Here is a 144,179-nt window from a genome sequence, read left to right as displayed (position 1 = left end):
GATAAAGCAACTGTGTTTTGTTTCTTGGTACTCCAAGAAACTAAACTATGACCAAGGAATTGTGCCATACCTGAGGTGCTTTTCCTATTTACAAGATCTCCAGCATAATCTGCATCTGCATATCCTTTTAGTTCGAATGTATCACTTCTTGGATAGTAGAGTCCAAGATCATCTGTTCCTTTAAGATATCTAAGAATTCTCTTCACAGCAGTGAGGTGAGACTCCTTTGGATTTGCTTGAAATCTAGCACACAAACCAACACTGAAAGCTATGTCTGGACGACTAGCAGTTAGATAAAAAGTGAACCAATCATTCCTCTATATTTTGTTTGATCAACACTTGTTCCTATGGAGTCTTCATCTAATCTAGTTGAAGTTCCCATAGGAGTGTGATTTATCTTTGAATTTTCGAGGCCATATTTCTTTAATAGTTCCTTTATGTATTTTTGTTGGTGAACAATTATACCTTTTTCAGTTTGTTTGATTTGTAGTCCAAGAAAGAAATTTAACTCACCCATCATACTCATTTCAAATTCATTGCTCATGAGACTTGAGAATTCTTTGCACAATGTTTCATTAGTAGCTCCGAATATGATGTCATCAACATATATTTGAACAAGCAAAATATCAGTTCCTTTAGATTTTAGGAACAAGGTTTTATCAACCTTTCCTCTTTTAAATTGTTTTCTAAAAGGAACTTGATAATCTCTCATACCATGATCTAGGTGCTTGTTTTAACCCATAAAGAGCTTTATCAAGCTTGTAGACATGATTTGGGAGATTATTATTTCAAACCAGGGGGTTGTTCAACATATACATCTTCGTTTAGATAGCCATTTAAAAATGCACACTTAACATCCATTTGATATAATTTAAATCCCATGTAAGCAGCAAATGCAATTAAATTCTAATGGCTTCTAATCTAGCTACAGGAGCAAAGGTTTCTTCATAATCAATTCCTTCTTGTTGTTATAACCTTTTACTACAAGTCTAGCTTTGTTTCTTACAATGGTTCCATATTCATCTAGTTTGTTTCTAAACACCCATTTTAAGCCAATTACTTTTGTTGTTTAGATGAAGGAACTAGATGCCATACCTTGTTTCTTTCAAACTCATTTAATTCAGCTTGCATTGCAGTAATCCAATCAGAGTCAGTTAAGGCTTCTTCATGATTTCTTGGTTCCATCATTGATAGGAACGCATGAAATGCACAAAAGTTCCTTAACTGAGATCTAGTTTGCGTACCTTTGGATATGTCGCTGATTATGAGTTCCACGGATGTGATTTTGTAATCTCCAAGGTTTTGGTTGAAACTCTCTTATAGGAACATGTTGTTCCTCATGAGTTCCTTGAGTGATGAGGAACTCTGCTCAGTTGTTCCTCTGTTAGCCTCGGTGGACTCAGTTCCTTCATTTGAGGAACAGGAGCATCTTCTCCTCCTTGAGGAACAGGAATCATTGATTCATTATTTTCAATTCCTCGTTCCTTTCCTCTTTCACTTCTTCTTCTTCTTGTGAATCTGGTTCCTTTACTGGTTGTGCTAACCCTATCTCATAGTCATCAACCTGTATGCTTGGATTATTTTGTCAGATTCATCAAAGATTACATGAATGCTTTCTTCAACACACATAGTTCTTTGTTATATACTCTATAAGCTTTACTATGTGAGGAGTATCCTAAAAATGTTGCTTCATCACTCCTTGCATCAAATTTTCCAAGATTATCTTTTCCATTATTATGCACATAACATTTGCACCAAATGTTCTAAATAGGTATATTTTGGTTTCTTTCCAAAGTAAAGTTCATAAGGAGTTTTATTAATGATAGGTCTCATCATGGCACGATTAATTATGTGACAAGCAGTATTAACAGCTTCAGCCCAAAAGTTCCTTGGAAGTTCACTAGCAATTAACATGGTTCTAGACATTTCCTCCAAAGTTCTATTTTTCCTTTCTACAACACCATTTTGTTGTGGTGTTCTAGGGGCAGAAAAATTATGATCTAGGCCATTATCTCTGCTTAGGTCATCAAATTTATAATTTTCGAATTCCTTGCCATGATCTGATCTAATGTGCATTATTTTATGTCCACTTAGGTTTTGAACTCTTTTAGCAAAGACAAGGAACTCATCATAAGTTTCATCTTTACTAGAGAAAAAAATAACCCAAGTGTACCTAGAATAGTCATCTACAATAACAAGTACATACCTCTTTCCACTTCTGCTTTGAATTCTCATGGTCCACATAAGTCCATATGAATTAACTCTAATGGTTTAGTGGTACTTACAATCGTTTTAGATTTGAAAGAGGATCTTACTTGTTTACCTCGTGCACATGCATCACAAACTTGATCAATATGAAATTTTATGGATGGTAATCCTAAAACAAGTCTTTTGATCTAAGTTTCTCAAGTAATGAAAAGCTAGCATGTCCTAGACGCTTGTGCCATAGAAGTGAATCATCTTCAATAACACTAAGACAAGTTAAATTGATTTGAGGAACAAGGTCTAGATCCACAATGTATGTGTTCCCTTTCCTTGTTCCTTCCAAATAACCTTCTTAGTTTTAATGTTGATGATTAAGCATTTTTCTTTATCAAATTTTACAGTATTTCCTTTGTCACAGAATTGAGAAATGCTTAATAGATTATGTTTTAGACCTTCAACTAAAAATACATTTTCAATGGAGTGTAATGGTGACTTACCGACCTTACCCATAGCAACAATGTTACCTTTCTTATTATCACCAAATGTTACACTCCACCTTCATAGGTTGTGAGTGAGAGAAACTTCGTTTTGTCTCCTGTCATGTGCTTGGAACAACCACTATCGAGATACCAAGTGTTGTTCCCCCTCACTCCAACCTGCAAAAATCAACTAGTTGTTAGTTGAAGGAACCCCATCTTTCGTGGGTTCCTGTTCTTGACTAGGATTTGTTTTGACAACCCATTTTTTCTTACTTATTGTCACTTTTTCCCAATCATCTCAGATTTTATTGACATTGATTTATGTAATGACCTACCTTGCCACAATACATACAAACTTATCACTAGGTAGATCAACATATTTCTTTGTCTTGTTCCTTTTCTTGTAGTTTTCAAAACCAAGACCTTCCTTCCTTTTGGTCTGTGGTTTCTCAATCCACTTAGGAACTTTCATGATTTTGCCTCTGTTCCTTGCGACAACCAGTTCCTTTTTAAGATTACAGATCTGTTCCTTTAAAATATTTTCTCTTTATTATTTTTTCAATCTCAGATCTGTATCCTTTCAAAGGGGTTGATCTTATATCAAAGGAACTCAGAACAGGGACAAATTCCTTCAAGTGTGAAATCTCTAAATTAATTAGATAATTTTCATTTTTCAAACTTCATAACATTCTTTGATTTTTAAGTTTTTATCAAAAAATCAAAAATCTAGTTTCACATCAGTTCTCATTTTCTTAAGCCATTCTATGTGTTCCTTGCAAACCTTTAAGGCTTGTTCCGTTTGTTCACGTTTTTCACGTTCATCTCTACATTCAAGAATTGCATCATAAAGAAGATCATATATTTCAGTCCTAGTTTTACCATCTAGTTCTGACTCAAGTCCATGTTGACTTACCTCAATTTTTCTTCATCTTCTTTTTCGTCAGTGTTTGCCATGAGGCAAAGGTTTGCTGTTTCTTCAGTTGGTTGTTCCTCTTCTTCTTCCGTCTCTGAATCTCCCCAAGCAGCTATCATAGCTTTGCGCACATTTGCCTTAGAGAAAGGTGCTTTTGATTCTTTGTTCCTTTCAGCAAAGCGTTCCTTGTTCCTTTCTTTGGTTTTGTCATTTTCCCAAAGAGGACATTCCTTGATGAAGTGATCTGTACTTCCACATTTATGACAAGCAGCTTTGTTAGAAAATTTCTTAGTTTTACCTTTGAAGTTTCCATTCTTCATGTTCCTGTACATCTTTCGAAATTTTCGAACCATGAGGGCTGCTTCTTCTTCTTCAGAGTCCGAATCATCTTCATCATCTGCTTTGAGAGCAATTGATTTTGATTTGGAGCTTTCACCATATTCAGTATCAAGGTGAAGCTCATGAGTCATAAGTGACCCTGCCAGCTGTTCTAAGTTGAACTTAGTGAAGTCTTTTGTTTCTTGAAGAGCAGTGACTTTAGCCATCCATCTGTCCTTAGGAAGACTCCTAAGAACCTTTCGAACCTGTTCCTCAGATGAAATAAACTTTCCAAGAGAAGCCAACTCATTATAATGTTAGTAAAACGAGTAAACATGTCTCGGATGCTTTCTTTGGATTTCATGCAGAACAGTTCATATTGATTCATAAGTAAATCAATTTTCGATCTTTTAACTTCATTAGTTCCTTCGTGGGTTACTTCTAGTAAATCCCATATTTGCTTTGCGGATTTGCATCCCATGATCCTATTATGTTCATGGGGTCCAAGTCCACAATGCAATAGTTTAATAGCCATGGCATTTACTTCCATTTTTTCAAAATCAGATTTGTCATAATCAGAGAGGGGTTTAAGAGTTACCTCATTTTTGTCATTTGTAGTTGTGACTTCGAAATCACCAACTTCAATGACTCTCCATACCTGATAGTTTTCAGCCTTGATGAATATCTCCATGCGGTTCTTCCAATAGTTGTAGTACTTCCCATTGAACATAGGAGGCCTTTGAGTGGAATAACCTTCTTCAAGTTTCTCGGTGGTATTCATTGTTCCTTGGATCTTTTCTCAATAGGGTTTCCTATCTTACGTGAGTTCTAGCTCTGATACCAATTGTTATTTCCCTAGGAACACTACAAGAGGGGGGGTGAATTGTAGGTGTAGAAATAAACGTAACTTTTTGCGGAAATTAAAACTTAAACGAATAAACAAGCTAAAGGAACACAAGGGATTTTTACGAGGAAAAACTTCTTGGGCCCAACAAGAAGAAACAACCTCGACCACTAGGGATTTTAAACTCAACACTTTCACTAATTAGGCCAAACAACTTGTTACAACCTAATTCTAACTCGAGCCACACCTTGAGTTCCTAAACTCAAGTTCCTGAACCACTGTTCCCTTAACAGCAGTTCCTCTCAACTTCACTCGAAGTTTTCTCACACATACAAGCTTCACTCAAAGCCTTTCTCTTACAGAACTTCACTCAAAGTTCCCTTACCCCAAAAACCAAAATACAATTGATCGAAATAAGCTTAGTGGAATTAGAGTAAGAAGGCAAAGAACAAATGGCTATTATGAGAGAATGAAGGCACTGACACTTAATAAGTTAAACTCACTTAATTACTTAGTCAGACACATTTGGAACTTATCTAGACTTCTATATTTATAGTGTTAATCATGAAGAACGTGGGATTAATTAGAGTACAGTTTGTCCATTAACCCATGATGTTCCTTCCCCTAAGGAACACGTTTACATATGTCCCATGATCCCATGAACTATAATGAACGTGGATATATAGCCATTACTCCTAAATAATAGGAGTTCCTTGAGCTTATCCGAAAATCAGTTTTTAAAATACTTTTTATCTTTAAACTGAATTTTAATCTTTAAGAAAATAATATCTTTAAAAAATCTTTCTAAAACCGGATATTTATTTTCTTATTTTCCGAAAAATAAAATCTTTTCTAAAACAGATTTTCTTTTTAAAACTGATTTTATCATTTGAAATTAGATATAACTAATTTCCTATAATTAGGCATGACTTACATATATATTTTAACCGTTATATTTCACGCCTAAGTCTAGTTCCTTTATTAACTAGTTCCTTTAACATATTCGTTAAGTGCCACTTAGTTTGTTCCTTACAAAGGAACAAACTCTCATTCTCAAATAACTGCCACGTTCCTTACCATTCTTTCTTTGTTCCTTTACATTGGAACTAGAAAATAAAACGCCTAGCTTCTATTTTCTTGATCCAATGCTTGCTCCAGTATCAAATAGAAACTTCTTTACTTAGCCTTTGAAATCCTCTCTTGACTTCTTCTTGACTTGTATTCTCCCAGTTCCTTTCATTGATACCTTAAACACCATACACTTAAATAACTCATTAGTTCACGACTTAGTTTGCATCTTTGTTTCTTTGTCATCATCAAAACTAGGGTTCAACAAAATGGATTGGTTATTTAAAGGAGATTGGCCATAGCAAGTAATCCATCTTTTCATTGTCATTCCATAAAGTCAGAAATGAATAACGAGGCTTATGCAAACTTAACAGTCGAGTTTGATGATGATTGCTTCAATCAACGTTTTGCTTTCAACAACATAAATGAAGACAAAGAAGCCTTCATAATAGCTGAAAAAGTAAATGGGAAGAAAAATTGATAAGGGTGTTTGGCGCTGAACCTACAATGGAGCCAGAAGACTTAGCGCTGGCAGAGTCAAGCACCACCAAAGTTGGTGCCACCGTTGATCTTCTGTCCACCCGTATATGACCTAGGCTAGCAGAAAGATCACAAGATTAACTGCTGACAGTCTGTAAAAGATGGGGAAAAGAGGTTATCACTAGCATTAATTTCCCTAGGCCTCAAACTATGATTTGGGCATATGCAAAATGACTAGTTCTCTCCTGCACCCAGTCCTCCCTCAAAGTGGTGAGGATGGAAGAAGGCCAAGATGAAGCTAAGTCGAGGACAGTGCACTTCAAGTGCTTATGTTCACTCTGGGAATTATGGATCCAAGAGAACTTCTTCTTATGGATGTGTCCAGCCTTGATTGACAGGTTGTATGCTTGGGATAACAACTACTATAGGATTATGTTCAAAGTCAGATTCAACAACTCCCCTGAAGATGGCTACTACCTTAAAGTCACCATAAGTGTTGTAGGGCAAGACTTAGAAGCTGAAGAGTATCATGCCATGGTAGAAATTGTATGTATGTAACATTTTCAAATGTCATCTCTAGATGCATTTAATTAATTAAGATGTAATTAATAATTTATCTACAAATAGATAAATCATAATATGAATATTTATGAAATTGCTTCAATTAATAATTTTTTAAAATGCATGTCTAATTATTTGATTGTTTAAAACAATTAATTTTTATTTCATCAAAATGAAGTGAAAACAACACATGTCTATTTACGCTTGCATTTCTCAAAAAACTGTCCACATGAATTGGGCAGCTAGGAAAATTAAAGTTAGTGGACGGGTAAAGCATTGTAGTCCATATATATATACAATCTCTAAAACATTTGGGACTCAAAATGGATTATACTCGCCTATCCAAGTTCCATCAATCTGCCCCAGAATATATACCATATCCATTAAAATGCCCAAATCATCACAAGGCATTGAATGTCATATCTGGAGATAAGGATGAATCTATGAAGAAAGAATCCACTAAATGGATTTCTTCTATTGAAGAATGTTTTGGAAATAATCCTATCATACAACAGTACCTAAAACATACAGGGAGATCTAACGCTTTTCAAATAGGGTCCAATTTAAATCTTATGCAAGAGTGGATATTTGCCAAACTTGAAAAAGGTGACTAGGTCCTCTCTTTTGGTGTGCATATCATGGTGTATAACCATGACAAAAGAAATTTGGCAACTTAATATACCTTGGAGATATCTAACAAAGCTTTTTGTTAAAGGAAGCACAAAAAGCGCAAAGCTTTATAGAATGGTGGATGGGTCATCTTCAAGAGACTTAGTACAATACAAATGTGTGTGCCAAATATGGCATGATCTCATGATCCATGATGTGGATCCTTATTGGTTATTACAAAATTATCTTGTAGGATCATTTCCTAAACAAAATTTCTTGATGGATTTCATAATGGCTAGAAAGAAGGATGAGGAAATACATGAAAGATTGTTCTTCTCAACCTAGTTCAGCCATCCTAGAGAAATATATGTCGACCACCTTAGAACCATGGAAGAAGTCACATTCAGAATATTGTTGGATGATATTGGCTATAACCATTGAAGGTCCATCTTTGCTAATAAATGTGGGTTCTGAGCACATCACTCCACAAATTGGGGGGGGGGGGATTTGTTACTACCATTTTTAGATGCTTAACAAACATTTATTATGGTACATTGTATTAGGCCTCAAAAGATTTAATATTTATATTAATATATAAAGGTCCAATCATATTGTAAAGCCCATGAAAGAAAGTTAATGGAAGTCAAGGATTAATCATGGTTTTCAGGAGATGAAAGTCAAGCAAAGACAAGGGCATAAGCAGTTAACAAGATTATCATGGGACAAGCTACGTAAGCAAGTACGTGTGCATTTCAGCGCCAAAAAGCAGTTATGATTTGAATCAAAGATGATTCAAATCATTTCCCTCCAAAGATGCATAAAAGTTACGTAGTATATTGGTGTATAAATACATGGAAGATCATCAAGCCAAAGACAATAAACACAACACACAAGAACTTGCAAGTTACTTTCCTATCATAGCGTAGCCTTAGCCTAGCCAACCCCCTTCATGGGTTATAGTTTAGTTCTTAGACTTAGAGCATGTACTAGTGACGAGTTTTTCCATTCGCCAGTTGAAGCAAGAACTCATGGAGGTAATGATCTTCGTGTTTTCCCTTTAATTATTGTCCAGCCTGGATTATCCTCATATGTGTTATAAAACTTATTCTAGAAGTTTGTGATATGATGGGAATATCTAGCTCTAATTAATAGATTAATTATTGCGTCTTGTTTATTTATTGCTTTTCGCCTGAATTTTTTAGGTATTGTAGTTTAACCAATTAGATTATAACAAAGTGCGTTAGCAAGGTTTTATCAAATTGAAACCGATAACCCCCATGGACTAAGACTCCTGTGGCATTCAATATCAAACTATTGGGTGTGCATTGACTTGTGTGCAAAGTCAACCAACTGATTTTGCACCTACAAATAATAAGCTAATCTGCCTCGGTGTAAGGAGAGACATATTATTTCCTTGTATAGAAAACCTTGTATACATAGAACTCTAAACAAGGAAAAAATCCTCTAACATAGTATTTCCTAACATATATACATTCCTCCATTAATTTTCCTTCTCTAGAAAATTCTCCTCCTCCTCCTCCTCCTCCTCCTCCTCCTCTCACCTGTTCTATAATACCTTCTTCATATGCTCCTGTTAGAAAATCTGACTAGCTAGTTAGACAATTACCATCGAAGTTTTTTCTTTTATAAGTATATCATATAGTGGAAAAAAACGGAAGGGCTACAGTTAAAACAACCCTAAGAGCTGTGTTTTTGGCCAGCAGCCCTTTTCGCAACAGCCCTTCACTAAAACTGAAGGGCTGCGTTTTTAAACCGCAGCCTTTCACAACAAAGGGCTGCAGTTGAGGCCCAAAAATACAGCCCTTCCGATATGGAAGGGCTGCGGTTTTGGGCCTCAAATGCAGCCCTTCTTTGTACAAAAGGCTATGGTTTTTACCATAACCGCAACCCTTTTGACTCAAAAAAAAAATTTTTTTTTTGCATTTTTTTGCTAAACAACATGATTAACTTTAGTTTCAAGCACTAAAGAGAGGGATGAAATTACAATAGCTAATACTGACCTATGCTTGCTTAACGCAATTGCAAGTCCAGTAAAATAAACTTAAACATCTTTGGATACTATATACTTCACTCAAGTAAAAAAGAGGAAGTTATAACATCAGGAAAACCAATATATATTTATTTCCATCATAATACAATAGTACAGAACAAGTGAAAAGGAAGAATACTACGGTTCCTCATTACAAGATGACAAAATTACAGTAATTCAATTAATTGAAGATGCTCACTCTGCCATGTTGTTTCTTTTTTGCTCCTTTTGGACTTCGTGTAACAGAAGCAGGAACATCATGGGGAGTCCAACATGAACTTCATCTTCTTCGTCTACTCTTCTGGTATAAAGTCTCTGAAGGGTACAATACAAGAATTATTTCCATCTTTCCATTTCTTACATATATCAATCCTTGGATTCTACATAAATAAGGAACGAAAAAAAAAAAAGCAAACGGAAATGAAACAAAAAGGGAACGAAAATGAAAAAAAAAATGAACGAAAATGAACAAATATGAAAAAAAATGAACAAAAATGAAAAAAAATGAACGAAAATGAACAAAAATGAAAAAAAATGAACAAAAATGAAAAAAAATGAACGAAAATGAACAAAAATGAAAAAAAAACGAACGAAAATACAAAAGAGAAAAATTATAGATCTGAAATTACATGAACATTCATCAAAACAAAGATCAAGAAATTATAGATCTGAAAAACGAAAAATCTGTCACTTGTTGCTGTCGTTGCTGGAGTTCGACGACGAAAAAAATGGCTGGAGTTCGACCCGGAGAAGGACGAACGATGAACGGAGAAGGCCCCGGAGAAGGTCGTCGCGAGTGCTAGTGGTGTTGTCACAATTTCCATGTAATTGTTTCCGTGAAGACGTAGGTAGAGCAGAGGCCCATGGTTTAAAGTGGTTGTTATGATGCTTGTATACATAGAACTCTAAACAAGGAAAAAACCCTTCTCTTGTAATGATGCTCGGTTTCATTAGTGATGGACGTGAGAGAGAAGAGGGAGGGTGAGAGAGAAGGGAGGAGGGTGAGAGAGAAGCGGGAGAACGAAGGAGGCGTGAGAGAGAAGAGGGAGTTCAAATTGTGAGAAACCCTTAGCCTAGCAATTCTTTTTAAATTAAAGTTATTAAAAAAAAATCCCATAAAGGGCTGCGGTTTTCGGCTAACCACATCCTTTCACTAAAAGGGCTGCAGTTTTTGCATTGACCGCAATCCTTTATTACTTATAGTGCTGCGGTTTTCGGCTAACCGTTGCCCTTCACTATTAAGGTCTGCGTTTTTAGAAAAACGCAGCCCTTGCACCCCAGTCCTTCTGTTTTTTTCCCCTAGTATCATCAACCAAAGGAAAGAGAGGAGCGAGTGGAACTTGATTTTTTTTTTTCCTTTTTACCTTTTTGAGTGGAAGACTAAACCTTTTTGTAGACATTTCATCACAATACCACTTTGAAGGTCTTATACCTTGGAATCCAAGGGTCCTATCAAACACACATCATCCCCATATAGCTAGCCAACAACACATCTAGAATCTTGTTGTGTACCATAAGATTACGATTTGCATGCTACACTCGGGTGTAAATTTGCACATTCTCAAATTATCCATCATCATACTCAAGCTCAGAGCAATTGATACATTATAACGTAAAAAGGATACAACATACTTTAGATACATCCAAATGTATATATATGTAAATAAATTCACATAAAACTAGAGAAGATTTAGTTGTTCACTCTTTTTTAAGACATGGTTTGATGGTGTTGAAATATGCCTTAAATTATCTGACGCTAGGATAATTAAAATATTGCTAGTGAACCATGTTAAATGCTTGTACCGAGTATTCTTTAATACTTTATTGCTTTATTGCGTTCGTTATAACAGATGGACTCTAGAATTGCCATCTAGCAGCTTTGAATTGGGCAACCCCTTACTTCACCCCCCGCGTCCTGAAGCGCCCCAAAAGAACAATTGGGCATATAGGCAAGAAGATAGCGTATACACCACCTGCCACCTAATTTAAAAGTACCCCATATTAACGTAGTCTAACACGGTTCTTGAACTTCCGTCAACGTTATTTTTTTTTGGTTTTTTTGGCTTATTCTCTAATGTCGATGTCTTCTTACTAATAGTCTTACACAAGAAGGATTTATAACATATACATCATCGAAGAAATGATACCGAAAATCCTTGATGTAGTTAGTTAGTCACATCACATTTAAATAAGCTAAGTCAAGGCCGAAAATATGTAACTAGTTACCTATATAAATATATATAACGAATTAACGACATTTATGATTTGTCAATTGGTATAATCCCAAATGGAAGATATGCCCTCTTTCCATTGGGTAAATGATGTTAATCCAATTTCAGTTACCCCTGATTACATACTTCCACAAGAAAAAAGGCCAAATCTTACAAACCTATCTCACTTAATTTCGCTTCCAGTTATTGACATGAATAAGGAAAATGAGATTTTAGTTCATGAGATAGCAAAAGCATGTGAAGAATTTGGATTTTTTATGCTTATTAATCATGGTATTTCCCAAGAATTGTGCTACAATGTACTGAATGTCATTACAAATTTTTTCTATCTACCTCAGCAAGAAAAGGCTAAGTTCTTCTCAACTTGTCATATGGAGGATGGGAAGATTTCAAGGTACTACCTATGTGATGATTATCAAGCAACTAAGAAAAAGACTGACTTATGGTGTGAGGCCTTTTACCATACTTGGGATCCTTTTGATCTTACTTTCATCCAGAACTTGCCCCAGAGTCCTCCTAACTACCGGTACGCCTCTAGTTTTTTTTCTTCTACTCCAAAAACTTCGATGTCAATTTTAGAGGGTGTTTGGAATTAGAGTAATTTGATGTAGGAAACGGATTTAAATAAGCGTTTCCATTTCTAATTGTTTGATATGAGTGTTAATTAACAAATACCGTTTCTGGAGGGAAACACAATCCCCCCATTTGTTATCCTCTAGTGGAAACAAATCACGTTTCCTTCCTCAATCATAAACCTCTCAATTGTTTCCATTTCACTAGGATACCAAACAAGTATTAAAGGTAACAATTATTATTTCCGTTTTCCCTCCTTATCCAAACCCTTTCTATTCCGTTTCCATTAATCTTACCAAACACCCCTTAATGTTTAGTTCATTTCTATGAGGTGTATAATGTGTGTGAATTTTTTTCTAGCACTATGTGTCCTGTTTACAAGGTGTTAGTGTCAGTAGTGAAAGAAGATAATCTCTTATGCTATCTTTTTTATGTTTCCATATATAATACCGTCATGCATGCATGCAAAATACTAATTAATTGAGATGATGTGTAATCTTTATTACAGGGAAACTATTGTGTCATATGCGAAGGAGATCGGGCCTCTAATGCTACGATTATTATGCTTAATTTCTCAAGGACTTGGGCTGAGCAAACATTATCTACAAAGAAGGTTAGAAAAAAGTCATATATATACAGCGCAAGCCAATTATTATCCACCGTGTCCAAGACCTGAGTTGACCTTAGGGTTGGAACCTCATACTGATTTGAAATTACTTAGTATAATATTACAAGAGCAAGGGGTTACAGGCCTGCATGTCCTCAAAGATCAACAATGGGTTGCTGTTCATCCTATTCCTGCTTCCCTTGTTGTTAATGTGGCTGATCAATTGCAGGTTCGTGTTATATTTCAGCAGCTATTGCCATTTTTTAAGTTTTGTTGATAATTGGAGGTTAGCTATTAGCTATTAGAATTGGTTGCCTCATCTGGTTTGACAAGTTATATTTATGTGTATGTAAAAGTATTTGGTAATTAACAGTTTTCTGGTGGTTGATACTTAATTAGGTAAAATGACCACTAATGCTATATAAATAGTTTATTGGTGGGAGATTTTTTTTAAAAAATAAGGCTTAGTAATGGGTGGTAAATAATTTGGCTAACTTTAAAATAGAATAGTAATTACTAGTTGCATATGCACGCGATGCGTGTGTCGACAATCTTATGTAGTTCGTTATATACAAATGGACATTTTTTTTTATCTAAAATTATTTTGATAGTGATGTAAATTATTGAGGTTCTTTTGTAGATGTTATTATCTTTTTAAATTAAAGGTGAATGATTTTTAACTGTTCATCAATACTGTCACTGCAAAATTTGGTCGATGATTTAATAATTTTCTTTTCAGCGACTTTAGTATAGTTTTTTAACAATTATAGATCTTAATAAACCCTATTGTTTGAACTTGTAAATATGAAATATTATGTTATCACGATATGTTGCTAACTATTTTTGGTTGAAGATTCTATTGATTTCGTGAATTGATTGTGTCAATCTAGTTTGTTAAGTTATTAATGGTATTGCATATTCCATTCATATGGCAAGTTTTATTGATTCTCATTTTTCAATTTTTTATATAAAAAAAATATTATTTTAAATTATTAAAGGGTATTTTAGTCACTTCAAAAAAGGACACCACACCTCTTCCCTTACCTTATATAATAGAGATTTTCGCATTAAATTCATAAACTTCTATTTTAAAACCTCCAACAGGCTATAAGTAGCTTGTGAAAATTAATTTGTTTGAGCTCAAACCTTTTTATTAATGCTCTCTCAACCAAAAGACTATAAATGTTTGGATTAGATAGACCTCTCTTTTTGCCTCAAACCTCGCTCAAAGAACTTGGTAGTATTTTTTTATTACATGTAATTGAAGGAGTTCTACACAAATAAGCAGCTTAGCTATGATTTTTAGGTGTATGTGTGGCTTTTGGTGGGAACAAGTGAAATTTTCATATATAATCAGGGGAGATTCAATTATCAAGGAAACCCTATGCAACATAAATAAAAGTAGGTCCTTTATTTTTAGATTAAAAGTAAAAATATAGTTCCCCTAAAAAAATAAGTATATAAAAAATATAATTTAATATTAAAATTGAAAAAAATAATCTAATCAACATCATAATTTTACAACAAAAAAATTCAAATATAACAAAGGAATACAACACCAACAAAGAAAAATGTGTAGCACAAACTCTAAAACAACTAATATAAAAGTAGTATTTAGGGCTCTAAATTTTCGGGGACTCTCTGGAATCGCTTATGTCGCACATGTTCATTGTTTAATGTCGAAACTACATATATTAATGTTCCATGGGTATATAGTAATACACACCTAGTGATTTACAATTGAGTCCTTATTTGTAATCCAACCATTAGCTATTTGGTGAATGATAACTTCTATGATACTTGTTTTAGCAACGCGTGTCGTCAAAGGACATGCATCATCCTCTTTTTTCTTGGCAACTAATTACCGGCCAACAAATAGCGTTAGTAAGTTTCTAAAAGTTAGCAAGAGTGTAGAGAAAGCTCGAAAAGAAGAGTGAGTGAGGAGCCATAAGCAAAATTATCCAAATTAGAGTGACACTTGAAAATTTCAGGATAAAGTAAAATTCAACTAGCTCTAGTGAGAATAAGAAAACCTAGTGAGAGAGTGAACCACCATGAATGGACTCCAGTAACCAGAAAAAAACCCTTCTCCCACCGTCATCACCATCACCCTCGGCCCCTAGCCTCTCAAACAACATACGTTAAAATCCTCCCACCTTCCTTTAATGTCGAAGATGTCTCAAAAATATTCATAAAATATGGTCCTATCATAAACATCACCCTCCTCGAACCTTCAAACAAAAACCTTCACTTCCAATATGCCTTTGTTAAATTCATGGCAAGACATTCCCTACACCAAGCTATTATTAAAGAAGACACCAAAAATATGGAGGGTAAACGACTGCAAGTTGAAATTGCAAAATTTGACACGGTCACACCAGCCATCCCAGCCTCCAAAACTCCATCAAAAACCCCCCATGGCCACCCTTCATTCAAAACTCCAATCCCAAAATCTCTCTGAGACCACCAGACCTACAAAGAAGCTTCATTGAACCAGAAACAAAGCTCCAAAAAGATACCTTTCCCAAGCAACCATGAAGCCCAAGCAATCCACCAAAAAGAACCACCCTCCCCCAACCAAAGCCACATTAACTCACCATCACATGTCTATTTCTCTCTCCAACAATTTGAACCCCAACTAGACTTTTTCAATAAAGAAATCTACTGTGCCAGAATTATGTGCTCAAGGGTCTTGGGCAAAGATGTAGAAAAGGCCAAGATCGACTTGGAAACTGGTGATGTGGATGAAGAAACCATCGGCCTCATAAAAATCAAGAAATGTTCTTATAATGATGAACTTTAGACCGTATTGTCATTGGAATAACTTTCAACCCATTATCTTCAAACTCAATTATAAACCAGATCCTTTCAAATTGAGTCAAGTCACTGACTATTAAATCATTAGGGGGGCCCTCCACCTGATTTTCTTCAAATCAAAAGAAGATAAGAAGGCTATGATCGAAAGTAAGTAGTTGCAACGGTGGTACATGGGGATTAAAGATGTAAATTCAAAAAGTACAACTATATAGGGAGAAAATGTGGATCATAATATATGAGATCCCTTTGAAAGCTTGAACCTATGAAAATTTCTACCAGACAGGGTGCATCTTTCGGAGAGTTCTGTCCGTCAACTACAAAAGTTTAGATATTACAAAGATTTTAATCGGAACAGATTGTCTGTTCAAAATTAATTGTAAAATGGCTTTTGATGTTGAGGTTGATAGCTCAAACTTTTTGACATGGGAAGCTCCCCAAGATTTTCTCCTGTCTGGCGCAGTTTCTAGAAGTCATGTTGTAAGAGGGAACGGAAAAAAATCGCAGGTCTCTGACTTTAACAACGAGGAACCTCCGGTGATCAATGATGAATTGGCACAATTTCAAATGGTCCCCAGTTAAAGATGGTAACGTTTTATCTGCCTTTCAAAACCACTCTCCGACAAATATGAAACCTTTTGACAATTCCCAAGCAGCCTCAAAACCTCCCGCTTCCCCAAAAAACTTCAATGATCAACCGTCTTTCCAACCTACCATTTTGAAAATGACCTTTCTAGTGGAATGATGACAACTCCTCAGATTCTCCTTCTGATTTTTGATGGGAAATCAAATCAATCATCACATGTACAGATCAAAACCTCTATGACCCACAACCTTCAATAAAGTCGGCCCATTAGTAACTCCCAAAATAAAGCTCAATCATATCAAAATCATAACCCAAAAAATTCAAACCCAAGTGTTGGTCAGAAAACAACCACTCTCTCAGGGACAATTAGCATTGGGCCCCTTTTCCCTCCTGGGTTCGAAGATACAATCCCAAACCCTTTGAAGAGAGCCCATGTCAAAATAAGAGAGAAGAACCTTTAGAAAAAAAGAGAAAATAAATCTTAACCTTTCCCCCCTCTATAAACATGAACTCGCAAAACAAAACTCCTCCTAGGATTCAAACAAACTCCTTCATCATTAACGCTGATAGCGTGATTATAGTGGGCCAGAAATTACGAGTAAACTTCAATGGGCCAAGAGCAGACCTAAGTAAAAGAATTGAAGAGCTCCTTAATGCTCATCAAGAGAACTGGAGTTCAATCCCCAGATAAGCTCTCACCCTTTCTCACTTCTCAGTACAGTTATTTTAATTATTATATTATCATGGAATAGAAGAGGCTTTGGTGCAAAAGTAAAGAGAAGTGCACTCTGAAAACTAATCTTTAGTCGTAATACTACTTTTGTTTCGATTCTAGAAACAAAATTAGAGGTGATACCCTCAAACATCATCAGAACGATTTAGAAGGAATCTGATATTAAGTAGGCTCATAGCCCGACTTACAGAACTCTAGTGGAATTATTTCCCTTTGGTCAAAAAATTTCTTCAAAGCAAAATCTTCTCTCATCTGCAAAGCACTGATTGGCTCTAAGGGGCCTCGTCTTGTCATGTAACTTGGATTGTATTGTCATCAGTGTATACAATCCTTGCTCTTCTGAAGCACGTGCAAAAGTTTGGGAGGAGATTTATTCAGTCTAGAAAGAAAATAATGTTCCTTGCTTGCTCATGGGGGAGTTTAATGAAGTATTATCTCCTCTTGATCGAGGCATCATGGCATTATCTCAATCAGGTATGAAGGATTAAAATTGTTTTATCAATCAACTCCAACTTACTGAAATTACTTCCAATGCCCGTTACACTTGGTTCCGTGGTAATTCAAGAAGCACATTGGATAGAATTTTCGTGAATTCGGAATGGCTCTCATTATTCACACACCTGAAACTGTGTCTCTTGAAGAGAGGACTCTCGGACCATTGTCTATTATTTCTAAGTTCTCATCACCGAAATTGGGGTCCCAAACCCTTTAAATTCCAAAATGTGTGGTTGATTGATCCTAAATGCTTGAAACTGATAAAAGAAGCAGTATGGACTCATGATAACTCATTGACTGTGGATAAGAAGCTTAAAGCAACAAAAAAATCTCTCAATCAGTGGAACTCTCACGCTTCAACAATATTGAATCCAAATTAAGTACCATGAAGAAGAAGTGCAAAGGTATAATGAGATATCCAATCTGAGGGATCTTAATGAATCAGAACTTGACAAAAAAAAAAAAAAAACAGGCGCAATCTTATTTGTGGAGGTGGGAGAAAAGAAAGGATGTTTATTGGGCACAAAACTCACGTATACAATGGTTGGGGATGGAAATCCCAAGTTCTTCCAAGCTCTGACATCCATTAGGAAAAGGAAGAATTGTATCTCATCAATCATGGTTAATGGCAAACTTGTGGAAGACCTTGTTCAAAAAAAAAAAAAAAAAAAGAAGCTTCATCTTTCTTTAGAAACATTTTCAAAGAAGAATTCCACAATAGACCCATATTGGAAGGCTTGGATTTCAAGCGACTTAATGGTTGGGGATGGAAATCCCAAGTTCTTTCTCCTTGACTGAGCCTTTCTCACCTGATGAAATTGTTGAGGTTGTGCATCATGTAGCCCCGATAAAGCGTCCAGACCAGACGACTTCAATTTTAAATTCATTAAAAGCGTCTGGAATGTGATAAAGCAGGATATTTATGATGTCATTAAGAAATTATGGTCCACATGTCATCTCCCTCATGGATGCAATACCGCTTTCATCACCCTAATACCGATAATAGATCATCCTTCATCCTTTAAAGAATTTCGCCCAATAAGCATGGTTGGATGTCTTTATAAAATTGTGGCAAAGTTGTTGACCAATAGACTAAAGCAGGTAATTAACTCCCTTGTGGGCCCTCTCCAATCTTCATTCATAAAGGATCGTCCGATAATGGATGGCGCGTTAATTACAGGTGAAATAATTGATTCTTACAAACGAAAAAAGAAGTCATCTTCTTTGCTCAAAATATTGACTTCCATAAGGCATTTGATAGCGTGTCTTGGAATTTTCTTGAGTGGACACTAGAGCAAATGAACTTCCCCTCTAGATGGAGAATGTGGATTCGTTCATATGTAATGACGGCAACCTCATCAATCCTTATCAATGGCTGTCCTTTCCCTCCTTTTAAGCTCCAAAGGGGTCTTAGGCAAGAAGACCCGTTCACCCTTCCTATTTGTGCTCGTGGTTGAAATACTCAATTTGCTAATTCAAAAAGCAATCTCATCGGGGTTTTGGGATGGAGTTAAATCTTCGTCCGACGATTTGAAAGTTTGACATCTTCAATATGCGGATGAAACACTTATATTTTGCCCGCCAAAGATTTTCCTCCAATACATTAAAAAGGTACCAAGTCCTTTCCAGCTTGCATCGGAGTTGCAAGTGAACTTCCATGAAATTTCACTAATCAGGATCAATGCATCAGATTCTTGGGTGAAACTTGCCACCGAATCTCTTGTTTATCTTGGCAGCTCCCTCCCGTTTTCTTATCTTGGATTCCCCATTGGGAGTGATGTGGGCCGAATCAAATCATAGGACCCTCTCATTGATCGAATTGTAAAGAAACTTGAATCATGGAAGGAAAGATTTTTATCTATTGGGGGTCGTGTCACTCTTATCAAATCATCGATTTATAGCCTCCCTATCTACTTATGTCACTTTTCCCTCTCTTTAAAGGTGTGATTGAAAAAATAAACAAGATCCAAAGAAAATTCCTTTGGAGTGGATCCATGGATAAAAAAATCATTATCTCTCTTGGCTTGGAATATAGTGGAGTTGCCTAAATCCGTAGGGGGATTAAGCATTGGCAACTTGCTTCATAGAAACTTGTCTCTTCTTTTCAAGTGGTTATGGAAATATTTTAAAGACAATTCCCCTCTTTGGAGAGAGCTCATACAAGAGAAATATAAATATTCCCCTCCTCTCACAATCACTGATCTTGCGCCACCCTCCCATGGTGGTCCTTGGAAGGGGATATGCTCTTCAATTCTCAAAAACCTGACTGCAAAGGAAGTGGTGATTAAAGGGCCTCGAAAAAATGTAGGGGATGGGAGTTCAACCTTCTTCTAGCATGATTTGTGGATTGACCCTTCCCTTCTCAAGGCCCAATTCACACGCCTCTTTCTCTTGGTAATGAACAAATGGGCCTTACTGACAAGCCATGGTTACTGGGACGGCCTTGCTTGGTCGTTGAACTTTTCTTGTGCCCGCCCCTTCGCCCTCGTGATCTAGAGGAAAATAATGGCCTCCACTTTCTTTTGGGCCAAACCCACCTTAACCCAGTGCAAAAGATTCTTTGATATGGTTATATCACAAATCTGGATCTTATTCTCAACAAAATCTCTCACCCTTCAATTGATAAAAGTCACTCTCTCCTACTCGCCCGACGAAAATGGCATTTTGTTTTGACCAAAATTTTGTTTTCTTCTTATCATTCAGGAAAGACAAGAAAATTTTTGGGTTACAAACATTATTCAAAATTTTTCCTAGATTCCAACCTAGAGCCGATGATAGAACTAAAATAGTTATTTTCTGTTTCCTACTCACCCGAGCCCATATCCTTGCTTTTCTATCAATCTCGAGTTCTGATCTTCCTCCCCATAATATGATATTATGGTGTCAGTGTAAATCGAAATTCCATTATGGTCCAATTCGAATTGGTAATAAATACCCGGGCTTTGCAATATTGATTGATCACAATTATGTATATTCCATTTACTATAAAAGTTCCCGGGAAATTCATTAAAGGAATATGTCCAATAAAAATTGTTTGTTCTTGCATCTTCCTACTCATTTTCCAAATTAATCCCGCGTACACATATAATTCAGAAGAATATGTAAGTGATTCGTATACAACATCCTTTTATTTTATCAAGGGTTCAGTCAATTGATATGTTTCCACAAATAATTGAAATTCAATTTCTTGGTCTTTATCTTCAATATTTGGAAACTTATAGGGTTCTTCCGTTAAGCCCTAATCAGTGAACATCCAAAATCCTTCATATTTTATCTGATCAAACCCATGGATTGTAGATATTCCTTCATTTCCATCTCGTAGAATTTGCACTCAATTCCTCATTTATTGAAAAATCCCATTTTTGGTTCATTCTTCACTGAATCATATAGATCGATCTATTTATATTCTGTTTACTAAATCACATAAAATTTGACACAAAAACTCCATATATTCATATATGAGCTATATGGAATGAATGAAATACGTATGAAGAGGGGAAGAAAAGTTTCTACTCAAATTTTAAAATGCAACAGATAATAAAGGAAATAAATTGATAAAACATTCATATAAAAAGAATTCTAATACTTAATTAGATATCCGATTTAATAGAATATCCGTTCAATTTCGACCATTATTATGATATTACATATTCTAATCCGATTGGATATCAAAAACAAAATAGATACAGGATTTGATCTCTTCACTGAGACAAAGATAAAATGATCAGAAACAATAAAGAATTTAACCAATCTTTTTTGACCTTTCTATTATATTTAATGGGCCTGTAGAGAGGCCTTGTGCCTCATAAGGTGGAGATTTTTGTGTGGACTTCTCTACTGGGCCGGATTAATACCCGTGAAAGTCTGGCCTCAATTGGCGTCATTCCTCATGATGAAAACCAATGCGTCCTTTGCCAATCACATCCAGAAACTCATGATCATCTCCTTCTTCAATGTAAGTTTTCCCTCTATCTTTGGTCATGGTGGCTCAATTTGTGGAATGTTAAATGGATCCACCAGAAAAAATAAGAGATGTATTTGATCAATGGGTCTCCCCAATCAAAAACCCGTTCTTTAAAAAAGTTTTGATAGCAATGTTTTTTATTATTATATGGTCAATATGAAAGGGGTGAAACTCTTGCATCTTTGAAAAAGTTGCTTCTTCGTCCTCCCAAATTAATGATCTTATGCTCCTTCGCCTTGGCTGGTGGATTACGGGATGGAATGAGTAGGTCTTCCCTTATACACCATCAAACATCCAACGCAATGCGAGCTGCCTTCTTTGGCGGCAATAGTCCCTCTCTTGCCCCTAGTTCCCCCAAACCCAATTCTATGTGGCTCGTTCCTTCAATGGGTTGCTTGAAATGGAATGTTCATGCTTCATTCAACCGACATCTTTCACGCTCCGCAGTTGGTGGAGTTCTTAGAAACCACCAGGGTCACTTTATGTGTTTATTCTCGAATCCAATACCTCTCATGGAAATAAACTCAGCAGAAGTATCGGGAATCCACAGAACAATATCAATCAGTTGGGTTGACGAATCATTAAGGGGCGCATCAATTACTCTTGAATCGGATTCGGCCAATGCAGTTTCATGGTGTAATAGCCCAGATATGGTGGTCCTTGGAATTTAAATTTCCATCTCAATTTCATAAGATCCATCTGCAAGTAAGGGATTGATTTCAAAATTTAAATAAACTCAGGATAATGCATTACTCCCTCCGTCCCAAATTATTTGCTACATTTGCTTTATCACAAAGACCAAGGAGGGAGTGGGGACCATTGCCATAATAAGAATTAACAAAAAAGCAAATAGGTAAATTGTGGGACCTATGCACTATATATGGAAATATTTACAAAAACCAAGGAGGGAGTGATGGCAAATTTGTAAATAAAGTGTGGGACCTATGTACTATATATGAAAATAGTTGTAAATGTCGCAAATAAATTGGGACACACCTAAATGGCAAAATGTAGCAAATAAATTGGGACGGAGGGAGTATTTTTTAACACCACCTTGATTTTTCTGCTTTATTTTTTACAGGTTCTTAGCAACGACAAGTACACAAGTGTACTTCACAGGGCGGTAACTAATGGCAAAGGAAGGGTGTCATTTGCAACTTTTTGTGGCCTAAACAAAGATGCCGTAATTGGCCCTATTAAAGAGTTGATTGATCAACATCATCCACCGATGCATCCCAATTATGATTCTGCTGAGTTTCATATATATCGTTTGCAAAAAAGAAAGAAAGTGGCGGCTAAGCATCGTATAAGTACTCGAACTACGACTTCCTCGATCTCACTAAAAAACATCACTCGACCTACAACTTTTGACCCCGTTAAATTGAACATAAACTTTTTAGATAAGAAATCCAAATTATTAATACCTTATAACTATGTACCTATGTCAACATTACAATTTAAACGTTTTCTACCATAAATCATATAATGTAAATGCATTCAATGAAGTCTCGAAAAACATTAGCTTGCACCAGAAAGAAAATAAATTAATAAAAAAGATAGACAAGTTGGATATAATAAATGAAATGAGAAAGTCAACTACTGTACTTTCTGAATTTTCAAGGTTTCAAGTAGATATGTGTAATTTAGATATACTTTTGATACCAAAAACAAGAAATAATCTAGTACAATAATGTTGTATTTTGATGGAAAGTAATGTAGATTCTTTGTCAAGGATACAAACTTTATTAATGTACATTGTCTTTATAATAAATATTTGGTGACAAGGTTATGTACATAGTAGTTTTAGAGTGTTAAATTTAGAAACAATACAAAACGAGCCTAGGTCACCCGAACAAGGAGCAGGAGAGAGATTTGGTCCACTTTATTCGCCCAAAGGAGGTTCCATACTAAAACCAATTGGTGATAGTAGGAGTAACCCCTCTACCTTATTAAGTGTAACAATCTCTCCTCTTTCTCCAATGTGGGACAGTCACAAGTGGGTTTTCAATGGGTTTCAACACACCCCCCTCATTTGTGAGTGTCCTTAGAAATTCAGAGCTAACTGGAAAAGGTCAGAGCAATAATCCTCTTAGGGGCTGGATATCCTATCAAGGTAAATCTTTATCCAATAGCGATCAAATACCCAGTTTTAGACGAGACCCCCTACCCGGGCTCTAATACCATGTTAAATTTAGAAACAATACGAAACAGGCCATGGTGACCCGAACAAGGAGGAGGAAAGAGATTTGGTCCACTTTATAAGCCCAAAGGAGGTTCCATACTAAAACCAATTGGTGATAGTAAGAGTAAACCCCTCTACCTTATAAAGTGTAACAATCTCTACTTTTCTCCAATGTGGGACACTCACAAGTGGGTTTTCAATGAGTTTCAACATAGAGGAATAAGTTTGATCGTTTCTTTAGTGAATTTGCTTTATTTAATGAAATGGATAGCGAGCAAGAAAGTATAGAAGCTCATTCACCTTTTCATACAAATTAAAATATCATATAAATATACTTATGGTAAGACGAGGGTAAATGAATAACCTTTTATCCATTTTAGAGTAGAAGTGAGCATTTTAAAGTAAGAGATGGTCTCTTATTTAAAATTTACCCCTTTAAATCATAAAGTGATTTTAAATTCAACAGTGACCCTTTTATATCAAAAATTAAGATAAAATCATAGTATTTTGTATTGTAAAATGATCTTACTATCAAGTTTGGTATTACATATCACGATCTACAAGTGTTTTATTTAATAATTTCAACGGGACTAAGACTAGGTTAAACTTAGTGATTTTTTTATTGTCTTGCTATTTCTTAAGTAATGTAGTACGTCATATACTTACTTTTTAATCATGAGTACTTGGCCTGACCCCTATGTGTCAATGTGTGCATGAATTTATCGCTTACTTGAATTTCAGTGTCACATGTGTATAAAAAAGGTTTAGCGTACCACACAGGTCGCCTTTGCTATTCAAAATTATATTAAATTATTTTTAAATTTGTCTAGAGTATAACAGGTTACTCAATAACTTATTATGTAATATAGGTAATGACATAAATTTCAACAAGATTGACACATACAAATAATTTCTTATTAAGATGTGAGCATATAAAAAGACTCTAGGATTCTCTCGTAATGGCACGGAAGCAATAGCCATGGAAAAGGGAAAGAAAAAGTTTATGGACCTTCCTCTGATTCCCAAGCACTGAGAGCGAGGTCAACGGATGAAATGATGAGGATTGAGTCATTAGATCACTTTGGACTAGGTATTTGCGAAATTGTGACACCAAAATCATCAATTCACCAATTGCAACAACAATCAACGATTAGACGTACATTCAATGAATGGCTAATCTATATCCATGATAGTGCCGGAAAATTTGCTCAAACCAAACGAAACTCAGAACCTCAATCAGGTAATGTGCCAATTTTTTAGCAATTTATTGCTGCTAATGATGTTGAAATGGATGATTTGAATGATATGATTGATGTAATTGAGCCTAGAATTGTGGATGGAACTGAAGTTGAACCTATAATTGTGGATGGAATTGGAATTGAACCTAGTATTAAGGATGAACTGGATTTGAAACTCGACATAATGTTGTTCATATTGAGATGGGGGATATTGTGGATGAGATTACATATTAGATTTCAGTTGTAATCTGCTATGGTGTAGGGACTAACCCACCCATACAAGTCATGGAAGGTTACTTGCGTAGGGTGTGGAAACAATATGGAACTGATAAGGTTGATTGATTAAGAAGGGAATGTACTTGGTGAGACTTAGAGTTATAGATTCTAGGGATAAAATCCTAGAAGGACATTTCTTCTTTGATAACAAGCCTGTAATTGTGAATCTATGGACAATAGATATGGACATTGAGAAGGAGGACTTTAAGACATTGCCGATATGGGTACAATTGAAATTGCACCTCAAATATTGGGGTGAAAAATCATTACATAAGATAGTTTCTCGGCTTGGGGATCCAATCAAGAGGGATGATGAAGCAACTGAGAATAAAGATAAGATTTAGTATGCTAGAATCCTAGTTGAAGTGAAACTTGGCCAACAATTCCCAGATTTAATTCACTTTTGGAACGAACATTGTGAATTTACAGAGGTCAATTGAATGGAAGCTAGTGCAATTTCAATAATGTAAAGGTATGGGACATATTGCTCAGCAACGCAGAAAGAAGTGAACAGGTCTGAGTACCTAAGCATATTGCACCTGCGGTGAAGAGTAGAGAAGCACATTAGGAAGCTCATGTAGAGAAAAGTAAAGAAGTTCAGCAGAAGAAGTCAGTAGCAGTTGAAATGCAGCAAGTAACAAAATCCAAAACAATTGAAGTTGACCAGGAGGGCTTTCAGAAGGCTTTAAGGCCTATCAATGCCAGGGTGTCACAAGTTACAGAAACTAACACTAAGAATCTTTTTCAAGTGTTACATGAAGAAGCCTCATATGTGAATGGAGTGACAGAAGGAGGAGATAATTTGGCTGAAGTTAATGAAGGGAGGGGGGGAGTTCCTCCTATTCCACATGAATAATTGCTTTGTTGGAATGTAAGGGGCATAAATACTATCAAGAAACAGAAAGATGTATATAATTAAATACAAAAACATTATGTAGGTATTGTATATATGCCTCTTAGAGACAAAGGTAAAGCCTCATAATCTTGGGGGGTTTATCAAAGAATTTTTAATGGTTGGTGATTCACCACCAACTCTAGTTTTCACCTAGGAGGAAGGATACTAATGACATGGAAATATAGGGGTTTTCAGGTCAATGTGATGCTAGGAACGAGTCAATTGTTACACTGCTTCATTAAACTACTGTTAGTGGAAGTCTTGGATTCCACTGCAGTTTCATATATGGTTTTAATGAAAGGGATAAGAGAGAAGTGTTATAGAAATATCTACAGAAGATTGTTGTTACTACACCATGGATGATATGTGGAGACTTCAACTTTGTCATGATCACAGATGATAGAATAGGATCATAAGCAAGAGAAGGTGAAATGAGAGACATGATATAATGTATGTTACATTGTGGGCTACAAGATTTTAAGAGCCCGGGTAACTTCTACACATGGAATAACAAGCAACAGAAAAGTGATAGGGTCTTCTCTAAACTGGATAGAATGATGGCAACTAAGGGATGACAAGAGGCATTTTTATCTACTGAAGCTACTTTTCACATTAAAGGTGAATTTGATCATTCATCAGCTATATTGATAGTATATACTGACACAATAGATGGAAATAGACCATGTAAGTACTTCATAATATGAAAACTCTCTCCATAATTTGAAGCATGGAGTATAGAAGTACAGAGCACTAAGATGTTAAAGTTTTGAACAAATTTAAAGCAGTTAAAAAACATTGAAAGAACTAAATAGAGGAGGCTTTCATGATATTCAAGTTGTTGAATTGAAAGCTCATCAAGATATGGTGGCTGCATAAAAATTCATGCATGACAATCCTGGAACAATCCAGATTGCAAACGCTAAACTTCTTGCTATGAGAGAATATTAATTCAAGCATCAAGCCTACACTCAATTTTTATCTCAGAAGGCAAAGAATGCATGGATAAAAGAAGGTGATGAGAATACATCATTTTTCATCAGAGTACTACAGAAATAAGGCTAAGGAATCAGGTATATAGTATATTTGATGATGCAGGAGAGTGGCACGAAACACCTGATGAGGGGGTCACTAAGGCTTTCCTATCCTACTATGAAAAACTTCTAAGCAAGGATCATAATAATAGAAGCTTGTCAACATACAACTTGTACAAGAGGGAACCATGGTTATAGATGAACATATGGAAATTCTAGCTGCACCTTACATAGTAGAAGAAGTCAAGAAAGCACTATTTTGGCTATTCCAAGATGCAAGGCACCAAGAGTAGATGGCTTTGGAGCCCACTTCTATAAAGATGTCTGGCCAATTGTGGGGGAGGAAGTGATAACTGATGTACTAGATACTCTACAAGGAGGCAGGATACTAAAGGAGCTTAACCATACCATTCTCACTTTAGTTCCTTAATCCAAATGCCCTCATAATGTTACAAAATTCAAGCATATAACTTGTTTAATACACTTTGAAAGTGTATTACAGAAGTTATATGTGGGAGGTTAAGATAGGTACTTCCTAAATTGATCATAGAGAATAAGAGTGGCTTTGTTTATGGGAGACACATAGTTCTATGGTGTTTTCTAAAGCTACTAAGGATAGTTATTATACTATTAAAAATATTTTAGATAAGTATCGTTCTATATCTAGTCAACTTGTTAACTTTCACAAGTCTGCATTCCAATGTACACAAAATGTTTCAGAGTTGGTTTATGCTAACTTTGCTAATATTCTACAAATGGAAGAATCTTTCTCTTTAGGTAAATATGTTGATTGTCCAATAATCGATACCAAAGTAATGAATGTTTACATTGGTTGATATTCAAGAAAAAGTGTCTTTTTAGTTGACTAAATGGAAAGGTAATTCTTTATCTCTGTCAGGTAAGACCATTCTTATTCAATCTAGCTAATTTAGCCACAAAAGAGAATTATCAAATGCAAAGTTTTTCTTTGCCCCCTACAATTCTTTTTTCCCTTAACGTACAAATGTTATAAGAATTTCTTTTGGAATAAAGCCTCAGATGCTAAGTCTCCAAACTTGATTGGATGGGATAAGATTTGTTGACCAAAAAATTTTTGGAGGATTGAGACTTAGAAAAGCTAAAACTACTAACATTGCCCTTCAGTTCAAGCTTCTTTGGAAGATTTTATATTCTCTCCTGAAAATTTATGGGTTAATTTAGTTTAAAAAAAGTATCGAAAGGATGAGATTTGTTTTCTTATAAAGTCAAAGCTAATATTTCCTGGCAATGGAGAAAACTTATGGGGTTAAGAAGCTCTTATAAGAAGGGGCTAAGATGGAGTATGGGGAATGGTGAGAATATTACCTTCTGGTATGATAATTGGGTTTTTAGTTATCCCATTACGGGTATCTGCCTGGTTGTTAGTGGGTTTGAAAGTATTAAAGTTACTCACTTCATTAACCAGGATCGCCACTGGGATAAATCTTTGCTCACGCAGTTTATCCCTCTAGATATCGCTAACGTAGTGACTAATTTATTTATTCCTAGTAATCAAATCACTGAAAAAATGTTTTGGGACCTCTTCCTCTATGAAGATTATTAAGTTAAGTCGGGTATTGAGCTTCTTAGCTTCAAGGTATAAACTCGAAGTCGCCTGAGCCTACAGTTTTTCATTGGATTTGAAAACTGAAAGTTCCCCCAAAAATTAAATTTTTTATCGAAAATTTGTCAAAATGGTCTTCCTATGAAGAAAAGGTTGTAATTAAGTCATATTTTCCTCCTTGTGGAGTGTATCTTTTATAAATATCACTTCGAGGATTCTTCACATCTTTTTTCTAGTTGTCCTTTTGTTATAAATGTGTTTGAGGATCTCAACAGCCATACGAGTTGGAATATCCCTCCTATTATTGTAAATGACTTGTCCTTTGTTGATATTTTGTTAAATCTGAAATCTTGTTTCTCGACATCCCAAAATGAGATTTTTGTTATTACTTGGTGGTTCATTTGGTATAATCGTAATGGTGTGATTTTTAGTCAAGAAAATTATTGTCTAGCTAAAGTGAGTGTTATATATGATTAGAGCTTATGTGCATAAGATCAGGGGTCATGGAACCACAATTGATGATACTATATTGATGTTCATCTCTCTTTGGTGTATATTCAAAAGGGTGGTGTGTCTTGTGGTAAGTCCTGCTCCTACCAATTATTATAAAGTCAACTTGGATGGCTCAAAACTTCCAAATGATCAAGCCTTCTATGGGTTTGTTATTCGTGACTCAGAAGGAAAAGTTTTGTTATGTGGTGCCGGTGCTCTAGATTCTTCGGCTTCTATTCTTGTTATTGAAGCTAGGGGCTTAAGAGAAGGGATTAGAGGGGTTATTTCTTTGGGCATCAGAAATATTATTATTGAGGGTGATCGATAATTTGGCGGTAATCCAGTCTATTAAAAATATTTGGAAGATTCCTTGGGATATTAACGCTCTTATTTTAGATGTAGGTAAAGATTTGAAGCACTTTGAGGATGTCCAAATTCGTCATGCTTTTCGAGAGGCTAATGCTGTTGCAGATTGGATGGCTCATAGCGGTCATACGACGTCTAATATTACTTAATGGTTTGATGTTCTTGATTTTCCTTTCACTGTAATCATCCCAAGGATGCTTTGGGGTGGCGCATTTCTTAAGATCTACCCTAATTATTTTTCTTTCGAAAAAAAAGGAAAAGAAAACACATCAATCAATCAACATCTTGCTAGTTGTTGTTGGGATTTAGAAACAAGTGTTAACTAGTTTGTGCAACAATCAACAATAACCAAGAAGAAACAAGAAATTGAAACACCAACCAAGTAATGCAAAGAGGAAAGAAAATAAGAAAGAACACACCAAAATTAACGTGGGGAAACTCGAGCTTCGGGAGAAAACCCCACAAACTTGCACTATGTAATCAATGGAGAATTAATGGTGAACATACAATTTCTCACAAACTCACTCTCTCTCCTAAAACCCTAGAAAAGATGAGGCTCCAAGTTTGAACTTTGAAATATATGTGTTACACTCTCTAAAACCAGAGAAATGGGTATTTATACTCCTAGCACTAAAAGCAATCCAAGGACCAAGATTAAGACTTAATCGCAAAAAAAAAAAAAAAAACGTGCAGACAAGGTTGCCCGAGCGGGCCCGAAGAATCGCCCGTCCGGTGCAAGGTATCAGAACCCATTATGCCTTTGAGGCATAACCTTCCACCTAGCAACAACCCGCCTGGGCTCTAGCCTGCCCGCTCGGGCTCCCTGGCCCGCCTGGGCTGCTGGTGGGTTGGGCTTCCTTCCTCGCTTGTTACTTGACCATCTCCATCAAATCCAACAGTTGCTACGTCGTGCCAAAACATGTAACATGCATCCTCAAATTTGGAATCCGTAAATTATATCTAGGAAGGCATTGAACTGTTCCTCAAATCGTGAAAAATATTGTAAAACACAACATGAAACTTGTATACTCTTCACTATCATGAATTGATGCTCCAATTTGTACTATAGATAATCCAAGTGTACCATACATTTAAAGCTATTTTCTTATTTGATGTTGATTTTTAGATCTCCAAATGAGAAAAAAAATTACATATATCAAAGACTAGTTAATTACTAATTGATCATTGTAGAACTCAAAATGAGTATAAAATTATCAATGAGCAAAAATATAGCTCTGAGTCCACGGTATAGATGTTGCTGTCACGCCATCAGCTTCTCGGTTTAGCAATGCCAGTTCTACCAAAAAAACTCTTCATCATGTACAACATGGTTTTAATTTATTTTTTAAAGCCTAGTTGCTGCAGCTAAATTCAACGCCATTTTTGTTAAATTTCTGTGAAAAGTAGATATATTACTGCTTTTATTGGTGGTCCCCAATTACACCATAAACTTCTGCGCTTGAATTTATCATGTTATTTGCTTCTCGGTATATCATGTCAACCAGGGGCGGATCCAGGATTCCTGGTGAGGGGTAGCGTAATTTTACGATACCATCGAGTGCAAAGAAATTCACAACTACTAAATTCAAAATGTTACAAAATCCTAATACAACCTAAAAATGTTTTAGTAAAAGAACTACAATTGTTCACAACAAGTTCTCAAATTCTAGAACAATTTAGCAATTGCATCAACTTTATATCCAAAAACAAATCCTTCTTCAAGATAAATAACTAAACTATGTTTCAAAAATTCATCTCGCTCGCTATTTTGTAATTTGCTTTTGATTTGAGTCATTCTAGAGAATCCATTCACTAACAATTTATTTACTAATCAATATATACACATGACACAATAATTTACTAATCACTTTTAACAAATCGATTCAGTACTAACCATTCACTAACAATCTATTCACCAAGTAACAATTCATTCACTGACAATACGAATCCATTCACTAACCAGTTAGTGAAAATTCATTAACGATCCAGAAACCTACAAGTAAAAATTTACTAACAAATTCCTTCCCAAAAATACAATAAACTAACAATAATTTACTAATAATTCTTTGACAAACAATTAAAATTCACTGGGAATCAAAGTTTATACATAACCATCAAGATATCAAAGAAAAGGAAGAAAAAAAAGTACCTGGATCCCTAAAACAAGAACAACAATAATGCTTCCAAGGAATTTACCAAAAGAAGATGTTTTATTCGGTAAACAAGATCTTAACTGCACAACTACAATTTGCAATGAAGAGGACAACCATGATCGAGGTCGGAGGTCGGAACAACGGCACAACCGCGAAGAAGTTAATGGAGGTTGGAGGCTAACGAAGAGGTGAACGAATCCCAAGGCAAGATTCAAAATTCTGAAGAGATGGGAGGAGAGAGAACGCGGAGTCGAGGAGAGAGAAGAGGAAAGGACAGTCACGCAGCGGAAAGTAGGGTTTATTTGTTTTTCATTTTTCAGCGCTTCTTTTTCTTTTAAAAAAAATCAATTTTTTTTATAAAAATCAGGGGTAGCACGTGCTACCCCTTGTTACCACGTGGCTCCGCCACTGATGTCAACTCTACTTAAAAATACATAAACATAAACATCAAGCACGACATGGATTATATTTATGTTTAATAAATGTTTAAACGCGGCAACTAATACAATGTTAACGCTAATTTCTTCTTTATATTCCTAAATCCTAACACGTAATGGCTCTTATACATACGTTGCGCCTTCACGCAAGAACCTTCACTTATATCAGGTGGCCTGTATTCTGTTCAAACTTCAAAACCCTGAAAAATAATAAAAGTTTGTACCAAATGACTTCTTTCCAGTGGGCAGATGACAATGTGAGTTCATCTTCATCTATAACCCCGAAATTCGTTCTTCCTGAAACCCATAGGCCAAATCTTGAAGATATTTCTCGTGAGACGATTCCGGTCATTGACATGAATGAGGATCATGATATCCTCGTTCAAAAGATAGCAGAAGCTTGTGAAAATTTTGGGTTTTTTCAGATCACAAATCATGGGGTTAAAGAAGAGTTGTGTGCCAAAGTACTAGATGTCATCACAACATTTTTTGAGTTAAGCCATGAAAAAAAGTCTCATCTCGTCTCATCTGATCACATGGAAGACGGGAAAATTTTCAAGTACTATGTCAAAACCGAAGAAGACAAGATTATCCCTATGTGGAGTGAGGCACTTTTCCACACTTGGGATCCTGTTGATCATAGTTATACCTCCAACTTGCCTCAAGATCCAACTTGCTACAGGTATATATGTACCTCCGTTGCTTTATTAATTTATATATCAGTATACTTAGTAGGAACCAACTAATTTTTGGTTTAGTGGTAAGGAGAGCACCCCACTAGCTAGAGGCAATTTGTGGGTAGGGATTCTCCTTATCCTTCCTCCTTACTCTCAAGTAGACGTGGTTATTGGACAGGGTAGCCCAATGGTTAAAGGGTTAGAGTCAATTTCACACAACTTTTATTGGATAGGATTTTATTGGACAAAGTCATTATTGGATAGGGCCATTATAGGGTCAACAAAGAAACCCAATAATTTTAAAAAATAAAATAAGTTTTGTAAAAACAATTACATATTCGGATTCGCATTCATTTATACTTACTTTTGGCTCTTTTTGTTCCTTGTTTTTCTTGCTCGTTTACCGACCCGCCCATTATCGACCCGCTATAAGCCCTCTACCCATTTGGCCCGGCCCACTACCGACTCTTTACGAGGCGACCCTTTTATGACCCAACCCGCTCCCGACTCGCACTGACCCTGACCCGACCCGTGCGGGGTCCGGGTCACTTCTTACAAAAAAAATCCAAACCTTTTAGTTTTCTTTTGATTAGGTAATTAAGTCAGCCCAAGGGCTAACCCCTACAAGACTACTAACCTATAGGAAACACCAATTGGCTGGTAAGGCATGCATAGCATGCTAAGAAAATACCCCCAATGATGGGGGTAAGGATCGAACCCCTGACCTCAGGGGCCAAGGGGGAGTGCTCTACCCACTTGAGTTAACTCCTATCCACCTTTTAGTAATTCATATTGGATTTGGATTGAGTATTTTTTTTAAAATCGGTTCATCTTAATTGAATTGGATTGAGGGTAGGTGATTATATCCAAAATAACTATATAGTAAATAGGCTTTATATGGTTTATTTATGATAAAACTTATGACTGATTTTTTCTTAAAAAATAAATAGTGCGGCAGCTCTTCCCTTATCGTAAAAGTTAAAAATCTAACTTGTTGCTATAAAGTTGAACCTGTTGTATAGTTGAACATGATGTTATGATATTGTTGAACCATCTGTTGTAATGAATTATGAGTTTGTAATGACTTATTAGTTGTTATTAGTTTATTAACGAACTTTGATGAGATCGTGTGAATTACTTATATTATCGAACATTTTATATTGATGCTTGCACCAAAATTATTTCATCGAGAAAACAAAGTTTGAAATAATTGGATAATTTAGTACGGATCCAATCTAGTGTCTGAAAAATTGGATTTGATTGGTTTGGACCCAGACTCTAATTGGTTTGAATTTGGATTGAAAAATTAAAATCCAAATTTTGTTTGGATTAGATTAGGTTAGTTCTAAATCCAAACTGTACACCGAACTTTAACCTCTAGATACTAGTTTTTAGAACCTGTGACATGCACGGATAATTTTTTATGTAATAAAACTATATGCATTTGTTAGATGTGATAATAAATAAGATAAAACAAATATTTACTCCATTTTTTATTATTTTGTTACATATATCTATTTGGGATGTTTTCTAATATAAAGAAATACTGATTTACATTAAAAATTATTTTATTATAGTTTGGATTATCTAATTCTTAGGTAATTCAGTGAATCCAAACTCTATTACGAATCAATTATATATTATTTGTGTTTTTTGTTTTAATTCAAAATATATTTGAAGATAAAACATGCAGCTCCACACTCTTTAAAATTTCCTCTTACATATAAATTGTTAAATTATAGTCCTATTGTTGCTATAATATTTTGTCATTATTGCCTCTAATGGTATAATGGAAATAATATATACTCTTAGTCGTATTATGATTCATATTTCTTATAGTCCTACTTTGTTATAATTCATATGTTTTTTATAGGTTGTATAAATTAATCATACAACAAAATTTCTTTAATGAATTATGTAGTAATATTAATTTGTTTTGGCCCAGTTGAGTAACACTAAGATTTTGAAATACTAATTTATGTAGCAAAAGTTATATTCAATTAATAACAAAGTATAAAATGTAGGTTATTCATTCAAAATTGAACTCTGATTTTTCCTTATATATAGGGTTGAGATTCAATGAGAATGTCTCCTTATGTGAGAACATATATCATATGTGAGAATAGATGTAGGTCAAAATATGATGTACATTATTTTAGAATATGATGTACATCATTTCAGAACATGTTGCTCATTATTTTAGAACATGATACACATTAATTTAGAACATGATATACGTTTTGCATATATTGATCATGTATGGTGATAATGTGACTATAATAGAAACGATAATAATGTAGAATATCAATACCACAACAATTCCATACCAAAGGATAATCAATTCTAATATATTTCAATCAATACCAAAATCGAAAAGCTTTGAAGAAAACTACATTAAAATCAAACAACAAAATCAAACTAAAATTTTGAAGAAAACTCCATTCAAATCAAACAACAAAAATGAACTAAAATCTGTAAGAAAATCGAACTAAAATTTGCAAGAAAAGTTCGAATAATACTTGTTGAATTTTAGAAAGAATAATGTGGAATCCGCAAAAAATCGAATTAAAATTTTGGAAAAATCTTCATGAACGACATACTACAGGGGAAAGACAAAGAGAAGTTGTCTAAAATTTTAGAGAGAGAAAAGAAGTGGCGTGAAAGTAGCGTGGAAGAAGGGGATAAGTGTTAAAGTAAATTATGAAATTGACATTACTCATAAGTGTGTTTCAAACGGTTAGATCAGATTAGCTCCAAAAGTCCAGATTTGTTCTCGCACAAAAAAGTCTTCTCACATAGATGAGGTGTTCTCATAAGAGCTCTCCTATTCTCATAGCTACTTTTACATGTATCAAATAACTACATGTAATGCTTGAATGCTATAATCATATATAGTAGCTATTCTCATAGCTACTTTTACATGTATTTAAAATAAAGTAAAGAATATGTTATTAATCGTCTAAATAAATATATTTTCATAAGTTGTAAAACTATATTGTAAATGAATCTTATTTTAAAATATACTTCGAGCACTCTTCAATTGTATGGAAATTGTAATATTATGATTACTCAAAAGTTATATTTTTTTCCTAGTAAGTATATTGAATCTGTCAAAAGTTATATTCAAATTTACATGGTATAATAACTTAAGTTGTTCATTCAAAAGAAAAAACTAATTTTCCCTTGCCCAAAACTTATATGTATTTATGTATATTTACAGCTCTCTTTAAAAAAAAAATGAAATGTCAGGCTTAGGTAGCATTCTCTATGCTCTCGAAATTTTGAGAAGTTATATGCTCTCAAAATCTTGAGTAGCTCTCTATATGCTCTCGAAAAATTTCTCCTTTATTTATAGGAAAATTTGCACAAACCACCTTAAGTTTTCACTTAATTAGAAACTCCCACCTTTATGTCTTTTTTTTCCTAAATTTCCACCTAAACTTTACAAAACCTTTATAAACTCCCACCACTTAACGGGTTTTGCCAAACTCCATTAGTAGTGGGACCCACATCGGTTATTTCTTTTGTTTTTCCCTCCAAACAACTCACTTCCCTCATTCATCTCTCCAAAAATGATGTCGTCTTCCTCTTCCCACCATTAAGTTCTCCCTCTTTTTCCATTCTCTCTCTCTTCATTCATCTCTCTTGAAATCTGGGTAAATTTCTGGGTTCCAGACAACATTTTTGTAGAGATGAATGAGGGAAGTGAGTTGTTTGGAGGGAAAAATAAAGAAATAACTGATGTGGGTCCCACCACTAACGGAGTTTGGCAAAATTCGTTAAGTGTTGGGAGTTTATAAAGGTTTTGTAAAGTTTAGGTGGAAATTTAGGGAAAAAAACGTAAAGGTGGGTGTTTCTAAATAAGTGAAAACTTAAGGTGATTTTGTGCAAGTTTTCCTTATTTATATATAGATTTTCAACAACTCTTCTCTAGGGTTGGGCCAAAATTAAAATCTATATATTGTGGCCACATTTGTGAAAGACAAACTAACTATAGATATTAGTAAACCTTCAATTAATTTCTCCTTCAAAAAAAAATAGCCCTTCAATTTATATAAGTAATTCCAAAAAATTGAAATAACCCCTTGTATATGAATAAATAACCAACTCCAAAAAATTATAATTGTAATGCCGACCCTAAGACAAGTGACCTCATAATATATATATATATATATATATATATATATATATATATATATATATATATATATATATATATATATATATATAAGAAAAATAAGAAAAGTGTTAAGTTTGTGGGAGGGAGACAAATATACAATAATATGAGGTTGTATTGCATTATTGTGTGTTCAATAATGAACCATGCATGAGTACAATAAAGACACACACGCGCACACATACACGTTCCAATGAGAACCAAGTCTTTAATGAAAAAGAAATCATAGTAAATCATATTGATTGAAAAGTAAATAATCGTAGAATATCATCATTACTAACTAAAATTTAATATAATTTTTGAATGTTTAGATTTGGAAAAGTTTAAGTTAATTTAATGTAATAAGTAAATGAAAACTAGTAAAAGTAAATAAAATTGGTCCAAAAGTAGATGAGACTTCTGTAAAAGTAAAGAAATTGGAACCAATTTGAAAAGTTGTATGATTATGAAAATGTCATTAATCACACAAAAATGACGTAGTCCATCCGATTTTGATGATTTAAGGGTCTATATTGGTTCTTAGTCCTTATTTTAGAGTATGATTCTTACCGCATCTTGATTATATATATAGCATTACAATGTCACTCTTATTAGGAAACTATCCCTGTAATATAATTTTCAAATATTACCAAACACATAATGAAAAGAAATTATAAGATAATATATCTTAAAGATATTTGTCATGTATTTATTATATAATGCAGTATTCCTAATCAAAAGTTAAGAAGTTAAGAAAGATTAAGAAAGTTAAAAAAAAGTTCACAAAAGTTAATGAAAAGTTCAGAGAAGAACGGTTGAGAAAATTTATACAAATTCAGAAAATTGAGTTGAATAGTAACTCTAATTATTCAATCTTGTATTTATTTGACGATTGAAGTCTTTACCGGTGGACTAAGGTTGGTTTTGTTCAAATAGATATAAAGAAGTGTAATAGAAGATTAATTGCCCACATAAAAAAAGGAAAATAGAAGATCAATACATTGTACAAATCAACCCCACAGGCCACACATCTTTCCCTCCTATTTTTGTTTCACTTACATTGACCAATTAATGCTACACATAGCCATAAAATTTTGTATGCAATCGTTGAATATCCTACTAGTCGCAACTAAATACTAATTAATCAATTAAATAATGTTAGTTTTGGTTGTTGCAACATGGTAGTACTAATTCACGTAAATTGGCTTTTCATTCCATTTACTTTTATGTATCACGCCATTTAAGTGATTTAATGTTCTATTGTTTTTGGTTGTATAGGGAGACTATAGCCGAATATGGAATGGAAATTGGACCTCTAATGAATCGACTATTGAGCTTAATGTCGCAAGGACTGGGGTTAGATAAAAATCGTCTACAAAGCATAATAGGAGAAAATGCCGCGTATTCAGCGCAAGCACATTATTATCCGGCTTGTTCAAACCCAGAGCTCACTCTAGGACTCCGGCCGCATTTTGATCTCAAGGTACTCAATCTATAGTTTTTTTCCTTTTTTTTTTTTTTTTTTTAAGGAAACCTCAAAAGAGGAACTATGTTAATAAATCAAAAGCAGCAACATGAGAAACAATGTCCGGGAAAGAATCAACCCACCGCCTACAGCCAAACTCCATAGGTTGGAGATGAGCAAGAACATGAGCTAGCCTATTACCAAAACGCTTAATAAAAGACCACACTACAACATCAAAATAATTAACATACTCCAAAATATCCTCAATGAGCAAATAAAAGTCACTAGCTCCCGAGGACTTTAGCTAGAGAGCCTGAATCACTTGTAAACAATCGCTCTCGATCACTTGAGAAAGCCCAAGAGCTTGGCAAGGTGCACACCTTCCAACACTGCACGAGCTTCGGCCACACGAGTCTCCCAACTCACTCTTTGCTGTGCCACCACACACGCAAGCACCTCACCTTCAGCGTCCCTACACACGGCCCCCACACCAACGCCCATCGCCCCAACAACACCAACGTCTACATTACATTTCACCCAACCCGACGATGGTTTGCTCCACTTCGTCGCATAAGGGATCTCCATCTTCGGACTAGCACGAGTCGTGCATGATTGGGCCTCCTTCACTTCCCTCCAGATTCGCATAGCATAAGTGCAGTGCCACATACTCCTCCTCCATCGTGGCCTTACACCGCGCACTCCAGATGGCACAACAAACAACAAGAAACTTCTCCACTTCCTCGTTACTCTTATCTTTGAACAGATAACTCTACCAATCTGCAATAGAAGAACATCCCCTAGGAACCACTATCTCACCCCATACTCCGCCCAAATACTCTGCGCTAACCTACACAAGAAAAGAGGGCGTGCATTCCCAACTCAGCCGCCGCCCCACAAATACCACACTCCGACAATAAGTGTTGCATTCTACGACTCAAACCAAGCCGGGTTGGAAGAGCTTCCAAACAAGCCCGCCATGCAAAGATCTTGAATCTAGGAAAAACATCCGCACTCCAAATCATATTCCCCAGTTGATTCACCGAAGAAGTCGACTCCTCTCTCATCGACCACGCATCATTAGCAATAGCATGAAAAGCCCACTTAACCAAATATATTCCAGCCTTCTCTAGATCCCAACATAACATATCTTCCGGGAGCTTGTGGCTCAAAGGAATACTCAAAATTCTATCTTCATAAGGGAGAAAGAGTTGAGAGAGAAGGACCTCATTCCATGATCTTGTGATCAGATCAATCAACGCACCTACTTCTAAGTCAAGGTAACCCCCGTCTGGCACAGAGAGAGCACTTTCCGGCGACTGAGAGCCCGGAATCCAAGCATCCTTCAACACCTTAATTTTTTCCCCATCACCCACCCTCCATCTCATCCCTCTTTTTAGCACCCATCGAGCCTCCCAAATACCCCTCCATGTATATCTTGGACAAGTGCCCAACTTGGCTTCCATAAAAGATGAATTTTGGGTAGTAGTGCGCCTTCAAAACTTGTTCAACCAAATTGCCTTGATGCATAGTGAGACGCCACCCTTGCTTCCCCAATAAACCCAGTTAAACATTTTCATATCCCTAAACCCTAGGCCTCCTTCAACCTTTGGCCTACATAGTTTCTTCGAAGCCACCCATATATTGAATCTTGCGCTCCCCACTCTTTTGACCCACCAGAACTGAGAAATAAAGGCTCTAATCTCATCACAAAATGAGAATGGAAACTTGAATACACTCATCGCGTAGGTAGGAAGACATTGGCCCACAGTCTTTATCATGACCTCCCTACCTGCTTTAGACAACACCATCCCTTTCCACCGTACCCTTGAAGCTTCTTCCACAGTTTCTCCTTAACCCCTCTAGTAATCACCTTCTTTGATCTCCCCACCACCGTAGGAAGCCCCAAATATCTATCATGAATGTCCACCTCCTGAACTCCAATAAGATGAGAGATGTCACCTCTCCTATCAACAGGCACCCCTTAACTAAAAGAAATTTTCGTCTTATTAAGATTTACCTTCTGCCCCGAAGCCTTTTCATAGAGCTTAAGAGCATGTTGAATAGCCGCCGCATCCTGCAAAGAAGCTCTAGAAAAGATAATGCAATCATTAGCAAACAACAGGTGACTAACAGCTGGGACCGTAGGAGCACCTCTAATCACCCTCAACGAAAGTCATTCCTCCCGCTCCTGATCAGATGACAGAAAACCTTTGCACATAAAATAAATAGATACGGAGACATGGGGTCTCCCTGTCTAATACCCCTGTGAGGGCGAAAATCAACAAATGGCTTTCCATTAATCAGAACCGAACACTAGTAGAATAAATGCTATTTGCTGCAGTAAAAAAGTGGCCTATTGCTGCGGTTTTGGGCGCGCAGCAATTAAGGGGGCAGCAATAGGTAATAATTATATTGTTGCGGTTTTAAATCGCAGCAATATTGGTTAATATTGCTGCGATTTTTAGGTCAAACCGCAGCAATATTGGTTAATATTGCTGCGGTTTTTAGGCCCAAAACCGCAGCAATGGGTCCTTGTACAAGTCAATTTTTTTTGTGCGTTTCGCAATTAAATTTGAAACATTAAAAGTATTCACTAACACATTCACCAAATTCGCACACAAACTGAAAAGTGAAATGACATATAAAAATAAAAAACAATGTGAGTTGGTAGGCGTGTCGCGCACCTATCAAAAGTAATTACCTAACTAACTTCCTAACTATGTAGCAGAGCAAGTCAGGGTCGAATCCACAGGGACAAACAGTATCAAGCACTAGATATCTTGACTCAATTTAACTAAACGAGTGACAAACAATGATGAAAAGGTGTTGACTAAGACTAACACTAAACTACGATAATTACAAGAACACACAAGATATAATCAATTAATTAAAACATCTAGAATTAAGCATCACCACTAGCATGACCAATACATGAACAATTTCCATCCCAAATGATATAATCAAGAATTCAAGAGGAGTAATGCACCCTATAATTACCAAAGATCTCTCCCGAGTACCAATGGCTACTCTAAACAAGCAATCAAACCTATTCCCATAGAATCATGCAAGAAAGAGGCATTAAGCATAGCATCACAATTAAATTCCTAGCAATCCCATCTAACTATTCCCATAGAAGATATTCATACCATTGATTGGATCAACAAAACCATCTAGATTCAATTCCCATTGAAAATAAGATATACGGAGTCAATCAAAATCACCTATCCCTAGTATGATAATGAGCATAAGAACAATCCAATCAAACAAGAACAATTGATCATATAAACTTGGGATTAATGGAGGAATTCACATATTAAATCATTGCTAGGGTTTTACTTAACCCTAGATTAATGGACTACTCACCATAATTGAAATACAAACAAATAATGAACAAATTAAAGAGACATAATATAATGAAAGGAAAGAAGAGATTAAGAAAACTTAGTCTTTACTTGAAGGAATCAAAGCGTAGTAATCAATGTTCAACAAGGATAAACTCAAAAGCTCTCTAAAAAGTTATAAAATGTATTCTCTAGTAAAAAGGCGTATTTCTAATTCTAAGAAAATAGTATTTATATGTCTCATAAATCTGGCGCAACACGCGCTTAAAACGCTCAAAGATCGTCTTGCCCGACCGGTCGGGCGATTTCGCCCGGTCGGGCGGCGTCAGGTATTTAATCCTTCGTCGCGCCTGACCGGGCGCCTTTAGCAGGTCTTCGTTCGCCTCGCCCGACCGCCCGGGCGGATTTCGCCCGGTCGGGCCCGCAATGAAATCTCCTTGGCTCTTTAATCTCTGAAATTGCTAAGTAGAACTCGCCCGACCGCCCGGGCGGATTTCGCCCGCGGGCGGTCGTCAGACTGCACAAAATCTCAATCTTTAAAACGCCATAACTTCTTCGTTATTCGTCGGAATTAGGCAAATGACCACTCGTTGGAAAGCTCTTGAAATGTAGAATCTAACACAATTGAAATCACTCTATTTGGATTTGTATAACTTGAGATATAATCAAAAGAGTGGACTGGAGTCATTTTTCTACTTCTTTATTATTCGCTTTGCTTCAAAATCTTCCAACTCAATGCTCGTGCTCTCGAAAGTACATCATCTCTTGTAGTGATATAAATGAGTAGGAAATGCACTAAAATGGCAAATTCCTACAATGATCAATCTGAAAATACAAACACACTACAAGGAGCACATTAGTATAAAAATGGCTCCGAAGAGCGCATTAAACCAATAATGAATGAGGACGGAGGTAAAATCTCTTATAAAATAGACATATCAAACTCCCCCAAGCTAAACTAATGCTTGTCCACAAGCATTCCAACATGAAACATAGGGTTAAAAAAAAAAAACTCTTCAAGCACACACACAACACGGTTTTCAAATCAATCTTCAATGTGAAAATAAGACCATGAAGGGAATAACCCAAAAATATTCAATCTAAATCCTAGGTCTCATAGTTGTGACTTGACAACCAATACTACCACTTTGCTCCCCCAAGCTTGCCTTGACCATACATAAAACCCTCACTCTAGTCGTGCACACAACACTCATGTGTATAAAAGGTCAAATAGTCACTCAAAGCTCCATTCCATTGACTATATCCTACCATAAGCTTGCACATCTTCTCACTCTCCACCGCTTCGGGACTATGTTATATGCAAAGAATCATGAGGACTTTATATGAGTTGTAATGTAGGCTTAAGGTATGGGTGTGGAAAGTTCTAGGAAAGTGGTGCTCAAAGGGGAAAGTGAAGCTCCTTTTTTTTTTCTTCAAACATCCTTGACAACAATTATCAATCCTCACACACACATTTTAATTTCACTTCATTTTCTCTTTCTCATTAGCTACTTCATAACTCCTCAATTACAAACTCCTGTTTCCTTCTATTACGCATTAAAGACATAAATCACAATCTTTTGTTTTTTTTTTTTTCTTGTTTTTTCTTTCTTTTTTTTTTCATAAGGATTTAACAAATTTCTACAGAGGAAATCGATAGGAGTTTTAAAAGAAAGAACTATGAGGAGTGAACTCAATAATCAAATCACAACACCACAAATATCTAATGTACACTATAACTCATCAACATAGCTTCACAATTCCCTAGGTAGGACAAGGTAAAGGGCTAAAGATGTAGTTAATCAAGAAAACAGGCTAGGCTCAGAGGGGTGACAAAAGGAAAGTAATCAATGTGGTGGCATTTGGTTATGTAGCTCAGAAATAGCAGATGCCTCAATCATATTCAATGCAAAACAAGTCAATGCGGTCTCAAGGAGTATCAATGCAAGTTCTAGAGATAATACAAGGAAGAGCATCACACATGAAAAGAAAGACTAAAAAGATTTAGTCATTAGGCTCAAATACCTCACTAGGTATATTTTTGGCTAACAAATAGTCAAGTCTCCCTTGGGAGGATCAAACCGTCTTACCACAAACCATTCAAATCACAACGAGCAAGGAGAGATCAAAAATAGTTCAGAGTTATTCAAATCATGCTTAGATTCACATAGAAGAGCATAAACCAAGCTTAGTGTGTACTATCAGCAGATGATCGATCCTAATGCAACCTAAATGCAACTAAATGAATGAAACTATATGCAAAAGAAAAATAAAAAAAAAATCCTAAATGATGATATGTACAGATGATTGGAAATCCCTCCCCCAAGCTAGCATGTCACAATGTCCGCATGTGACAAAGGTAAAGAGTAGACACAAAGAAAGGGGTAGGGTACTCACAAATCCTCACTAAGGAGGGGAGCGAAGGGATCAGAAACCCTGGTGACTGCATCCAAGTATTGAGGTTTTCCAACATTGTGAATATGGATGACAAGTTCTTCTGAATAATGCACTGCTCTGCCTTAATCTCAGCAACTGAATGTTGGATTTTTGCAAGTGATCTCTCAATCGACATAGAAGAAGGAGTGCTAGATTTAACCGGGGTATCCTCATTGAGAACATCCACTATATCAACAATTTCTCCCATAGATGGAGAAGCCTTGGAGTTTGTGAGTGTGTACTCCATCTTCTCATCACCTATTTCAAAGGTGATTTTTCCCTTTTTCATATCAATTATGGCTTCAGCAGTGGCCAAAAAGGGTCTCCCAAGAATAATGGGAACGTTTGCATCTTCTTCCATTTCCATAACAACAAAATCACATGGAATTAAAAATTTTCCGACTCTAAGAGGAACATCTTCAAGGATGCCAAGGGGGAACTTGACTGTTCTATCTGCTAGTTGTAAGGAGATGCGTGTGGGTTTCAGTTCACCCATATTGAGCTTCTTGCAGATTGACAAGGGCATGAGACTGACACTTGCCCCAAGATCACATAAGGCATTCTTGATCTCAATATCACCAAGCTTAACAGGAATAGAATAACTGCCTGGATCTCCTAGCTTCTTTGGAAGCTTGTTCTGCAAAATGGCACTACACTCAGCTGTTAGTGAAACAGTGACATTCTCTTCAATTTTTCTTTTGTTGGAAAGCATGTCTTTAAAAACTTAGCATAAGAAGGCATCTCTGAGATAGCATCCAAGAAAGGGATGTTAATGTGCAACTTCTTCAAAATATCAAGGAACTTCCCATACTTCTTCTCTAGCTTTGCTTGTGCCAATCTTTGAGGGAATGGAACAGGTGGCTTGTATGGTGCAATAGGTGTGACAATAGGTTCCTTTTTCTCAGTCTCCTTAGCTTCCTCTTCCAAACCCGTCTTCCCTTGAACTTCCTCACTCAACTCTATAACCTCTTTTGCAGTGTTCTTTTGCTCAGTTACCCTCCTTGTAGGCTCTGGCAGTTCTTTACCGCTCCTCAATGAAATGGCATTGATATGCCCCTTAGGATTTGGTTCAGTTTGCCCAGGAAGTTGGCCTGAAGGTTTAGAGAGGTGGCTTATTTGTTGGGCTAGTTGTGTCATCTGATTTTCATCATTTTATTATGAGCATGAATTTGTTGAAGGGAGTTTTGAAGAAGTCATTCTGCTTCGCTTGATATTCAATTTGCTTTGCTTGAGAAGAAGCTAAATTCTCTATGATGGTTTCAAGATTGGATGTTGAAGATGAGGAGGAGCTGAATGGGGCCTTTGTTGGAAACCGGGTGGGGAGTAGTTTGTGGGTGGAGGTTGAGGTTGGTTATTTTTGTAAGAGAAATTTGGATGATTCTTCCAACCTGGGTTATATGTGTTTGAGTATGGGTTGTTTTGTGGTCTTGTGTTTGTGTTTAGGAGGGCATTAGCTTGCTCAGTTACCGCTCCCATGGTATTGTATTGACACTCATTAAATGAGTGACCTTGCACTTCACAAATCTCACAAACAGGTGCTATTGATCTGCTACTCAATTGGTCAACCTTAGCTGCCAAAACCTGCACAGTGTTAGATAAAGTAGCAATAGCATCAACCTCATACTTACCTCCCTTTTTAGGGGCTCCACGAGATATACTCCAGTCATTCAAGTAATTGTTGGCAGCCATATCATCCAACAATGTCTTCGCGCTTCTGGAGTTTTGCCATGAAAGTACCGCCAGATGCGGCATCAATAGAACTCGAACTTCATGCTTCAGACCATTGTAGAATGTCTGAATAGCAGCCACTCAGGAATGCCTGGTGTGGACACTGCCTTTGCAAAGCCTTGTATCTCTGCCATGCTTCATAGAAGACTCCAATTCATGTTGTTGAAAGCCAGATATCTCGTTTCTGAACTTGGAAGTTCTCATAGGAGGGAAGAACTTGTAAAGAAAGCCTTCTTCAGTTCTGGCCATGTGGCAATCTTCCTCACTTCTTCCCTTAAACCATTCCTTTGCTTCGTCCCGAGAAAAAGGAAAAGCACAATACCGAATTAAATCGTCAGAAACATTAGTTAATTTCAAAGTATTGCATTTTTCTAAAAAATTAGCCAAATGATCAGTAGGGCTCTCTTTGGGTGTTCCCGCATAGGAATCCTGTGAGATAAACTGGATAATTGTGGCTTGAGCTCAAAATGATTGGCAGCGGTTGTGGTCTGTTATGGTGGTGGTGGTCTCATCGGGCATAGCATATTCCCGTAGAGACTTTGGTGGTGCTTCGTCTCCCATTGTTGGTTCTTGTTGTTGTTGTCTTCTTCGACCTCCTAATCTCCTTGCTGTAGCTTCGATCTCGCGATCAAGAGTAATCAGATCTTGTGGACCCTTGCTACGAGTACGCATGCAACAAAAAGACTGAAAGAAAAGAGATCAAACAGCAAATAGAGTGACAATGATCGAACAAAGACAGTTTAGCCAAATAAATCAAAGATAAACTAATCTAATACCGTTAGTCCCGGCAACGGCGCCAAAATTTGGTAGGCGTGTCGCGCACCTATCAAAAGTAATTACCTAACTAACTTCCTAACTATGTAGCAGAGCAAGTCAGGGTCGAATCCACAGGGACAAACGTATCAAACACTAGATATCTTGACTCAATTTAACTAAACGAGTGACAAACAATGATGAAAAGGTGTTGACTAAGACTAACACTAAACTACGATAATTACTAAGAACACACAAGATATAATCAATTAACTAAAACATCTAGAATTAAGCATCACCACTAGCATGACCAATACATGAAAATTTCCATCCCAAATATATAATCAAGAATTCAAGAGGAGTAATGCACCCTATAATTACCAAAGATCTCTCCCGAGTACCAATGGCTACTCTAAACAAGCAATCAAACCTATTCCCATAGAATCATGCAAGAAAGAGGCATTAAGCATAGCATCACAATTAAATTCCTAGCAATCCCATCTAACTATTCCCATAGAAGATATTCATACCATTGATTGGATCAACAAAACCATCTAGATTCAATTCCCATTGAAAATAAGATATACGGAGTCAAATCAAAATCACCTATCCCTAGTATGATAATGAGCATAAGAACAATCCAATCAAACAAGAACAATTGATCATATAAACTTGGGATTAATGGAAGAATTCACATATTAAATCATTGCTAGGGTTTTACTTAACCCTAGATTAATGGACTACTCACCATAATTGAAATAGCAAAACAAATAATGAACAAATTAAAGAGACATAATAATGAAAGGAAAGAAGAGATTAAGAAAACTTAGTCTTTACTTGAAGGAATCAAAGCGTAGTAATCAATGTTCAACAAAGGAATAAACTCAAAAGCTCTCTAAAAAGTTATAAAATGTATTCTCTAGTAAAAAGGCGTAATTTCTAATTCTAAGAAAATAGTATTTATATGTCTCATAAATCTGGCGCAACACGCGCTTAAAACGCTCAAAGATCGTCTTGCCCGACCGGTCGGGCGATTTCGCCCGGTCGGGCGGTCACGTCAGTATTATAATCCTTCGTCGCGCCTGACCGGGCGCCTTTAGCAGGTCTTCGTTCGCCTCGCCCGACCGCCGGGCGGATTTCGCCCGGTCGGGCCCGCATGAAATCTCCTTGGCTCTTTCAATCGTCTGAAATTACTAAGTAAACTCGCCCGACCGCCCGGGCGGATTTCGCCCGGCCGGGCGGTCGTCAGACTGCACAAAATCTCAATCTTTAAAACGCCATAACTTCTTCGTTATTCGTCGGAATTAGGCAAATGACCACTCGTTGGAAAGCTCTTGAAATGTAGAATCTAACACAATTGAAATCACTCTATTTGGATTTGTATAACTTGAGATATAATCAAAAGAGTGGACTGGAGTCATTTTTCTACTTCTTTTATTATTCGCTTTGCTTCAAAAGTCTTCCAACTCAATGCTCGTGCTCTCGAAAGTACATCATCTCTTGTAGTGATATAAATGAGTAGGAAATGCACTAAAATATGCAAATTCCTACAATGATCAATCTGAAAATACAAACACACTACAAGGAGCACATTAGTACTAAAAATGGCTCCGAAGAGCGCATTTAAAACCAATAATGAGTGAGGGACGGAGGTAAAATCTCTGTATAAAATAGACATATCATGAGTGAATAAAAAAAGTCCTCTAAAATGAATCACAAATGAAAAACAAATAATACTATAAATCATACTCAACCCCAAATGAAAAACAAAAATAAAAAACAATAGTTATAACTAAATGATTAATTACAAAAAAGATATAATAAAAATACACCATATTAAAAAATTAAGTAACTGAAAAAAAAATCCTAAAATAAAAAATTTACAGATCTAAAAACAGAAAAAAAATAACCGAAAAAAAGAAAATAAAAACAGATCGGGCCGCGGTTTCATTTTCGCGTCAAGGTGGAGAAGCACCGGTGATTTTAGCTGCAACTGGCGTGATGACAGAGATTGTTGTCGCCTCGCTCTCGGCGGTTTCGCAATTTCGTGGGTCACCGGTTTCGCGATTTCGTGAGTCACGAACGACGAACTGGGAAGACGAACTTGAACCGACGAATGACGAAGGATTGTACAGCATATTAGCCGCACGAACGACGAAGGACTGGACCGCCGACGAACGACGAACGACGAACGACGAACAGGAACGACGAAGACTGGGACGACGAACGAATGTGGTTTCGCCGGAACGGAACGACGATGACTCTACGAGAGGCGTGAAACTTTGGGTGGTTAAAGCTAAGAGGAGAAAGAGAAATGCGTGAGAGGAGAGGAGAGAGATGCGTGAGAGGAAAGAGAGATGCGTGAGATTGAGGAGATAGGGAGGCGTGATAGGAGTAAGAGAGGTGAGGGAGGCGCCAGTTTTTTAGGGTTTAATTAGAGAGATGCAATCTTAAATACTATTAAATAATATTGATTTTTATATTGCTACGATTTTTTATAGAAACCACAGCAATATATTAAAATATTAATATTTTAATGTATTGCTGCGGTTTCTTTTCAAAACCGCAACAATATAGCTTGTCAAAGTAGTCAATTAAATTTGAAAAATTGTCCCGTTAACATCTATTGTTGCGGTGTTGGTTGGGAACCGCAGCAATATTGTCATTTTCAATATATTTTTTTTTTTTTGCGTATTATATTGCTGCGTATAGGTAAAACCGCAGCAATATCAGCGCAGCAAATATCATTTATTCTACTAGTGGAAAACGAAACCGATCGAACACACTCCATCACCCTATTAATCCAACCAGTGTCAAAACCAAATCTCAGCATCGCAGCATCCAAGAAATCTCACTCTACTCTATCATAAGCTTTAGACATATCAAGCTTCATCGCCATACAACCTTCCACGCTCTTTAGTTGCTTCATATGATGAAACAACTCAAAAGCCACCAAAATATTGTCTGTTATCAAACGCCCGGGAGTGAATGCACTTTGATTAACAAAAATAATACGGGATAGAAAAGACTTCAAGCGATTAGCTAGAACTTCATATTCAAGCTTTTAGATCACATTACACAAGGATATCGGGCGAAAGTCAGACATATGCACCGCATTATTCTTCTTAGGGATAAGAGCAATGAAAGTGCGATTGAGATACCCAGGAATGGGGTCGCTCCTCAGAATACCTAACACCATCTAAGTCATAGAAAATCCCACAATATGCCAATAAGTATGGAAATTGGACACCGCCACATGACCCACCTCCTCATCTCGAACATGCTCCCTACCCTCATCATCATACAACAATCGAATAATATTCTTCCTTTTCCTTCCCGAAGCTCGCTGATGAAAGAATTTAGAATTACGATCACCCTCAGTGAGCCAAAGCACTCTCGACCTCTGCTTCCAATAGACCTCCTCAATAGACATAAGATCTGACATTTCCCATAATAACCTCCTCCTACGCTCCAGTTGCGCCCCCGTAAGGCCCCCCTGATTAAGCTTTTTAAGAGCTTTCCTTTTCTTCTTCAAATCAGCAAAGACTTTCCCGAACTTCCCTTGACTCCACGTTTTCATCTTAGAGGCACATGAATCAAGTTTACCTCTCGGCCCAACGAATCACCTCCCACCCAAGCATTAGCTATTACCTCCTCACACTCCCCCTCCGAAACCCACAACTGTTCAAATCGAAACGTTTCAACCCTAACTGAATGTTGTCAACTCGCTTCCACAAGATGAGCTTAATCGGAGCGTGATCAGACCACTCACGATCTAAATACCACAAGTGACAATGAGGAAAAGCCAACAACCAATAGAAGCCAAGGCCCTGTCAAGTCTGCATTGAATATTAGCATCCAATTCTCACCCATTATCATATGTGAACTCATACCCCGAAAAAGCAATATCATGAAAGCCACACACATCCACTGCATGTCTGAAACTATTCATCTGCCACTCATCCCTGTTATTACCCCCTTGCTTCTCGGACATCAACAAAATCCCATTCAAGTCACCAATACAGAGCCAAGGCAGCTACGACTGAGTCAACAAAGTGGTCATCAATGTCCAAGAAAGATGTCTATTCTGAATTTCAGGCCATCCATAAAACCTCGTGCATCGCCAAGCATCATCCCCCAAACCCTCCTGAACCACAACATCAATATGATGCACTAACATCGATAAAAGATCAATCACAACATCCTTGCTCCAAAGCAAAGCCAAGCCCCCCGCTCTGCCAACTGAATCAACAACAACACTATGAAAATCACCCAACCGATCCCTGATTCTCTCAAATTCCATACTACTCAACTTCGTCTCCATAAGAAAGACGATAGAAGGGGCTCCCCTCCGAATTAAATCTCGGAGGCTATTAACTGCAGAAGGGTTTCCCAACCCTCTGTAGTTAAAACTGAGTGCACTCATTGGGATCGGCGGGTCTGATCCAAGTTAGACCTCGCTTCACGCCATCCTGCAATTTCAGAACTCGGACTTTCTCCCTTTGCCATATTAACAGCATTCACATCCTCCCTACCCCATCTCTTTCCGTCTTATTCCCACACACCTGACCATCAAGATTGTAACCCTTCTTCATATAAACCTCCCCTTGCTCCCTTGCAATTTTCTTCCACTTTTTCCTTCCTGCACTCTTACTTTGCATCTCCCTTTTATCAACACTCCCCAACACCACCTCCACAACCCGAATCTCCTCGTGGAGCCTCGCCACATTACCTCCCTCCCCCAATACACCCATCTTCCCCCTCTCCTCATGGCTAGCCCCATCTCTACCCCATCCATCTCCTCCGTCAATGGTAGCTTTCTTACTCCCCTCATCTCCACTCATATATGTCCATGTCTCCCATTATTTACCTTTTAATAACTCCACCATAGTCATACCCCTTGCCAAACCTACATTACCATCACCCAAACCTCCATGAACTTCCACACTCTTCACATGCACAATAGATGAATTATGATGCCCTCCAACTTTATTAGCAGCAGTAGGTTTTAGGAGCTTCGATTTTTTTGGTTTATAAGTCAAAGTACGATCACCATCATGACCCGAGGACAAATTAAATAAGGGCTCAGAACTTACATGACAATTAGCTGCATCGCCGAGGCACGCCGGAGAAGGCACTACCACCTTCCTCGAACTAGGTGCAGCAGCGAGGTCCGTGGGTCCACTCAAAGCTCCCTCGACAGAAATGTGGGCACCCGAGCTTATTTCTTGCCCAACGACCTTCTCGACATCCCTGCATGGCCTCACAAAATTTAATGCAACGAGCACGACCCAAGAAAACCTTCGTTTCCTCCTCTATCTTTTTTCGATCGCGTCGCGAGGAGGCTCTTAGCCACGCTCCCCCACTGTTTCTCCTCCCTTCTACCATCATCATCACCTAAAGAGCAGTCACGTTCAATGTGGCCAATGATTCCACATACATATCAATAGGTTGGCAGCCGCTCGTACTTTATCTCGACCAAGGCAGTACCTTTCTTTGTGAAGAAAGATTGCACCCTTTGTAACCGCTTCGACACATCCACCATCACTCGAGCCCTAGCCGATGTGTCCCATAATACCCCATCCTTCTCAACTTCAACCACTTGTCCCACACTCCCTGCCACCAGTTCAACATGCTTTGCCGATTGACATTTCATGCGTAATTTATACAAGCGTAACCAAAATGGACATACGTCATCGAGATATCCGACGGTTGTTGGCTACCATCGAGCTCATTCAGCATCACTAGACTTTGGTCGAACATCCAAGGCCTACCCGACAACACCTGAGCCTTATCCCTCTCACATGCGAACTGCACAACGAACAAACCGTTCTCAATTGCGCGAAAAAGCGCCCCTTTCGAAAGGAACCAAATCTGATTTAATGTCGTTTTAAGGGCATCAAAATTATATGATCTAACAGTCAAAACCTTCCTAGTAGGGAAAGATTTATTTTGTCATGAATCTCGTCATTCTTAACTGCATCTGGGGCAACTGTCGAACCTTCTTCGACCATGATCTTTAGATTCGAAATTCAAGAAGCAATATCATCTGCCATGACAGTTGAGTAACAATCCCAATGGGGATCATAAATCTCGAAAAATCAAGTGGAAACAGTGGATTACCAAGACACACCTCAAACCCTAGCAAGAGACTCGAACAGAGAGACTTTTTTATTATTTACTCCTAGAGATAAATCGCTCTAACATAGGACCAACCTAACACATCCTCACGGATAATGGAAAGGAACACATGTCATCCAACTCGAACCAGTGATGTAGAGTCTGGCACGAATGACCCATATGCGCCAAAAAGTCCATTGTTTGATTAGCCTCCCTAAAGCAGTGGTTGAAAGAAACGTCACGAAAGGAAGAGATATCCATACGTGCGTCACAAACAAAGTATTCATTTTCAAACACTTTCTAAGGGAATTAATCACAATCAAATTATCTCCCTCAATATAGATATTATTCACTCTTAGAGATAAAGCCACTCTAACACCTTCCCGCACCCCCAAGCTTCTGCAACCAGAATCAAGTTATTAGGCGCTAAGGACTTTGCACCCATCAAAAGAACCTTCCCCCGTGATCACGAATCACAAAACCAAAAGAATCTTCTCCAGAATTCAACTTAGAATCATAAAAATTCAATTTGAGATAGTCAATCGGGGGAGGAGACCACCAAACTTTCTTAGAGGGTCTATTAGAAAGCCCCCACCAAACAAATTCGAATTAGAAGAAACACCATAAAGGGAGTCCAAATCACATTTAGCATGCTTCCAGTTCTTAAAAAAATCATTAATAAGGGTAACAGTCCTAAATGAAGAAATCGCTTCTTGATGAAAACAAATTCTATTACGAGAAAACCAAATGTACCACCAGGTAAAAGCCAGCTTACAAATATGGTCCTGCCGATATATATATATATATATATATATATATATATATATATATATATATAGAGAGAGAGAGAGAGAGAACACAGAGAAGAAATAATGGAAACAACAAACTAATTTCTAAAAATGCTAGAAAGATCAGGCCAATCGAGATTTTGGCCCATAGCACAAAAAACATCCTTAGAAAATTGGCAATGAAAAAGAAGATGGGAGGCATCTTCTGAATGGAAGTTATAGAAGACGCATTGCTGAGGGAAATTTTTTTGGCTCCTTTCTAACCTAGCCTTTGTGGGCAGCCCGTCTAAATAGATTTTCAAAAGAAAAAATTTAATCTTAGGAGGAATGTCAAGATCTCAAATCCAAAGAAAGCTTACCTTTTCAGCTGGCTTAATACTATACCCTTGAATGAGCTTAGCGCCTGATTTAACCAAATAAATACCATTAGGATTAAGCCCCCAAATTAATTTATCAGAAATAGCATAAATTAGGATGAACATAATGGAAACATCCATAGCTATGTTATTAGGAACTATATTAAGCACACTCCTCGAATTCCAACTCCTATCAGGCAGTAAAATCTCACTAACTTTAAGATTCTCATACCTTCCTACAATAGGGTAAACCTCACAAATAGAAAATGGATAAACCGAATTATCATTTCAAAATGAAAGCTGGGTATCATCACCTATTTGCCATCTTAACCTTTTTATAAAAGTTTTACTTAAACTAAGTAATTTATTCCATTGCCAAGACGAATTCAAAGGCGGAGAATAGTCCCAAAGAGAAACCTCCTTCAAGTACTTAGCCTTAATCATCTTTACCCAGAAATTATCAGGATCATAAAGAATTCTTCAAAGAAGCTTCATTTGGAGAGCCATATTATAAACATGCTTTTCTAATACCTAAACCCCCAAAACACTTAGGTTTACAAATTTTATACCACCCAATAAGATTTGCACTCTCCGAATTCGGGTTTTTATTCCAAAAGAAGATCGTATTCACTTTATAAATATCATCCAATATCGCCACTGGAAGAGAAAAACTTTGCATCTGAAAGCTAGCCCTAGCTGAAAGATTTGAATTAATCAACACCGTTCTACTAGCTTGGGATAAAGAATTTGCTTTCCATTTAGCTAATTGTTTTTGCGATTTATCCACTACATCACCAAAAGTAGCTTTCGTGACTTTTTCATCTATAATGGGACACCTTAAGTACTTTCCTAAAGAGAAAGCATTCTCCATTTGAAGAATTTGACTAAATCTAGCACACAAACTAGGGTAAACATTTTTCGTGCATTCAAAAGCAGATTTATGGAAATTAACCAGTTGTCTGAAATCTCATAGTACTTACTTAGAACATGTTTAATAGTAAAGCAGCTTTCCTCATTAGCTTTCGCAAAAATCATCGTATCATCAACAAAGGTTAGAAACGGGATCTTAATGCCAGACCTCCCCACTTTAAACCCTAAATTCTTATCCTCCGAGAAGCTATGTTGATGAAGTTGTTTAGCAAGAGGTTCACCACATAGAATAAACAGGTACAGTGATAAAGGGTCCCCTTGACGGATTCCTCTAGAGGGAGAAAATTTGTTCCCAGGAACTTCATTAACTAAAACTGTGAAAGAAACTGAAGAAATACAAATTTTAATCCAACTAACCCATTTAGGGTGGAAACCAAGTTTGTCTAAAGTGACAAAAATGTAATTTCGCTCTAATCTGTCATACGCTTTCTCCATATCTAGTTTTATAGCTATCCATCCTCCTTCTTTCCCACATTTATTCTTAAAAGATTGAAAAACTTCATTAGCTAAAATAATATTATCTTGAATAATTCTATCAGGAATGAAAGCACCCTGAAGGGGATGAATGATCTTACCCAAAGACTATTTAAACGATTTGTAAGAATTTAAGAAATGACTTTATAAATAGTGCAACATAGACTTATCAGCCTAAAATGGTTACCACAATCCGGATTATCAATTTTTGGAATTAGCGTAATGAAATCATGATTAATCTCAGATAAAATATTTCCCGGAAATGCAAAAAGCTTTAACAGCTTCGATAACAGAAATACCAACTAATGTCCAATATTTTTGGAAAAAGAAACGAGGAAAGCCATCATGACTCGGAGACTTGACTAGTGCAGATCAAAGACCGCGGATTTAATCTCTTCAGTAGAAAATCCCTAATTAGGATATCACTGTCCTCTTGGGAAATAATCGGGTGAATGAGATCAAAATCAACCTTAGAGTCAAAGCCACAACTACTACCTGAAATAAAACGAGAATTAAAGTCCTTTGTGATTTCTACAGCAATTTGGTCTGAGTTGGAGATAATAATCCCTTCCACAGTGCGAATTTTTTTAATACTATTACGACTTCTTTTAATAGACGCACATACATGAAAATAAGAGGTATTATTAGGATCCCCTTTAAGCCAAAAATTATATTTAGCATTTTGTTTCCAATATTCCGATTGAAAACTAAACAATTTCCTTCTTTTATCTAGCAACCTATCTTGTTTTTTTTATGTAAACGTTCATTGTTAGGTTCTACTATCAATTTATCTTGAATGTCATCTAACATTAAATTAACCTCATGAACTTGTTGAAAAATATTACCAAATTTTTTCTTATTCCATTCTTTAGCATGAGCTTTAAGAAGTTTACATTTTTGAGAAAGTCAAAACATATAAGAGCCAAAAAATTTAGTACATCACATTTTTATAACTAGAATATCAAAATCATTATGTAAACACCATATTTTCTCAAATTTGAAAGGAGGGGCTTTGCGGGGATGTACATCACTACAATGAAAGAGACTTGACAATGATTTGAAGATGTAAAAATATGATTATTAATCTTAGCACTAGAAAATAACGAAATCCAATAAACTGATGCAATAGTTTTATCAACTGTTTTGAACACATTGTTCTTGCCAATTCGTTTTTTCCTCCAGGAAAAATTATGCCCCATGAAAGGAATTAATTTAACAGCATTCAACTCGGATAAGATAGAGGATATCCTTCGAACCCTTGAAACATGAAAAAAAGCTCCCCCAATTTTATCTTAGGGAGAACTCAATTCATTGAAATCGCCTAAAATAACAAAGGGAATAGAGATAGAAGCGACAAAACAAGATAATTCACGCCAAATTTCATCTTTCTCTTTCTCCTTAGGAGGGGCATATAAAAAATTAAAATAGCCATAAATTTCACATCTAAAGAGAAGATTTCAGTTTGACAAGCAATAAACCGAGAAGCAGTTAACATTGAAAGCTTAAAAGGGTTCATCATATTATCTTTCCACAAAACCCTAATACTATCCGCTAAACCCATAGAGGGAGAAGCTTCACAAAAATAAATCCCCGTTTTTGCAATGCAAACATGGGGGGACTTTGTTTCACATGACATCATACCACCAATACTATTTAATCCCTCCGTTTCTTTTTAATCTATACACTTTCCTTTTTAGTCCGTTTCTTTTTAAACTACACACTGTTGCTTTTTCTATATTTGATAACATATCACATCTATTTTCTCCTCTTTTTCCATACATGTCATTCACTTTTTAATATTTTAACCCACTCTTTTGTTTCTCTATCTCACTTTTCAGTTTCTCTCTCCACCTTTTCAGTTTCTCACTCATACTTTTGTTCTTCCTCCTTGGTTCTCCTCCAAAATGAAGTGAGCAAATTAATATGAAACGAAGGGAGTACAATACAAAAAGACTTAACCTCTTGTAAGACATTTTTCCTTTTAGAGCCCCTAATATTCCAAAAATCCACATTCATAAATCAACCCAAAAAATTACCCGAACAAGAGACTTACTCATGGCCTAGATTTCTTCATAGCTGAAGAGACGCTATCATCATCACCATTGCTTTTCTTCCTCTTGGAAGAGCTAGAGAGGGAACTATAGGTTCCATTATTTTCAAAAGAGCTTTACCTTTGCCTTTCTCACCAACAACAGGATAAGACTTACCAAAAATGGCAACAACAGTTCTAACAGGGGGCTTAAACACAATACCCACATGCTTCTTTTTGTTAGACATAGTAGAATCCTTACCAGCAGCATTCAACTTAACAAAACCACAAGACTTGGAGTTGAAAGAGGATGGGTTTCTCACAAAAGGCTTAGGCTTTGCTTGCACCACATTGGCTTGCTCAGCCTTGGTGCCAAGCATTTTTTGCCTAAAGGCCATAGCAAGATGCTTAGCCAAAAGTTTATGTTTAGGATTCTTAAGAAGACATATTTTCACCTCTTTCATAGAAGCATTAAGCAAAGGACACAAATCAATAGCATGCTCATGAGACCCACAGAAGGAACAACCCTAGGAGAAATCGTCATACCAAATATTATAACCACACACTTTACCTCCAACACATTTAATTTCAACAAACTGCAGAAGAGATATCAACTCGAATACAAGCCCTAACAAACCAAATATTGTTTCTTAGCAATGAATGAGAATCAAGCTTAATCAAGGTACCCAGATTATTGGCAGCTCCTAAATTAGAAATAGACTCAAAATTGAAAAGATCAACAGGGAACTTAGTAATACGAACCCAGAGATCAACCCACTTGATCTCTTCTATAAAAAGGTCAAAATTAGGCTTCCAGGATTGAATCACAAGTAACTCACCCTGAACATGCCGAGGACGATTAGACCAAACAAGAAATAAATCATTGGGATTAGCAAAACGAATAAGAATCCAATTGTTACCCATTTCTAAGTAGTGCACATCACCTTTGACAAACTTCCAGTTGGCTTTAGTTCTAACTAGACCTGGACATGGGCCGGGTCGGGTGGGTTCTGAGCCCATGAGTGGCGGGCCCGGCTTAAAATTTTAAAATTTTGTCCACAGCTTGGCCGGGCCAGGCTCGTGCCTCCTGCGGGCCTGGCCCGTGTTTGATGTTTTTTTTTTGTATTTTTGGTAGTTTTAAGTTAAAAAACAAAGGAAATGAGCGTTCGGCCCGCGGGCCGGCCCACGCGAGCTCGTGCCGGTGCGGGGCTTAAATAAAATTTCTTGACCATGACATGCCCGCGGCCCGCGTAGCGAACAACAGGCCGGACCAAGCCTCAAGCATGCTCGTGTCGACCGGGCCCAAATCGTACTCGGGCCGGGCCGTCCCGCGTGCTAGCCCAACTCATATCCACCTCTAGTTCTAGTCATGACAGTTCGGAGATCCAGGGGATCACCAAGCATTTTTCACAGCAAACAACATTTAGATACCTCAATAATATCATTATGAACCTGAACCAAATCATCTAGATCGTCACTTTGTTAACAATTGGCAGGAGGAGGAGGATCATGACTATCTTTTTGAACGTTGATATATTATTTTTACCTTTATTTTCCCCTATTTATCTTCATTTTCATCAAAATTATCAAAGGATAATGAAGATTTTGGGTAAATATGGAGGGAAAAGGAAGGGAAAAACATTTTTAAAAGAAAGTCAACGTTAAAAAAGTAGGTTAACGAAAATTCGGCCAAATTTGGCTTATTACAAAATCTATATCTCTATATATTTTTTTAGAGAAGTGTGGGATGAAATGGATATGAATAGGAACATGCATCCAAGTGCACATAGAGGATGGTGCACCATCTGCTAAACAACGTAGTTTTAATAATTTAAGAGTCAATGATTTTAAGAAAAATGTTGTTGTTTGTTTTCTTAAATTACTAGGCATATCGCGCACCTAACAAAAGTAATTTCCCAACTAACCTCCTAACTATGTAGCAGGGGAAGTCAAGGTCGAATCCATAGGGACAAATAGTATCAAACACTAGAAATCTTGACTGAATTTAACTGAACAAGTGACAAACAATGATGAAAAGGATGTTGAACTAATAATAATGCTAAACTACGACCACTACTAACATAAGGTATAATCAATCAATAAAGACATCTAGAATTAAGTGTCCCCACTAGCATGAACAATACATTAATAATTTTCATCCCAATAAACATAATCAATGATTCAAAAGGAGCAATGCACTCTATAACTACCAAAGATCTCTCCCGAGTACCAATGGCTATTCTAAACAAGCAATCAAACTTATTCCCATGGAATCATGCAAGAAAGAGACATTAAACATGGCATCACAAATAACTTCCTAGTAATCCTATCTACTTATTCCCATAGAGATATTCATACTCTTGATTGAATCAACAAATCCATCTAGATTCAATTCCCATTGAAAACAAGACATAAGGAATCAACTCAAAATCATCTATCCCTAGTATGATAATAAAAATAAACACAATTCAATCAAGCAAGAATCATTAATCACATCAAATTGGGATTATGGGAGGGATTCATGCATTAATCATTGCTAGGGTTCAACGTAACCCTAGATTATAAAACTACTCACTCATAATTGAAATAAAAAAGAAAAAAATAAATAAATTGAAAGACATAATAATAATAAAGGAAAAGAAAAGATTAGAAAAACTTAGTTTTTACTTGAATGAATAAAACTTGTAGAATTCAAGGTTCAATAATGGAGTTTCCTCTCAAGAGCTCCCTAAAAAGTAATAGTCTGTTCTTTCATAATAAAACGTTCTTTTTAATTTTAAAAAGGTAAGTATTTATATGTCCATCAAAACTGGCGCAACACGCGCTAAAAAAAACCTTAAAAAGTCCCGGCTGACCGGCCCGGGCAGATTTCACCCGACCGGGTGGTCGTCAGGTGCTTAGTTACTTCGTCGCGCCCGATCGGGCGCATTCCAGCTCCTCAATCTCACTTGTTTTCGCCTCGCCCTACCGACCCGGGCGGATTTCGCCCGGTCGGGCGGTCATCAGCTTTTGACGCCCAACATCCGATCTTCAAAATATCATAACTTCTGCTTGATTTGTCGGAATTAAACAAACGATCACTCCTTGGAAAGCTCTTGAACCATAGAATCCAATTCATGCAATTAAAGTGATCGTGCTCCCAAAATTACATCGTCTCTTGTAGTGGTATAAAAGAATAGGAAATGCACCAAAATATGCTAATTCCTACAATAATCAATCTGAGAACACAAACACACTACAAAGAACACATTAGTACTAAAAAAGGCTCCTAAGAGCACAATTAAGACCAATAATTCATGAAAAACGGGGGTAAAAACTCTATATAAAATAGACATATCACAAATCTTGCAACTTGTTTTTGTTTTTTAAAAAAGAATGGTTGCTGGCAATATTCCTTTTTTCAAACTTGAATTTAAAATGTAAGTTCTTTTAATTTAAACTAAATTCGAGATTTACATGTTCTTTAATTTAAAATTGTGTTGTCCTTTTTATCTTGAAACGTTGTTGAAAAAAATTCATGTTCTTTTATATGAATGGTATGTTCTTTGGGGTGCACGATGAGCATTGTGCACCCTAGTGCATAATTCATCTTTGAGAATTGGAGCCCGCATGGCGACATATATATAAGCTTTGACATGATATTCCTCTTTCTATTTTGATGAACTCAAAAAGTTGTGCATAAGGTTTTAATTTCCATGACCATCTAATTAAAATATCATACCTTTTACTACCAAGTTAGATCACCTTCTATATAAACAGAGTCCCAATCCAATAGTAAATGCTTTTGCGAATTTTGCCTCATCAAAGTTTGTTAAAAATAAAATAAAGTAAAACACCACTCTTTCAAATATACAACAAACTCAAAATTTCTAACATCTAGAAGTTAGAACAAATCTAAAAGCCTTATATTTTCTACAATCTTATTAAGAATCTTATATTACTCCCTTGAATTTCCATAAATCCCCATGTTATAACTTATACTCCCGCCATTTTTTTTTTAATTTACTCAAATTACTTTTGGGTAGAACTAACGAGAAAGCCTACAAGTAGGGGCGTGTAGTTTAGGACCGGACCGACAAAAAAACCGGAACTGGACCGAACCGGTGAATGCGGGTCCTGTCTTCAGTCCTCAAAATTTGGAATCCGGTTCTCTGGTCCCGTCTAAAATCGGACTTTTTCGATCCGAAAAAACTGGTTAGTTTAAAAAATATTTTATTTTTGGTATTTCTATAAAGAAGTTTAATTAAACTTTCAACTAGCTTATATTAAAATTCGGAGATTATATTAAGATTACAGATTTTTCACTATATACCCCTGACAAATGTTTTTTGCACCAAATACCCTTGCAAGTCTCCAAATTCACCATATATCCTCCACTTTTCAAAAAATGCAAAACATGCCCTTTTTGACTGATGGACGTTAACATTGTTAGTCATTAACCCCTAATCCTCCCCTCTCTAATCCTAATTAACTCATCTATACCTAACCTACTCTAACTTTAACCATAACTCCTAATCTAATACCCTAACCCTAACTACAAAACCAACATCCCTTCCGCCCTTGCAGCCTCCCCTTCCCCCATCCTCGAAGCCCCCCCCATCCCCGCAGTCCCCTCCCCTTCCCCACATCCCACAACAACCCTCCCTGCAACCTCACTCTTGCCGCCTTACTACTGTCGTGAATCGCCTTAATGCAATTATTACTTCAAGCGCGTATTCCACTTGAAAGAGATGGCCATCAGCTGAAAACACAATAATTGCTCGATTGTACCTCGAGATTTTTTATCTCTCTTCTCCTTCAACAATGTCTAAGTTGGTTTTTTCTCTCTTATGGAATCGAAAACGATAAAACTCAGTGAGTTTAAGAACTGAGGTCTGAGGGGGTTCGTCTTTCGGAGTCAATCAAATTGTTTTTTTTCAGAACTTGGGCAACAAGACACCCCGAAAGGAGGGGTGTTGCGGGGATGCGAGGACGGGGGCTTCGGGGTTGGGGTTGTTGGGGTGGTGGGGAAGTGGGGGAAAGGGAAGAGGTAGGGATGGGGAAGGGATGGTGGTTGGGTGGTTAGTGTTAATTAGGGGTTAGAGTTAGGGTTAAGGTTAGAGAGGGTTAGGTTTAGATGATTTAATTGGGGTTAGAATGGAAATTAGGGGTTAATGACTGACGAATTAACGTTGTTAGTCATTAAGGGCAAGTGAATGTATTTTTGAAAAGTGGAGGGTATATGGTGAATTTGAAAACTTGTAAGGGTATTTGGTGCAAATTTTTTTATAAAGGGTATATGGTGAAAAAACCGTTAAAATTAATATTAATATGAAAGTACCATGAGAGGAGGGTAAAAATAGTTCATGAATTAGTATTGAGAAGAAGAATAATATTATAAAATAAGAGAGGGACAAGAAAAAACCAACTCTTAAAAAAAATGAAAATTTGCAAAAATCACAAAATTCGGTCCAAAACCGAAACTAGATTGGTCTAGAAAAATCTGTGATTCCAGTCCTGTCCAGTTTTGGACCGGTGCACAGCCTTACCTACATGTGAGAGAGAGAAATTGAAAAGTGAGAAAGAGCAACTAAAAAGGTGGAGAGAGAAATTATAAGGTGGGTTAATATTATATTAAAAAGTGCACCACATGGGTGAAAAAAGAGGAATAAATAGATGGGACATGTTATATATATATATATAAAAAAACAACAGTGTGTCTATGAAAAAGAAACGAATCAAAATGAAAAGTGTATAGATTAAAATAAAATTGATAGAGTAATAGTTAGAGATATGAAGCGCTTCTAGCTAATACAAAACCAATTAAGTCACTTATTTGAAAATTGAGATAATTCATCTCTAGATTATACCATCATTACCGATAAATCCTGAAATAAAATAATACTTGAGATTTTGTAAAGGTAAATTTGGATATTTCACTTCCTAAGTTTCACCCTCACATTACTCTTAATTATTAAAATTAAAACATTAGCTATCTTGAATTACTTAAATTTTGGGTCCTAAGAAATGCTTGGGCCATCGTCGGAGTCAACAATCTCGTTTTTGCTTTGAAAGTTTGCTTCTTATAACATTTTCTATAAGGTAGTTCTTCAATAGAGTTTATATACAGTGCTTTTTGACAAATATTCCTGATCATATGACTTTTTTCCACCATAAATTATGTGATAATTCATGGTCAAATTTTATAAGACCTTAAAATAGTAAAAGCACCATTACTCATGAGTGAAAAACTTAATCACCCCACTCTCTTTCTAACTTTCTCTCTCTAAAAAATAATATCCCACAATCTTTTGCCACTCATCTCCTTAACAATGAACCATTTTTCAATCATTCCAACTACTTTTCTTCTCTATCTCTTACCTTTTGACCCCACCCAACTACTTTTTTTCTCTCATGACCCAACCACCATCATACAATATTTTTATTATTTACTTTTTAGTAATATTAAATATTCATTACTAATTGATAAAAAATTAATCTATAAATACATAATTAGCGTTTTTAGCATTAACTAAATTAAATGTACAAAAATATTGTTTATTTCTTTTAAAGTGTAAAAGTGGAAGATATTTCATATAAAATGTTACAAAATGGGTCTCTAATTGTAGATCTCTTAAAAATAGAACCTTTGGTATTTTTTAATTTTTTTCGCTTTGTATTTTTTAAGATATTACATTTTTAATATTTATAATTGTATTATTTCTGTCACCTGTCAGAATTTGACAAGACGTGCGCGTCAGAAATCTGACTAAAGTCAATTTTTTTTGGCTTTCCCCAAGCCAAAATGACCGTTTTGGCTTGGAGAAAGCCAAAAAAAATTAATTTTCGTCAGATCAGGCAGTGGGTCTCATTCGCACGCCTGTTCATCTTTTCACTCACCCAATCCCTTTTTTTTTTTCTCCCAATCACCCCCATTCACCTTACAATTTTTTTCTCAATTGTGATTAAGAGCATTTTTTTCATGATCATCAACTTGATCTTATTTCTCACTCATGAATAAGGATGCTCTAAGTGGCCATGTTTTCAGAAAATAACTAGTTATTAGACTCCGGCTACGTCCCAGATAAGGAAAATTTTCGTTTATTAATATTATAATTTAAGATGATAGCACTAAATGTTATTTGGTCTAATTGTTAAGACTTCAGCATATTTTCTTGAGATCTCGAAATCAAATCCTATACTACACAACTTCAAATTTTTTTAATATATTAGCATAGATAAGTGTCCCATGTATTATGCAATGGAAGAAGTATGTCATGGTCTAATATGGTGCATTGAATGTTATGAATTTTTCTCATATGAACACATGATTCCATGTTACATGAAAAAGGTACTTACAGTTATATTGCAAGAAGGAGACGTTACAGGCCTCCATGTTCGTAAACAAGATAAATGGATGGCGGTGGATCCCGTCCCTGGTGCTCTTTGTCATAAACTTGGCCGAGCAAATGCAGGTAAGTTGCAAATCTCATCTTATACAGTAAAATAACTAACCTTGAGAACATAAAAGGAGAAATACTAACTTCTCGAAATTTTTTTGAAAACAAATTGTTGTTCAACGTCAACCAGTTGTTCATCTTCTTGATTTTGGAGTTCGTTTTTCCTTATCACCAATTCACCATTAACAAAGTCAATCAGCCGTTCATCTTCTTGGTTTTGGAGTTCGTTTTTCTTTATCACCATTAAAAAAGATTTTAAGTAGGATATATCAAGTTAACCGTTTGTATTCCAAACACAAGTTATCAAATAGTCCTACGAAATCCGAATTAACTACTAAAGGACTTTGTATGCTTCAACTTATTTTTTCCATAACATGTATTATTCTATCCAGTAACAACTTAAACTGCCATTCGAAAAAAGAGAGAGGATGAGAGAATTAGAGAGAGGGTGTGTGAGGAAAACTAAGAATCTTCATAAATGGAATACAATGAACCACCCGAAGAGAAAACCAAACCCCATATCCACCAAAATTGCTTTCATCTCCAATCTACCCTCAACAAGAGACCTGGAATCCCTCTTTCACCAACATGGCAGAATCACCAGCATCTTCATTGTGCAAAACATAAAGCACAAATGGAGGCATAAATTTGCATTCGTCCAGTTTGAAAATACCAGTTCTCTCGAGTTCAATTCAACATTTGAATGGCAAAAGAATTGGAAACCTCCATTATATTCTCATTCAACCGGCTAAATACGACAGAATCTCCTACCATCATCCGAATCCAAATCCCACCCTCTGGCCTCTCGCACCACGTTTTGAATACTCGAAAACCCATACCTCCCCATGCACAAGCCAAAAGAGACCATCGCTCATATAAAGAAGTCACTGATCCTAGACCTATCCAAAACCATATACCCAATAAACCCCCCTTCTCCACCTCCTTACCACTAAAAACCCCATGTCAAGAAGCCCTTTAACCCTCCTCCATCTGACAATTCCAAATCCAACCCCATTACCCCGGAAGAGCTGAATGAAATGAACCCTCAACTAGAGAATTTCTTTTCCAAATCTAGTTGGCATCGTTGTATGAGCTCTCGACTTCTTGGGACTGATACTGAGGACATCAAAGACAGTTTACGCGCCTCTGAGATTGAGAGTGACTGGTTTCTAATAACAAATGGTCAGAAAAACCTAGATAATGAAGAATTCCTAAGTCGAAGTGTTATTGGAGTCACCTCATCCTCCTCAGCCTTCAAACTCCATCCTAGAGGGGATCCTTGTTGCTGGGGTCAACTGTCTCACCATCCACCCTTTAGGAGGCCGGTATGTTACATCTAATAACTTTTGCTACCAAGGAAAACAAAATTGTCATGATTGATAGTAAATGGCTTGAAAATTGGTTTCTTGAACTAAGAGATGTAAATGATTCATCAACGTCCCTTTGGCGTGAAACTTGGCTAAAAGTGTATAGCGTTCCACTATCGGCATGGGGATATAAGAACTTCTATAATATTGGGTGCATATTTGATCGTGTTTTGTTAGTAGATCATTCAAATTATGACCATGCTAGTGTTTCAATATACACTGATGTTTTATTCAAGATTAACGCCAAACTTGCCATGGATATCAATGGGAAAAGTTCCAAATCTATGTGTTTGAAGATGGGCTAAAAATTACCCCTTAACCAGTCATAGTCCACAAAGAATCGCCAGAACCCACCCATTCAAAACCTCGCCGGAAAAATCATCCTCTGGGGTGAGCAACCAATTGTATTGAGCTTCTAGTTTGCGCACAAACAAACTTTTCCCTTTCCTCTCCCGAACCAATCATCACGAATATCATTAGCCCCAAAAAGACAAAATATGTCAGCATTGACTATTCCCTCTCCACAAGTGTCAGTCCCAAAAAGTCATGTGACCCCACCCTTTGCAAACAAATCACCCGCCTCCCATCCATTAGTCTCGAAAATCCCCTCCCCTTGCTCAGTAAAGGGGCACGGGCCCTCGCTTTTTCCTAAAGCTCACTCCACTCCAATCCCACAAATTACAAATCACAACCTAACTTCCCCCATCCTTCGGACCTTTCACTACCTATCTCAAACAGATTCATCTCTCTTTGCAAGCCCAATTCGAAAGCACCCTCATCATTCTCATCTGGGCCATTGTTCTCCCTGGGTTTGAAGATAACATTCCCCCTCCTCTGAAATCTGCCCATGAAGGAAAAAGAGCCCAAAAGATATCCAAAAAGTCCAAGCACCACAATCCATCTCAAGACGTAAACCTCCACCCCCATCCAAGTTAAAGTCATCTCAAATCAACTCCCCTCCTCCAAAAAACCGACATCATCTCCACCTATTTCAATCACTGTCGATGATACAATTAAGCTCCCTGAGAAACTTGGCATTACTTTCAATGGCCCTCCCTATAAGTTGCATAATCGCCTTGTGGCGATATCAAGCTTAAAAAATCAACTTGGATGGCTGATAAAATCAAAGATGCTTAATCCATCAAATCCTGTCATTCATTCCGAAAAATCCAGATGATTACACTATCTTGGAATTGCAGATGCCTCAATGCGAGAATCAAAAAAAGTTCCATGCGTAAACTCATTAATATCCAACCTTGGTTTGTTTTTGTGCAAGAATCAAAGATGGAAAATTTTGATAATCGCATCCTAAACTCAATTTGGAACGAAGGGGATATTGAATGGCTTTTTAGCCCATCCCTCGAGAACTCAGGAGGCCTTATCTCCCTATGGAAATCAAGCTCCTTTTCTCTATCATCAAGCAATGTGTCACGCCCCTGGATTGGCCTCAGTGGCACACCACCATCTCTGCCAAATTCAGGTGCTCCATCATCAATATCTATAATTCGTGCTCCATTGAAAATTGAGCATTGGTATGGCGAATTTTTTTTGATTATTTTCTCGCTCAAAATTCTCCCTGCTTCATAATCGGGGATTTTAATGAAGTGCTAAAATCCTCTGAAAGGGGTGGTCAAGCAATCTCTAATCAAGGGGTTCACGAGTTCGAAGCTTTCATTATTATTGACATGGGCCTTATTGAAATCTATGCCTTAAATGGACACTTCACTTGGTTTAGGGGCCAGTCAAAGAGCAAATTAGATAGACTGTTGGTCCAGTTCGAATGGATCACTGCTTTCCTTTCCTTGAAGCTCTCACTTCTAAACAAAAACCTATCCGACCACGTACCTCTTATCCCCTGCTCCAATGATTCTAATTGGGGACCCAGACCATTCCCTTTTCTCAACAGTTGGCTCACTCATCCACAATGTATGAATATCATCAAAGATTCATGGTCCAAAAGTCACGATCTCTCTGTCACTAAAAAATTGAGTGTTGTCAAGGAAAATCTCAAGCAATGGAACATCCAAGTTTTCGGTATTATTGATGATAAAATCATATTTTTTTAGGATAAAATTAAAAATTTTGATATTATTGCAAATTCTCGTCTTTTGCACACTAGCAGGAAAGGAATGCCGCTCAATTTGATCTATGGTCATGGCTTAAACGTCGAGAATCTTATTGGGCTCAAAACTCAAAGGCTAAGTGGATCAAGGAAGGCGACCAGAATACTAGATAATTTCACACCCTTACTACAATAAGGCGCTGCAAAACTCAGTTCCAAAGCATTATTTTGGATGGGAATGTTATTGACAAGCCGAATGACATAAAGGTTGAAGCAGTATCGTATTTTCAACATATTTTCAAGGAAGAGCATCTTGTCCGACCCACTTTTAATGGTTTGTGCTTTAACAAACTCTCCCCGACTGACTGTTCTATTCTAGTTGCTCCTTTCACTCATGATGAGATTAATGCTGCAGTTAGTTATTGTGACTCTCAAAAAGCCCCGGGCCCAAACGACTTTAATTTTAGTTTCATCAGAAGCTCTTGGGAGGTGATCAAACATGATATTTATAGCATTGTTGAGGAGTTTTGGACCTCATGTAGACTTCTTCGTGGATGCAATAGTGCCTTCATTGCTTTGATACCGGAAATAAAGTCTCCAAAGGACTTTAAGGATCTCAGACCGATAAGCATGGTAAGATGCCTTTACAAGATTATTGCTAAACTCATGGAAGGACGTTTGCTAGCAATGATGGATCATCTCATTGGCCCTTTTTAGTCTTCCTTTATCAAAGGAAGGCAAATTCTAGATGGTGCCCTAATAGCTAGTGAATTGATCGATTCCTGTAATAAATCAAAAGAGAAGGTAGTGGTTCTAAAGCTTGATTTCCATAAAGCTTTTGATTGTATTTAATGGAGTTATTTGGAGTGGGTGTTGCCTCAAATGGGTTCCCCCTGCGTTGGTGCTCGTGGATTAGAGCTTGCATAATGAGTGCCTCGACTTCCGGCCTCTCAACAGATCTCCTACTGCTCAATTCAAATTGCAACGGGGCCTTAAACAAGGGACCCCCCTTCCCCCTTCCTTTTCAATCTTGTGATCGAACCGCTTAATCTCTTTATACAGAAGGCAGTTTCTTTGAAGCTTTGTGAGGGGGTAGAAATCTCGAAGGGTGGTATGAGAATTTCACATCTCCAATACGCCGATAACACCATCATTTTTTTCCCTAAACATTAGCATCTTCTGAACATAAAGAAGACTTTGCTACTCTTTCATCTCGCATCGGGTTTGCAAGTCAATTTTCACAAAAGTAGCATCTTGGGTTGAATGTGCGTGGATCCCTCTTGGCTCCAATTTGCGGCGGACTCTCTTTAATAAAAGATTGGCAATTGTCCCTTCACTTATCTCGGTTTGTCGGTAGGAGGTAAGATGTCTCTATTGAATGCTTGGGATTACATCATTAAACGAATGAATAAAAAAATTGGCCTCATGGAAGTACAAGATGCTCTCTTTGGGAGGACGAATCACTTTGATCAAAGCATTGTTGGCTAGTATCCCCTTGTATTAAATGTCATTGTTCCCTATTCCTAAGGGAGTCGTTGCAAAAATTGTCAAAATCCAATGACAATTCTTTTGGAGTGGTGATGTCGGGGTTCTTCTTTCCCTTTAGTGGCATGGAACTTGATATAACTACCAAAAAGCTATGGTGGGCATGGTGTAGGAAACGTACTTCATCGCAACATTTCCATCTTATTCAAGTGGTTTTGGAGGTATTTTAGGGAACCTTTGGTCTCAGGGTGCAGGGTTGTTAAAGAAAAGTATGGATATTCATCATTCACAACTCTAAGGCACTTCAATCCCAAAGAGTGGTGGGCCTTGGAAGAGCATTTGCTCCTCTCTGTTCTTTCGCACCTTACAACGAACAATCTAGCTATATCAAAAACAACAAAGTGGATTGGAGATGTCGCATCCACCTTGTTTTGGACCCAAATCTGGGTTGGGAACGCTATGCTCAATACTTGCTCTCTAGCGGCCCAATGGCACGGTGGCCTCAATGGGCTTTTGGGATGGGCTCCTATGGCAATGGAGCCTATCTTAGAATCGTTCACATAAGAGTCCGGGACTTAGAAGAGTTGGGCCAACTTAATGAGATGTTGAAAGATGTCTCTTCGGATACGTGCTAGCCTGACAAATTCATTTGGGCTCGGGTTAAATTCGGCCTTTTCTTGTTTAATCTTTCATTAGAGAACTAGATAAAATCTCCCCATGCTCTCTTTGGAAAACCTGAAAAAATTGTGGAAAGGTTTAGTGCCCCACAAGATTGATATCTTTTCTTGGATTGCCATCTTGGGCAAGCTAAACACGAGAGAGAAACTGTCAAAAATAGGCATCATCTGCGCCGCTATCGCTTTGTGTGTGTTTTGCAACAAGTGTGTGGAATCCGATGACCATCTTTTTTGTTCGTTGCGAACTTTCAAGGCTGATCTGGCATTGGTGCCTCTCCCTGTGGGATGTCTCTTGGGATATGCCTCGAACCTTGAAGGATCTCTTTCTTTAATGGAACTATGTGTCTGCGGATTCTTTTTTTCGAGAAGGTATGATTGTCAATTTTCTTCATCATTCGGTGGTCTCTTTGGAAAGAGAGGAACACTCAGATTTTTAATACCACTTCATGCACTCCCAATTAAATTCAAGAACTGCTAATATTACGGTTATGCTGGTGGTTGAATGGATGGAATGATGGTTTCCCCTATTCCTTTAACGAAGTTCTTCAAAATCCGCACTGCTTGAAGTGGAATTCAAAGGTCTCAAATGCTCAGCCGAGGTCCAATAGTATTGATAACCCTCTTTGGAGCCTTCCATCGTTCCTCTATTTGAAAGTGGAATATTGACGCTTCTTACGACCCTATCTATCATCTAAGCGCCATTGGGGGAGTTCTTAGTAATAATGAAGGAGCATTCATGTGTTTATTGTCGTGCTCGATTCCGCCTGTGGAGATCAATTCTGCTGAAGTTTTTGTAATCTATCGAGCCATTACAATATCAATCTCATCTCCTGCTATTTGCGCTCAACCGATTATATTTGAATCGGACTCCGCAAAAGTCGTCAAGTGGTGTAATGATGTGGTTGGTGGCCTTGGAATCTAAATTTTATGCTGAACTTTCTCAGGAACGCTATCAAGTCAAAACTCAAGGCTCAAATTATTCATAAAGGAAGGAGCACAAACGTGATGACCAACTCTCTAGCAAAGCAAGATCTTCACTGCGAAAATGACTTTCTTGCTTGGTTATGATTCTGTCATGTTTCGTCTGCTACCTATCATAATTTTGCTTCTGGTGTAATAGTGGGGTGTCCTTAAGGATGATGTCTTAGCATGAAGTCTGGTCGTTAGCTCCAGCAGACATCCTCCTTTGCGCATGGGTGGTATTATTTTTGTATTGATTGTAACTTCAACTTATATAATAAAATATACCACAAATTATATATTAAAAAAAAAACAACTTAAAAGCGTTAATTGCAAAAACTTGCAATACGGTTGAGTTTCCATGGGGTGGGTGTACGACTAAAAAGTTATGTACTTTTCAACTTATTTTTTTTCTATTTGAATTTATTGGAACTTAATTATCAAAACTTATTAGACTTTATTAAGTCTTATAACTTATAAGACGTAATCTAAATTTATCTGAACTTATTAGACTTTATTTCGTGAGTGTCTCAAACTTTATTTTTGTTAAATTGAAATTATCTTGTCTTATTAGACCTTATCTGAACACTGAACTTATATGAACTTATTATTTCTTATATGGATTGAATATAAGTTGAATATAACTAAGAATACAATATTTCTAACTTGCAATAATACTTATTTTCCTTTTCCCCTATGTTTAGGTCTTAAGCAATGATAAGTTCAAAAGTGTACATCATCGAGCAGTAATCAACAAGAAAAAGAGAGTATCGTTTGCAATGTTCTTTGGGCCCAAGAACGATACCTCTATCGAACCCATAGAGGAGTTGACTAACGAAAGCAACCCTCCCAAATACCGTAAGTATACTTTCGGTGAATATCTTGAAGTATACAAGAACCAACAAGGGAAACAAAGAAATGTTAAGCAATTTTTCAAAATTGAAAACAATTAAGTATAAGGGACTGATATGAATCAGAATTCTTATTTGCTTACATTCACTTTTTTGATTATGGATCTACTAGCAGAAATTCAGGATGAATTAGTAATTGTGGTTCTTGTTTCTTTAGTACCTTTAGTGGTTCCTATACCTGTCATGTTTCTTGGATTATTTACAAGTGGTATTCAGACTCTTATTTTTGCAACTTTAGCCGCCTCTGGGTTTTTTCAAATTTGGCGAGCATATGGAATAACTAGTGAATTACAACTTTATTGTTGATGTTGTACGTGTTTTTGGGTCGAAATAGCTCTTTTGCCGTCAACTTGTTGGACTTAGTTCTCTCACATTATTTTTCCCTTATATTGTATTGGTCATTTTACCATAGCTCTTAAGGTGTGGATTTTAATTACGTGCATATGTTATCTGATGATGTCATTTTCTTTTTCGGTGAATAAGGGGCCAATGGTCCTCTGATGTGTTTAAGTTTGTTTAAAATTAAGGGGGTAGAGGAAAAGGGAAAAGTATGAGAAAGCAATGTTATCAAGATCGGGATCATATTTTGAATCATAAGGGTTAGTAAAATCGAATCAGCAGGGTCGGATCGTAGGATCGTAAGATCCTACAATTCCGTAAAATAGAGATAGTTATGCTAGAATATGATCAGAAACTCACGTTAAAAATTTATACAAATTAATAACCACTTATTTCATTAACAAATGGTAATAGTTTCAATACTATAAGATTGTAGTGACATGCAACCAAAATCTAATAGGAGAAATATAATATATGAAATTACTTTATGATTTTTTTACGATAGAATTGAATCGTAAAGTCGTAGGATCGTAAAATCGTATTAAAATCCTACCATGTGATTTTTTGAGGTTGGATAGGATCAGAAGATCCTATAAGATTAAGTCCTACGTAGGATCAGGATCAGTGAGGTCCTTCCGTATCGTAAAATCGTAGGATCGTAAGATCCGGATCGGGATTTTAACAACAATGTGAGAAAGGGTTACAAGGAGAATGGAAAGTGTTTCCTTTTGATTAAAAATGTTGTTTGGCTTGGAACATCAAGGAGAATGAAAAATTATTATTATTATTTAATAATAATAATAAAAAAAGAATATAATAATAGGGATTCTTGGGATATAGTAGGAAGTGAAGTAATAGAGGCAGTAATGGATGTTTTGAATAATGGCAAGCTGTTGAAGGAAGTGAATGCTACAACCATCACTTTAATTCCTAAAGTGAAATGCCCAAAAACAGTAGTTGAGTTCAGACCTATCTCATGCTGTAATACACTTTATAAATGTATTACAAAGGTCCTTTGCAATAGACTCAGAACTATCCTACCTGATTTAATACTGGAAAATCAAGGGGGATTTATGCATGGGAGATACATTGCCCATAATATAATGGTGATACAGGATCTGGTTAGGCATTATGGGAGGAGGAATGTTGTTCCTAGTTGCCTACTGAAGATTGATATACAGAAGGCCTATGATACAGTTAATTGGTCTTTTTTGAAGTAGATGTTGGAGCAGCTAGGATTCCCTAGGAAATTTATTCTCTTGGTGATGGGATGTGTCACTTCTCCTAGATTTTCACTATTTATAAATGGGGCTATGAAGGATTTTTTCCCTACTCAAATAGGGCTGAGACAAGGGGATCCTATGTCTCCTTTGCTCTTTGTTATCTGTATGGAGTACTTATCAAGGGTGCTTCATAAAATGAGTGAGCTAAATCAGTTCAAGTTCCATCCTAGGTGCAAGGAACTCAAGCTCACTCATATGTGTTTTGCTGACGATTTAATTCTCTGTTGCAAAGGAGAGTTTGCATCCATTTACCTATTAATGGGAGCTTTCAAGCTATTCTCTCATACCTCAGGGTTGAATGCAAATATTGAGAAGTCAGCTTTGTACACTAGTGGAATGCCAGCAACTGAAGTGCAGAGAATTATAGATGCATCAGGTTTTACACTCAGTAAGTTGCCTTTCAGGTATCTTGGAGTACCTATTTGTTCTAAAAGAATATATGTTGGTCAGTGTGAGGTGATCTTAAAGAAGATGATGACAAGGATTAAAATGTGGAGCTCAAGGAACCTGTCTTACATGGCTAGAACACAACTGATTAACTCAGTTCTCATTAGCATACATACCTACTGGGCACAGGTATATTTTCTGCCTCAAAAAGTGCTACAAGATGTGATTACTACAGTGGTAAACCAGGATATATAGCATGGGAGCAAGTGTGTACAAGTAAGAATAATGGAGGACTGGGGTTCAGAGATGTGAAGACATGGAACATTGCTAGTATGGGCAAATATGTGTGGGCCATTTCTTTCAAGCAAGATAATGTTTGGATTAAATGGGTACACTCAGTTTATATTAAAGATATATAATGGTGGACATATACACCTAAGGCTGATGCTAGCTGGTATTGGAAAAAAATATGCTAAGTGAAGGAATTGCTAAAAGCATGTTATACAAGTGATGAATTGACAGCTATGACTAGCTATTCAGTAAAAGCAGTATATGAGAAGCTCAAGGGTGAGCAAGAGAGAGTGGTATGGGGGAAATTTGTCTGGAATAGGTTGAGCATGCCTAAACATAGGTTCATTCACTGGCTTGCAGTTCAGGGGAAACTTCAAACTACAGAAAAGCTTAAGCACATTGGAGTTAGTGATAATGACCTGTGTTTGTTATGTGGAAGCTACACTGAGACACACCAGCACTTGTTTTTTAAATGCAAGTTTAGTAATGAGTGTATGCAAGGGATTAAGAACTGGTTGGGGGTGAAGAATAGCACTCTGGATCTTCATCAGCTATGTAGAGGGGTCAGAAGAGGCTCAAGGACAAAGTTTCAGAAACAGATGATTTTAGCTGGGATAGCAACTGTCATTTACCATGTTTGGAGAACCAGAAATGTTTGCTATTTGCATCATAAAGTAGACACTATTAGTAGTAGCATAAAAATGATTTAGAATGAAATGAATCTTAGAATAGCTACTGTTATGCCTAATAAGGTAACTAATAGAGATAAGCATTGGTTTATGTCTTTATGATGGATGTATAGTACTTGGTGTGCCTCCTCTTGTTCAAAGAGTCCAACCTAGTTGGTTTGTTTGGCTTGAGGTTGGCTAGGATGTATGGATGATTGGATGTTTGAATGAAATTTTACTTAATTAGCAAAAAAAAAGAATATATAATAATAATAATAATAATAATAATAATAATAATAATAATAATAATAATAATAATAATAATAATAATAATAATAATAATAATAATAATAATAATAATAATAATAATAATAATAATAATAATAATAATAATAATAATAATAATAATAAGAAGAAGAAGAAGAAGAAGAAGAAGAAGAAGAAGAAGAAGAAGAAGAAGAAGAAGAAGAAGAAGAAGAAGAAGAAGAAGAAGAAGAAGAAGAAGAAGAAGAAGAAAAAGAAGAAGAAGAAATAATAATAATAATAATAATAATAATAATAATAATAACAATGATATAATAATAATAAATAATAATAACTAATAATAATATAATAGTAATATTTTATAACAATTATAATAACAAATATTAATAATAATAATAATAAATATTAATATTAATAAAAAATAGTAATAAATAAATAATAATAAATAAGAATAATAACAATAATATAATATAATACTCCATTTGTTTCCTAAAGATCTTTTCTCTTTCCGTTTAAGTGCGTTTCCAAAAGATCTTCCCTCATTTACTTTATTCCTTATTTGGAATTTTTTTCCCTTTTTAACCTCTCATGTCCCTATCATATGGTCCATCATTACATTATTAATTCAATTTTACTCCCTTTCTCTCTCCTACTTTAACCCTCTTTTATTTATTTGTTTATTTATCTTAACCCCTTTCTCTCTCCTACTTTACCCACCCTACACCCCACACAACTTGATTCTCATTGGTATTTGTAGAAACAGTAACAAGAAAGATCTTTAGGAAACGGAGGTAGCAATAACAAATAATAATAAAAATAATATAAAATAATAAAAAATAGTGATATAATAATAATTTTAACAATTATAATAATAAATATTAATAATAATAATGATAAATAATAATAATAATAAATAAATAATAACAAATAATAATAATACTAATAATAAATAATAATAATACTAATAATAAATAATACTAATAATAAATAATAATAATAATAATATTAGTAATAATAAAAACTAATATTAAATATTTATATTAGTAATAATAAAAATAATAGTAAATAATAAAAATAATAATAGAAATAAAAATAAAAATAAATAATAATTATAATAATAATAATAGTAAATAATAATATTAATAATTATAATATAATTATAATTATAATAATAACAATAACAACAGTAGTAGTAGTAGTGGTGGTGGTGGTGGTGGTGGTATTGGCAGTGGTGGTGGTGGCACGATAGTGGCAGTAGTGGTAGTAGTAGCGGTGGTAGTGGTGGTAGTGGTGTTAGTGGTAGTAGTGGTATTAGTAGTAGTGGTGGTAATAAAGTGGTAGTAGTGGTGGTGGTGGTAGTAGTGGTGGTGGTAGTAGTAGTAGTGGTGGTGGTAGTAGTAGTGGTGGTAGTAGCAGTGTTAACAGTGGTGGTGGTACTCGTGGTAGTAGTAGTGGTGGTAGTAGTAGTAGTGCTGATAGTAGTAGTACTCGATGGTTCATAGTCCCGGCATTCTTTAGACCCATTTTCTTAGTGAAAGTCCGAAATAAGGAACCGAAGGAACAAATATTAACTGTCCCATGCCCTCTTTCTCTACCTTTTTGAGTACGAGAAAGGAGTGGGGGCAGAAATAAAGCAACAAGAATAATTCAATACAAGCGGTAGTCGTGGTAGTAGTAGTGGTGGTGGTAGTGGTGGTAGTGGTGGTGGTGGTAGTGGTGGTGGTGGTAGGGTTAGTAGTGTTAGTAGTGTTAGTATTGTTAGTAGTGGTAGTAATAGTAGGATAAAGAGTTTGAAAAAAAAAAGCAATGACTTAACACTCACAAAGGAAAATAAGGAACTCAATTCTCTTTCCCTTTCTTGAAACCCTCCAACCAAACGCCCCCTAATTTGCTTGTTTTGTTAAGTCTATGGCTAATTTTGAGAACTATGATTGAACTACTTAAGGTATGTTCTCTTTAATATAAAACAATTGAATTGAATGGAATTGAATTGAATTGTACTGAGGGTGCATTCTATTCAACTTATTGGCCCTTAACTTATTGGACCTTATCTGAACTGAACTTATCGAACTTGAACTGAACTTATTGGAACTTATTAAACCTGATTGGACCTGATTCAACTTATTGGACCTGATTGGACCTGATTGGAACTTATTGGACCTTATTGGAACTTATTGACCTTATTGAAACTTATTAGACCTTATTGGCCCTGATTGAAACTTATTAGACCTTATTGAACCTGATTGAAACTTATTAGACCTTATTGGCCCTGATTGAAACTTATTAGACCTTATTGAACCTGATTGAAACTTATTAGACCTTATTGGACCTGATTGAAACTTATTTGACCTTATTAGACAAAAACATTGACCATGAATAACATAAATATTACCACTAACGTAAATACTACCCCTCAAAATTTTTTATGGAGGAATAATTATTATAATTCATCCTTTAAAAAATAATGATTATTAATTATCTCTTATGATTATTAATTTAACAAAAAAATTTACTGTTTATATATTTGCATATACATAACTTTCATCACTAATATATCTAATAGTCTTGTTTTAATTTTATAAAACACTAGTAGAAAATCAAAAATTGATTAACATTTATTGCTAACAAGTTAAAATTGGCACATATAAAAAATTCTCACTTCACTTTCATTAATGTGAAGGTAAGTAGATAGCATTAACATTTATTGCTAACAACAACTCCTTCCTTCATTTCTTCATCTTTCTTCTCCTTTCATTTATGTGAATTTTACTAGAAGAAAGAGAAAAAATTCTATAATACTATACATTGTGGTACTTTAATAAAAAATTCTGAAACATAATCAGCTATTACTAATATGAATAATAAAATAATAGACATAATATAAATAAATAATAAAATAATAGACATAATACAAATAAATAATAAAATAATAGACACTAATACAAGTATAATACTATATAACTATTGTGGTACTTTAATTAAAATTCTAATAATAACATAATCCGCTAATAGTGATATGAAATTATGAATAACAAAATAATGGACAATAATACAAATGTTTATTAAACATTGACTATTTGGACCTTATTGGACCTTATTAGACCTGATTGGAACTTATTGGACCTTATTAGACCTGATTGGAACTTATTGCACCTGATTGGAACTTATTGCACCTGATTGGAACTTATTGGACCTTATTAGACCTTATTGGAACTTATTGCACTTATTAGACCTTATTGCAACTTATCTGAACTTATTGGACCTGAAACTTAATTTTTTAAGTTGAACAGAACGCACCCTTATTGCTAACAAATTAAAATTGGCACATATAAAAAATTCTCAGTTCACTTTCATTAATGTGAAGGTAAGTAGATAGCATTAACTCCTTCCTTCATTTCTTCTCCTTTCTTCTCCTTTCATTTATGTGAATATACTAGAAGATAAAAAGAAAACAAAAAGAAAGAGAAATAAAATGCTCAAAATCAACGTAGCTTTACAACATTGCTTCATTCATTTCTTCTCCTTTCTTCTCCTTTCTTCCTTCTGTTTTTTTGCTTTTCTCCAATACTCCATTAGAGACACAAACACGAACTCACCAATCATAATCTTAATTATTTGACCATGATTATAATATTATTTAATAATAATATAATCACCTAATAGTAATATGAATATAATCAAATAATAGACAATAACACAAGTATAATACTATACATTGTGGTACTTTAAAAAAAAATTCTAATAATAACATAATCAACTAATAGTAATATAAATAATAAAATAATAGATATAATATAAATAAATAATAAAATAACAAAATAATGGACAATAATACAAATATTTATTAAACATTGACTATTTGGACCTTATTGGACCTTATTAGACCTGATTAGAACTTATTGGACCTTATTAGACCTGATTGGAACTTATTGCACCTGATTGGAACTTATTGCACCTGATTGGAACTTATTGGACCTTATTAGACCTTATTGGAACTTATTGCCCTTATTAGACCTTATTGCAACTTATGTGAACTTATCTGAACTTATTGGACCTGAAACTTAATTTTTTAAGTTGAACAGAACGCACCCTGAATTGAATTGAACTCAACTGATTGCAACTGAACTAATCTGAATTAAATTAAACTGAACTAAACTAAACTAAATTAAATTATAAATAATAGTAATGATAATAAATAAATTGGGAACTGAAATGAACTGAACTGATTGCAACTGAACTGATTACAACTGAACTGAATTAAACTGAATCGAAAATAAGGTGGGGGAGAACAGACTCTTAGTCTTTGTAAGCTACTACGTTCTTTTCAATGTAACACGTTGATTTTGGATACAAATTGTGCACATCCCTTTGACCATCAATAATTATTTATATATAAGGAAAAATATAGTCATGTGTGATCTTGTTCGATTCTTCTGGATATAATTTTCCAAATATTTATTTTTTTTTATAATTTTTAAGATTTATAAATAATCCTAATGTATATTTTTCACCACAATTATATGCTTTATCTATCACATTTTCTGTATTGATTTTTTGTTTTCTTTTCCTTTAATACTACCTCTGTTTTTCGTTATATGCAACATTTGATTTTTTTTTAATTCAATTGCTAAAAAGGTAAATGTTGCATTTAAGAAGATAGATGAGGTATAATTAGAGCTGGGCATGGGCCGGGCCGGCACGAGGGCCGGCACGGCACGACACGATTTGAGCCCGGCCCAGCACGAGCCCACTATGAGCACGGCACGGCACGAGTGGTGGATCGTGGGCCATGCATGAACAACATTCTAAAAGTTTGGCACGAACCCGACACGAGCACGACGGGCCGGCCCACAAGTTGGCATGCTTATTTTGGTTAAAATTATAATATAAATTAAAATTTGTATAAGCCACGATGACACGGTACGAGCCCGCCGGGCACGGCACGTGGGCCGGGTCGTGCATGGGCCTTAGATTTTACAACTTGACACGAGCCCGGCACGCCCACGAGCATTTCTTGGCCCGTTTTGGAACGACACGTTGTGACATGAGACACGCGGGCTTGGCACGTGGGCCGTCCCGGCACGGCCCATGCCCACCTCTAGGTATAATATTAATGTAACACAAGTGTGTGAAGGTAGGTGACTAGGTGCTATATGTAAGTATAAATACAACTTCTAATTATTATTTTTATGTATTAGTTTATTTTGAGAGAATGACGTAGGAAGTCTAGCTAAATTCTATTTTTCTACCTATAGGCAAAATCAAACTTTTTGCTTGGTCTTAATAATTATTTTACCAATGTTTGAGTTTCTAGCGTTGAGATTTTGTTACAATTAAGAGGTGTATCTTGGTGGTTGTACCATGACAACACACAACTATGTAATCAAGAGTTTGGGCACTTGTTATTATCTTACTATATTTTTAGTTTTTTTTTTTTTACTACTCCATATTGACATTTTTTTTTGTGCTAAGCAAGATAGAAATTTTATTGCAAACAACCAATTTACAAGCAAACCAACTCTAGGCTAAACAACCAACAAGGGTTGAACAATAAGCACAAGAGCAGCAATCAAAGACACCAAAACAGAATACATTATATTGACATTCTATCACAAAAAAAAGTTGTACTTTGGTGGTTGAGTAATGACTTACAAATTAATTAATCAGGGATTCAAAATAAAAGATGTGTGAAAGAAATGTCATACAATTGACTATATCCTTATTAAAAAATACAATTGACGATATGATAATGCTTGCCCACATGTTCTAATTCATATTACATCTGATCCTTGATGTATTTAATATGTTTACTATCACACATGTCAATACACTAATTCTCCAGTTAAAATCTTTAAATTTTAATTGAAAAAACTTTTGAGAAAATAGATTCTGAAAATATACATCAAGGTTAATCTAACTAGACTTCCACAAAGCCTTTGATAGTGTGGCTTGGAGCTTTCTTAAATAGACTTTAAAACAAATGAACTTCCCTCAAAAATGGAGATCTTGGATTCTAATTAACTTCTGTTGGAAGCGTTGCTGCGTCAATATTGATTAACAGTTCTCCTACTATTCCATTCAATTTACATAGAGGTTTGCGACAAGGTGATCCTCTTTCACCCTTTCTTTTCAATTTGATTCTGGAAACCCTTAGTTTGGTAATACAAAAAGCTAGCCTTCTTGGGCTTTGGGAAGGAGTCGAAATCTCTAAGGGAGGGACAAAATTAACTCACCTGCAATATGCTGACGATGCAATAATTGTTTGTCCTCCTAACATAGAATATCTTCTCAACATAAAGAAAACTCGCATTCTCTTCCAACTAGCTTCGGGTCTAAAGGTGAACTTTCACAAAAGCTCTCTCCATGGCATTCATATAGATGATGTGTGGCTTCTCTCGACGGCAAATATCCTTTTGTGCAAAGTTGGGGGATTTCCGATCAAGTACTTGGGCCTACCAATTGGGGGTAATGTGGCAAGATTGTCTTCCTGGGATCCAATAATATAATGTATGGAGAAAAAAATAGCAACTTGGAAGGGAAGTCTTTTATCCTTGGCAGGAAGACTAACCCTCATAAAGGCGTCCATTTCCAGCCTTCCCATGTACTACTTGTCTCTATTTCCTATTCCTAAGGGAGTCCTTGACAAAGTAAATAAGTTGCAACGCCAATTTTTGTGGAGTGGTGGAAAGACAAACTCATACCTAGCTCCGGCATCATGGAAGATCTTAGAGCTACCAAAACAGTTTGGGGGCCTTGGGTGTGGAAATCTGCTTCATCGAAACCTCTCTCTCCTTTTCAAGTGGTTGTGGAGGTTTCTACATGAAAATCGAGTCCTTTGGCGCAAGGTATAATGGAGAAATATGGTTATTACCCCCATATGCTACATTATGAGCTTAATACTCCTTCGAACGGTGGACCATGGAGAAGTATTTGTGCATCAATACTTAAAAATCCGGCTACAAACAATCTGCTAAAAACTGCCATCAAAAGGCGAGTTAGGAATGACTCTCAAGCCTTATTTTGGCATGATCAATGGCTAGGCCATACCCCCTTAAAAGCCCAATTCCCTCGACTTTTCTCTATTGCATCAAACCCCATGCATCTATTTCATCTTGTGGATCCTGGACAGGTCATGTTTGGACTTGGGCTTTCACATGGGGCCGTATTATGAGGCCCAGGGACCGGGTGGAATGGGAAAATCTTCAAGCACTTCAGGATAATGTTCACCTATTAATATCGGATGAGGACTCTTTCTCATGGGCCCTCTTAAAATCAGGCGAATTTACCGTCAAATCCATTAACCTTGAGCTGGCAAAAGAAGCAAGTGGGTCGAGCGAACCCAGTTTTCGTAAAGTGGAAAAAAAATCTGGTTGGGCCTTATTCCCCCCAGGATTGAAGTCTTTACTTGGTTGGCCTTGAGAGGCAAACTAAACACTAGATCCAAACTTACAAGGCTGAAAATCATTCCCATGGATGAAGACTTATGTGTTCTATGCTCGGCCAAATAAGAAGACGTTGATCATCTTCTGCTTCAGTGCTCCATCTCAAGAAAATTATGGTGTTGGTGGTTGGAATTATGGAAAATGAATTAGGTCTTCCCTTATACTCTTGGCAAAGCTTTTGATCAATGGTGCTTCATTAGAACATCTCCTTTCTTCTAAAAGGTATGGATTGCAATGTTCTCAATTATTATTTAGACAATATGGAAAGAGAGAAATTCTTGAATTTTCAAAAATGTGGCATGCTAAATTCATCAACACTAGGACCTCACACTAATTCGGCTCAATTGGTGGATTAAGGGGTGGGGGAGTTTGTTTCCATATTCGTGTGATGAAATTTTAAGAAACCCCTTATCTCTCTCATGGTCCGAACCTCGAGCCTCAACTGTGATGCTGCAACCTCTGTCAGAAAAGACATGCAATGGTTGCCTCTTTCCACAGATGTCATCAAGTGGAATGTTGACGCATCGGTGAATTCCTCTCTATCAATGTCAGCTATAGGGGGAGTACTCCAGAACAACCATGGCCATTTTATGTGTATGTTCTCTAGGCCGGTGCTGCCAATTGAAATCAATTATGTTGAAGTTTTGGCCATTTTCAGAGCTATCAAAATCACCATGACCTATGAAAACATAAGAAAATTACGGGTGATCATTGAATCGGACTCCTCTAATGCCGTAAAATGGTGCAACGCTAATCAAGGAGGGCCATGGAATTTAAATTTTCAGCTAAACTTCATTCACAATGCAAAAGAGAAGTGGATGGATATCAGTATTATCCATAAAGGAAGGAGTTCCAACATGGTGGCAGATTGCTTGGCTAAACAAGGTTTATTGAGAAATTCTGAATTCTTGGCCTGGCTTAGCCCCCTGTCTCTGGGCTGGGACAGCTGTTTTTAAATTTGAAGATGCTAGTGACTGGCGCCTATTGATGTATTTTTTCACTTTATTTCTGTCGGGTTTACTAGTGCTATGCATGTACTAAGTTGTACCTTTGATAATGGGCCTAGAGCCAAATAAAATAAAATCTCAAATTATCAAAAAAAAAAAAAGATGTGTTTTTTTTATATATTAACATTGTAATATATATAGTCAAAATTATTATATGAATCGGGTTAAATTTTCAATGTTACATATATTAATAAACGGAGAACACTCTTATATGTGGAGAGAAAGTGGTGTATCTTGGTGGTTAATTGTACCATGATAACAGACAACTAAAGTATATGTAATCAAGAGTTGGACACTATTGATTAAAAAAAAAATTCAAGAATTGGGCACTAGCTTGTATAATATTTTTGGTCTCATTATATTTTTAGTGTTTCAATGAGGCTGATTCACTACTTTCATATTGACATTCTATCACAATAAAAAGTTGTACTTTAATGATTGGGTAATGACTTATAAATTAATTAATTAACTGAGGGTTTAAAATAAAAGCTAGTCAACATTTTATGAGTAGCACAAGAAGTTTGAAAGAAATGTGATAGCATAAACGATATGGCAATGCTTCCCCAGATGTTCTAATGCATATTATATCTGATCCTTGATACATTTAACATATTTATTATCACATATGAAAGAAGATAATTCCTTAATTTCAAAATTGTTACAACCTAATGATATATACTAGCCAAAGATACTAAAGATTACAACAAGTAATTAGGCGATAAAAGAGGCTATAAACTAGGAAAGAAGTTACACAACAATATTTACAGAAATACAATATATATGAAAAGCAGGATGATTTTCATATTATCTAACACACCCCCGCAGTCGAAACGGGAGGAGGACGAACGCTGAGAATGTCCCGAAAGTATTTAAAAAGAATTAATGGAAGACCTTTAGTGAAAATATCTGCAATATGATAATGGGAGGGGACATGTAACGCACGAACTTCACCTCGAGCAACCTTTTCACGTACAAAATGAATATCCATCTCAATATGCTTAATACGCTGATGTTGGACCGGTTTCCCGGCCAAATAGATAGCACTGACGTTGTCACAGTAAACCAAAATAGCCGTTTGAATCGGACAATGAAGCTCAAGGAGGAGGTTCCGCAACCAACAGGACTCGGAGACGACATTGGCTACACCTCTATATTCGGATTCAGCACTGGAACGAGACAAGGTGGTTTGCCGTTTAGAGGACCAGGAGAGCAAGTTATCACCAAGAAACACACAATAGTCGGAAGTGGAACGACGAGTGTCAGGACACCCACCCCAATCAACATCAATATAGGAAATAAGAGTGGTGATTGAGGAAGGATACAAGTGGAGCCCATAATCCAGAGTACCCTTTACATATCGAACAATGCGCTGAAGAGCGCTCATGTGATCCTCCATAGGCTGGTGCATAAAGAGGCATATCTGCTGAACTGCATAAGAGATGTCTGGTCTAGAGAAAGTAAGATACTACAAAGCCCCAGCATGACTCCTGTATAAGGAAGGATCACTAAAAGACACCGCAGACTGAGCATTGAGTTTAGGTTTAGTATCAACAGGAGTAGGAGATGGCTTACAAGCAGACATTCTTGCTCGTTCAATAATCTCTTCATCATACTTACGCTGAGATAGAAACAGACCACCTGCATGTCGAGAAACAACAATACCCAAGAAATAGTTCAACAATCCCAAATCTTTCATAGCAAACTCGTAGCCAAGAAGCACTAGTAGAAAAACACTGATTTGCATCCCCTGATTTGCGTCGCACTGAAACGGAAATGACGCAAAAGGGTCATTTGCGTCGCACGCGAAGAAGAGTGCGACGCACATCGTATGTAAGTGAGCACCAGTATGAGCTATATGCGTCGCATATACCATAGGTGCGTTGCAAGAACACAATGTGCGTCGGACCTGCAGGAACATACGACGCAAATCGAGAACTCAATGTGCGTCGCATGTTACTTTAGCGCATTGCAAAACCCAATTTGCGTCGGACTCCATGACCCGTCCGACGCAGCGCGGCCCATTAACCCGCGTGAATTTGAGGGTTCCATGTCACTCTCTCACTCACTCCTATTAAACCTAAAACCATTTCCTCTCAGCCGTTTGTTATCACTCTCCTATCTCTTCTCTCTCTTCCCCTCACTCACTCCATTTCTTTCAGATCTGCGGTTCTCTCTCTTCTCTCTCTCTCCTCTCTCTCTTCTCTCTCTCCCTCCCTCACTCACTCCATTTTAGGGTCCCAATTCGTTCATTCAGCACACACTACAAGACTACTGTAATTTCGTGAAATTTCTTTCGTTCCCTTCACTCTCTCACTCACTTCATTTCCTTCGTTCGTTCAGCACTACAAGACTACTGGTTTCCTTCGTTTGTTTTATGAGTACTGATTTCGTTCTTCGCACTCCAAGACTAAGGTAACATGTTTATTTTTCGTTTTTCTTCTTTTTTGCATGTATTAATTTTTAGTTATTTGCCATTTTTTTCAGATCTGTTTGAAGACCGTCTTTTTTTCGACATTTCTTCGCTTTTCCAGTTCGAATTTCCAGAAATTTCACAAAGAACAACTGAGGAAGAGTCAAAATTCCAGAAATTTCGTGACTTTTAGTTCGAACACTTCTTCGTTTGTTTAGATCTGATTTTGTTGATTTTTAGGTTCAAAATTTTTTATCTTAGTGTTGTAATTTTTAGATCTAACAAAGAACAAAATTGAAGAACAATAATATTTTATTTTCGTTCAATTTTTATTTTCAATTTCGTTTTATTTTTGTTTAGTTTTTAGATCTGATTTTGTTTTATTTTCGTTCATGTGTTTCATTCTGTTTTGACAAATGTTGTAATTCTGTTTCATCCATGTTGTATAATATAATTTTGACATTTTTAGATCTAGTTTTATTTTCGTTCAGTTTTATTTTCGTTCATATGTTGTTTTATTTTCGTTCAGTTTTATTTTCGTTCATATGTTGTCATTCTGTAATTTAGTTCTGGTTAATGCTGAAATGAATTTTTGTTTTTTTTTTTGATAAATGAATGATTTGCGTCGGATGTGGCTCTCCATCCGACGCAAAGCCTACTTTTTTTAAAAAAAAATGAAGCATATGCGTTGCACATTGGCCATGTGCGACGCACCATGGGCTGCTGGGGATGGAATTTGGGGCTGGGGATTGATAATGTGCGTCGCACAGTATATAGGTGCGACGCAAATAGCGTAACCATTTGCGTCGCACGTCATATGACGCAGATCATGTTTGGGCTATCTGCGTCGAGGCCTTTGGCGTCGGACCTATGTGCGACGCAAATAGGCGCCTCACATCCGACGCAAATTGCATTTTCTGTACTAGTGAAGAGTTATGATAGACTGACGGAGGGTAGTAGAAGATGTAGTCAGAATGATGTCATCCACATATAGAGGTAAATATTCCATATCAGTACCTCTACGGTAGATGAACAAAGAATGTTCAGACTTGCTATTAACCAAACCAATCTTAGTGACAAAATCTGCAAATCTGCGATACCAGGCACGAGGAGCCTGTTTGAGACCATATAAAGACTTTTTCAACAAACAAACATGATCAGGATAGGTGGGATCCCTATAACCAACAGGATGGTGCATATAAACGGTCTCATGTAACCACCATGTAAAAAAGCATTCTTCACATCAAGCTGGTGCAGAGGTCATCCTTTAGACAAAGCCAAACTAAGCAAAGTTCGGATGGTAGCAGGTTTCACCACAGGACTAAATGTCTCCCCACAATCAATGCCAACACGCTGAGTCTTCCCATCACCTACAAGACGAGCTTTATACCTCTCAAAAGAACCATCAGATTTCTCTTTATGAGCAAAAATCTACATAGATCAAATAATATTAGCCTTGGGAGGACGAGGAACTAATTCCTAAGTCTTATTTTTAATAAGAGCATGATATTCATCATCCATAGCCTGTTTCCAATTCAGGTCACGAAGGGCCAACACGGGATTACGGGGAATAGGGGAGCTGTCAACATGGGTAACAAGAGATATAATTTTCTATTGCTTATAAATACCATTTTGACTACCGGTAACAGGACGAGGCTTGGTTTGAGTTGTGGAAGAGAGACCGACGGGTCAGTGGGAGAGCTGGGCCGAGGAGGAGGCCCACTACCGTGGGGCCCAGAGACTGAGAGACATGCCAAGCAGACACTGTGGGAGGGGAGGGAGCTGTAGCAGTAGAGGGAAGAGGGCCAGCTACGCTGCTGGGCTGAGTAGGAGGCCCAGAGGAGCGCGGAGAAGAGCTGGGCTGGGCAGGAGGCCCAAACGAGCGAAAAGAGGGGCTGGGCACGTTGCTGGGCTGGACTGAAGGCCTAGACGTGCGAGATGGAGAGCTGGGCAGCTCAATACGTGCAGAAGAAGGGGGCCGAAAATTTTATGGTGTGTGGGACGAAGAAAGAGGTGAATCCAAAGAGCTAAGCTGATCCAGAAAATCATAATGTGAGGAGGAAGGAGTGTGAAGGGACGAAAAAGGGAAGGATTTTTCGTCAAACACCACATGTCTACAAATGATTATTTTGTGAGAAGAAAGATCATAACACTTATATCCCCGATGATTAGGAGGATATCCCAAGAATACACAGGGAATGGATCGGGCTTGGAGCTTATGGATAGTGGTGGAGGGAAAAAGTGGGTAGCAAAGACATCCAAAAACACGAAGATGAGAGTAAGAGGGTTGTTTGTGGTAAAGAATGTGAAGTGGAGACTCAAAGGCTAGTGTCTTAGTGGGAAGAATGTTGAGGAGGTAGGTAGCCATTTGTAATGCATGATGTTGAAAGGTAGAGGGGAGCGAGACATGAGAAAGAAGAGTACGCACCATATTATTGATGGTACGGATTTTTCATTCCGCTTTACCATTTTGAGAAGTGTATGGGCAAGAAAGACGGAAAGAAAGGCCATGAGATTTACAAATGTCTCAAAAAGGGGCATTATCAAATTCCCACCCATTATCACATTGAATATTTTTAATTTTCCGTTCAAATTGTGTGCGGATATATGTGCGAAAATTAAGGAACTTAGAATAAACTTGTGACTTCTTAGAAAGAGGAAAAGTCCATAAATAATTCGTATAATCATCCAACACAACAAAATAGTAACGATGGCCACTAGTACTCAAAACAGGAGAAGTCCAAATATCACAATGAATAATATAAAAAGGCATGAAAGTAGTAGTAGTGGACGAAACAAATGGCAATTTAACATGTTTCCCAAGAGGACAAGAGTAGCAAAAATCAGACTTTCTACTTTTATTACAGTCAATAAAATTACCATGCCTAAGAGACTCCATAACAGCCGAGCCAGGATGATCCAACCTAGCATGCCAAAGAGATGGCGCAAGGGAAGCAAAAGTAGATGGAATGGAGGCTTGAGTTGGTAAAGTGGTGATGGGATATAACGCCCCTTGACTCTCACACCTCATGAGTGGTCTCCCCGTCGGAAAATCCTTCACAGAAAACTCAAAAGGATCAAATTCAACAGAAACATAATTATCAGTAGTAAATTTTCGAACAGAGACCAAGTTTTTAATGATTTTAGGTGCATGAAGAACGTTTTTGAGAGTTAAAGGGGGGTTAGACAAAGGCAAATGTGTGTCCCCATAACTACGAATTGGAATACTATGACCATTCCTGACAATTATACCATTAGAAGTGCTCAAATTAAAATAAGAATTTAGAGTACCTTTGGAAGAAGTCATATGAGAAGTCGCTCCCGTATCCATATACCAATTCGAATCCGGCGGATTGAGCCCAAGGGTGTGCATTGCGGCTTCGATATCTGTCACAACATGGGGAGCCTCGGCCGAATACACCTGCTGCCGTGGCCCAGAGCCAAGAATGCCTGGCCCAGAAGGCGCCTGGACCTGCTGCTGCCTGTTCTGCCATGTGGGCCGCGTCCAGCCACTAGTAAAATAAATGCTATTTGCTGCGGTGATATTGCTGCGGTTTTACCTATACGCAGCAATATAACACGCAAAAAGAAAAGAAAAAACATAAAATAACAATATTGCTGCGGTTCGCGCCCAAAACCGCAGCAATATTGTTCAACGGATACATTTTGAAAAAAAAGTGGGGCCCTGACCGGTTAATATTGCTACGGTTTCCACGTAGGACCGCAGCAATATATTAAAAAATTATAAAAAATATTATTTAAACCTATTGTTGCGGTTCCTATACAAAACCGCAGCAATAGGCTTTTAAAATTAAGAATAAAAAAATCACTTAGGGTTTTAAGATATTTAAGCGCTCTCTTTTCACATCCTCCTCTTCAGTTCAGTTTCACGCCTCATCCCCCTCTCTCTCTCTCCTCCCCTCTTCCTTTCTCTCTCTCCTCCTTTCTTCCCCCCTCCTCTCTTCCACCCTCCGACAACCCTTCTTAGCCTGAATATAAATTCTTTCGACGCTCACCGCCGACCACTGCCGTTCGCTCGACCAACTCCGTTCGCTCGACTCGTTCGCTCGACCAACTCCTCGTTCGCTCGACCATCAATAAACCAACTCCTCGTTCGCTCGACCAACACCTCGTTCGCTCGACTCCTCTTCGTCGACCACCGCCGTTCGAAGCGTCACCACCGCCGTTCGACTTTTTTTGAAGATAAGCGTTTGACAGTTTGGTAATGTTTTTTTTATTTTTTTTTTCGATTTTCAGATTTTTATTTGTAATAGATTTTCTGTTTTTTTTTAGTTTTTTTAATATCACCACCTCTTCGGTTCATCGTCGCTCGCCAGATCCCGTTGCTCTCCGTCGCTCGTCAGATCCGGCCGTTCTCGTGCTCGCCAGATCCGGTCGTTCTTCGTGCTCGTCAGATCTGGCCGTTCGACGGCCTTCATTCGCTAGTGTCGGGGAATTCGATTGTGGATATGATGTTGGTGATCGAATTAAGCAGATGTTTGTTTATTTTGTAATGGTCTAGTTATTGTAAATTTGAGTGAATTTTGAATCTGATGTTAGAATGCTGCAAATATTCATCTATTTGTTGATGATTTTTTTTTAACAATATACCTAAGGGTGTAATTGTATTTTATAATTTCCTGCGCCATCTGGGTTGTTCATTTTATGGGTGACTTCGTTTTTTTTTGCAATTTGAAGACTCATCTTGTGTTTTTTAGCTTTTTTTTTTTTTTTACTTTGCCTTCTTTTTTTTTTTGTATTTTTCTTGTATATTTCTTCTTAATATGAGCTTGAATATTTTTTCATTTATAAGTTCTTTATTGTTACTTTAAATTTGTTGTCGTTTATTTTTTTTTTTAGCATTTTTATTTTTCAAATTTGATTGTAAAATGCAAAAAAATAAAAATAATTTTTTTTACCTATAACAGTACCTATTGCTGCGGTTTTGGCTAAAAACCGCAGCAATATGTTATTAATTAAAAAACAAAAAAGTAATATTGCTGCGGTTTCTGACCCAGAACCGCAGCAATATTACGTGTTAACTAGATAAATAATTATAATATTGCTGCGGTTTGGCCTTTAAAACCGCAGCAATATTTGTTTATATTGCTGCGGTTTAAAACCGCAGCAATATTATTAATACCTATTGCTGCGCCCTTAATTGTTGCGCGCCCAAAAACGCAGCAATAGGGCACTTTTTAACCGCAGCAAGTAGCATTTATTCTACTAGTGAGCCCTTGGTAGGATAAGGGCAGGGAGGATAAGCCCAAGGAAGTTAGGCCCATCCTCCCCAATAAGCACCTGGCCCAGGTGCTGCTCTCGGTCCAGTGAACCCGTGAGGGTACTGCTGCTGGGCTAGTCCGTTTTGGCCACCGGGACGACCCCCACTGCCGGAATAGTTCCGGCCACCATCACCAGATTTATTCCGGCCACCGGAATTTTTATTTTTTGAATTATTTTTATTTTTATTTTTGCACCTGTTTTGAATACGATTATGAGTGGGGTTGTTCATTCGACGAAGTATCATGGTGTGAGGCCACCATGGCAGACGAACCTGTGGCCACCTTTTTGGCCAAACCTGCTTCCTCGAGAACAAGCAAGGAACGTGCTTGATAAAATTGAGGGAGAGGATCACTTTGACGGAGTAATGTACCAATACCATTTTACGCCTCCGTAAGTCCCGCAACCATCTGTAGAACAAGAAGATTGTTAGAGATAGGAACGCCAACATTTTTGAGTTGGTTGGCCAACATTTTCAAACGTTGGCAGTATGCCGAACCATTAGGAAAATCCTCCATAGCCGTATTGGAGAATTCCTGTTCCAAAGTGATAGCACGGGAAGACTTGTTGTCTTGAAAAATATCCAGAAGTCGTTCCCACGCCTGTTGAGCCGACAAGTCGGGATCAAGAATGGTATTAAGAAGATCATCGGAGATAGTGGCGTAAATCCATTTTAATACCGTCGCATCAATGGTGATCCATTCCTCCTTGGCAGCATCGGTAGAGGGAGGTATGGTTTTCGACGTGGGAATAATATAGTCAATGACCCTATGAGAACGTGCGTGAATTTTGAAAAGCTCCGCCCATGTAGCATATTGCACGTTTTCCATGTCAAGGACAATAGGCAGGTTGTGTTTAATATTAGAAGAAGAGAGAGTAGTGAGAGAAGGAGAAGAAGAGGAGGATGATGAGGAGCCGGTCATGGCTGCCGACGGGATGAACACTGAGATGGGCGGATGGCTAGGAGTGTAGCGGAAGAGAGAGGAAAATATCCCTAGAATATGATACCGAAGATAATTCTTTAATTTCAAAGTTGTTACAACCTAATGATATATACTAGCCAAAGATACTAAAGATTACAACAAGTAATTAGGCTATAAAAGAGGCTATAAACTAGGAAAGAAGTTACACAACAATATTTACAGAAATACAATATATATGAAAGTCAAGAGGATTTTCATATAATCTAACAACATATATACCAATACACAACTTTCATATGTTTAAAATCTTTAATTTTCAATTGCAAAAACTTCTGAAAAATGAATTTTGAAAGTACAAATCGACACTAATCTAATAATATGTTATATAACAGATTTTTTTTTATACATTAATATTGTAGTATAATCAAAGTTATTATGTGAATGGGGTTAAATTTTCAATGTTACATGTATTAATAAATGGAAAAGTACATAGTTGTTTGGTTATAAGACTAATAGGAGTATGCTACGTACCAAGTAAAGCTTGTTCCAGTGGTAAAGATTTGGCCTCATGACTTCAAGATCATGGAATAAAATATAACTAGGGGTTTCTCGAGGTTGAGGTTTCCTTACCATCCCCCTCCCTCAAAGGAGTATGACATGCAAACTTGACTGATTATACATATACAAAATTGATTATACCTGTAGGAGATAACAGTTCAGTAAGATCCTTCATCTTAACAGCTTAAAAAAAATAGGAGTATGCTAGGATAACTAGCAGTGGTCATTCGTGGGAAGGAGGCCTAGAAAAGGTCAGCAGGCAAATAAAAAAACCGTCCTTTGACATTCTTAGAGCATGTTCACTCATGTTTTTTTTGGGCATCAATTTGAGTCATGAATCATGCTAAAAAAAACATGGGATCGCATACATGATATTTGATATTTGTATTTGTGTCATGCTATGACTCAATCCACGGTTGGTCATCTTATGATCGAAGTCAACCATTTGTGGACATGTGGCAATACATCATAAAGCTTATTTTTTATAATTCAAGTTTTGTAATATGAATAGCTTAAAAAATACTACCTCCGTTTCGTAAAGATTTCCCCTCTTCCCGTATAAGTGCGTTCCCAAAAGATCTTCCCTCTTTTACTTTATTCCTTATTTGGAATTTTTTTCCCCTTTTTACTCTCTCATATCCCTATCATATGGTACACTATTACATTATTAATTCAATTTTACTCCCTTTCTCTCTCCTACGTACTTTAAACCCTGTTTAGTTGTTTAATTATTTATCTTAACCCCTTTCTCTCTCCTACTTTACCCACCCCATACCTCACACAATGGATCTTCCTTAGTATCTGTAGGAACAGTAACAAGGAAGATCTTTAGGAAACAGAGGTAGTACAAATTAAAAATCATAAAAATTTCACCAATGGTCCTATCTTTTTTAGATCTATAAATAGACATCCATTTTGCTATATTTTAACATACTTCTGAAATTAATTGTTTTCTCTCTACATTGTACGCACATGAAAAATTATTTTTGGAAGTTTTAATTATTGAAGAAGTTTTTTAATCAAGATTAATTACCATCAAATGAATTTATTTAGGATCGTTAATATATAAAATAATTCATTTATAATCATGTATGATATTATAAATACTAAAAGGTATAAATATGTATTGATATAGGAGAAAATATGGGATGGAGTATAGTAAGAAGTGAGATAGAGAAAAATAATGTTCTTTTTTTTTTTTGGGTCATGAGTGAGTTACATTTGTCAAAATGGATCATAATTCATGATCAACTTTTAGTAAGATGAGAGAAAGTTGATACGAAAGAAGAATGACATGTTTTTTGGGGTGCATGAGTGGCCATGCTGTTACCATCATTCATTTCCCTAGTTGCGGATAAGATGATAAGATGATTCAGTAACCACAAAGCGTGGAAAGTTGGAATATAGTGGCTAGTGCACATGCCAACCTTGTCATCCCACTTAAATACTTGATCTAAATCTAACCATCTGCTTTGTATATAAAAAAAAAAACAAGAAAACTAGATGGCCACCTCAGAACCAAAAAACACCTCTTCTTCAGATCAATTGGAAGATCAACTATACTTTGGTTTTCCATTGCAATTTTATCAGAATTTTTGGTGCCTAAGTGTACTTTTTGAAGGTGTTACTTCATTCCAATCCCAGTTTCAAGCTCTTGATACCGATATCATATTAGCCAGCCTACCCAAAACTGGTACAACTTGGTTAAAATCCCTACTTTTCGCCCTTGTAAATCGGAAAAAATTCTCCGATATATCTCAACTTCCCCTTAACACCACAACTCCTCATGAACTTGTCCTCCACTTCGAGATTGAAGTTTATAAAAAAGACGCTACAAATCAAAATACTGACTTAACTAAAGTACCTTCACCTCGACTCTTTGCTACACATATGCCATATCCTTCATTACCAGACTCAATTAAGACTTCTAAATGTCGAATTGTTTACGTTTGTCGAAATCCTTGGGACACTTTCGTTTCGTTATGGCTTTTTTACCTTCAGTTTGAGATAAGCAAAGGAATTAAGCCAGATAATGAGATGATGGAAGAATATGTAAGTAAGTTTTGCAAGGGGATATGCCCCTTTGGTCCCTATAATGATCATGTACTTGAGTATTGGAAGAAGAGCATGCAAGACCAAGAAAAGGTGTTATTCTTAGAGTATGAAGGACTGAAGAAAGACCCAAAAACTCATTTGAAAAAGTTGGCTGAGTTTGTGGGTTGTCCATTTTCGGAAGATGAGGAAAAAGGTAATGTTGTAGATAAGATAATAGAGCTTTGTAGTATTAAAAGTTTGAAAGAAATGGAGGTCAATAAGAGTGGCAAGTTTTATCCTTGGGTTGAGAACAAGGCTTTGTTTAGGAAAGGAGATGTTGGAGATTGGACAAATCACTTAACTCCTTCTATGGCTAAAAGTATTGATGAAATGCAAGAAAAACTTCAGAGGAATGGATTTTCTTTCAAATACTATCAAAAGAATCTATAATTCCAAGTTCGTGATTAAATAATGACAAGGAAATTGTACTTGTTCTTTGAAAGAAATTATACTTGTTTTTGTCTCTTTTCCTCTAATCTGTGCAAGGGTAGAAGATGTTTTGTTTTTGTTTGGTAACTATTAATGTAATTTGAATTTTATATTATACTTTTTTTTAATGAAGAATTCCTCTATGTGTTGGATTTCTATATGTCTGTCATGGATGTTAGATGTATGAATATGTACAAAACAAGCTAACTATATGTTATGATCATGTTGTTGGTTCTTGCTAGTTAGTTTGTCAAATTTGATGCTTTTGTTGTTCAAATGATTTGGCGTAACTTGGTTTATTTATTGAAGTTTGGAGTATTTGGTTGTTGGGTTGTGTCTCATGTTAAGGGTGTCGTTGGTGATGTTTTGTCCTTCTGGGAGCGCCAGCTCCCATTCGTCAGTTTTCTTGACGAGGTTTTTCTTTTGCAAAATGGTGAATGTCTTTTTGTTTATGGTTGCGTCTTTTCATTATTATGCCTTCCCTAGCATTTATAGGGATGTTAAAGTACATATCACATGTGGAATGGGAGAGAGAGAGAGAGAGAAAGATCATTCATGCTTGCTTAAAGTGTGAAATCATTCCATGATACTTGCTTAAGCTTAGATGGCGTTGTTGTGTTATATGCCTTAACATGTACTTTTTTTTTTGATGTTTTATGGAATTGGTTTGCATGTATACCTTGCCGTGTATATATCTTGAATGTTGATTGGATTCCCTTGTATACCTTGACGCGTATACTCATGTTTTGGTCATTTGGATTGCATGTATACCTTGTCGTGTATACCCATGTTTGAATGTTGATTGGATTCATTTGTATACCTTGACGTGTATACGTTATGTCTTTGTGTTTGATTGATCCTTTGTACGACATGGTCCGAGGAATTGGTTACTTAACCTTGGGCGGTATGGTCCATTGGTTCACTCGCGGGTGGTATGATCCGTTATTGAGTTTAGATATTCGGAAAGGGGGGCATGCAACGTATGCCTTGGGCGGCATGGTCCAATGAGTCTACTCACAGGCGGCCTGGTTTGTTGTGTTAGAACTTGTTTGACTGCATTTGTTGCATGGTTTGACTGGGATTTGTTTAACATTGAGCTTCAATCCTGATTTGTTGCTTATGATTTGTTGTATCTTGTTGTGAGTATGATATCTTGGTGATGTGTTTCTTTGGCGTTGCTTCTAAATTCTTTAAGTTTATTATCTGTTCCTATTTGGGCTGGGAGAACTGCTAGTTACTCCGCACTGATTGTGGAAGTTGTTGATTTATTATGCAGATGGTGATTCTATTTAGGATCGTTATGGTTTGGATCGGGGTTTTACTAGTGAAAAAAGGTTGATTTGCGTCGTATTTGGGTCGGACTTGGGTCCGACAGCACAGGTCTCGACGCAGATGACCTATCAATGATCTTCGTCGAATGCAAATCTGACGCACATCTTAATCTATTTGCATCGCACCTCGTATACGGTGCGACGCAGATGGCTATCCCAGCCCAATTCTCAGAGCTTCGCACATTGGGTAATGCAAAGGGTAATGTGCGTCGCACATTGCCTAGGGTGCGACGCACATTGCCTAGGGTGCGACGCACATTGCCTAGGGTGCGACGCACATTAGTGATTTGCGTCACACCTTGGTCTACGTGCGATGCAAATTCCTATTTTAATAAAAAATAAAATATTTTCAGAAGTAGGATATACTGCAACATTCGAGGAAAAACAAAGAGGATTCTTGAACGGTAGAAGAAGCGAATTGAACACAACATAATAAAACAACAAAATTCAATAATTTCATAATTTACAACTCCAACACAAAACAATAAAGCACCAAAATTCCATAATTTACAACTCGAACAATGAAAAAATCAGATATTAACTCAACGAGATCTAGAGTAGAGAGACATTGCGAAGTCGAAACAAAAAGAACGTAACTTCAATTTCCTTCCATTTCCGACGAAGAGAACTTCCACAGAAACCAAAAACTGATCTGCAAATGAAAATAAGAAAAAAAATTCCATAAAAAAATCAGATATAAAAAGTAAAAAAAACAGAAGAACATAATTTCAGATGTACAAAACTCGGAAACAATGAAAAAATGAAAAAATTAGCTCTAAACAATGTAAAAATGAAAAAACGAATGGAAAAAATTGTAGATCTGAAGACATGAAAAAATGAAACGACGAAATTGTAGATCTAAACAATGAAAAAATGAAAAAATTAGATTGAAACAATGAAAAAATGAAAAAACGAAAAACCGAAATTGTAGATTGAAAAATTGAAAAAAAACGAACCTGTCAAAGTGAGAGAGAAATAGTTCGTCGATTGTACGTCGGAGACGAATTCGCCGGAGAGAGAAAGAGTTCGTTGATTGTAAAGAGTTTGTCGTTGTTCATATCATATCAGTTCGTTCATATCAAATTGTAAAGAGTTCGTCGTTGTTCGCTGGAGAGAGAGAGAGAGTTTGAGGGTTGTTCGTCGTTATTGTTCGCCGGAGAGAGAGAGAGTTTGAGCTGTTTGATTTTGGCCGGTCGATTTGTGTTGAGGATAATCAAGATCTACTTGTTTTAGGTTAGAGGGTGAGAAGGAGAGAGAGTAGCGACGCTTAGAGAGAGAGAGTACGGAAGTTTTAGGTTAGAGGGTGATGAGAAGGAGTTTTAGGTTAGAGGGTGAGAGGAGTGGGCGTGTAATGTTAGAATATTTTATGTGTTTGTGGGTTGTGGGCTTGCGTTGGATGGAACCATGGGTCCGACGCAATTTATTCTTTTGCAACGCACCATAGGATAGTGCGACACACATAGTGTGAATTTTTTTTATCAAAGAGGAGACGATCTGCGTCGTATGCTCCAGGTGGTCCGATGCACATTGAGCTTTTGCAACGCACCAGAGGCACGTGCGACGCATATAGCTCGTACTGGTGCTCACGTACCCATGTTGTGCATCGCACTCCTCCTTGCATGCGACGCAAATTACGTTATTGCGTCGTTTCCGTTTCAGTGCGACGCAAATGGAGCGACGCAAATCGTCCTTTTTCTACTAGTGGCGGTTTCACCTTGTGAGCAAGGAAGTGGTGCTAGTCATAGTGGACGAGCATTTTGAAGCAGGGATTAGGACTAGTTACTTAGTGGGACTTAAGTAGCTTTCCTTTATGTTTGTCGTATGTTTGAACCACTGATTTTGGTTTTGTCCTTTGGATTTGGATTACTCTACTTTGAGGTCTTTTGGAGTTTCCATAGTTGTTTTGGAACTTTGGTGGGAATGAGGGTATGGGACCTCATTTTCCCTTTTTAGTCGATTATCGGAAGTTAAATATTATCTTTGGAGGTTATTATTTTGTTTTTAGTTCAAATTCTATCTTTAGAGTAGCATCTCCGTCTTAGTGGTATTTCGTCTACCACTTGTTATTTTATTTCATTTACTTTGTCTCTTTTCTTCCTTGTATCGAACGGGATGTTACATTATCAAATAAATGTTTCCAATTTATACACTAGAAGAGTTTCCTATCGAGGCACCAAGCTTTTCGGTGGTTGCGAATTAGCGCCGGCCGACGTGACAAAGAGTAAGCGGGTGACCCAGCAATATTTAATTTCCATGTGTCATATACCATACTCTTTACCTCATCAAAATGTAAACTCCGATTCTCTACTTGATATGGTCTTTTTGCATTTGGTTTTTCGATCAAAGTTTGAAGCATAATTGGGCCATGAGTTGAATGAACGATCGGAAGATTCTGAATACAAGCTTCCAGATAATTATTCCGCTACTCCGATCCATTGACGCATACCCTCGATAAGTCGTTCCATAATTAGATTCTCATTGTCCTTGTTGTTCGTCCAAGTGAAGCGAACACACAACTAAATATGTAATCAAGAGTTTGGGTACTTGTTATTATCTTATTATATTGTTAGTTTTTTTTTTTCAATGAGTCAGATTTACTACTCCATATTGACATTTTCTTTGCTAAGCAAGATATAAATTTTATTGAAAACAACCAATTTACAAGCAAACCAACTCTAAGCTAAACAACCAATAAGGTTGAACAATAAACACAAGAGCAGCAAACAAAGACACCAAAACAGATTACATCATATTGACATTCTATCACAATAAAAAGTTGTACTTTGGTGGTTGAGTAATGACTTACAAATTAATTAATCAGGGGTTCAAAATAAAAGATGTTTGAAAGAAATGACATACCAGTGACGATATGATAATGCTTGCCTACATGTTCTAATTCATATTACATCTGGTCCTTGATACATGTAACATGTTTACTACCACACATGTCAATACACTAATTTTCCGGTTAAAATCTTTAAATTTTAATTGGGAAAACTTCTGAGAAAATAAAATTTGAAAATATAAATCAAGGTTAATCTAACAATATATTATATAATAGATTTGTTTTTTTATAGATTAACATTGTAATATAGTCCAAATTATTATATGTATCGGTTTAAATTTTCAATGTTCCATATATTAATAAACGGAAAAGTACATATTTGTTCGGTATTGGAGTATGCTACGATATCCAGAAGCGGTCATTTGCAGAAGGAGGCCCCTAGAAAAGACCAAGTTAAGCTTGGTCTATTAGTAAGGATAGAACTTCCAATCTTAAGGTTGAGGCCCGATCTCTACTATGAACACTTTAGGAGAGGGTTTCCCCTTATCATTCCACTCTAAATGTCTTCCCGCAAACCAGATTGGGTTAAGCGCGAGAGGTTACGATCTGACAGGATCCTTCATCTTAATTACCATAAAAAAAAAAAAAATAGAAAAGGTCAGCAGAGCAAATAAAAACACCTACTCTTCAATAACTCATTTCCATAGTCGATGATAAGATGATAAGATCATAGTAACCACAAAGCTTGTAATATAGTGGCTAGTGCACATGCCGACCTTGTCCCCCCACTTAAATACTTGATCTAAATCTAACCTCAGAACCAAAAAAACACATCTTCAGATCAATTGGAATACGATCAACTATATTTTTGTTCTCCAATGCAATTTTATCAGAATTTTTGGTGCCTAAGTGTATTTTTTGAAGGTGTTACTTCATTCCAATCCCAGTTTCAAGCTCTTGATACCGATATCATTTTAGCCAGCCTACCCAAAACTGGTACTTGGTTAAAATCCCTACTTTTCGCCCTTGTAAATCGGGAGAATTTCTCCGATATATCTCAACTTCCCCTTAACACCAAAATCCTCATGAACTTGTCCTCCACTTCGAGATTGCAGTTTATAAAAAAGACGTTACAAATCAAAATACTGACTTAACTAAAGTACCTTCACCTCGACTCTTTGGCTACCCATATACCATATCCTTCATTGCCAGACTCAATTAAGACTTCTAAATGTCGAATTGTTTATGTTTGTCGAAATCCTTGGGACACTTTCGTTTCCTTATGGCATTTTTACCTTCAGTTTGAGGTAAACAAAGGAATTAAGCCAGATAGGGATATGATGGAAGAATATGTAACTAAGTTTTGCAAGGGGATATCCTCCTTTGGTCCCTATAATGATCATGTACTTGAGTATTGGAAGAAGAGCATGCAAGACCAAGAAAAGGTGTTATTCTTAGAGTATGAAGGACTGAAGAAAGACCCAAAAACTCATTTGAAAAAGTTGGCTGAGTTTGTGGGTTGTCCATTTTCGGAAGATGAGGAAAAAGGTAATATTATTGATAAGATCATAGAACTTTGTAGTATTAAAAGTTTGAAAGAAATGGAGGTCAATAAAAGTGGCAAGTTTTATCCTTGGGTTGAGAACAAGGCTTTGTTTAGGAAAGGAGACGTTGGAGATTGGACAAATCACTTAACTCCTTCTATGGCTAAAAGTATTGATGAAATGCAAGAAAAACTTCAGAGGAATGGATTTGTAGGATATTTTGGGGTATATTTATGTGGAAGGATTTACAAAATATATTTGTGGATGTAAAGTTAATGCTCTTTATCACTCATAAACTAAAAACATAATATAATACTTGGAATTTTGGTTTTACAAACTTACTAACATTTCACTCATTTCCCACACACAAATATTAGCTCACAAGAGCTTTTCTTGATGCACTCTAAAACTCACGATGCATACCTTAGCAGCAAAATGCAATACCTATTTATACTACCCAAATGATGTAGCATGGAGCAAGCTTTTCAACTTTTGAGAGCTATGCCTATAACTAGCATGGTGTAGCCTTTACCTTTGCATTTAATGTGAAGCTCACTCATTTTGACAATTTACTTCACTGTAAATCAAGAGGAAGAAAAATGAGTGTGAGCTAGAGTTGTTTTATTTTGACTAAGCCCCATCTAGAAGATAGGAGAGAGAGAGTTGTTGAATTTTAACACTCCCCCTCAACGACTACTCTCTCTCAGAGTAAGTCTCGAGGTCATACCAAGTTGTTTCCGGAAATTTTCAAACTTTGGTCCTCCAAGACCTTTTGTAAATATATCTGCAACTTGGTCCTCCGTGTTCACTTGCGTAAGTTCAATCTCACCCCGTAGAACCTTCTCTCGGACAAAATGATAATGTACCTCCACATGTTTTGTCCTTGCGTGAAAAACAGGATTCTCCGCTAAACGTATCGCAGACTGATTATCACAAGCTAACTTGATTCCCCGATCAATTGGTTGATGCAGATCCTTGAGTAATTGCGTCAACCACACACATTCTTGTGTAGCCATAGCTGCCGCTCTATATTCCGCTTCCGTACTTGACAATGACACTGTTGATTGTCTCTTGCTACACCAAGAGACTGCTCCAGAACCCAGATTAATACATAACCCGTAGTTGACCGACGTGTGTCGAGATCACCAGCATAGTCAGCATCACAGTATCCGACAACTTCAAACTCTTTATCATTGCGGTACAGGATTCCATAGTCAATGGTCCCTTTCACGTACCTTAATATTCGACGTACGGCCTCCAGGTGACGTTTCATCGGTTTTTGCATAAACCGACTAATCACACTCACTGCATAAGCAATATCTGGTCTGGATAACGTGAGATAGATAAGACTTCCCACCAACTGTTGTACATGGTCACATCTTCTAGATCTTTGCCTTCGACTGAACATAACCTTGCATTAACCTCCATTGGAGTTGACATAGGCTTGCAATCGACCATTCCATATTTTTCTAGAAGATCACGGGCATATTTCTGTTGGCATAGAAATATCCCATCCTTAGTCCGCTCCACTTCAAGACCAAGAAAATGTTTTAGTTCTCCGAGCTCTTTCATTTGAAATCGTACTGAAAGATTAGCTCTTGTTTGTTGAATCTCCTCTTCAAAATCTCCTGTGATGATAAGATCATCCACATATACAAGAACTATTGCCAACTTTCCATTTTGAGCTTTCACAAATAAGCTCGAATCAGCTGGTGCTACAGAATAACCACTCTGTAACAGAAACTCCGCTATCTTTCCATACCAGGCACGTGGTGCCTGCTTCAAGCCATAAAGTGCCTTCTTCAACTTGCATACATGGTGTGGATAAGGCTGACTCTCAAACCCCTTAGGTTGATCCATGTATATGTCTCTATCCAACTCACCATGTAGAAATGCATTTTTGACATCCATTTGCCAGAGCTTCCAAGAATTACTAGCTGCAAGTGCTAGTAAAACACGAACTGTTGTAATCTTGGCAACTGGACTAAACGTTTCATCGTAGTCTAGCCCATATTGCTGAGAAAATCCTCGAGCTACCAGTCGTGCCTTGTACCTTTCAATGGTACCATCAGGTCTAGTCTTCACTTTGTATACCCATTTGCAAGAAATAGGTTGAACTTCTCGAGGCTTTGGCACTAACTCCCAAGTTCGTTCTGGTGCAGAGCTTGAATTTCTTCTTCCATGGCTTTTCTCCAATCTTTGCTTCGAGCTGCCTCATCATAACTATTTGGCTCTTTTACATCCTCAACCATTGCAGCATTTGCATATCTTGGATTTGGCTTTTTCTGCCTTGTGGACCTGCGTAGTGCTGGGTGAGGTTCTTCTTCTTCAAAATCTTCAATTTGACTTGGCCTTTCTTCTTCAATATTTCTATGATGTGCTCCTGTTTGCCATGAACTTTTCTCTCTTTCTGTTGGTGTAGGTTGAGATATCTCCATCTCAAGACTACGCCATCTTGACTAGACTGACCTTCGTCTTTCTCGTCCATCTTTTCTTGAAGCTTTTCCTCGATCTCCTTCGAGTCTGGCAATAATACAGCTTGTGGTGACCACCAAGATGATGTTCATCAAACACCACATTTCGTGACACGTGACATTTATCTGTTGTTGGATCACAACACCTCCAACCTTTCCTCTGATCATCGTATCCCACAAAGATACAACGAATAGCCTTTTTATCAAACTTGCTACGCATATGCTCAGGAACAAACACGTAGCATACACATCCGAAAACTCGGAAATGGCTCACTGCTGGCTTCATCTTTCTTAGCTTCTCAAATGGTGAGACAAAATCTAGTCTCGCCTGAGGTAATCGATTTGTCACATGTGTCGCTGTCCTCATACACTCAACCCAAAAACGTGGTGGCACGTTCTTGGCATGTAACATGCTTCTGCATGTCTCTGCAAGATGTCGATTCTTCTTTCAGCTACTCCATTTTGTTGTGGAGTATTTGGACAAGTGAGCTGGCGTCTGGACTTGCAATCTTGCAAGTATTGGGAGAATTCTCTAGATGTATACTCTCCTCCGTTGTCGGTACGTAGGCACGAAATTTTTTTCGCCAACTTCTTTTTCTACTGTTTCTTTAAACAGCTTAAACTTGCCAAATGCTTCAGATTTCTCTTTCATGAAATCGACCCACACAAATCTTGAAAAATCATCAATGAAAGTTATCATATAACGTAAGCCACTCACTGAATGTTGCTTTACTGGACCAAACACATCTGAGTGAACCAACTCCAAAGGTTCCTTCGATTTGAACTTTGAATCTTCATATGGAAGTTGATGTGCTTTACCAAATTGACATCCAGCACAAACTATATCTTCCTTGACATCTAGTTGAGGAAGACCCTTGAGCATCGACTTCTTCATCATCACCTTGAGCTTGTTGTAGCTCACGTGACCCAACGTGCATGCCATAGATCAGCTGTCTCATTTTTCCTCGCCTTGTCTACATATGCCGTTTGAGCAGACATCACGTAGACTGATTCAAGACGTCGCCCCTCCAATATAGGAGAAGAATTTCCTTCCATTGTCTTGTACACCTTTACGTCACGAGGACCGAAAACAACATGGTTTCCGGATGATGTCAGCTGTGAAACTGACAACAGGTTCTTCGTCATACCAGGAACATGGTAGACATTATCCAGCTGAACTTGCTTGTTGCTAAATCGTGGAATCACCACTGCCTTGCCAATATGGGTTATCGGCAATTCTGAGTTGTTTGCTGTTATCACAACTCGACCACGCTTGTACTCGGACATGCTCAAAATTTCTCTTTGTCTCCAGTCATGTGATTGAGCAACCAGAATCGATGATCCAATCATCTTTGTAATTGATCATCTCGTCGTTGACTACGACAAGTGCAGCTTCCTCTGGCTCCGTACTGCTGGGTGACACTACCTCCATGTCGAAGATCTGTTCTTCTTCAACTGCGTAGGATGCTTGTGCATCCCACTCGACTTCACTTCGGTTTTCATGCTCCACGGAAGTTGCAGCATTCCCTTCTGCTGGTTTGGACCAACAGTCTCGAGCATAGTGTCCCTTCTTCTTGCAGTTATAACACACGACATCTCGTCGTGTTTGATTTTTCCCTTCCTTCTCATCCTGTTGTCGATCTTGTCGAGCTCCCCCTCGATGGAAGCCTCCTCTACGTTGTCCTTTTTTGAATCCCCATGACTGTCTGTTTGACTTGCCATGTTGATTACTTGACTCGCCTGTCTTATCACCTCCCTTATTTGACTTCTTGTTGCCAAAAAGAGCTTTCTCTTCATCCTTGACGGAAACTCCAGACATCTGATTTTCTAGAGCCTCCTGGTTGGCTAACACATTCTCAAACTCAATTAGAGATGGTTGTGTAGCCCAACCTCGGATCGCCGTGACAAGACTACTATATCCAGGCTTTAAACCGCGGACAATAATCCTGCGCATCCTTGTCTCTGTGATAGGATTTTAGGATCTAACTTTGTGATTTGCTCACACAAAGTTTTGACTTTGGTGAAATACTGGTTCACCGTCATGTTGTTCTGTTGGATCGACAACAACTCATTCTCGAGAAGCTGAAGTTGAGCATCATTCTTTTTAGAGAACAAAGCTGCAAGGGTGTCCCACGCCTCCTTGGGTGTCTTCGCATCCTTGATGCGGTATAGCAACTCGTCCTCGACGGTTGCTGCTAGCACGTACATGGCTCTTCCGGCCCTAATCTTCCACTTTTTTAATTCTTCTGGATCGGTTGGTATTGTAACTTCAATACCACCGACAATACCCCAAAGATCTTGTCCCAACAAATAGAATTGCATACGTGTACTCCACGTACTATAATTTCCATTGTTGAGTTTCTCAATATTACTAGATGAACTAGCAATATCTGTCATTTGTGACTTGGTATTGCCCGGCAATATACAAGTAAGCTTGGTCCCTGACCAACAAGCTTCACAATCCCGGACTGTGCACTAATGGAAAATCACCTCGCAATACGGTCCCCGACCGTTAAGTTAGCCAAAAATATTTTTGACTATACCGTTGCGATAATATCAGTCCCCGACCGATATTTGCCAAAAAATGGTCCCGAAAAATTTAACGGAACGAATGGCTCTTGATACCAATTGTAGGATATTTTGGGGTATATTTATGTGGAAGGATTTACAAAATATATTTGTGGATGTAAAGTTAATGCTCTTTATCACTCATAAACTAAAAACATAATATAATACTTGGAATTTTGGTTTTACAAACTTACTAACATTTCACTCATTTCCCACACACAAATATTAGCTCACAAGAGCTTTTCTTGATGCACTCTAAAACTCACGATGCATACCTTAGCAGCAAAATGCAATACCTATTTATACTACCCAAATGATGTAGCATGGAGCAAGCTTTTCAACTTTTGAGAGCTATGCCTATAACTAGCATGGTGTAGCCTTTACCTTTGCATTTAATGTGAAGCTCACTCATTTTGACAATTTACTTCACTGTAAATCAAGAGGAAGAAAAATGAGTGTGAGCTAGAGTTGTTTTATTTTGACTAAGCCCCATCTAGAAGATAGGAGAGAGAGAGTTGTTGAATTTTAACAGGATTTTCATTCAAATACTATCAAAAGAATCTATAATTCCAAGTTCGTGATTAAATAAAGATAAGGAAATTGTATATGTTCTTTGGAAGAAATTATACTTGTTTTGTCTCTTTTCCTCTAATCTGTGCAAGGGTAGAAGATGTTTTGTTTTTGTTTGGTACCTATTAATGTAATTTGAATCTTATATCATACTTCCTCCGTTCCATAATAAGTGAAACACTTCTTTTTTTTATGTGAGAGTTTTTTAGAGAAGTGTTTCACTTATTAGGGAACGGAGGAAATACTTTTTTTTATATATATAAAGAATTCCTCTATGTGTTGGATTTCTATATGTCTGTCATGGATGTTAGATGATGAATATGTACAAAACAAGCTCACGATTTGTTACTATGTGTTAGCTTTTATTTTAAGTGTTATCTAATAAGGCACCATTTCACATGGTGACATGGATAGAGACTTCTTCTTTTGCAAAATAAACACTTGCTTCATGCTTGTAAAGTATGAGTTATCCTTCTCATATTTTGGATGAACATTAACAAGCAACAAATACTGTGGTTAAATTCATAGATAAGCATATTTATTAATACGTGGTTAGTACTCTTTTTAGTTTTCTTCATCGAATTCATATAAGTACAATGCTGTTTATTAAGAAAGTGAAGAATAGCTCAGTTGTTTATAACTCTCCTTCCGATTTTAAGAGATCTTGGGATCGATTCTCATCACCAACCCTACTAGATCTGTGCATTAAAAAACAATATTGTTTATTAAGAAATAAAACTTGCTCTATCCTATGAGGCAATTGTTTATACTATTGGATGTCGTAGAGCTGGTAAAAGTGTCTAAAGGGCATAATCTGTGTTCATTGGACCCAATCGGTTTGTGTATTTTCAATCTTAGCAGTTATTTTATAAAAGAGATAAGTATTTCATTTTTATTTCAGAAAGAATGAAATATATACTATTTTAAAACTAACTACTTTATCGTTTTTCCATCTACACAATTGGACTTTCTATATTATACCTCCATATTTCTTCATTTACTATGTTGTACACCAATCTTGAGATAAGTACACTATTCAAGAAATTTGTTATTGTTAAGTACAATACTTGGATTTGTTGGGGTAATATTGGCCAAAAGATACCACCACAAGTCCACAACTCTAAAGGTACGTGAGACTGTAACACTCTAAGAGCATGTATAATAGGTGGGTGGGTTTTTGTTGGTCTTTTTATTTTTTCCATTCCCTCTCCTTTCCTCCTTCTTATACATCACATCCCACTAACTTCCCACCAACTCATCTTTTTTTTCTCAGAATGGCTAGACTAGTTCTACTTGGCTTTTCTAATTCTCTCTCTTACTTTTGGTATACTCCATTTTTTACTCTCTTTCCTATCGAAAATGTTATTATTCTTATATAGAATAGATAATTCTTATTCATCTTTTAATTAGTGATATATTAATTAATTAATATACATTTAATTTGAATAATTCTAGGTACGAGAAAGTTAGTAGAAAGAAAAATAGGTTGTGAAAAAATATGGTAAAATATATCAAATTTAGGCTCAATTTATAGATAATTTTTTTTATAGTTGTAATGTAATTTTCTTTTTAAAAAATATGAGCTGATTTTATTTACTTTAAAACAAAAAAACAATCTTGTAAAAAAAAAAACAGCAACAATATAGCAATATTGATACATATGACATCACCCCATTTGTTGCTATGCACATCATCCAAGGCATAGTTGGTCTAGAATTTCAGACCAGCCAACTCCAAGGACCAATTGCTCCAATAGTAAAACTAAGCAAAGCTAGCTTTACTTTTTGCTAGACCAACCAAAACCAACCCCATTGCTCAGCCCTTCACTTATGGAAATTCTTGTTGACAATGTCTGAAAGCAAAACCAGATCTCTTGAATTTCTCTTGCATTACTTGATAATGTTCCTTAAGCATAGAAGGCGTCAAATAATTAGTCCAATCACCTACCTCTCCTTTTCTAAAGAGAGCCTTGTTCTCCACAAAATCATAAAATTTTCCACTCTTATTAACCTCCATTTGCTTCAAACTATCAAGGCTACAAAGCTTGATTATCTCATCTATAACATTCTCTTTTTCTTCCTCCTCCGAAAACGGGCAACCCAAAAACTCCACCAACCGTCTCACTTGTGCATTCGAATCCTCCTTCAACCCTTCATATTCCATAAACAACACCTTATCTGGGGTTGCCATACTCTCCTTCCAATACCCCACAATGTGATCCTCATATGGACAAAATGGAAAATCGCCCTTACAAAACTTACCAAAATAATCCTCTATCATATTAGGTGTAAGACTCTCATTTCTCTCCACTTCCAAAAAAAAATGCCAGGATGATATGAAGGTGTCCAAAGGGTTTCGGCAAACATAAATGATCTTACATTTGGAGGTCTTGATTGTGTTTGGTAGAGATGGATATGGTACATGGGTGGCAAAGAGGCGAGGCGAGGGTAATTTAGTAAAATCAGGTGCACATCCTTTCATATAATCCGTGTATAGTTTGTACTCAAAATGAAGGACGAGTTCATGAGGATTATGAGCATGAAGAGGATGTTTTGAAACAACAGAAAACTCTTTCCTATTAACAATGGAGAAAATGAGAGATTTTGACCATGTTGTGCCGGTTTTGGGTAGGCTAGCTAGGATAATGTCTGTGTCATTGGCTTGGAAATGTGATTGGAAATAGATTGTGGGTTTAAGAACTGGGCACCAAAACCCCTGGTATAAGTACATGTTATAAGTGCCAAGCCACAATTTGTGAGGGAGGGTGAGTTCTAGTTGTTTGATTTCATCTTCTAGTTTCTCTAAAGATTTAGGTTTTGTAAGTGTTGACATAGTGGTAGAAGTTTTGGTTGAACCGTTGAAGTGGGAGCTAAAGGTGACTAGGTGAGAGTCTTTATATACTACTATATAAGTCATAATGTCAATAGGAGATTCTTAATATAGAAGTCCTAATTAATGTCCAATAGTTTCTCTAAACTACTCGATATGCATGATAATGAGACATGAGTGACAATATAAACATATGAAGATAAATAGATAATTACATGCTTGGAAGATGTCTAGGAATAAGGTTATACTACTATGGAATGGATGTTGATATGTAGTGATGTTTTTTTTTTCTTTCAAAAATTACACATAAATTAAGTATACATTATTTTTATTTATTTTAAATCTTCTTTCGATATATAACACCTATCAAAAATTATTAAAAAAGGCGGTTTAATTTTAATATAAAAGTAGACCTAGTCACTAAATGGATTAGAAACGGTGCCATTACGTTATTGCGTCGTTTCCTCCTTGCATGCGACGCAAATTACGTTATTGCGTCGTTTCCGTTTCAGTGCGACGCAAATGGAGCGACGCAAATCGTCCTTTTTCTACTAGTGGCGGTTTCACCTTGTGAGCAAGGAAGTGGTGCTAGTCATAGTGGACGAGCATTTTGAAGCAGGGATTAGGACTAGTTACTTAGTGGGACTTAAGTAGCTTTCCTTTATGTTTGTCGTATGTTTGAACCACTGATTTTGGTTTTGTCCTTTGGATTTGGATTACTCTACTTTGAGGTCTTTTGGAGTTTCCATAGTTGTTTTGGAACTTTGGTGGGAATGAGGGTATGGGACCTCATTTTCCCTTTTTAGTCGATTATCGGAAGTTAAATATTATCTTTGGAGGTTATTATTTTGTTTTTAGTTCAAATTCTACTCTTTAGAGTAGCATCTCCGTCTTAGTGGTATTTCGTCTACCACTTGTTATTTTATTTCATTTACTTTGTCTCTTTTCTTCCTTGTATCGAACGGGATGTTACATTATCAAATAAATGTTTCCAATTTATACACTAGAAGAGTTTCCTATCGAGGCACCAAGCTTTTCGGTGGTTGCGAATTAGCGCCGGCCGACGTGACAAAGAGTAAGCGGGTGACCCAGCAATATTTAATTTCCATGTGTCATATACCATACTCTTTACCTCATCAAAATGTAAACTCCGATTCTCTACTTGATATGGTCTTTTTGCATTTGGTTTTTCGATCCAAGTTTGAAGCATAATTGGGCCATGAGTTGAATGAACGATCGGAAGATTCTGAATACAAGCTTCCAGATAATTATTCCGCTACTCCGATCCATTGACGCATACCCTCGATAAGTCGTTCCATAATTAGATTCTCATTGTCCTTGTTGTTCGTCCAAGTGAAAGCGAACACACAACTAAATATGTAATCAAGAGTTTGGGTACTTGTTATTATCTTATTATATTGTTAGTTTTTTTTTTTCAATGAGTCAGATTTACTACTCCATATTGACATTTTCTTTTGCTAAGCAAGATATAAATTTTATTGAAAACAACCAATTTACAAGCAAACCAACTCTAAGCTAAACAACCAATAAAGGTTGAACAATAAACACAAGAGCAGCAAACAAAGACACCAAAACAGATTACATCATATTGACATTCTATCACAATAAAAAGTTGTACTTTGGTGGTTGAGTAATGACTTACAAATTAATTAATCGGGGTTCAAAATAAAAGATGTTTGAAAGAAATGACATACCAGTGACGATATGATAATGCTTGCCTACATGTTCTAATTCATATTACATCTGGTCCTTGATACATGTAACATGTTTACTACCACACATGTCAATACACTAATTTTCCGGTTAAAATCTTTAAATTTTAATTGGGAAAACTTCTGAGAAAATAAAAATTTGAAAATATAAATCAAGGTTAATCTAACAATATATTATATAATAGATTTGTTTTTTTATAGATTAACATTGTAATATAGTCCAAATTATTATATGTATCGGTTTTAAATTTTCAATGTTCCATATATTAATAAACGGAAAAGTACATATTTGTTCGGTATTGGAGTATGCTACGATATCCAGAAGCGGTCATTTGCAGAAGGAGGCCCCTAGAAAAGACCAAGTTAAGCTTGGTCTATTAGTAAGGATAGAACTTCCAATCTTAAGGTTGAGGCCCGATCTCTACTATGAACACTTTAGGAGAGGGTTTCCCCTTATCATTCCACTCTAAATGTCTTCCCGCAAACCAGATTGGGTTAAGCGCGAGAGGTTACGATCTGACAGGATCCTTCATCTTAATTACCATAAAAAAAAAAAAAAATAGAAAAGGTCAGCAGAGCAAATAAAAACACCTACTCTTCAATAACTCATTTCCATAGTCGATGATAAGATGATAAGATCATAGTAACCACAAAGCTTGTAATATAGTGGCTAGTGCACATGCCGACCTTGTCCCCCCACTTAAATACTTGATCTAAATCTAACCTCAGAACCAAAAAAACACATCTTCAGATCAATTGGAATACGATCAACTATATTTTTGTTCTCCAATGCAATTTTATCAGAATTTTTGGTGCCTAAGTGTATTTTTTGAAGGTGTTACTTCATTCCAATCCCAGTTTCAAGCTCTTGATACCGATATCATTTTAGCCAGCCTACCCAAAACTGGTACTTGGTTAAAATCCCTACTTTTCGCCCTTGTAAATCGGGAGAATTTCTCCGATATATCTCAACTTCCCCTTAACACCAAAACTCCTCATGAACTTGTCCTCCACTTCGAGATTGCAGTTTATAAAAAAGACGTTACAAATCAAAATACTGACTTAACTAAAGTACCTTCACCTCGACTCTTTGCTACCCATATACCATATCCTTCATTGCCAGACTCAATTAAGACTTCTAAATGTCGAATTGTTTATGTTTGTCGAAATCCTTGGGACACTTTCGTTTCCTTATGGCATTTTTACCTTCAGTTTGAGGTAAACAAAGGAATTAAGCCAGATAGGGATATGATGGAAGAATATGTAACTAAGTTTTGCAAGGGATATCCTCCTTTGGTCCCTATAATGATCATGTACTTGAGTATTGGAAGAAGAGCATGCAAGACCAAGAAAAGGTGTTATTCTTAGAGTATGAAGGACTGAAGAAAGACCCAAAAACTCATTTGAAAAAGTTGGCTGAGTTTGTGGGTTGTCCATTTTCGGAAGATGAGGAAAAAGGTAATATTATTGATAAGATCATAGAACTTTGTAGTATTAAAAGTTTGAAAGAAATGGAGGTCAATAAAAGTGGCAAGTTTTATCCTTGGGTTGAGAACAAGGCTTTGTTTAGGAAAGGAGACGTTGGAGATTGGACAAATCACTTAACTCCTTCTATGGCTAAAAGTATTGATGAAATGCAAGAAAAACTTCAGAGGAATGGATTTTCATTCAAATACTATCAAAAGAATCTATAATTCCAAGTTCGTGATTAAATAAAGATAAGGAAATTGTATATGTTCTTTGGAAGAAATTATACTTGTTTTGTCTCTTTTCCTCTAATCTGTGCAAGGGTAGAAGATGTTTTGTTTTTGTTTGGTACCTATTAATGTAATTTGAATCTTATATCATACTTCCTCCGTTCCATAATAAGTGAAACACTTCTTTTTTTTATGTGAGAGTTTTTTTAGAGAAGTGTTTCACTTATTAGGGAACGGAGGAAATACTTTTTTTTATATATATAAAGAATTCCTCTATGTGTTGGATTTCTATATGTCTGTCATGGATGTTAGATGTATGAATATGTACAAAACAAGCTCACGATTTGTTACTATGTGTTAGCTTTTATTTTAAGTGTTATCTAATAAGGCACCATTTCACATGGTGACATGGATAGAGACTTCTTCTTTTGCAAAATAAACACTTGCTTCATGCTTGTAAAGTATGAGTTATCCTTCTCATATTTTGGATGAACATTAACAAGCAACAAATACTGTGGTTAAATTCATAGATAAGCATATTTATTAATACGTGGTTAGTACTCTTTTAGTTTTCTTCATCGAATTCATATAAGTACAATGCTGTTTATTAAGAAAGTGGAAGAATAGCTCAGTTGTTTATAACTCTCCTTCCGATTTTAAGAGATCTTGGGATCGATTCTCATCACCAACCCTACTAGATCTGTGCATTAAAAAACAATATTGTTTATTAAGAAATAAAACTTGCTCTATCCTATGAGGCAATTGTTTATACTATTGGATGTCGTAGAGCTGGTAAAAGTGTCTAAAGGGCATAATCTGTGTTCATTGGACCCAATCGGTTTGTGTATTTTCAATCTTAGCAGTTATTTTATAAAAGAGATAAGTATTTCATTTTTATTTCAGAAAGAATGAAATATATACTATTTTAAAACTAACTTTATCGTTTTTCCATCTACACAATTGGACTTTCTATATTATACCTCCATATTTCTTCATTTACTATGTTGTACACCAATCTTGAGATAAGTACACTATTCAAGAAATTTGTTATTGTTAAGTACAATACTTGGATTTGTTGGGGTAATATTGGCCAAAAGATACCACCACAAGTCCACAACTCTAAAGGTACGTGAGACTGTAACACTCTAAGAGCATGTATAATAGGTGGGTGGGTTTTTGTTGGTCTTTTTATTTTTTTCATTCTCTCTCCTTTCCTCCTTCTTATACATCACATCCCACTAACTTCCCACCAACTCATCTTTTTTTTCTCAGAATGGCTAGACTAGTTCTACTTGGCTTTTCTAATTCTCTCTCTTACTTTTGGTATACTCCATTTTATACTCTCTTTCCTATCGAAAATGTTATTATTCTTATATAGAATAGATAATTCTTATTCATCTTTTAATTAGTGATATATTAATTAATTAATATACATTTAATTTGAATAATTCTAGGTACGAGAAAGTTAGTAGAAAGAAATTAAAATAGGTTGTGAAAAAATATGGTAAAATATATCAAATTTAGGCTCAATTTATAGATAATTTTTTTTATAGTTGTAATGTAATTTTCTTTTTAAAAAATATGAGCTAATTTTATTTACTTTAAAACAAAAAAACAATTTTGTAAAAAAAAAACAGCAACAATATAGCAATATTGATACATATGACATCACCCCATTTGTTGCTATGCACATCATCCAAGGCATAGTTGGTCTAGAATTTCAGACCAGCCAACTCCAAGGACCAATTGCTCCAATAGTAAAACTAAGCAAAGCTAGCTTTACTTTTTGCTAGACCAACCAAAACCAACCCCATTGCTCAGCCCTTCACTTATGGAAATTCTTGTTGACAATGTCTGAAAGCAAACCAGATCTCTTGAATTTCTCTTGCATTACTTGATAATGTTCCTTAAGCATAGAAGGCGTCAAATAATTAGTCCAATCACCTACCTCTCCTTTTCTAAAGAGAGCCTTGTTCTCCACAAAATCATAAAATTTTCCACTCTTATTAACCTCCATTTGCTTCAAACTATCAAGGCTACAAAGCTTGATTATCTCATCTATAACATTCTCTTTTTCTTCCTCCTCCGAAAACGGGCAACCCAAAAACTCCACCAACCGTCTCACTTGTGCATTCGAATCCTCCTTCAACCCTTCATATTCCATAAACAACACCTTATCTGGGGTTGCCATACTCTCCTTCCAATACCCCACAATGTGATCCTCATATGGACAAAATGGAAAATCGCCCTTACAAAACTTACCAAAATAATCCTCTATCATATTAGGTGTAAGACTCTCATTTCTCTCCACTTCCAAAAAAAAATGCCAGGATGATATGAAGGTGTCCAAAGGGTTTCGGCAAACATAAATGATCTTACATTTGGAGGTCTTGATTGTGTTTGGTAGAGATGGATATGGTACATGGGTGGCAAAGAGGCGAGGCGAGGGTAGTTTAGTAAAATCAGGTGCACATCCCTTCATATAATCCGTGTATAGTTTGTACTCAAAATGAAGGACGAGTTCATGAGGATTATGAGCATGAAGAGGATGTTTTGAAACATCAGAAAACTCTTTCCTATTAACAATGGAGAAAATGAGAGATTTTGACCATGTTGTGCCGGTTTTGGGTAGGCTAGCTAGGATAATATCTGTGTCATTGGCTTGGAAATGTGATTGAAAATAGATTGTGGGTTTAAGAACTGGGCACCAAAACCCCTGATATAAGTACATGTTATAAGTGCCAAGCCACAATTTGTGAGGGAGGGTGAGTTCTAGTTGTTTGATTTCATCTTCTAGTTTCTCTAAAGATTTAGGTTTTGTAAGTGTTGACATAGTTGTAGAAGTTTTGGTTGAACCGTTGAAGTGGGAGCTAAAGGTGACTAGGTGAGAGTCTTTATATACTACTATAAGTCATAATGTCAATAGGAGATTCTTAATATAGAAGTCCTAATTAATGTCCAATAGTTTCTCTAAACTACTCGATATGCATGATAATGAGACATGAGTGACAATATAAACATATGAAGATAAATAGATAATTACATGCTTGGAAGATGTCTTGGAATAAGGTTATACTACTATGGATGTTGATATGTAGTGATGTTTTTTTTTTCTTTCAAAAATTACACATAAATTAAGTATACATTATTTTTATTTATTTTAAATCTTCTTTCGATATATAACACCTATCAAAAATTATTTAAAAAGGCGGTTTAATTTTAATATAAAAGTAGACCTAGTCACTAAATGGATTAGAAACGGTGCCATGTGGCGCTCTCCCTAAGAGAGTTTTACTCCATATTGCATAGTGTAAGGTTTGATCCCGGAATCTCAAGAACATACACTAAAGTCTTAACCACTAGACCAAATAATATTTAGTGTTATCATCTTAAATTATAATATTAATAAATGAAAATTTCCTTACCCGGGACATAACACGGGCATAATAACTAGTTTTCATTTAAAAGTAGGCGGTTTCTTACAAGACAAACTCAACACTTATTATACATTTTCATATATTACATAGTATTTTATATTTTATATATTGATAAAGGATGCTAATTAATAAGTGGGTTTTTGGAGCCTAAAGATGGATATCATAAATTATTGTACGATAAATTGTATGATACGATTGGTCCACGTATCTTTACCACGATTACTATGCCTAATCCTCATCCTGATTTTTTTTTTCTGGTAGCTGATTGTTTTAGTTGTGGTTCACATGCAATGAACAATCAATTTCTGAAATCCTCTAAGTTAACTTTTTCTAAATCAAAACGTGCTATAACTTTTGTTTTTCTGCTTTTCTGATCCGTATGAAGATAAATAGATTATATTCGATAATATTTCCTCGGTTTTCTTGCTATTACACTATGATATTTTTCCAAAAGAAAAGCATGGCAGGCCAATGAATAAATAATTTAGTTTTACATTATTTATTTAAAGGTGAAACTTGTCGAGATTGTAAATTAGAGGGTGTACAATTGGCTGCCTAGGAAGATAAGTGAAAAAGATAAAAGATGGTTTAAAAATTTGTAAGTAGATGTTCTCCCTGTTAGGCTGAAGTTAGGATGTAATGAGTTTTGTTTGAAAAAAAAATCGAGATTATAGAGAGCGCCTAGAGACTTGATAACATAGAAAGCGCTATTCAAGCGTCACATGTCATAATTTTTTAGGATTTATATTAAATAAAGGTTTAATTTTTTTGTCAAAAAGACAAAAACTACCTTATAAAACATGAAATTTGTGTTGGATGTTTAAGTATGTTTAATATTTGTTGTTTTGGTATTAGGTTAGGTTTTTATTTTTGATATTAGATCTAGCCATTTGTCCAGAACTTCTGCCACCGCCTTTGTTTAAGTATGTTAAATGTTTGTTGTTTCTGGTAGGTTGTTTTATTTTGGCTTCTCTTTGATTATGTTGGATGTTTCCTGTTTGACGAGGTTGTTGGTTTTAGTGTCAATTGGTTTCGGATTGTGTGGTTTATATTTGGATATCGTATGTTAGATAGTCTAAATTGGAAGATCGATGAAGTAGGATAGTTAGGATTAGTGAATTGGTTCATATCATGGAGGTAATAGTAATTTGGCTCCTTTCCTCGGACGGCGAATGGAGTTTGGATTTTGGAGGAGGTGTTATGTTGTGTGCTAGTAAGAAGGACCTAAATTTCTTAGTTAAAAGCCTTGGAAGTTATTTTGTGAGTGGTATGTCAAGAAATAGAGACTTTTGTAAGTGGTTATATTACACAATAACTTGCCAATATCGAGTTTTGTAATCACACAATGGTGTGTGTGATCATTCATGAAGATTTTTTTTTTTACCAGATCATCCAATAAGATTGAAAGTATAAAATAGAAGAATTGGAGAAGATGTTGAAAGAATTAGAGAAAGCCAAAGAAGGTCGTTGACTTTGGTACTAAAAATAAGGGAAAATCTACAACTACAACTTCAACTGTGGTTCATGAAAGTTAATTTAGTAAGTGGTTATATTATATTTTTATTCATGTGAGTGGTAGTTGGATGTTGATTTTGGTTTGTTGTGCTAGAAGATGTAAGGATGGTTGATGTATTATATTTTGGTTAATTTAAGCCAAGGATTATGGTTGTCATATTTTCACTAATACTATATGATGAATATTGTTGAATTATGTTTTCTTTTCATATATTTAGTCAAATTGAACCATTGCATTTTTATACTAATAATTGGATTTCTACTAATAGTGGCCAAATTGGCGTACCAAATCATGCCCCAATTGCCATAACTGTAGATATAGGAATTTTAAGAATACGCCTTAATGACCAATGGTTAACAATGGGTCTGATGGGCGGTTTTGCTAGAATAGGTTAATACTAAAAGTTGTGTTGCAACGGAAGCGATTATCAAAGCAATAAACTCAAGAAAACGAATAAAAGAACACACAAGATTTAACGAGGTTCACTATCAATTTGATAGCTAAGTCCTCAAGGCAGGGGAAAAGATTGCTTCACTATGAACGAGATGATTACAAGTACAATAGGCAAGATTCAATTATATTGAATCTCAAAGACTCTCTCTAATCTCCTCTATTGTGTTTGTCTCTAATCTCTCTCTCTAATATTTGTGGTAAAAAGCCCTAAATATGACAAAACATATTTATATGAAGTCTAAGATACAAGTCGTAAGTCGAAAGAAAAAACCTTACATCTATGTGTTTAGTTCTATCATGATGCACCTGATCCTTGGCAAGACAAATAGCACTCAAGCTATCACAATACACAGTCGCACGATCATGGTGTAGACCCACATCACTAACCAAACCACGTAACCATATACCCTCCTTTGCTGCAGCAGTCAAAGCCATGTACTTGGCCTCCGTAGTAGACAAAGTCACTGAAGACTGCAAAGTAGCCTTCCAACTAACCACAGACCCTCCTAGAGTGTATACATACCCAGTCATCGATCTTCTAGGTCTATATCACCTGCATAATCTGTAATACCCCGGACCTTAATGTCGTTTTATTAATTACTAATTATGTTTATTAGCGTAATTACATTCTAATTTTTTTAAAATAATGATGGTTACGATTATTTTGTAAAATAAATATATTTACTCTAGTTATTTCAAAAGTGACTTATATTATGATAAACGATTTTATAATATAGTTTATAGATTTAATAAGAAAATCCTACATTTTTACTAAATGATTTTGAATTGATATTTTGAAGTCCAAACTAATCTAACACTTGTAAAAAGATCCTAGTTTGACATTTTATTTTGACATTCAAAGAAAATAATAGGAATGAAGAAAGCTGATGTTCAGCTTCTCCAAACCAACACACAACCGACCACCACCTCCCCCTACTTCCCTCCTTGTTCCCTACTCCAACCTCTCCTATGGTGAACCACTATTCATCTTCTACCACCTTCATTTCTTGTCACTAAAATCTGTCTATAAATTCATAGAAAAACTAAGCTTTGAAAATCAGGAAACTAAACCCACAAAAATTCACAAATTCTTCTCCTCCCTCTCTCTCCTCTGTTCGGGTCCCACACCAACACCACCAGGTCTGCCGCCAGCTCGTGCGACGCAAGACAGTCGCCGGCCACCTGCCCGATACTCGCCGACCAACTGCAGATCGTCGGAGCTCCGCCTGCAACTCGCGTTCTCCCTCCTTCCCCGCGCCCTTCTCGCTCGCTCCTCTTCTTTGCGCGTTGTTGTACCGCGCGCACCACCTACGACACGCGCCACACCACCGCCGACCCCCCTGTTGCGTTGTGCTGCTCGCCGGAGGCCCTGCCGCCTCTGTTTCGTCCCTGCTCCAAGTGAGTAGAGGTACTACCCTCCTTCTTTCTTTTAATTTCCCTCTAGAAATCTGATTTCAAGTTATAAGTACTTACTTATGCAAGCCCACTTAGTACCCATTTGTTAATTAACCTAGGTTGGGCCAAAAATTTGGTTACATTAGTCAAACCAACTTAATCTAAGTGTTGCATGCATGATATTTGGGCTCAATTCTGATTTTTGCAATGGTAGTTGAGCCACATAGTTAATTAATGGGCTAATAAAGTTAAATTGAAGCTGATATAGTGTTTTATTAGGCTATGTTAGTCTAATTTATTAAGTTAAACGTAATGTTGGGCTTATAATCTGATTTACATTAGCCAAACCAACTTATTCCATTGTTGCAGGTATAGTATGTGGGCCTAAATATGATTATTATAATGTTAAATGAGCCACCTAGTTAATTGTTGGGCTATTAGAGTTAAACTAAACTGATTTGTCCAATTAAACTACCTAGTTGATTTTATTCTTTGACTTATTGGGCTAATGAAAGACTAATTTGATTTAATTAGTTCAATTAAGAATTTAAGATACTTGGTCAAATCCTCTTAATTGGGTTACCTTATTCTTATGAGTAAGTTATGCTAAACTAAATATTTTACTACAGGAAATGATTGTAAATGGTTTATGTTAGATAATTTCATTAATCAATGTTGATGGCATTATGTTACGCTTAAGATGTATTTATTAACTATGGCAGAATATCATTATATTTGAGTGATTTGGAAAGCTAAGTGTATCATTGGGCTAAGGTGAAGATTATTTGGAGTTGAATTATGTTTAATGACGGTAGTCAATCATGTGAACTATTTAAGCTTATTATATGAATATGAATGATTATGGAATAATATGTCTTGCATTTCATAAGTGAACGAAACGTGTGAAAAGATGATTCTTGTCCTCATGAATGACGCATATGAAATTTTTACTATGATGAATGTTCATGTATTCTGAGTACCTTATACTTCTAAAATAATTTGAAAGTATGAATGACTCATAAATGATATGAAGTATAAAAAGACAACTATGTTTTTGTTATGCTTCTGCTATGATTCTAAAAGCATTTAAAGTTATGAGATATTCTTATAGATATTCGAATTATGCAAAAGTATATGTTAAGATCATTCTGAAACAAACGGAAAGTGTAGGATGTATGACTTTGATATGAGTTGATTACTATGTAAATGATGTTTATCAAATGATTTGAGGCTATGTGGTATATGATGATCAAAATGTTATGAAAATACGACTGTGATTACTTTTTCCTGATTATGATTATGATGACGTAATGTAACAATGATATGCTATGAAATGTTTTATGAATATGATGATTTTCGATGAAATGAAATGACTTGATGTTTATGAAAACATGAGAATGATAATGTTATGATCTTAATGATGTTTCATGATTACGATTACAATGATGTAATGTAATTATGATATGTATAAGGAACAAAACATGATAAAGTAAAGTGGAAGATGGTTCTTGGCAAGTATGTGGGCACCGAAAGTGTCACCTATGTTGTGGCCGCCTTTCTGATAAAATGTGGGCACCGAAAGTGTCACCTACGTTGTGGCCGCCTTTCTGATAAAATGTGGGCACCGAAAGTGTCACCTAAGTTGTGGCCGCCTTTCTGTATGTTTTTAGGAAGACGTCCCTATATGTTATATGTGATACTTGCCAAGTTACCAAAGTAAATAAGTAAAATGGAAAGATAAGGATAAAGCTGATGATATAATATGAATTATTGAGATGCTTCTTATATGTTATGATACTATGAAATATGATGACTCTAATGTTACAAAAATGTGATTATGAATGAAATTAAGAATGTGATTATGTGTTATGGTTTCACACACTATGTTATCGATGTTATGGGTGAAAGATATGTGATGACTTGTGCATATAATGATTGCAATCAACGATATATGGGGGATTCCCTAAGTATATATTTAAGAATGGTATATGTTATGTGTAACCTTCATGTCTAGCAATTATGCATGCCCGTATATGTTATGAAATGATGAGTTCGAATGTGTGAATATGACTTTGTAATGATATGACTATGTGATGCTATGACTCGATGAATGCTTATGAATGTCATGGATAAGCATGTTTATGAAGTATGGATATATGAATTATGAATCTATTATGATTTGTGGATGTTGTTCGGGAATATGAATATATGCAAGTTTGTAAAAGTGGACGGTTCTGCTGGCTTGGCATTATGAACTGAACTGGCAAATGGGTAAGTTACAGGTGGAGGAATTATGTGATATACGAATGAAACAGACCAAAATGGTCATATGAGAATGTTAATGCTATGTCCAAAACCTGTACTTACCAATGAACTATGATCATGCAAATATTCCTTGTCAGCAGACTATTCAATGATGACGTTTTCTCGTAGTATTTTCGAACAATTATCAATGCAATGTATGGTTTATGATACCCTTCTTTATGTTAAACACATGCTCTCGCCTGTTATATAGATTTGGACATAATTAAGCTACAATATGAGGTACGGTATGGATTGTAGTAAGTTATATGTGTTGTTATGAGTTACTAGCAAAAGACTAAAGCAACAAAGTTGTAGAACACTGTCGTGTTATCTTAAATTCCTGATAAGAAGTCGATATATGAAAGTCATAATGAAAAGTACTAAATACTTATAGAAAAGATCAAAGATGGTTATGTGATTCTTCCATGGTAAGTTGGATTAAAGTGTAGAAGTTGTAACAATAAAAAGATGAAGGAATGGTAGAATGAAGATAGATTAAGTTATGCATCGTTGTTAATGTTGCTATGTGGTTGCGATATGGTTATGAAAGATGTGAACATGATGATGATTATGTGAGAGTCGTAGACACCAAAGCATGTCTTAAGATAGTACTCAGCGTTGTGCTGATATGTGTCAAATGTTTTGTTTTGTCACTACTGTGGCCTGTCACTTTGGTGGGTGGCAGTGCTACAATGGTTTCAGGTTGAAGTTATGGAGCACCCCTTCCAAGGTAGAAGCAGTTACATGCTAAGAGTTCAACTATGTTGATTTTATGTTTCTTTTGAGGCGAGGACGTTCCACTTTGTATTAGATAATAATAAATGAGTTAGTTTTATTTCTAGTGCTGAATGAGCAATATTGCTCCTGTTTCACTTTAGTTGTACTCCGCAGAAGCGTTGAGTTAAGGATTTGGGAATGTTTTATTTGTAACAGGTCTCTCAAGCATTTTTTTTTATTATGGGTCGACCAATTTACAAAGGAGACTCTGCCAAAATTTCTAGAGAATAATTAAGCTATTATTAAAGTGTTTTTGTAAAGAGTGACAAATCTAAGAAATGTCCATGTAGGTTAATGTTAAATGTTGCCTTGTATTTTCCCTTAGTGGAAAGTACGGCGGTAACGCGCCGACTAAGTTAAGGTTTTCCGCTGCTAAACTTGAATAGTTGACTTAATAAGGATGTATGAAAGTCGGGGCGTTACATAGTCCAAATCAGAATATCCGGTCACCAAACACTCAGTATCATTCCCATAAATGAGACCCACATCTGCCGTTCCTTTCAAGTAGCGGAAAATCCGCTTCACTGCCTGCCAGTGTTCCTTCCCTGGTTGAGTCATAAACCTGCTCACAACACTAACACATGTGCTAAGTCTGGCCTAGTGCAAACCATAGCATACATCAGACTACCAACACACTAGCATACGGAACCTTAGACATATACTCCTTTTCCTCATCAGATTGAGGAGAAAGCACAACAGAAAGACGAGCATTTGCAGCAGCAGGAGTATCAATAGATTTCGCAGTACTCATACCAAACCTGTCAAGTACCTTCAAGATATAACTTTTCTGAGAAAGGAAAAGTTTCTTCCGTCCATGATCCCTATAGATCTCCATGCCAAGAATCTTCTTGCTGCTCCCAAATCTTTCATGTCAAACTCGAACTCAGAAGCTTCTTCAACTTCAACACGTCTGACTTCTTCTTTGCTGCAATAAGCATGTCATCAACATATATAATAAATAATATATGAACCGTCCTCCACCTTGCTATGATAAACACAACAATCATAGGACTCCTGTCAAACCATGCTCAACCATGAAGCTGTCAAACCTCTTGTACCACTGTCTGGGTGACTGCTTAAGTCCATACAAGGACTTCTTCAGACTGCAAGCAAATTCTCTTTTCCTGGAACAACGAACCCCTCTGGTTGACTCATCAGAATATCCTCCTCCAACTCCCCATGTAGGAAAGCTGTTTTCACATCTAACTGCTCAAGTTCCAGATCAAAATGTGCTACCATTGCTAATAACACTCTAATAGAAGTATGACGAACCACTGGCGAGAAAATCTCATTGTAGTCGACCCTTCCCTCTGACTGAACCCTTTTGCAACTAGCCTGGCTTTATATCTGACACTTTCACCCTCTGAAGTTCCTCTTTCCTCTTGAAAACCCACTTGCAACCAACCACCTTACGACCCTGTGGTATCCTCACGAGTTCCCATGTCTGGTTCTTGTGAAGAGACTCCATCTCCTCACTCATAGCAACTAACCACTTAGCTGATTCGTTACTAGAAACTGCTTCCTGTAGGATGTTGGCTCAGGTGACTCAATATCTTTAGCTACATGTAATGCATAACCAATCATCTCCTCTACACAACAGTTTCGGCCCGGAACATTCCTGCCCTCTATCTGTTCAATCAGTCCCTGCGTCTTCTTCCTAGGTCGTTTCTGACCTTCAACAACAGTTTCCTCATGATCAGACTCAACATCAGCTGTTTCATCAACAACAGCTACATCCCTCTGACTAGTCCCCACAATGGGAGAACTCACTGGAGCATCATCATCCTTCCCCTGAGTTCGAAGTTGTGGTTGTGGAGCTAGATCTGACTCAGATCCTTCATCTGTGCTCTCATCAGTATCACCTGCAGGTTTGTTAGCAGATACAAACATAGTGTTTTATCAAAAGTAACATCTCTACTAAGTATAACACGCCCTTCTGATGGGGACCAAATCCTGTAACCCTTCACACCATCTCCATACCCCAAAAAACAACCCTTCTTAGCCCTTGGTTCAAGTTTACCCTCATTCACATGATAATAGACCATACAAACCAAAACACGCAAACCAGAATACTCAGCACTTCTCCCAGACCATACCTCATAAGGTACCTTGCAGTCAATACCTGTATGAGGACTACGGTTTATCAAGTAACATGCCGTTTTCACGGCTTCACTCCAGTACTTCCTAGTCAACCCTGCATTAGAAAGCATGCATCGAACTCTCTCTAGCAAAGTCTGGTTCATGCGCTCTGCAACACCATTCTGCTGTGGTGTTTTCCTGACAGTGCGATGTCTCACTATCCCTGCGTCCCTGAAGCTCATTGAACTCATCATTAACAAATTCTAAACCATTATCCGTACGTAGCCTCTTAACCTTCTTTCCTGTCTGATTTTCCACTAAGACTTTCCATTGCACAAAAGTCTTAAAAGCCTCTCCTTCTTGCTTAAACATAAAGCCAACAGTACCTGGAGAAATCATCAATAAAAGTCACAAAATAAGTGAATCCTCCTATACCTTCTACCCGAGCAGGCCCCCAGCAATCTGAGTGAATATAATCCAGCGTCGCCTTAGTTATGTGCAGCCCCTTCCCAAACTTAGTCCTGTGTTGCTTACCCAACACACAGTGCTCACAAAATCAAGGTTCTTCACCTTGTGGCCACAAAGAAGGTTCATCTTGGATAATATCTGCATCCCCGCTCACCCATATGCCCAAGTCGTTATGCCACAACTTAGTCATCTCCTCATAACTTGTAGATGCAACATTAGCAGAACCAGTTAGAGTAGTACCTTGTAACACATACAGAGTACCCAACTTAGTACTCTTAAGCACCACTTCGAACCTTTCCACACACATAGTTCCCCATCCGAGCCAGAAAAAGTAAACCCTCCTTCATCTAAGACACCCAGAGAAATCAGTTTTTCTTTAACTGTGGAACAGTTCTAACATTCATCAATGTACGAATCTCACCCCCCAAAGTCCTTATCTTGATGGAACCCCTCCCTACAACCTTACAAGCAGCATCATTACCCATAGTAACATTACCACCATCAAAGACTCATAAGAAGTAAACCAATCACGATTTGGACACATATGGTAAGAAACCCCGAATCTAAAATCCAACGATAGACGGACTAGGCACTATCAACAGCAGCTAATGCTAAGTCCTCTTCAGAGTCATATTTCGTATCCTGTTGTGCAATGTTAACATTGGAAGCTTTAGGATTCTTGGGACATTTATTCTTCCAATGGCCAGGTTCTTTGTAGAAGTGACAGACATTCCTAGGATTGGTATCTTTACCCTTAGAATTTTTCTTCTTCTTAGGACCCTTCCCCTTAGCCGAGTTCACCACCAACCCAGCCCCTGAATCTCCACCACTCTCAGTCGTTGCCGCCTTAGGCGCAACTCCCTAGTAAAAAGTGCTGACTTCACCTCCTCTAGGGTCACAGTCTCTCTCCCAACAACAAATGACTCAACAAAGTTCTCATATGAATGTGGAAGTGAAACAAGCAAAATCAAAGCAGCATCTTCATCCTCAATCTTAACATCTATATTACGCAAATCAAGTAAAATAGTATTAAGTTGATCTAAATGATCTCTTAGAGACGTACCTCCTTGCATACGCAAGGCAAACAGCCGTTGCTTCAAAAGCAACTTGTTGGTGAGTGACTTCGTCATGTAGAGACTCTCCAACTTCGTCCACAGACCAGCCGCAACCTCCGTGATCACATCGTCTGCCAAGCACAGCAAAATCGTGGAGTGAGCCTTCTCCTTCATCGCCTCCAATTCGGCCTCACTAGGGCCTCCAGCTCTCCACTCTTGTCACTCTTGACAAGAGGTTTCCAGATGCCTTGTTGTCTTCAACAAAGCACGCATCTTTATCTGCCATAGCCCAAAACTGTTCCTCCCCGTAAACTTATCAATCTTTGAGTTCATCGTATTCATTTCCCAAAACCCTAACGCTAATTTTAATCTCAAGCTCTAGATATACCAAGTTTGTTGCAACAGAAGCGATTATCAAAGCAATAAACTCAAGAAAACGAATAAAAGAACACACAAGATTTAACGAGGTTCACTATCTATTTGATAGCTACGTCCTCAAGGCAGGGGAAAAGATTGTTTCACTATGAACGAGATGATTACAAGTACAATAGGCATGATTCAATTATATTGAATCTCAAAGACTCTCTCTAATCTCCTCTATTGTGTTTGTCTCTAATCTCTCTCTCTAATATTTGTGGTAAAAAGCCATAATATGACAAAACATATTTATATGAAGTCTAAGATACAAGTCGTAAGTCGAAAGAAAAAACCGGACGAAGAATCGCCCTCGCGCTCCGCGGAAACGAAGCTTAGCTCGAGACTCGCGAGCAGGTCGCAAAGAGGTCGCGATGAGCGTCGCGACTCGCGACGATGCTTCTCTGCCTCGCTGCTCCAAAACTGGATTGTCGCACCTCGCGACATGGGTCGCGACTCGCGACGAAGCTCTTTTTTTTTGTTCAGCTCTTCGCGCAAGTCACATTTCACAAGTTGTAAAAAGATGCGAAGTTCATCACCAGATTTTTACCTTTAGCATTGACAAATGACATCACAGGTCTGCCAGACTCTGAAAACAGACATAATTTACATTCTAGGACACCCAATTGAGGCAAGATTGCAAGAATAATTAAAAATGAACTTCCCCAACTCATAATGATGATGGTCTCTAAGCTTCCTTCTTCTCAACATGGTAAGGGATACTTCTAATATAGCGAGATGCTGTTAATCACAAGCGGACGAACCAAATAATTAAGCTGATGCTATGCATTAACTAAAATGACACATTTGGCCAATAGTTATTTCCGTAACAATGGGATTACACATACATATAAACTGAAACATAAAATAATAATACCCATCAAAAAAAATTATTCCCACAAATGTTCAAAAAGACCACTACGTATGCAATATTATGTTACTTCATTGAAAGATAGGGGCTATCTTTGATGGCCTTAGTGGTTGTCTAGGTTGGATAGATGATGTAAGTGGCTGTGAGTAATGTTTTTGGATTGAACTTGTCTTCATTTTCTTCTTCACTTTCTGTTCTGCACCATTCATGTGTTTGTGAGCCACTTCTCTTTTTTGTAGTTGATGCACTTGCCTTCTCTTCTTTGCCTCACAAGTAGTTGATACAGTTGTCTTCTCTTTTTCCTTCTCTTTATTCTTCACTTGCTTTGCTACAGAACTTGAGGCCCGAGTAGAGGCGACAATAGCCTCAGCTGCAGCAAGTGCAGCTACTTTTATCTTTTTTGTTCCATGCCCTCTCACAATTTTACTCTCCTTGCGCTTTCTTCCTTTCTTCAGAGGTGGTTCTTCTTTAGCTATAGGGTCATTCACACACTTGGTCTTGTTGTGCCCATAATTCCCACACCTTGAACACTGGTTGGGTTTTCCATTTTCCTTACCACATATAGTGGCGCACCTCCTGCCTTCTTCTCTTTTTCATTGATGGCCTTCTTGGCATGGCATGGCAGACTGGAGTATAAGCCCTCATGAAGAGCTCCTTGGTGTAATAATCATCCACAAAATCTTTTAGGTGTTTCCTTTTACTAATGCATCCTCTTATTTAGCCATCTCAAGTTGCTTCACAACAGTAGGCATAATTTTACCTTGATAATGCTCCATTCCCTCCTTTGTTTCCATCATTCTCCGCATAATATACTTTCTAAGCCGCTCCATCATACTCAATATTGGTTTTTCCCTAGCCTCCTTGATTACACTATTAAAACTCTGACGATAGTTATTTAAAAAAAAAATACAGACTTACTCTTAGTGCAGAAAGCATTCCTAGACCATCTCTGTGGTGGTATCTTTACAAGATACTCATAAGCCTTATGTCACAGAAACCTTGATGAACTTTATATTCTTGTCAAATTAAACCTATATTAATTAGAAATATGTTAGCAAATGATAATGAATAAATCATTTATGTATTTAATTTACAATGCATTACCTTAGTTGAGGCTCTAGTACCTTTCCAAAAGCAGATCTTGTAAGCTTCACCAGGATATGCTTTCTTGAAGTTGTCCCAAATGTGTTTGCAAAATATCTAAACTCAGTTGTGGGAACAACCTTTGAGAAAGCATCCAAAAGTCCCTAGAAGAGCACATTCAATAACATATATTATTAATGAAAGCCACAATGAATCATTATGTTAATAAGGAAATAACAAAATATAAGCTAAGAAAGTTCATGCACCCAAGTAAGTGTGCTAGTGATGCAGCCCAAATCATCGCTCAATAGTTCCAAAAACATTTCCCAAGAATGTTTATCCTCAGCTTCAGCAATGGCATAGGCAACAAGAAATAGATTATTGTTTCCCCAGGAAAAGGTCTCCTCATGTTCCATCAACCCCAAGTATTGGCCTACATCCTTGCATAAACCCCTCCTTGTAAGCTTGCATACAAACATACATCCTCTGAAAATGTAGCATAGTCCCATAAACCCCTCCTTGTCTTTCGATCACAGTCACCATCACATATGCACTGCTCCCTGAATTATATTTTCTAATTGCAGCAGCATAGTCCCATAAAACGTTGTATTCATCAGTTGCGGTCTTGCGGACTCATGTATCTTCCTCATAGTTATCTTCCTAGTAAAATAGGCCTTATGATACCCAATCCTCACCCCTGTATCTCTTAGTGCCCTACCTCCAATGTGCTTAATAGACTAGTTTGGTTTATCTATCCACTCATCGAGGTATCTTTCAGCAATGTACTCAGCGGTGACCTTGTTGTTATCTGTACAAGACTCACAACTATGTCTTAAATCTATGCATTTAATTGAAAAGTCTCCTCTAGCTTAACCTTTGCATTATACAACCTGTAAGGACATATATTCACACGCTTGCAGTTCTGCCTCCATCTCCTCCTTCTCTTCTAAGGACATTCACATTTAGTTTTGTAGTACACATCAAATCTGGAGTTATTGTTGTGAAGGGTGTAGAAATCATATTCATTTTCTATTGCATGATGTTGAACTGCTTTCCTAAAAATCCGAGGAGAAGGAAACTTTAACCCCATACTCAAGGTTATGTTTTGTTTGAAGTTAGTTGCTGGATTGAATGTAGGATACTCGTCTTATTCTTCATCAGATTCCACTACACTACCTTCTTCATCAGAATCATCAACCAAATCTTCATCAGAGGGCACCTCAAATTCATCATCATGTCCATTAACACCCTCTCGTACAACATCAAATGTATGAGTACCTGATGTGTCTATTTTATATAGAATTTTACACCCGTTCCTCATGAATTATTGGTATTAATTGCGCTCTTCGGAGCACATTTTAGTACTAATGTGTGTCTTGTAGTATGGTTGTGTTTTCAGATTGACTTTTGTAGGAATAACCATACTTTGGTGCATTTCCTAATCTTTGATATCGCTACATGAGACAAGAAGTCGGGACGTGCAAAAATCTCACATTGGGCTAAAAACTTGGTGACCGCCCGGGCGACATCGGCCCCGGCTGGTCGGGCGATTCTTACTTAGTCAGAAATCGGATGCTGAAGACTCCAAGTGAAATTGCTCCCGCGCCCGACCGGGCGAAATCCGCCCCGGCGGGTCGGGCGAACTTTACTTAGCATATTTTCGAAGATTTAAGGAGCCAAGCCAGCTGCACTTGCGGGCCCGACCGGGCGAAATCCGCCCGGGTCGGTCGGGCGAGGCGAACGAAGAGTTGCTGAAAGGCGCCCGGTCAGGCACGACGAAGGAAAAAGAACACATGACGACCGCCCGGTCGGGCGAGACGATCTTTGGGCCGTTTTAAGCGCGTGTTGCGCCACTTTTACAAGACATATAAATAGTTATTTTCTTAGAATTAAAAACTACGCCTTTTTATTATAGAATACATTTTTATAACTTTTTAGAGAGCTTTTGCTAATACTCCATTGTTGAACATTGATTACTACGCCTTGATTCCTTCAAGTAAAGACTAAGTTTTCTTAATCTCTTCTTTCCTCCATTATTATTATGTCTTTTAATTTGTTTATTATTTGCTTTGTTATTTCAATTATGAGTGAGTAGTCTATTAATCTAGGGTTAAGTTAAACCCTAGCAATGATTTAATACATGAATTTCTCCATTAATCCCATGTTTATGTGATCAATTGTTCTTGTTTGATTGAATTGTTCTTATGTTCATTATCATACTAGGGATAGATGATTTTGATTTGACTCCATATATCTTGTTTTCAATGGGAATTGAATTTAGATGGTTTTGTTGATTCAATCAATGGTATGAATATCTCTATGGGAATAAGTAGATAGGATTGCTAGGAATTTAATTGTAATGCTATGTTTAATGTCTCTTTCTTGCATGATTCCACGGGAGTAGGTTTGATTGCTTGTTTAGAGTAGTCATTGGTACTCGGGAGAGGTCTTTGGTAGTAATAGGGTGCATTACTCCTCTTGAACCGTTGATTATGTTTATTTGGGATGGAAATTTTTCATGTATTGGTCATGCTAGTGGTGATGCTTAATTCTAGATCTTTTAATTAATTGATATACCTTGTGTGTTTCTAGTAATTGTCATAGTTTAGCATTAGTCTTAGTTCAACATCCTTTCCATCATTGTTTGTCACTTGTTTAGTTAGATTGAGTCAAAGATACCTAGTGTTTGATACTGTTTGTCCCTGTGGATTCGACCCTGACTTGCCCTGCTACATAGTTAGGAGGTTAGTTAGGAATTTACTTTTGTTAGGTGCGCGACACGCCTACCAGTACCTCCCAAACTCTTCTTCAATATATCAATTATGTCCTTATTAACATTTTCAGCTCCACATCATAATCCTCTTCATCCTCAAAGTCTCTCTAAGTTAGCTCCACATCATAATCATTCACACCATGATGTAGGAAGGTTAGCGGATAAGTTCAATGAGGAAGTTCGTCAAAATCGCTTGAGATAATTTCCACTAAACAGGCCTCCGGAGTCCGATTCCTTATTATAATACCTTTCTGGAAGCGAAACGGGCCAACGAGTCAAACTCACCACTATGCTGTGACTTATAGGCTTTTTAAGCCATCCGAGTTCGTTTAGGGCCCGAAAATAACATTTTAATTATTTCCGGATTTTATTATTTCCTTAATTTCGTATTAGGGTTTTGTTTTAAAGTACTTAAACACTTTTAGGTCATTATTGGGAGGCAGATTTTGATCTTTAATAATATTTCAGAGTTCCTACTCTTTTCTGGTGGATTCCGGAATTTCTATAGATTTATCGTTTGTAAGTTGTAAATCTGATTGTTCTTGACCGAGATTAGCGCTTGCTTTTCTCTGAATTGTCCGATTGCGTCACACCATCATGTGACTCCTCACTTTCACTCTCCTCACCTTCACTTTCCTCACCTTCACTCAATGGATCTACTGGATGCATGCACATTTCCCTGGAGATATTAATGTTTTGTCGAGTGGTGGGTGCACAAACTTTTCTTTTTACAATGAGCTTACTAGTTACCCTAGTCTTTGTAGAGGGATGGGTTTTAGAGATGGGGTCAGAGCTATCTATTGGGCTCACAGTTGCGCCAAACCATTGAAATATGTTATCTTCCAATTCAAAGTCATGTACCTCATGTTCGATTACAACATCTCCCCCTTGTTCTGTTTCAACCTCATGCACCAACCACAACGTGATGAAGTTGTTAATGTTAACTCTTCAATTCTTTCTACCATCAACAGCTGCCCATCAACATAAGTAGTCTTCCCTTTCTTAGTCTCCCAATGAACACCATGCCATAATTTTAAATTTGTCATTTTCCTTGCTCCAAATCAATTTCTACAGCACCACCTTTTAATTATCATTTATCAGTTAAATTTAATATTGAAGTAATTAATTATTATTTCAACCAAATTATACATTACAACACTAAGGCTCCGTTTGGTAGGGCGTAAAACATTTTCAGTGTAAAATGATTTTCATGGAAAACAATTTACAATGGAAAACACACTTCCAAAATTAGTTTTCCGTTGTTTGGTTCGATGTAAGAAAAATGATGAAATGAAAAGAAAATGAAAAGGAAAGTAAGGAGGTAGTGAGAAGAGTGTACAAGAAATAGAAGGAAAATAGTTTTCCCTTCATTTTAAAAGGAAAATGGTTTTCCATCATTGGGAGAGTAATTTTACCCCAAGGGAAAATGGTTTTACACTCTTTTGTCAACCAAACAATGTAAAACTAAAAATAGAGGAAAACAGTTTTCCGGAAAAACGTTTTACGCCCTACCAAACGGAGCCTAACACCCTAATATTTTATACAAGTTGTATAATTGTATGCACTTCCCAACACTACAATATATGAACAATGACTCCACAACATATATGGACAAAAAAGCTTGTATGTGGTAAGAAGTAAAAACTAAAAGTGTATCTTAATTGGCTTAAACCGAAAAAAAAAACCCATATTTAGTTGATCTTTTCCTTTGTTTCCCGATTAAGCTGAAGTTAAAACTTAGGTCATTCATTGTGGAAGAAAACTTAAATTTACATAAAGCCAGAGATCATATAAAATGACAATTCCATTAATTCAAGGTAACATTGTATTCAAGTAATACGGAGACTGAGTCTCAAATCAGTTATGAGCTCCTGTTTACATCAAAAATCATACAAATTAAAAATACCCCACCAAAGAAAGCACTAAAGAAATAAGAAATTCAGTATTCCTTCCTTATTTTATTTTTGACATTGAAAAATCGTACAAAACTAAAAGAAAAAAAAGAAAGGAAGGCGGTTTATTTGTGCGATATTTAGTATTCCACTTCATGGTAACATTGTATTCAAATACTTCTAATACGGAACACTTCATTTATGGGAACTCTTGTGATACATAGTGTCTAGAAGTAAAACCAGATTTATTGAGTTTCTCTTGCAATACTTGATAATGCTCCTTGAGCATAGAAGGGGTCAAATAATTAGTCCAATCACCTACCTCTCCTTTCCTAAAGAGAGCCTTGTTCTCCACAAAATGATAAAATTTTCCACTCTTATTAATCTCCATTTCCTTTAAGCTATCAAGGCTACAAAGCTTGATTATTTCATCTATAACATTCTCTTTCTCTTCCTCCTCCGAAAACGGGCAACCTAAAAACTCCGCCAAACGTTTCACTTGCGCATTCGGATCCTCCTTTAACCCTTCATATTCCATAAACAACACCTTATCTGGGTTTTCCATACTCTCCTTCCAATACCTCACAATGTGATCATCATATGGACAATATGGAAAATCGCCCTTGCAAAACTTACCAAAAAGATCCTCCAACATATTGGGTGTAACACTCTCATTTTTGCTCACTTCTAAAATAAAATGCCAGTTTGACATAAAAGTGTCCAAAGGATTTCGGCAAACATAAATGATCTTACATTTGGAGGTCTTGATTGAGTTTGGTAGAGATGGATATGGTACATGGGTGGCAAAGAGGCGAGGCGAGGATAGTTTAGTAAAATCAGGCTCACATCCCTCCTTACAATCTCTATAAAGTTTGTGCTCAAAATGCAGGACGAGTTCATGAGGATTTTGAGTTTGAAGAGGATGGTTTGAAACATCAGGGAACTTTTTCCTATTTACAATTGAGAAAATGAGAGATTTTGACCATGTTGTGCCTGTTTTTGGTAGGCTAGCTAGGATAATATCTGTGTCATCTGCTTGGAAATGTGATTGAAAAGAAATTGTGGGTTTAAGAACTAGGCTCCAAAACCCCTGGTAGAAGTACATGTTATAGGTGCCAAGCCACAATTTGCAAGGGAGGGTGAGTTCTAATTGTTTGATTTCATCTTCTAGTTTCTCTAAAGCATCAGGGTTTGTAGTTGTTGACATGGTGGTATAAGTTTTGGTTTACATGGGAACTAACGATTACTAGGTGAGAGTATTTATATACAAGTCCTAATGTTCAATAGATCATAATTTCTCTATTAACTTGTAAGTACATATTAATTATGTTAATAGTCAAACGATTTTAACCACGTTAATGCATTAATGTGGATTTTGATGGGATCTCGATATAATTTCGATGTCGACATTTTCCTGATGTAGTGATGTACATCGTGGTAAGGTTGTATAAGCTTTTGAATAATGTGTCCGTCTTCTTTAGAATATTGTTCGAAATTATCACAAAATCACAATCAGACAAAATTATCATCTGATCTGATTGTGATTCTTTTGGTCGTCGACTTCGCGGTAAGGTTATATACTTATAATAATGTCTCACGTCTTCAAAAAATATTGTTCGAAATTCTCACAAGATCTTTTTTTTATTCGGAAAAATTTGCAACAATAATCTCAATTATGACCACCAATGTTATTAGAATCGTGATCCTACTTTGGATCGTAGGGGTTGGTAGGATCGAATCGATGGAATTGAATCGTAGGATCGTAAGATCCTACAATTTCGTAAAATAGAGATAATTATGCTAGAATATGGTGATAAACATATGTTAAAAAAATTTACGCAAATTAATAATGCCTTATTTCATTAAAAAATGGTGATAGTTCTTCAATACTATAAGATTTAAGTAACATGCAACCAAAATCTAATACGAAAAATATAATATGTAAAATTACTTTATAATATGTAAAATTACTAACTTGTAGTGTTGTCAAGTTTGTGATCCTACTTTGGATCTGAAAGGAGTGACAGGATCGGATCAGTAAAATCGAATCATTGGATTATAATAAGATCATATAAAAACTAATAAAAGGTGTGATAAAAGACAACAATATGACTTAGAACATGTGTTTCACGTAAAATTGATGCTAAAACTAGTAATTTTGAAATAATTTAGGGGGCGTTTGGTTGAGGTATTTTTAATAGAATGGAATGGAATGACATCCATTTCATTGTTTGGTTGGGCATATTTAGAGTAAAGTCTCATACCCAAGGGTATCTATCTCCACCCCATCCCCCTAGAATCCCAATCTCCCTTCCCCCTTAAGTTTCTAACTTAAGTTTCAAACCCTAATTTGTGTGGAAGGTCTAAAATTCTCTCTCCATTGAACTCTTAACTACTTTTTTTTTCGTTCTCTCTCCTTTTAAGACTGTTTTAATGGAGTCTCCCGATTCATCTTCTTACTCTCTCTCCATTGAACTCTTAGTTGTGTGTTATTATTGACTGATTTCAAAATTTGCGTGTCAACGTGATATTTTTTTTCTGGATTAGCTCTACTTATAGTGTAAGATGTTGAAGGATTCTATATGTTTTATATATAAAGTTACTGTTAGATTGGCTGAAATTGGATTGGCGAGCCTGTTTAAGGGCAACTACTGTTGGAATGTGAATGTAATAGATTATCTGCAGCCTCGCTTCTACTGAACAAACAAATGGGACAATTACAGTGATCGTAATATATATATATATATATATATATATATATATATTTTACATATATATATATATATACATATACATATATATATATATATATATATATTATATATATATATATATATATATATATAAAGTTATATATTATAATTATATATTATATATATATAATTTCAATTATATATTATAAGTATATAATTATATTATATATACATATAGCTGATACAATTATATTAAAATGAAAACTGGATACAGAATCCATTCCAAAAGTGAACCAAACAGCAGAAATGGACGTTGAATCCATTACATGATTGAACCAAACAGTTTGAAACTAGTATGGGGTTCTAGATCCATACCATCCTGGTATGGACATCCATACCATTCCATTCCAGTTCAGTGAACCGAACAGGCCCTTACTAGTTTTGAGACAATACAACCCAAAAAATAATTTAGAAAAGTGAATATTCAAAAAATCTAGTAGGATCAGATAGGATCGTATGATCCTACACATACTACCCTAAGCTCCTATCCGATTCTCCCACAAGTTCATCATCTGTATTATATAAGTCAAGGGAGGAGGTGTGGTGTCCTCTTTTGAAGTGACTAAAATACCCTTAATGATCTAATTAATGGAATGGAAAAAATTACAAAAGCAAATCATTAAAAAATTCTCATTCCAACTTGCCATTTAAAACAAGTTTAAAATGGTATATGCATCAAATACTTCAATCAAAAATTAAATGGACAAAATATTTATACCTTATTAAAAAGATGGCATACATAACGTGCGAATTTTTTCCTTGAATAATGCAAAAGTGGGTTTTAATTCCCAAAATATGCCCAAAAAGATAAAAATTCTCTGCGTACCGTCCACGTAGGACAGCACGCGAGAAACTTTTTTTTTTTGTTTTTGCCCACCAAAACCGCTACTCACAGTAGCGGTTTATTTTAAATAAATCGCTACTTTAAGTAGCGGTTTATAGCGGTTTATATATATAAACCGCTACTCTGAGTAGCGGTTTTCCTTGGCAAAATGTTGCAAGCACATATCAAACTCTGGAGTTAGGAATTTCAGTAAACCGCTACTTGATTAATGAACAGCTACTTGAAGTAGCGGTTTACAAAACAAAACAAAACAAAACAATTTTTTTTTTTTTTTTAAACCGCTACTTCAATTAGCGGTTTTACTAAAGTAGAAAAAAAAATAAAAAATTCTCGCGTGCTGTCCTACGTGGACGGTATGCAGAGAATTTTTATATTTTTGGGAATTAAAACCCACTTTTGCATTATTCAAGGAAAAAGTTCCATAACGTGCACATGAAAAGTTTGAACATTCACTACCTTTGATACTCTTTAATTCAGTTAAACCAACTCATTATTTTTGTTCTTTCTGTTCAATATTCATTCACAAAAAAATAATTTTAACAATCACTCACAACTAACCTTTATAATTTTTTACATTAGCGAATTAATATATCTAAATTCATCTAACTGTTGAATTTTTCACATTTAAGTTTATTTATAAATAAAGTACAAATGGAGTATTTAATAAAATAACAAATTTTAAAATTAACGCACGCATCGCGTGCATATGAAGGCTAGTATAGTTAATTTATAGGACCGGATAAGATTAGTGGGATCGTAAAATCCTACTGATTCTACTACGATCCCACCGTAATAACGATTTTGCTCATGGTCCAGATCTTTTGGTAAAATTAGATTATTGGATCATACGATCCTACAATCTATCCTCCATCTATTATCACAGATAATATGCAAACCAGAGCAAAGAGTAGAATTTTTAAAAACAAAATTTTCCAGATTTTATTTCGTTCAGTGCAATTATCTACTAAAAAAAAAAGTAGCTTACTAAAAGATTAATTCTCCTAATCCCACATGCTACTCTAAGGCCTTTAAGGATCCCGAGTGGTGTGTTGCTATGGCAGAAGAATGTAATTTGGTTGTATATGGGAAGTCATACTTTCTAGGAAGTTATTTTTTCAATGTATTTGAAATTCCTAGGAAGTGTAAAATTGTGTTTAGTTGGTAATGGGAAGTAGAACTTCCTATGGGAAGCTCTACTTACCTAGGGGGACCTAGGTAAGTAACTTCCTCCATTTTGGAGGAAGTATAACTTCCTAGGAAGTGCAAATTCTCATGATTTTGCCAACCAAACAACTTCATATACTTCTACTTCTTAGGAATTTGCACTTCCCATGATTTATTTTGTCAACCAAACAATAAGACATGGGATTTAGTTTCATCTAATCTTCCAAAAAATCTGATAGACTCAAAGTGGATTTATAAGACAAAATATAATCATGATGGGTCAATAGAGAGGAAAAAGACTATATTGGCTGCCAAAAAAAAATAACCCACATGAAGGTATTGATTATGATGAGACTTTTAGCCCTGTTGCTAGACCTGCGACTATTCGTTTGGTCCTTTATCTTGCTATTTCTAATGGTTGTGTTTCTCACCAATCAGATGTTAAAAATGATTTTCTTCAATGGTCATTTAACTAAGAAGGTGTATATGACACAACCTCTTGGGTTCGCTCACCCCCCCAATTTCCCAATCTTTTGTGTCGTATCTGAAAGGTTATTTAGGGTCTTAAACAAGCTACTCGAGCATGGTTCCATCGTTTCAGTAGTTTCCTATTACAACAGGGCTTCTTTTGTTGTCAAGCCGACACTTCCATGTTCATTTTTCGTCGTGGCAAGCATCTTTTTTATCTTCTGTTATATGTCGATGATATAATTATTGCTGGTAATTCTTCTTCGTTGTTGCATCGACTTCTTTCCATACTTGCCACTCAATTTGCTATGAAGGACTTGGGAGATCCTCAATATTTTCTTGGCATTCAGATTGTACACACTTATAAGGCTTATTTTTGTCTCAGCAGAAATACACTAATGATTGAATTCGTAAGTTTCACTTACACACTGCTAAACCTGCGCGTACCCCTCTTCCATCTAGAACTACACTCTCTTGGACTGATGGTGACCTACTTGTTGACTCGTCTAAGTACATAAGTATGGTAGGAGCTTTGCAATACTTATGATGTACATTTAGTTTCTTATTTTATCCATGCTCCTCGTACTACTCATTTGTCTTATGTTAAGCGTATTATAGGTATTTACTAGGCACTGCAAATCATGGGTTGTGGCTCGTCCATTCACGATGTGATCTCCATCATTATTGCATATTCAGATGTTGATTGGGCACGCTGCCCTGATAGTTGTTATTCTACTTTTGGTTATGCTATATTCTTAGGCGATAACCTTATATCTTGGCGCTCTAAAAAGCAACATATTGTTTCCAAATCCTCCACAGAAATTGAATATCGTGATGTTGCTTATGCTGTAACGGACACATACGTCACATATTCGCTCTCTTTTAGCCGAACTTGGTGTTGTTGTTCACCGTCCTATGAAGCTTTTCTGTGAGAATTCCTACTTATCTAACTGTTAACCCTGTTCAACATGATCGTAGTAAACATGTTGACATTAATTATCATTTTGTCCGCGAATGTCTTACTCATTGCATGGAGACCTTCTTGTCTGTTATGTTCCTATTCAGCTTTAACTTGCAGATATTTTTACTAAGGCGCTTTCTAGTCAGCATTTTGAGTTTTTGAAATTCAATCTGCACGTACGTAGTTCCCTCTATATAGATTCAGGGGTGTAATATTGTCTAACTAAGGGTATTTATGTAAAGTATGTAAGGTTAAGGTGGTAGAATAGTGGAATCGCTTCCCATCTCATATCCCTGAGATTTAGGGATCAAAATTTATGAAGCTTATTTGAAAATTTCCCTTATACCCTCAAGTGAGTCCCCTTCATTTTACTTTTAAAAAATATGTAAAGTAGATGTAAATCCTAATTTATATTATAAGTATGAATGCCGAGGCTCCCTAATTGAGCATAGCCTCGCATTATACTTCACAATAGTCAATGATTAGACCAATTATTAAAGTCATCAATTTATTTATATTATTTAAATACTCTCGTTTCTCATGCCCCTCCTTTTTTTTTTCCTTCACAAGAACCATCCTTGCTCGTCCTACCTCTCTCTTTTCTTTCTCATATTCTTTTAAAATTATTTCTACATTGTCTCCTCTCATGACTCGAACGTGCTATCAAAAATTAGAGTTTTCGTTGCAACCCTTAAATGATAAAATTATTGAATTATTATACGATTGTTTCACATCTATACCACGATTGCGTAATCCTGGTCCTCAAATGTACCTCTGGTTGCTTGACTTGTGAATTGTGATTCACATGCTATGAATAATTTTATGAAATTATCAAAAAGATTCTTCTATTTCCAATTCAAGACATGCCACTTCCTTTGAAGGAAACTAATCAGTATAATTTAATTTTTATATTTTTTCATATACAAATTTGACCATTAGTTTTTATGTAAAAGTATTGGATCAGACCGTCTGACTCAATACTTTCCGTCAGACCTCTTCTCACTTCATGTCTCCACCCAACTACAACAAGCGCCCAGCCTCATCTCCCACCAGTGCCCATACTAACCTCACCTCCTCTTCCTTCTCTTCGTCAATGAAGAAGCCCAAGTCTCAATCTCTTGATACTAGAAATGCCCTTCACTCCGCCTTTAACTCATCTTCCGCCGTTGACGACGACCCCGCATCTGTGATCGTCGACAACGATGACAATCTCAAATCTAACGCTGTAATCTCTTCTTTAGTTAATTCTCGTTCCGCTCCGATTACGGGCGGTCTGCTAATTTATCCCGTAAGAAGGACACACCTCCTAATCCCTCTACCAAGAAGCTTGTTATCAAGCTTGTTAAAGGTAATTTTTTTTCTGTTAGATTCAAAAAGAAAGCAAGTAAAACAAAATGGAACTTGTTGTCATTGGGCTAATGGCTATCACCGAATGAAATTGGTGTGATTTTTCTTTCATTTGGTCTTCTGTGTTCTTTCAGTTGGTGTGTAAATCCTTTCATCTTGTGTTGTTTTTTTTTTCATTTGATCTTCTGTGTTCTTTCAGTTGGTGTGTAAATTCTTTCATCTTCTGTTGTTTTTCTTTCATTTGGTCTTCTGTGTTCTTTCAGTTGGTGTGTAAATTCTTTCAGCTTGTATTGTTTTTCTTTCATTTGGTCTTCTGAATAAAATTTGAAATCAACTGAGAAAAAATTAAAACCAACTGGAAAAAAATTGAAACCAACTAAAAGTCGTCCGACCAAAGATTATGGCCGGACGGTCTGACACAATACCTTCTCTGATATTTTTAATAGTTTATAACAAAAATTATAAAAAGTTGATTTATTGAAAATATATACTAAAAGAAATCTAAGAACATCTTATAAATTAAAGATTTGTTTTTAATGTATATAATAGTTGAAAAATATAGTCAAAGTAGGTTAGATAACTAGAGTACATGGTCATATTGTATCGTTTAATATAGGGTTGGAGGTAGTATAAGTTTTCTTTTCTTCTTTTCTAAACTGTTTCAAGATGTGTTATAAGTTCATTGATGATGAACCAATGGTTCAATAGTATTAGATATTTCCTTGGGTATTTTATGAGTAAAGCGTCTTGATTTAACTTGTTACACCATAATTTATTGTGTAATAAACTCTCACATGTGAGAACTAATGTATCTATTTTATGTCCCTATACAAAAACTCTTTCATCACAATAAGAATCCGCGCTTTTAGCGTCTGAATTTACCGTCCGGCACAATCAGACACAAATTAGCGTCCGTTTTTGCAAATTTAGGACGGACGCTAATAAGCGCCCATCTTTGGAACGGAAGCTAATTACCGTCCGTTGTACAAGTTTACCGTCTAACATGACGGACGGTATTCAATAGTCATAAAGAAAAATCACGACCCACCTTATTTCCAAACCTATCTCTAACTTATTATACTTGTATCTATCCTTATTCTCTCACCTCACATCACAACCGACGCTCCTCTTTCTTCGTCTTCTTTCTCGCTCTTCTTTTCTTTTTCCTTTCTATTTTTTTCTCTCTCACTGAGGTCCGCTGGTTAATTTCTCTGATTTGAAGGAGGTTCGATCAATTTCCGAGCCAATCACCGTCGCAGGTTTTCGTTTTAGGCTTAGTGATCTTTTTTGGGTTTTTTTATGTGGGTTGTTTCAGACCTAGTTTTTTTTTTGTTAATTTCTCAATTCTCCTTCAAAACCCCATATTTATCCTCTCTTTTTTTCGATTTTTATTTTTAAATCCTTTTTTCGTATGTTTTTTCGTTTTCTCGATTTTTATTTATCCTCTCTTTTTTTCGATTTTTGTTTCAGATCTGGTTTTTCTTGATTTTTTTGTCGGGTTTTTTTCCTAATTATTTCGAGGTTTTTTCTTCTTCTCATCAAGTTTGGGGTTTTTTGGGGATTATATATGATTTTGTGTTGATTTTGGGTATGTATTTATTTCGTTTGATTGGGTTGCTTAGGATTTTGTTTTTTATTTTATTTGATTTTCCTGGTTATTGTTCGACAATTGTTTTGTTTTGAGTGGGTGAGTCGTGTAGGTGGTGGTTGGGGCTGGGTCGGTGGTTGTGTTGGGGTTCAGTGGTTCTGGGTGGTGGGATGGTTTGGGTCGTTGGTTATGTTGGGGTTTGAATGGGTTGTGATGGGTTCGGATAGGGTGGTGGGTGCTGGATGATGGGTTCGGGTGGGTGATGGGGGCTAGGTCGTTGGTTGTGTTAGGGTTTGGGTGGGCTGGGTGGTGGGTTAGGCTGCCTTGGGTGGGGGTTGGGGCAAAATAGGTTCCAGATTTATTTAGTTATTCATTTAATTCTTATTAATAATTGTTTTTTTTTTTGGTTAATTTCATTAATTTCTTTGTTTTTGTTGATTTGCAGGGTTATCAGATTTGCGTTTGAGTTCCAGATTTGAAGTTGGTTTCGATCCAGATACCAGATTTGAAGTCCGTTTTGGTTCTAGATTTTTGTTGTGGAGTTGAAAGTGTACATGTAATTATATGAGATTTGTATTAGATTTTGTTCTAATTATATACTAGAATTTAGTTCTAGAATTATTTTTTAACTTGTATCTACATTTATTATCAATAATAATTGAATTGATTAATTTGTTTGCCTTAATAAAAGAAGTATGGTATTTGCATCGTTTCATATCTTATTACATTTAATATCAATTGATTAAAAGCAAAAAGCTATTACATTCAATACTAGTTAACCAAAAGCAAAAAAAAAAAAAAAGTGCAATAATGTAATGTGTACCAATAAATTACCGACTGCTTCCAAGAGTAGCGATTGCCAAGGATACGGTCGCTAGTTAGCGACTGCCAAGGACACGGTCGCTAATTAACGACTGCCACAGTCGCTAATTAGCGTCTGTTGTGGACGGCCGCTAATTAGCGACTGCCAAGGACACGGTCGCTGAATTCGAAATATCAGACGTTAAATATTTAGCGTCGTTTTGCTGACGCTATTTGGAGAATTAGCGACCAGGGGTTTTGCATCAGCCCTTTAGCGTCCATTGGCGGACGCTAATCTATTTAGCATCCGATTCCGCGTTTTTAGCGTCTGATTTTGGGGGACGGAAAGGAGTGACATTCTTGTTGTGCATGTCACTATTGATATATATTTCATATCACTATGGAACTGTTTCATGTTATTATTTGATATGTTTCTTGTCTTTTATAAAAGTCTTTCATGTCATCATTGGTATGTACCATATCATTTTGAAGAT

The 144,179-nt window shown here is 36.5% G+C and overlaps 9 protein-coding genes, 1 long non-coding RNA gene, 1 other non-coding gene and 1 pseudogene across 11 annotated transcripts; 8 read left to right on the top strand and 4 right to left on the bottom strand.

Annotated features, from left to right (window-relative positions):
- Positions 1 to 11,814: 11,814 nt before the first annotated feature.
- LOC104887613 (putative inactive flavonol synthase 2) lies at positions 11,815 to 16,334 on the top strand. Its single transcript, XM_057392860.1, has 4 exons — positions 11,815 to 12,284; positions 12,840 to 12,944; positions 13,053 to 13,167; positions 16,035 to 16,334. Exons 1-4 carry the CDS (start codon positions 11,815 to 11,817, stop codon positions 16,332 to 16,334), a joined length of 990 nt encoding a protein of 329 aa, XP_057248843.1.
- Positions 16,335 to 32,355: 16,021 nt separating this feature from the next.
- On the top strand, positions 32,356 to 72,572 carry LOC104887614 (protein DOWNY MILDEW RESISTANCE 6-like). Its single transcript, XM_019248200.3, has 4 exons — positions 32,356 to 32,864; positions 38,294 to 38,498; positions 64,766 to 64,889; positions 72,130 to 72,572. The coding sequence occupies exons 1-4, from the start codon at positions 32,410 to 32,412 to the stop codon at positions 72,141 to 72,143; spliced, it is 798 nt and encodes a 265-aa protein (XP_019103745.2). The 5' UTR covers positions 32,356 to 32,409; the 3' UTR covers positions 72,144 to 72,572.
- Positions 46,072 to 46,177, top strand: LOC125495394 (small nucleolar RNA R71). The gene has a single exon (XR_007272031.2). It is a non-coding gene; the product is annotated as a small nucleolar RNA R71 (small nucleolar RNA).
- A 969-nt stretch (positions 72,573 to 73,541) lies between the features above and the next one.
- Positions 73,542 to 75,346, top strand: LOC104887594 (uncharacterized). The gene is made up of 4 exons (XM_010672258.3): positions 73,542 to 73,796; positions 73,896 to 74,346; positions 74,535 to 74,734; positions 74,828 to 75,346. The coding sequence occupies exons 1-4, from the start codon at positions 73,542 to 73,544 to the stop codon at positions 75,344 to 75,346; spliced, it is 1,425 nt and encodes a 474-aa protein (XP_010670560.3).
- A 16,744-nt stretch (positions 75,347 to 92,090) lies between these two features.
- On the bottom strand, positions 92,091 to 92,630 carry LOC104887615 (uncharacterized). Its single transcript, XM_019248201.1, has one exon. The coding sequence runs from the start codon at positions 92,628 to 92,630 to the stop codon at positions 92,091 to 92,093; it is 540 nt and encodes a 179-aa protein (XP_019103746.1).
- A 2,021-nt stretch (positions 92,631 to 94,651) lies between these two features.
- Positions 94,652 to 95,869, top strand: LOC104887595 (cytosolic sulfotransferase 5). The gene is given in 2 exon segments (XM_019248032.3): positions 94,652 to 95,627; positions 95,630 to 95,869. Coding segments are annotated over 2 exon segments (993 nt in total). The 5' UTR covers positions 94,652 to 94,691; the 3' UTR covers positions 95,687 to 95,869.
- A 4,643-nt stretch (positions 95,870 to 100,512) lies between these two features.
- On the top strand, positions 100,513 to 101,781 carry LOC109134377 (cytosolic sulfotransferase 5). The gene is given in 3 exon segments (XM_057392450.1): positions 100,513 to 100,895; positions 100,898 to 101,007; positions 101,009 to 101,781. Coding segments are annotated over 3 exon segments (933 nt in total). The 5' UTR covers positions 100,513 to 100,705; the 3' UTR covers positions 101,642 to 101,781.
- A 6,151-nt stretch (positions 101,782 to 107,932) lies between these two features.
- On the bottom strand, positions 107,933 to 109,829 carry LOC125494655 (cytosolic sulfotransferase 15-like). The gene has a single exon (XM_048638303.2). The coding sequence runs from the start codon at positions 109,813 to 109,815 to the stop codon at positions 108,811 to 108,813; it is 1,005 nt and encodes a 334-aa protein (XP_048494260.1). The 5' UTR covers positions 109,816 to 109,829; the 3' UTR covers positions 107,933 to 108,810.
- Positions 109,830 to 112,147: 2,318 nt separating this feature from the next.
- Positions 112,148 to 113,518, top strand: LOC125494654 (cytosolic sulfotransferase 5-like; annotated as a pseudogene).
- A 1,236-nt stretch (positions 113,519 to 114,754) lies between these two features.
- Positions 114,755 to 116,249, bottom strand: LOC104887616 (cytosolic sulfotransferase 15). Its single transcript, XM_010672287.2, has one exon. It carries the CDS (start codon positions 116,073 to 116,075, stop codon positions 115,068 to 115,070), a length of 1,008 nt encoding a protein of 335 aa, XP_010670589.2. The 5' UTR covers positions 116,076 to 116,249; the 3' UTR covers positions 114,755 to 115,067.
- A 3,218-nt stretch (positions 116,250 to 119,467) lies between these two features.
- LOC125494630 (uncharacterized) lies at positions 119,468 to 123,277 on the top strand. Its single transcript, XR_007270913.2, has 2 exons — positions 119,468 to 120,056; positions 123,033 to 123,277. It is a non-coding gene; the product is annotated as an uncharacterized LOC125494630 (long non-coding RNA).
- Positions 123,278 to 133,656: 10,379 nt separating this feature from the next.
- LOC104887617 (cytosolic sulfotransferase 5) lies at positions 133,657 to 135,012 on the bottom strand. The gene has a single exon (XM_010672288.3). It carries the CDS (start codon positions 134,964 to 134,966, stop codon positions 133,959 to 133,961), a length of 1,008 nt encoding a protein of 335 aa, XP_010670590.1. The 5' UTR covers positions 134,967 to 135,012; the 3' UTR covers positions 133,657 to 133,958.
- Positions 135,013 to 144,179: the final 9,167 nt, after the last annotated feature.

Source organism: Beta vulgaris, chromosome 2 (assembly GCF_026745355.1).
Source record: "Beta vulgaris subsp. vulgaris cultivar EL10 chromosome 2, EL10.2, whole genome shotgun sequence".
Classification (NCBI taxonomy): Eukaryota; Viridiplantae; Streptophyta; class Magnoliopsida; order Caryophyllales; family Amaranthaceae; genus Beta; species Beta vulgaris.
This window is presented reverse-complemented; position numbering and strand designations above follow the sequence as displayed.

Coding starts and splice junctions, on each gene's coding strand:
- LOC104887613 (XM_057392860.1), top strand. CDS start 11,815: ATGGAAGATATGCCCTCTTTCCATTGGGTAAATGATGTTAATCCAATT. Junction 12,285..12,839: donor CAGAGTCCTCCTAACTACCG/GTACGCCTCTAG, acceptor TCTTTATTACAG/GGAAACTATTGTGTCATATG. Junction 12,945..13,052: donor AAACATTATCTACAAAGAAG/GTTAGAAAAAAG, acceptor GAAATTACTTAG/TATAATATTACAAGAGCAAG.
- LOC104887614 (XM_019248200.3), top strand. CDS start 32,410: ATGACTTCTTTCCAGTGGGCAGATGACAATGTGAGTTCATCTTCATCT. Junction 32,865..38,293: donor CAAGATCCAACTTGCTACAG/GTATATATGTAC, acceptor TTGGTTGTATAG/GGAGACTATAGCCGAATATG. Junction 38,499..64,765: donor GGCCGCATTTTGATCTCAAG/GTACTCAATCTA, acceptor TACATGAAAAAG/GTACTTACAGTTATATTGCA.
- LOC104887594 (XM_010672258.3), top strand. CDS start 73,542: ATGGATGTTTTGAATAATGGCAAGCTGTTGAAGGAAGTGAATGCTACA. Junction 74,347..74,534: donor TGCATCAGGTTTTACACTCA/GTAAGTTGCCTT, acceptor TACTGGGCACAG/GTATATTTTCTGCCTCAAAA. Junction 74,735..74,827: donor ATAATGTTTGGATTAAATGG/GTACACTCAGTT, acceptor TGCTAAGTGAAG/GAATTGCTAAAAGCATGTTA.
- LOC104887615 (XM_019248201.1), bottom strand. CDS start 92,630: ATGACCGGCTCCTCATCATCCTCCTCTTCTTCTCCTTCTCTCACTACT.
- LOC125494655 (XM_048638303.2), bottom strand. CDS start 109,815: ATGTCAACACTTACAAAACCTAAATCTTTAGAGAAACTAGAAGATGAA.
- LOC104887616 (XM_010672287.2), bottom strand. CDS start 116,075: ATGTCAACACTTACAAAACCTAAATCTTTAGAGAAACTAGAAGATGAA.
- LOC104887617 (XM_010672288.3), bottom strand. CDS start 134,966: ATGTCAACAACTACAAACCCTGATGCTTTAGAGAAACTAGAAGATGAA.